Source organism: Pteronotus mesoamericanus, unplaced genomic scaffold, assembly GCF_021234165.1.
Source record: "Pteronotus mesoamericanus isolate MK-2021 breed Mesoamerican mustached bat unplaced genomic scaffold, CSHL_Meso_final scaffold_54, whole genome shotgun sequence".
Lineage (NCBI taxonomy): Eukaryota > Metazoa > Chordata > Mammalia > Chiroptera > Mormoopidae > Pteronotus > Pteronotus mesoamericanus.
In genome coordinates, this window is record NW_026555321.1 from 10,613,315 (window position 1) to 10,757,493 (window position 144,179).

The following is a 144,179-nucleotide window of genomic DNA, read 5'->3' on the forward strand; positions in this document are numbered from 1 at the left end:
CCAGGAGACATCACTAGTGGCTACATATAAGTTGACATTCCCTGAGAAGACACTAAATGGACCTCTTTTAATGAATGGTTGCCAAAGGGTGGGTGTTGTAGGGCTGGGTGAAAGAGGTGAAGGGCTTGAGAACTACAAAATAGTCACAAGGATGTAAAGTATAGCATAGGGAATATAGTCAATAAAATTGTGATAACTGTGGTTGGTGTCAGATGGGTACTAGATTTATCAGGAGGAACACCTTGCAAAGTACATGATTGTCTAACCACTATGCTGTATACCTAAAAATAATACTGAAAAGTAAACTGTAATTGGAAAATATAAATAAATAAATAAATAAACACACACCCTTCAGGTCCCCTGGGAAGAGGTATTAGAAAGGAAATGGGTCTGTTCTGTTATATGAGGACCTCCATCTCCCCAAAGACTCTTTGTTTTAAACCCAACAAGGGGGCGGGGTGCACAATTACACCAAAGAGTAAGTATTACTAGAGCACGCAGAACAGAGATCTGTGCCTATCACAGTGTAGTGTGTTTGACTATTATATACGTCAAGGCTCTCCAGAGAAACAGAACCAATAGGATATTGAAGAGAAAAAAAAAAAGAGATTTTTAAGGAATTAACTCATTTAATTTTGGAGGCTGGCAAGTCCAAAATCTACATGGTAGTCTGTTAAGCTGGAGACCCAGGGGAGAATGGCAATTTGAGTTTGAAGGCAGTCTGCTGGCAGAATTTCCTCTTCTTTGGGGAAGTCGTTTTTTTTCTTACGGCACAGAATTGATTTCGATGAGACCCACTAGTATTGTGGAAGGTAATCTGCTTTAGTCAAAGTCTACTGATGTAAATAGTGATCCTACACTTAAAAATACTTCACAGGAACACCTAGAATAATGTTTAACCAGATCTGGGTATGGTGGCCTAGCCAAATTGACACACAAAATTAACTATCACTACTACTGAGATGTACAAGATACTATACCAAAATAAGCCCATTCATATTTTTACATTAATTTTCATAGGTAGAAAGTTAATATAAAAGTTTTCATGTTTCCATACAAAGTTTTGTTTTGTTTTTGTTTTTAGCCATTATATCAAGTTAGAGTCCTTGAATGCAAGCAACAGAAACTGACTCTCCTTGTCTTAATCAAAAGATAATTTATTGAAAGGACATGAAGAGAATACAGAAACTTGAAAGAGTAGGCCTACAAAATGGAAAGGAACCTAGGTAGCTGCAGAGGTTAGACAACCAGCAGACCACAGCCATTGCAAAACGATGCAACTGCCTACTCCTAGATGTGGCTGCCCCCGCCACTGGGCACCGTCACCACTGACCACGAATATTGGATTATTGACTGTTGGTGCCATTATCTTTGTACCATTCAACAGAGATATAAAGTCACAAGGAAACATTAGCTTGCCCAAGCCCGAGTCACATGTGTCTTCTTCAGCCTCCACCAGGGGTAAAGAGAATATTGGAACTTCTTGGCTTCCATGGTGTGAGGTAGCACCCTTCCTTCAACAGGATTATAGTATGGTAGAGTCCCACCAAATGAGAAGAATGTTCAGAGTATTATTGCCAAACAATAAAAAATAAATATGAAACCAGAAGCACCAGGTGTCCTTACCTAATCTATTCTCAATTTGCATGCATCTTCTTTTCTATTCTGAAAAGGCTCTAGGAGAACATGGAGATTCCAAATGGATTCCAATTGAGTGGCTGTGAGCCACAGCGTCCGTCCCTCACTTCTGTTCCTTTATTGCTACCCTGAATCTTGACCAGGGTGAGGTCAGGAAATCCAAGGGTATGGGCAGGGTATGGGCAGCAGCCCTAAAGCAGCTAATTTATGGGCAATTTACAACTCGTATGCAGCTTATTTCACAAATAACTCAGGAGTTTTCAAACATTGCTCTGGATTTATCAAGTTGGTCTCCAAAAAAGTCATTTGTTTAATATATATTTGTTGAATATGTATGGTATGCCGGGCACTGTTCAAAATTCCAGAATTACACAGATGAAAAATAATAATAAAAAATTCCTGCCTACTGAAATTTACATTCTAATTGAGGAAGTCAGACAATTAACCCTGACAGGGCTGAAGAATTCCTATGAGCATGCAATGCTTGAAATTGAGATTATAAAAGGCTGCAGTTATAGTTGATATCAACATCTAAGGCACGCCCATGACACTACGTAGCTGAGATGAGATGCAGGACAAGATCACAGTAGTTGAAGAGATCAAGGTCACACTGAATCCCATAAACTCAACCTGGATTTAGGCCAGCTTGCCTTTAGAGATTAATATCAAACTCAGTCACATGAACATTTTGCTGAGTTTTCTAAATTTGTTTTTGAAAGACAATTGGTGTGGTACTTCCTTATTATCACAATCTAATCATACTCATCATCTTTGTGCTTACCATGCCTATCTGTTGGGCATGAAATATTGACAGGTTATTATGATCTGCAACTGTGACAAAATCCATTGTGCAAATGGTAAGGGCAGATATTAATACACTTGTTTTTTAAATTAGCAACATGGAATAGAGGATGAAGAACTAACTTGACCAAGAATACACATATAGAGAGAAAGCAAGTCATTTCAATGGCTTTCTCAGTGGGTAAGTCTGGTTTTCTTAGTGGACAAATGTCCTCATCAGAGTAACTCATGGAATAAGAATCCTCTTTCACTTCTAACTTGGTTACACAGAGTGAAATCCCACCTTTCACTCCAATGGGAATTACACAACCTTGAAACAAAAGAAATAAAAAGGCATCTTTCGTGGTTAGCTTGGGACAAACTCCTTAATTTCTTTTAGGAGTCTTAGGAAAATCTAGATTCAAGTTCTCCAAACTTGAATCCAGACTGGAATCTGACATCTGGAGTTCACATTGTACACTGGGTGGTTTTTTTCCTTTTGTGTGCCAAATGTACGTTTTGTGGACCTCCAACAAAGCAAACATAAAAGTGAACTTCCTTTGATTAAGGGAAGAGCAGGAGGGAGACTGAGACCCTGGAAACTTGGTGTTGAGCTTAAGGGCAGGAGAGGTCCTGGACTTTTTTAGGGGTCCTCGCTGTGTCTGAAATTTAAACTGACAAGAATAGATTAACAAGAGAAAATGATACAAATGTATTTAATATAAGCTTTGCTTGATATAGGAGGTTTCATAGGAAAATGAAGACCCTAAGAAAATAAAAATTAAACCAGAATATTTTTGTTAGGTGTGGTGAATACAGTCATGGAGAAATACAATGTCAAAGTCTGCGAGATAAGTATAGCAGACGAGGGAACGAAATCTGCTTGTTAAGATTCTTCTCGGCATCACTTTGTCTTCCCAGGTAAGGATGCTCCTTTCCACTGGGCAAAGGGAGGGCACCTCTCACATGAAAGTTTTATAGCCTGTTTCAGAGGAAAAGAGGAGGAATAGGAAGAAGGTCAGAGCAAACTTCTTGCTTCTGCATTTTCTCAAACTCCGTCAGTGGAAAAATGTTCAATATTCCAAAGTGCCATATTCGGGGGTAACATTTCTCCATCACATGTTTGGCAGCCATTGAGGACATTCATTCAAGGGATCATAGTTTCACAGTAGAGACCAAGGTTAGTCCCCATTTTGAATGATAATCTGCCTAAGCCTACACATTCCCTTTACAGCATGGCAATTGCCTAAACTAAAATATTTTTTAAAACACCTACATATATATGTATGTATCCATTAGGACAAAAACTCATTTATTGACATATTTTAGGATTTAATGATGTGTTAAAGAGATAAGAGAATGGAAGAAAGACACAGAGAGGTGCAAATCTTCATTATCCTTGACCTGTTCTTTATAGTCATTACCATCGACCTCAGAGAATTGCCTGAAAGCAGTAGGTATTTTAAAAGGAATTTACTAGAATTCAATTCTGACACAAAAAAGTGGGATTTATTTAAAAGAGACTAGTAAATCATATTGTAATCCCTGAAAAATTTCATATTCCCCACACTTTTTATTTGATTATATTCATTATAAAGGTAACCTAATTAACCAAACCAAGTTTAACCATTAGTACAAAGGCCTCATATCACTGACCAGTAGAAGGTCTCAAATTTTAGAATAGATGGGAATCATGATATAATGCCCATTCCTGGGCCATGCTAGCCTGAGACTCTTATCCAATAGGCTTGGGAGAATACTTGAATCTGCATTCTTAATAAGCATCTTTGGTTAAGAAGATGTTTCCCAATATTCTTCTAATGCCCCAGTCATGAATATTACCTAGAGGTATTTTCTATCTATGGGTGGAAATAAAATGACTTTTTCTCTATGTCTTCATAGCCACCTCTGTAGTATATAAACAGAAGAATTCATCTTACCAGGTACATTTACTTTTAAATAGTTTTTTGTTGTTGTTGTTGTTGTTTTAGGGCTTCTGGAAAAGCTCTTTATTTTTTAAAATTAATTTATATATTTTTTCAAATACATTTGTCTCTGCCTATCCCCCACTACTTTCTCTTGCCCCCTCCCTCCCTTCCTTCCTCCCTCCCTCAACTCTTCCCCTTTGATTTTTGTCCATGAGTCCTTGCTATATGTTCCCCACTATGTCAGGAACAATTCTAGAGACTTTCATACTGATAGTTTCATAAAAGTTTTCAGTGAATCTGACTTGTAGAGGCCTTTGAAGGTCTTAGCATATTTTTGTTTTGAAGCATTATGCCATTCTAAAAGCTAATACATCAGTTTTCTAAGAGTTTACACAAAATCTCTTCAAATTATTGCCATCTTGTGGATTATAGAACGATAAGGCATAGATGTGTTTTATTAAAGAGAGGGATGACTGTGCATATAAAAATACAAAGAGCACAAAGCTCCTAAGAAACCCAAAGGAAGTGCTGAAGAGAAGCTAAAAACCAACTTGACCAAAAATGTACAAGATTCCTTTGCTGTAGGAGGCTTGACTGGGTAGTTTGCTGACTGGAAAAGCAAACAAGGTCCTCAGAAAGACCTGACTATGCAACCTGCAATCACTACTCTCCATACACTCTCATGACCATTCCATTTCTAATCTCCTATCTCACTCAGGGTTTCTATTTATTTTAAGGTCAAAAAATTGTGTGTATTTTTAATGGAGTCAACTTAATCATAAATGTAAGTTGCTTTTATGGTATAATTAGGAAGTTGTTCTTTAGCTTGTGAAAATACAATGGAAAATATTGCATTTGTATCAGCAATATTTTGGATGACACTCAATTTATAAACTGGCCAACTTTTACTTTAGAGATTCAAGAAGAAAAAATTAAAAATGGATTGTTGTTAACTTGCAAACTGTAGAAATATTATTTTCACTTCTCAAGCAGTTTTTTGTTTTAAATTCAGACTAAGGTAAACACACAGATCTCTAGTTCTTTTTGCCAATGTTGCTATAGTTTAACAAGATCTTATACTCAGTCCTGATACAGGTAAGCCTGTATGTTCTAATTCTAAATATGACTATTTTACTTTCTGAAAACTCAATATGGAATTAAAACATTTCTGAGAAAATTTCTCTCTATATGTAGTATATTTTAACTTTACCATTTTAAATAGTTGGTTTACCTAGCAAAATGTAAGGTGATTTATCTAGGTTAAAAATTAACTAAATTGATAGCAAGGACTCATGGACAAAACCAAAGGGAAAGAGCTGAGGGAGGTAAGGAGGGAGGGGGCAAGGGAAAGTGGTGGGGGGTAGGCAGAGACAAATGTATTTGAAAAAATAAATGTAAAAAAATTAACTAAATTGTTTAAGTATTGGGAGTTTAGAAAAACCCTATGCCTATTAAATTATGGAGGAAGTTGGGCAGAGTATGATAATTACTAGCAGTTCTCTTTCCTCTACCTTTTAACTGATCTTAGAAAAAAATCTATAATTGCTTTTTGTGTACTGTTTTGCAAAAATGTTTCATCCCCAGATCATATTGCTTAGCTGTAGGCTAGAGTTAATTGGCAGTGAAAGCAGGAATATTATTTGCTGGAAATTAACTCTCATTCAGGTGTTTCTCTGAATACTTCATGACTTTGGAGATGAAAGGAACTTTCAAAGAGGCCATCGGAATCCGTAACAGTCAAGGGGATTATTTAAAAGAGCCCACCTGCTTGTAAATCCAGTGTGAGAAAGTCAGAATTTCACTGTTTGTCTTTGGTGCCATGGGGGTCCCATAGAATGATCAAGATGTTGAAATATTTATTAAATATAAACTATGCTGGTGGGAAGGAAGGAAGGAAGGAAGAAAGGAAGGAAGGGAGGAAGGAAAGAAGAAAGGGAGGGAGAGAGGAGAGGGGGAAGAAGGGAGGGAGGAGGAAGGTCTAGAAGAGTCTGAGGAATCTACTAGACTGTCTTCATAGTGTTATCTTTGTGCTCAAGTGTCCCATCATCACTGATAAGCACTTGAGCTAGAGATGTCTGGAGCTGAAGTATTGTCACTAGTCTGTCCCTCTTCCTCACTTGGAAGTCATGTCTTCTTTTAAACCAACATAAGCCAGTTTATGTGCTGAACAGTTGCTCAAGACTGCATGTAAATACCAATAGTTTTCACTTCTTAAAGGTAGGTGAGGACTTTTTTTTTTTTCCTTTCTCCCATCCTCTCTACCAGGCAGTACGTTTCAAAGAAAGTAAGTCGTAGGCTAGATTCTGCCACTCACATAAACATTGGTTAATAAGTAAGAAGAAAAACAAACAAATTCATGCAACTTATGTTAATCATATTAAAGTTACCCAAACATTTTTAACTCTGACTCTGGTCACAAGGTATTTGCCAATATGAGCTGCTCAGCTCCCTTTTTCCTTCTCTAAGACAATGGACAATGTTCCAGTTAGTGGCTGCTCTGTCAGACAGAGTCTCAGAGAGGTAACAATAAAGAGAAGACCGTCCATGGACATATATAATGAGTAAGAAATAAACCCTTGTTGTTTTAAGCTACTGAGATTCTAGGGGTTATTTATTACTCCAGCTATCCTGACTGATACACAGTTGTCATTGTAAACTCAGTAAAGTCCCTATTTTTTTGTCCTTTTTTCAGTCCCACAAGTATTTTAAATGAATCATGCACTCTGAAATAAATGCAATAATATTATTACAATAGGAGCAACTAATCTAAACTTACAGAAGATTGAATTTTCCACATTCAATTGAGGGAAGGCCAGAAGTGGGCATGAGCTAAATGTTATATCTAGGGAAATGTTCTGAAGTTAAGAGGCTAAGTTCACCAGTTTCTGACCCATTCATGCAATGACAAGGTGCCTATACAATCATTTTTTGCCAACCACATATCTTAAAAACCATTTACTTAATCAATGAAAAAGTATTTCTAACGTCCCTTATGCTAAATAGTGAACCCTGTTGTGCAGTCTCATACACATTGCCATTTCTGGAGTTTGGATTTTCAATTAGGGTATCTTCAAATATAAATTAACCTTCTTTAGGGTATAAATTAAAGTTAACCTACATGTACACATAAATCACAACTCATACTGAAGTATTATAGTTAAAGTTCATAACAGACAAAATCAATAAAATATCTCAAGCCCTCATCTCATTTGTTTATAAGAAAATGGCCTCCTCTTACTCCAAGGAAACACCGCTTATCGTGATTCCCAAAACACTCTAAAATGCCTACTCATAAAGTGGTAATTCAGATGTTTCACCACCTCTTTGGAAGCACCGGAGCTCCAGGTGTGCTATCTTGATACAGGAGCATAGGACACTTGCTATCAGAAACAAGTTGCTTTGTAAACAGATATAGTAAAACTCTAAACATGTAATTGAATATGGCCCCTGCGATATCCAAAGAAAGTCTTTACCTTGCTTTCTAGTCACTGCCAGTGTCATTAGTTGGAATCCCTTCTTTCACATCTAGAAGATCTCACTGGATCTTCTAGATGCGAGGACAGATGGTTCCTTTCCTCGACACACGGCTATCCCTATTCCAGTCAGTGCTGCAATCAGGTATGCTTACTTCTTGCCAAAATTAGTCTGTGCCTCTGGTTTTATGCATTTAAATTTACTCACCCTATTTTTCAAGTTCCAACAGATATTTTTAAACAGATAATTATTGTTTAAATGAAACTGTTTTCAAAAGGATGGGCATGTTGGAGATAAATCTAAGGAGTGGCACAATGCTCTAGGGCTACTTACAGAGAAGAGATTTTACCATCCATAAAGCTAAAAGGCTGGGGAAGGGAGAGATATATGAAACCAGAGACAAGACTCTGGGAAAGGATGCTTGACAAGAGCTGTAGTCTTTAGTTGAAGGATCCAACTACCTTGCAACAACTCCATAGGAAGAAAGCTGCAAGGAGGAAAATACCTAGCTTTACTCTTCATCATGCTTGTATGTCCTATTGGCAAATCCAATCAGAAACAAGGGGGCATCAGAGCCCAATGATGTAATCCAGATAGGTCAGCATCACAGAGTAGAGAAGGAGAACAAAGGCATCCAGAGGGGTAAACACAAAATATACAGCTACGTTACAGAAAACAAACCTGTCCCAGGACGCAAAGCTAGAACCCACCTATCACCACAATCAAGGTAATAGACAATTCTGTCACTTCCCAAAGTTTTCTTGTGTCCCTTTGTGTTTTTCGTTTTCTGGGAACAACACTTAAGATGAGATCTACCCTCGTAAGAAATTTTTAAGTGCATAATAGAGTGTTGTTGACTGGAGGCAGCTCAAATTTTGTTTTAAGCAAGTATATATGCCAAAGATATTAAGAGATGGTATCCTGCCAGCAGACCAAACAGCATTCTGTCTGCTTTTTTAAAAAGATTTAACTTATTTATTTATTTATTTGTTTGTTTGTTTAGAGGGGAAGGGAGGAAGAAAGAGGGAGAGATAAATATCACTGTGAGAGAGAAGCATCAATCAGTTGCCTCTGGCACATGCCCCAATCAGGGATCAACCTGCAACCCAGGCATGTGCCCTGACTGGAAATCTAACCAGCAACATTTCACCTTGTAGGATGACATTCAACCAATTGAGCCATGCCATTCTGTCTGCTTTAGAGTTAAACAATCTTTTTTTATATTCTCCTACAAGTCTCCATATTCACCAGTAACCTCAGGGATGCACATTTCTCAGACACCAAACAGACACCACAGGGAATCAATGTGTCCTTTAGGCTCAAGACACAGGCTTTCAATCTCTTTGTCACTGTTATCATTTTCTGAAGTTCTTTCTTAGTCTCTGATCACAGGATCTACCACAAACCAGTATTTTATGAGACCTGAAATCAAATCTTATACTTTTAAGAAGCTCTCATTAGTGCCTGGAATAGTGATTTCATTGTTAAAGACTCTTGATATTTGTTGTTATTGTATCAGAGTTGTCAGTCTTAGTATGAGCATGTCCCATTTAGAGCAAAATTAATGGATAAAATTCCAGATTCACAACAGATAAATTAGTAGGTAATTTTATGTCTACACAGAGACTTTGTTGAATAGCAACTTTCTCTACCATGTTTAAGATAAGACTCTAATAAGAAAAATATGCAATTATTTGTGAACATATCAATTGTACCAAGCAGTGATGCTGTCTAATTTAAGTTGATTGTCTCAAAACTATTATCAATAAAACAGAACCATATCTGAAAATCAAGACTTCTCTCAGAACTAAAATACAAATAACAAAATATTTTTTCACATTTAAGTTAAGAAATTAAGCTTTTTAAATTCAATATCATTATTTCTAAATGTATGGCATCATTTTGTTGCAAGAAAATTTTAAAGATAAAGGAATCCCAACTTATACTCCAAATCAAGTTAATAATTTATTAAAAATCAATTGCCCATTTTGAACTTGAATAGGTATTTCTCCAAAGAAGATATAAAAACAGCCAATAAGTACATGGAAAAATGTTCGACATTGTTGGCTTTTAAGCAAATGAAATTAAAACTACAATGAGGTACCACTTCACATCCTTTAGGAAAATAAAAAGCATGAGCAAGAAAAACAATAAATGTAGATAAATGGAACCCTTGTGCATTGCTAGTAGAAATGTAAATCAGTACAGGTGCTGTGGAAAACAGTTTGGCATTTCTTCAAAAAGTTTTTACCATAAAATCTGTCATGCCACTTCCAGGTGTATACACAAGAGAATTGAAAGCAGAGATTCAAACAGATACGTATAACAATGTTCATTGCAGCATTATTCACAACAGCCAAAAGGTAGAGAAAACCCAGTGTCCATCAATACATGAATAAACAAAATATGGTATATAGATACAATAGAATACTTCTCGGCCTTAAAAAGGAATGAAATCATGATAAATGCAACAATATGGATGAACTTTGAAAACTATGCTAAGTGAAGTAAGCTGATACAAAAGGACTCATTACACTTACATGTCTGTCTTAGTCAGTCCGGACTGCTTTAACAAAATACCATAGGCTGGATGGCTTAAACAACAGAAATGTGTTTCTTATAGTCCTGAAAGTTGGGAAGTCTGAGGTCAGGGTGCCAGCATGGTTGGATTCTGGTGAGAACCCTCTTCCTGGTTTGCAGACTGCCAACTTCTTGCTTCCGGCTATGTCCTCACATGATGGAAAGAGAGATCATCATTCTCATTTCTCTTCTTATAAGGACACTAATCCCATACGTGAAGATTCCACCCTCATGGCCTAATTATCTGCCAAAGACCCCACCTCCAAATATCATGGGGGATCCTCTCAAATGGGGATTAGGACTCCAACATATGAATTTGGGGAAGATAAAAACATTCAGTCCATAGCAATGTGGTATCTAGAATAGTCAAATTCTTCAAGTTGTAAAGTAGAACAGAGATTTCCAGGGGCTGGGGGTAGAGGGGAATAGGAAGTTGCTGTTTAATGGGTATAGAGTTTTTATTAGGACTAATAGAAAAGTCCTAGAAATAGTAGTGATGATTGCACAACATTATGAACATATTTAATGCCACTGAAATGATGAAACAAGAATGGTTAAAATGGTAAATTCTGTGTGTTATGTATTTTACCACAATGAAAAAAAAATTGATGTTTGGATTCTCTAGATCACTGCTTCCCACCTGCTCTCAATCAGTGCTAATAACCGAAAGATATTGGACACATACAATTAAACAGATTTTCTGAGTTGTAAAAGAGTATACAAAATTGTCATAACAATCCTTACATTATGTTGTCACAGGCATTACAGTGTGGATAACAGAGTTTAAATAACAAGATAGGTCATGGGAAATTGTATTAGTCCTTTCGTTGGAGAAAGATGTCTAAAATCTTACAAGCCTAAGAAGTAGGAAAGGACATTATTGAATCATTCAAAAAAGTCTACAAATTTGACCCCAAGAGACACAAAGAGATTTGAAGACTACTTTAAATCTCAGCACAAACTACTATATGGCTGAGATCATGCAACACTTCATAAACACGACAGCATGTCCCTCTTCTTGTCCAACAGAAAAAAAAGTAAACCTTAGTCCTGCTCTACAATTTTTGTGCAATGGGAACACTAAGAAGCAGATGTTTTCACTTAGTCTACTACAGACCCCTTCGAAAAAGCTTTAGCTAAAGATGTGCCAGAAGAAGTGCATACATGTCAGGCTCAAGGTGGAGCCCCTGTGTTGACTTCAAGAGCAGCAGTATTCTAGTAAGGTAGTGGAAAGCTCTACCTGAGTTATGCTGGGTTTAAAAACCACACAGTGCTTAGGCCAATGTCACATTTTCTTCGGGATGCTTGAGTCACCTTTTAGTTCAGCAGTTTAAATTTTGATGGGAATAACCAGTGATTGGATTGGCCTGATAAAGCAAAACTGGTTTAGGTGATTAATACTCAACGTCCAAGTCCTCCCATAGTACTAGCATGTTTTAATTCTTTATTGCAAAAATTGCTACAAGAGCCAGCTCTTCCAATCTAAAAACTATTAATTTGAGAACTATGAATACCCACAGTTGTGAGTTTATGATGATTGCCTACTTCACTGCTTAATAAGATATTAACGATTGTCAATTAAGCTTTAATGATAGTATTAAAATGCAGACCAGGATAATTCATATACTTTCCTATGATTTGGAAATAGAACTTTTGCTCTCAAGAACAAAATCTACTAAAACAAACTTCAAGCATAAATTGACTACAGAACAAAGTTCATTAACACAGACTTTATGTATAAATCAGAACAGAATAACTTACATGGAACTGATAATAATTAACTCACACTTGCATAGGGTGTGAAAATTTACAAAGTGTTTTAACATATACTTCTTCACTTAATCCTCACTAACACATTGTTTTAAGTGTTGTAAACCGAATATTCAAATTTCTACAATTTAAAACAAAACATAATGCAAATAGTAGTGACCCTAAGAGTGAGCTGAGAACTACCTTGAATTTACAAAACAAAATGCCTCACAATTTTTTCTAAAAAAAAGCAACAATTTTCTTTAAACAAGAACTATAATGTTTAAATGATACCTGAGCCTAAATTATGTTTGAACCCTTCAACATTACATTATATAGGTAAGCAAAGTTCCAACACAAAGTTAAAAATGAATAGTATCTATAGGACTAATCAACCATGTCCACAGAAAAACAAGAAAAGCTGAAAATCTGCTATTCAAAATAAGTGTGAATTAACCTTAAACTATTTTTAGGATTTTAGTTCTTAAATTGGTTGACTCCTCTTATGTTTCTGTTTCTGAGGACAACATGTCTCAAACATATAAAATGATAATTAAAATATTTACAAGAATATTTAAAATATGACATATTCAATATTGAAATAAGCAACTCCAAGGAGCAAGCAGAAACACCCAATAATGAGCAAGGGCCTGAGGTTCTCTGCATATATAAGTAAGCAGAGGATTCTGGGAATTTTGCTCCTTTTGAGGAACAGGTTGGCTTTGGATCCTTCTGCTTCTGGAAAGGGGAAGGAATAGATGCCAGCCGTTGCATGTGGCTGCTACTGATATGAGTCTCATGCCTGAAGAGGCAGATGAATGCTCACACCCTAATCCAGCACGGTCATGAGCCAAGCCACCCCCTGACTTGATGACTGATTCTGCAGTAGACTCATCAGTAATTACTGAGGAACAAGAGCCGAAACCACCAATATGAGACATGGTTCTGGATCAGAGCCCCAGGGGTGGTCAGGTGGGAGGCAGGTGAGTGGAACCTCAAAATTGCTAAGCAGGGAAGAATGAGTATAGAGAAAGATAAATGACCTTGCAAACACTTAATGCCAAAATATGTGAGTGAAAATACAGCTAAAAAATTCCATAAGTCAGAATATGATTTATGCCAGACAAATTGTTTGGTATGCTCAAAGAAGTAAATAAAGGAATAATGCTCATTAAAACAAATAAGAAAAAAAACCTAAATCCAAAGCAGTTAATAAGGTAAGAACAGATCATGGGAAATAAAAATTTGTAAAATTAAACTTATATGTACTAAAAGTAAACACAATAAGTAGACAAGATAAAGCCCCAGTTGGACCCAAAGAGAAAAAGTTATTAATAAATTGAAAGTCAGTATAAAGAATTCCCTCAGAATGCAGCAAAGAGAGACAAAAGTATTTTAAAGACATCTATATTGATATAGATAAAGAGAAAAAGAGAGTGAAACAGAGAGAGACTCAAATATCTAATAGTAGTGCCATAAGACTAGAATTAAAGACATGTTGGGGAAACAACATTCTCAAAGGTAACTGTTCAGATTCTCCAGAATTATTAAGAATATAAACAAGAATATGCCAATAAATCTTAAAAGCTAGATAAAATGAATAATTTTCTAGAACTGCATACAAATATCAAAATTGGCACAATGGAATTCCTGAATAAACAGCCATTGAAAAAATTGAATTAATTTTTTTAAACCTTTACCAAAAAAATGACCCTAATCCTCCACAATTTTATAGGCACATGTACCCTGTCACCAAGGCACAGATCACTTCTCTTACCTGATAAGTTAATATAAAGACATTGTCATGCTTTAATAATTAAAATAGTATGGCATTCATGCAGGGATAGAAAAAGGTACCAATGAAACAGAAAAGAAAACTCAAAAACAGATATGTCTACATATTGAAACTTGGCATATGACAGAGATGTCCCAGTAAATCAGCAGAGAAATGGTGGGCTAATTAATAAATGGTCTAAAATAATAACCATAAAAAAACTAGTTCTCCATATGTGAAAAATAAATCTATTTTGTGCCATACCCAAAATACATTTCAGATGCATTAAATATCACAATGGAAAAATAACTTTAAATTTAAAACTTTCAAAAGTTAATACAGGATAACATTTTCACGATGTTGAATAGAGTACAAATTAGGGATCACATTTATTTAAAAATCTACCAAGTTAAAATTTAAAGTGTCTATGCCTCAAATAGCACCATTAAAAAAAAGTTAAAACATGACATAGAGTGGAAGAAAATAGTCAATAAAGGGTCAATACCTAGGATATTGAAGGACGTCCCCTGACCAGTAAGAAAGAGAGAAACCACCCACTGGCAAAGGATGTGAACAATTGGTAGAGAACTACATATTTGAAAGGAAGCACTAATAATGAAGGCTATAAAAATTAAAACATCAACAAGAGGCTGCTCCATAGCAGAAAATAACACCTGATAATATCAGATGTTGGAGAACAAGAGGAAATAAACAAATTCTCATATACACTGCTGGTAAAAGGAAAAATAGTGCAATGACTAAAAAAAAAAAAAAACTTGGCAACACCTAGTAAAACTGAAGATATGATTACCTTACTAAGCATCCCTAGATATATGCACTGACATTTCTTGTACACATGCACAAGAAGAGATGGAAGTGCATAGATGTGCAGGTACACACAGTGTACGGGTGCTTTTCAACCCACTCCACACTTGGTCCCTGAGGTTCAGCTGTTCTGTATATACTAACATGGACATTCATGGAAAAATACCTTATAAAAGGGGAAAAAATTAAAACAGAAACCATCTAAATATTTAGTGTTGGAAAAGGGACAAATTGTCATTGTTCAATAATAATATAGAATACTATAGAGCAAGAGCAATTTAAATGAATGAACAAGAACTAAGTATCATAATATATAAATCTGGAAAATAAAGGTGAGAGAAAGAAATATAGCTGCAGAATTACACATACAGTTTCATTTAATGTGTTTAGAAGCAGAGGAAATACTTGTATTTTGCATGGATAGATGTATTTGTAATGAAAGTTGCACAGGAGCTAGTGATCACCTTAAGCATCATATATATCTCTGGGAATGGGGAGAGAGGAATGGGATTAGGGAGGGGCATAACATGTATTTCTTAAAAGAAAAGGACTAAAATAAATGTGGAAGCTATTTATTAGACCTGAGTTGTTGATACACAATCTCTTTGGGTGCTTGTAAGTGCACTTGAATATTTTCTAACAAAATTTTTTCAGTAATTTTTATCAGAAAACTTCAAAATAAAATTAATTGACTAAAAGCTGGTTTGTTAAAATGAGAATAGCATTCTTAGGTTCACAAATAGTAGCAATAAAAGTTGTTAGAACTTTCAGGGCAAGTGTTATTTTTAAATAAAAATAAATAACATTTTATGATAAATTAATACAGTCTATGCTCAGTGAAAAATGACTCTGCACATCAACTAGAAAATGCTGAGGTGAGGCACAAAGTGACATACTATTTTCTTAGAAATGTAATTAAATCTGTTCAGCCAGTTATAAAAACTGACATGTCACTATATAATGTCAAGGTTTTATTTTAAAGTCCTTCAATAAAAATCATTCTTTGTTTTTTAAAATGTATTCCAACATCTGTGGAGCCACAGAAAGAACACCTAACTGGCCATCACATCACCAGATCCTGGACCAGTCAATATGTCAGTCTTTGCCTCACCTAGTCCCGTCCAGGTACTGGGGCTTTTCAAGCCCGGAGCCCTGTGTCAGTTCTAACCAAAGTTTCCTGTGTATTAATATCCAAGAAACCATTACCCAGTGGGCTCTACGTTTCTTCTTCCTGCCCTAAACAATTTGCCTTCCCAATCCACTCCACACTTGGTCCCTAACGCTCAACTGTTCCTATACACATTGCAGCCCTACTTGCTCCGTGAGTAGGCACATCACATGCTGACATGGTTGGCTATTTTTCTAGCCCTAGTCTCCTAACCACAAAAGCTCTGAGCTTTCTTATTCCAAGGTGATGTTTCTAATTCTTTACCCCAAGATAGTCCATTATACGGAGGTTCCTCCAGGATGAGGCATTCTGCCCTGAATATCAGTATAAACGTTTTTGCCTTGGCCTGGTCCTCTGTTTCAAATACTTCCCATTGTCTTAAGTAAACTTCCCTCGCTTGCCTCCCACCCTTTGGATATCCCTACTCCAGTCCTTCCCATGCTATAGCCCCTCAGCATGTACCCCAAGCTGTGGGTACAGCTCATATGGTAGGACCTGGGGAGAGAGGAGAATTGAGGACTTCCCTGTTCACCAAAAATTAGGCCCATCACCCCAGCCTCAAACCTGAGATTAAGCTTCCATTCTGGTTTCCTCATTTGCTCTCCAATTTTTCGTTCTGGAATAAAAGCCCTACTTTGCCAAATTAATAACAACTTCTGCTAACTCTGTTGAGGTTGAACCAGGAAAACAGAAGATATTTCAGGTAGAAGTATTTTAATACAGGGATTTAGAGGTTTACCCACTTGGAAGAGCCAGGGAAAAGAGGGTTGGGAAGAAGAGATAAAAAAGCCTGAAGCAATGACATGGTTGATTCTTCAGGGCTCACGGTAAAGCTCTGGTGATCTCTCTGTCCATGTTACCAGTTGCACCTGCCTCCAAAGAACAGGGCCTTCTCTGAGTTTCCAAATCTCACCCAAGTGTTTCTCTTCAAACACCCTAACCCATGTCTAGACAGAAAAGGAGACTCTCGAGAATGCAGTCCCCAGCTGCTTCCCCAGGGTGCAGAGGCCTTGCAAATGGGTAGAGCAGATGCAGAGTTAAGGGCAGACAAGCCAGCACATTAACAATTTTCTGAATGCTTGGAATGTACCAGGCACTGTGCTGCTAAATTATATCAGCCAGTCCTCATAATAAATCATGATGTGAGCACTCTCTCCATTAACAAAAGGAGAAATAAATGCAGAAAGGTGAAGGAATACCGCCCAATATTACACAACTAAAAAAAAAAAAGAATGGTTCAATTAAAATTTGAACCTAAGTCACTGGGCCCAAGGGTCACTAAGTCACCCTTGATAGAATCCTCCACCCCCAGTTGGAGACAGATCTGTATCTTCAGCCTCTGTTTGGGGCCCTATCTCAAATTAGATAAACCTTCCAGAAACAAGGTGGTGCTTTCCAATGGACCCTGTTCTCCTGCTGACTGAAGTTTTCTAGAACTAAGACTTTCCAGGACCAAGAAATGAGAACCAGACATGCACTGGCCTCCTCTTTGGCCACCAAAAGTCAGACTGTGAGCTACTTCTTTCGAGACCAACACTATTCCAACACTAGTTCACCTAGACCTTGGCTTTCTCCTTTTCCCACTTTTACCCTGACCCACTAACCCAAGTTCCCAGCATTTTCAAGGTCAAACCATGCATGTTATAACACTGCAAGACTCCAGCAAGCCAATTCTGCCACTGTTTTTAGTCTCTAACTGAAATTCCCGAAGCTCTCTACCACAAATGTTCTATGAACACACTTCCCAATTTAAGTTAGACAACAGGCTGAAAAGGGCACAAAAATTTTCAGTAGCCTTTATTGCCTGCAGAATAATAGAGACACTCTCAAGGCATTCAAAGACATTCTCACTGGCTCAAACCTACCTCTCTAGTCTTATAGCCCATTATTTTCCTAAATATAACTTATCCTGTCAAAATGCATCTAGTTGTCTAAAAGGCCTGTGAGGACCTGCCTCTGTACCTGTACTCAAGCTACTCTTTCCACTTATAACCCTTTTTTATTCCCCATTTACCCCTCATTAATTACAGCCTGATTCTCATGACATATCTCAACTGGTACCTAACAAAAATTATACTTCTCAGTAATAAACACCATACCATGCTTGTATCCTGGCTATTGGGGTGAGCATGTTATATCTCCTATCAAACTAAAAGTCATTGAGGGCAAGGATTACTTATTTTAATGATTTCCCCCACCCACATATTTACAGATACCTACAGTGGCCTAACCTATGATAGATGATAGGCATAAATGTATCTCCAAACCAATGGAAGTAGACACCAATAGGACCAGGTTAATAAAATTAAAGTCTGAAGAGGACTCAGTAGGAGTGGGACTGAGACAGAAAGCTGAATATTAAGGTTGCCAGCACATTAGAGGTAATTATCTGTAAGCCAAGATAAATTTACAAGAGGTAAATTCTTCCCATCTTCCCATTTTTAAATTTACAAGAGGTAAATTCTTCCCATTTTACAAAAAAGAGTATTTACTCTTTTTTGGTAAAGGCAGAAGCTACAGAACTTGAGCTAGCAGTTGTCAGGCATAATCCAAAGGACTGGAAGCCAAACTTCAAAGACAGAGATGATAAGAGACTTAGGTGTTAGGAATCAGAAGTAAGTCAAGCATTGAAACACAAAAAGGTCAACACAGAGGTAAGAAACACAACAGGATTTCAATGGCTGCCATAGATATAAACATAAAATTCTGAATGTCATATTGGTCAAGATACTGGCACCAAGAATAAGAATGCAAAGGTCTGATTTATAAAATAAACAGTACATACATCTGAAATTTATGCTCTCTGACTTCTTCTATGCATTTTACTTATTGTAAATTATTCTGAATTCACAGGTAAATGAAGAAAGTAATTAAACTAGCTGGAGCCCAGGACCATTCCAGATACAGGCGAGTTCTGCTGGCAGCAGGAAGAGGAGCAGATGAACTGGGTTTGAGAGATTGTATTTTCCAAAAATGGTCAACACAATACCTCCCATCCAATATACTGTTCTTCAATGTGACCTTGCCATTGGTCCTTCAAATACTGAAGCCTCTATCCTTCCTGGACTTGGTTTAAGTGGCTTGCTCGACCTATGGAAAATGGCAGAGAAGGGACATGCTGAGAATTTTGAGACAGGATCATAAGTCTTACAGCTTCCCTCTGGACCTTTGAGAAGGTCACACTTAGGTTGCTCCCTCTGCAAACTGCTGCTCTGCTGAGGACTTTAAGTTCCATGGAAAGGCCATGGGCATGCGCTCAGGGCAGCCCAGCAAAGCGCTCAGCAGTCCGCATCCACTGCAGCGTGCAGCACTCAACTCAACTGAACCTTCAGATAAACACAACCTCAGCCTCTGTTTGACTTCAGTTGCAAGAGAGACCTCAGACTGAGCCAAATCAACCCACAAAACTGTGAGAGATAATAATAAAGTGTTGTTTTAAGCCATATGTTTTGATGTAACTTGTTATGTAGCGGTAGATAATCAGTACCTGGAGTTACAGGGATGATTTTGAAAATTACATCTATTTGTGGCTAGTAATGGCGGGGCTGTGTTTACAGTCACCAATTCTAGCAGACTCAGAAATTCATGGAGGTCCCCACATCCCAGTTTTTTGGATGTTCAATAAAAACTTTGGTGGAGGAAGAATTTCAAACTTAAAACGAGATTTGGGATTATCTGGCAGGTTGATTTGCAGTGTCCCCATAATACCTATTGCTTGGAACTGAGATTTGGCTAGAACTTGAAACAATTTAAAATGTGAATCAGTCTACATTAAAAGTCTAGGCTGGAGAGTGAGCACTGGGGATAATGGAGCGATTACCGAACACCTTAGAGAACCCACACTCTAGTGATAATTGGCACTCTCAGAAGGAAATTTTCCAGAGAGATAGATCCGACATTTTGCAAATAATTAATATCAGCAGCCATGCTGCTTGTTATGCTGTTGCATCTCCTCCTGAAAAATTATAGGTGCCAAGCTGTTCCACTCACTTCCAGTCCTTAAATTGTTCAGTCCTTGTGAATGCAGGGACATCACGCAGAACAAAGTAATTCTCAGTTTACAGTCAATTCTCAATTATCCAAGGCTTATGGAATTACTCTTCAGCCCAATAGAGCTCTGCTTAAATATTGTCTTCATTGACATTTGGGTGCACCTGGAAATTTAATCTGCTTAATTACAGTTTTACTAATATCATAACTAAGTTCTTTGAAATCTAAATATTGAATCAGAATCACCTGTACTGAAAGTTTGGGCTAGATGATGGGAGGGAAAAAGGAAACATTTATAGATTGTCTTTTGTGTATACATTACTCGGTAAACATTATCTAACTTAATCCCTGCAAAAACTCTATGAGGTATTCTTATTTTTATTTTATGGAAAAAAGAATTGCGGCCAACTTAAGTTTGCTCCCTTTCCTTATTTTGCTGTTTAACGTTAGAATTAGGAGTAAAGATTCTGGGATCAAATGGTTGGAATTAATCCTCTGTTTTCATCATATGTTTTTATTAGAATTGGTTTTCTTATACAGAGTTCATCTCTGTCCTTATACAAAGCAATTGCTCTGTAATTTAGCTTTCTGAAAAGTTATACTTTTCTTTAATGACCTAACTTCTACTTTAACTCACAACTTCACCTATCTGCTGAACACCTACCTTAGATGTAAAACAGGCAACCATTTAACTCAAATAATAGCAGCAGCATGCACTAAAACAGAGTGGGAAGTGAAGAGAACACAAAACATTTTAAAAGGTACAGTGATCACATAACCTAGAATTATCTAGCAATGTTTTCTCCTTGTTCTCAAAACTACAACTCTACCTGTCACAGTGTCCTGACTGTGGCCTGGAAAACATGGTCACCCTCTGTACAAAGGGGGAAAGTAGTCCTAGAATAACAGTACTGGCTTTTAGGGGCCCTTTGGCAGCCCTGATTAAAGCATGCATGCCATCAATACAGCCTTTTCCCAAATATAGGCCTTCAGTGTAGATACACAGTAATCTGCCAGTTTTGCTTCATATTTTACACGCAACACAGGATGGAAATATAAATTGTCTGCCCTGCAACTTGTAATTTCTACCTATTAAAAATCTTTGTGGTGATGAGTTATCCATTAACTAAGGGACCTAAACTCCAGGCAGATGGTTCTCATTCTCTTTCCGTAGTATGCTGTTGATCTGGTTGCCGACCGGCAGCCGGAATTAAACAAAGAACTGAGTTTCATTCTACAGTATGACAATCTTATGGGAACACTAAGAGGTAAATAAAAAATTAGTCTACAGTCTCTTGGATAATGAAATCATAAAAGCACTTGCAGGCATCACACAAAATGCAACAACAGAATGCAGAGTGTTATAAATCAGAGAGCACACAGACTATGCTGAAGATTAAGTAATGACATTGCACAAATTAACTTTAGCAGTCATCCTTGAGGAATACATTTTACCAGGGTAATGTCAATCTCCACACAGACAAGCAGCAGAGGAGAAAACCATAACAGCCAAGATTAAAACAGAATCTCCAGCAAATAAAATTTCTAAAATGTAAGGTGAAGGAACATAATATTAGACCTAACCTCTTTTAATCAAATGAAACTTAGATGAAGAGAAATTCAATCTATCTTCAACTGATACCTAATCAACTAGAACTGTATGACAACCCACAGAGACCAATAAAAAACCAAGTAAAGATAGAAAATTATATGATATGGCAATAAAATAAATATGAAAAAAGTAAGATGTTTGAAAAATTGGGAAAAGCCATGTAGAAAATTATATTCACTGAAGAAAATTATGAAGGACATGTCTAGCTAGATACATGGTAGATTGAGCTGGCAGGGGTTCACCTTCACATTACAAACTATAAAAGTTCCAAACGTGGGTGAAAATAGTTAGCTCTGAAACCCCAGAAGCCTGGAATGATTTAGACCCAGATGTAGGCCCTAGGGGATGACTAGCCTGAACAGGGTTCAGAACGGGAAGAGTGATGTGAAAATTAGGGCCCCTACAGAGAACCAGAAACCAGTCCCAGGCATCCAGTCCGTGTAATAGAAACTGGAAAGACTATTCCTGTGGGACGAAAGTGTACAGGAAACTTATCTTCTGGGCGGGAAAAAAAGAGAACCTGAAAGAAATTTAAAAATTCAAGCTTGCCCTACATGCAAGGATAGAGTCAAGAGATAATAACATGTGAAACACAATAACAGAATGGTAATGTTCTGAATAACTGAGTGAAAACGGGAAATCATGAGATTGTCTATAGTTATCTATGCAGTTGTACATACACAAACATATATATATGTAACACATAATATATAACATCTATAAATTATAAATATACAGTTTTCAAGGTACTCATCAGGCATAAAAATATTAACAGTGGCTTTTCTGGGTAGTAGAGTTATGGGAGATTTTTATTTTATCTATCTATGTTGTTCTCTATTTTTCAATTTCCATAACACATTAAGCTGCATTTTTATAATCAGAAAACAGTTGTTTTAAAATTAAAATGCAACTTCTTCAATGAGGGAGGCATTCTCTCCGTCCTTCTTGACTGTGTGAGTGATGATTCAAATAGGTGTTAATCACATCAGGGGAGGTTCCGAAGGTGGGGGCATCTTGGGTGGCTGGAAATGAACTGTCTTCTTTACAAATTTGCAAAGACTTTCTAAATAGTCCTTCCCAGAGCAAAACTCAACAGCACATTTCTAGTAAGAGCAATTTGCTTCTGATGATGAGTTTCGATCAAAATAATTGAGACATGATTCAGAATCTTCAAAAGCAAAAACACAAACAATAATAACAGCAAAGCACATAACAAGGATAAAATATAAAATCAAAACAAGGTCATGTCATCAAAAACAAGGGATTGCTGTTGAAAATTTCTAGGCTTTCATTAAAGGCATTTCCTTTTTTACTAATAGTTTGATTTGGGGATGCTAATACCAAAATGGCTTTATTTTCCTCTCTTAATGGAACTGTCATAAATGACCATGTTTGGATATCTCTGTGATGCTCATATGGTTGTCTGCTAAGAACGGTGTGATCTGTGAGAGATAAACTGTATTATTTGCAACAATCAAAAGAAATAAAATAGACTATGTGCTTATAATTAATAAAAATGTCTTTTTAAAAAATTTCTTACAATCATCATACAAGCTGAGTTAAGTTTGAGCAAGTTCTGGCCCTCTCTTCCTGCTCTTCTCTCCTTCCCCAATATTTCTCCCACTGCATGCTCAAGTGGCCAAAGCATGCCTTGAGGCCTCAAAGGTACTTACCTTGTCAAGAGACTTTCATTATTTAAAAACATACACTCCCTGAGCTACATTCAGTTCAGTCCTTGATTAGGGGCAGTCATCTGAGAGTAAGAATGGCCAGCAAGAACGTATCAGGCGAGAGGACTGTCTGCCAAAGACATATGGGAAGACATATGGGAAGCAAAAGGAGGATGAAAGGATTAAAAAGCCAGCACTGCTTAGTACCCATACACACATGGTGGATATAATCATCACATTCCGGGGGGGCAGGGTGGGGGTGGAATGGTGTACTTTTAAAATCTAGGAAGCATCCCCTTTATCCCACTCACAACCTGAGAGGAGCAGCTCCCTCTTTAAACCACAAGGTGGGGCTCTCTTTAGGCTCTCCAAGCTGAGATTCCATTCTCGCAGCTGGAACAGTGGGGAGCTTGCATCAGAATCACCTGTAAACCATGCTCCTTCAGGCAATTCAGTTTTAAGTAGAACTCACTGCTATGAGCCACTCTACCCAAGTACAGAGGCTTCTGTCCAAGGAGAATGCTTCATTACTGACGTGGCTTTATGGGCAAAGTCCCTGACTGCCTAACCCTTGGCTCAAATCTGCTCATCTTATTCTTCCTTTTTCATTTCAAGAGCATATTCACGGTATCCTTTTGTGATATTAACATGTGAAAATGAACAACAAGCTGTTTATTCGGGAAGTTCTTTCTCCAGTACGATCATTTTGACACTTTTTCTTCTATATCTCATATCCAAAGGAAAGAAAAATTTGAGACATGGAATGTGGGGCAGTATAAATATATAACATATTATTTAAATTCTCCAGTTTCCGAGAAGCTGAGAGATAAATGGCATGTCTATAATTATGCCTCCATCATTAATAAGCTTCAAATTACTATCTGTTCTCAAAAGTAGAGAAAATTAAAAAGTATTTTTTATTAAATTTCACAAGTTACATGTTCAGTAGTTTGTTGTATTATGGAGTCCTAGATACACCAGGGATCTTGAGATTCTGTTTAAAGGAATGAAAGTTTTCAGTTAATCTATTTTATTGGGATAGAAGAAGAACACCAAGGAAAGTCTGACCACTAAGAAAATCCAGGCTCCTTAAGGGTCACAAAACCCTGCCCAAATTATAGGCCACTGATGTTATGAATCTTGATTCAGCTTATCATCCTATCAATTTCTTTCTTTCCAACAACCTTTCCTATCAATTTATTGATTTATATATTCACTCAACAGACATTCATTAAACAGAATTATGTGCAGGCATAGTGCCGAGCGCGAGAAAGGAATAAGGCACGGTCCTGGATCTCCATAAAAGAATCCGCATGCAGACAAAAAGAGACATACAACAAAGCAGTCCAATAAAATATCACGTGTCTAATAAACTTGAACATGGGCTGCTTGGGAGGATCACAGGAAAGGGAAACCCAACTTAGCACGGAAGAAGAGTTCAAGAAATATTTCTCAGAGGAAGTAGCTTCTGAGTTATCTTAAACAATGAACAGAAGCCCCTCTACCCACTGTAAATACATTCAAATCTGACAGCTCTCAGCATAACCACCTCTACCAACCTAGTCCATCATCCATCTACATGGGTTACTGGCAATAGCCTCCTAACAGGTATCCCTGTTGCAAAATTTTGTTTCCACAGCAGCCCGAGAGAGGCTCTTAAAAAGGTTAATCAGATGATGTTAGCCCCCAATAGCTTTCCTACATTTTTAAAACCATGATGTCTACATGATATAGTATCTGGCTACCTACTGAATCTCATTTCTTATTAGGGTTCCGCTGGCTAACTCTTCTCCATCTACACTTGCACCCTTGACATCCTTCAAATGCACCAAGAAATAGACCTCGGTGCCTTTTTACTTGCTGTTCTGTCTGCCTAGAAATATTCTAATGGTTTAGTCACTCCATTTGGGTCACTGGTCAAATGTCACCTCCTGAGAGAGGAAGTCTTCCATGACCATGACTATACCTTCAAAAATAATACTCTCTATTCCCTACTCAGCTTCATTTTTCTTCTTAGCACTTGTCACTGTCTAACATTATATGTACTTATCCATTGTGTATCTTCTCTCTAGAATGCATGTCCTATGGCAGCAATATTTTACTTAGTTCACTGCTGTATCCCAAACACCTGCAGCAATTCCTGGATAAAAATTTGTTGAATAAATAAATCCATTGCATATCACTGCAACTTGGAAAAAAAAGAACAGTGGATTCAGGAGTTGTTTACATAACAGGCCCAGGCTTTTGAGCTCAATAGTTTATCCTAACTGAGATAAATAATTTGGTCTAGCTAACAACATAAAACCAAAAAAAGACCAGTTTCAAAGTGAGTACCAAGGTGAGAAGACATTACTTTTATGAAAAGCTTTGGGAAAAAATATTGTCAAGAATCAGAGTCATGATACTAAAAGTCTTTTAAGTCCTACAAGTTCTGAGTGATTGCAAGGCCCATGTCATGTCCACTTGGCGGCACATGTTCAGCCACCCCAGCTTGATGCCACACTCTAGAGGAAGGATCTTCTGATGGACAAGGGTTCCTGGAGAAACTATGCTATCCATCCTCAGTAGGAAGATGTGAAGAATTTCCTACACACAGAGACAAGGGTTTTTAAAATGGCAACCAAGATACCATTCTGTATTCAGGGGTTAGGGGGTGTGGGAGCTATGCTGTATTTTTACTTTTTTTCAATATGCTGTCTACATTCAAACATTCAATTTCATATCAAAACCTTTATTTTCTATTATGTCTTGAAAATATGAAAGATCTAGAGGCACAGAGCAGTCAGCTGGAGTCTATTAGAGCTGCTCCCTTCAGGTGGGGTAGGTGCACTGCAGCTTGCCACCATGCTTAGCATGGCTTCTTTATTCCCTCAGATGGGTTCTCTCATTTCTTTGACCTGCCTGAGCCATGTAGACATTTACATTTTGATTCCTAGCCTTAAACTTGGATTGGTTACTTGTCCCAGGGTGAGAAAGATCATAAAAGAAGCAGAAATAATAGCCATGAAGAACCACCAACTATTAAAATAACACAAGTCATTGTGGAAATACAGAGTTTGACAAGGCCACAGAAATTAGTCAGTCGGCTTCATTATTACAGATGAGGGAAAGGAGGTCCAGGTGAACCAAACTTTGACCAGAACAAACACTGGATTGTCTGATGTCTAACATGGGTCTTATAATTCCCACTAAGTGGCTACTGGAACAGGTTATTTGCAGGTTAGCAAACATCGCCATGAACCCTGACCGGTGTCATGGCCACTCAGTGGCCCCCATCCCTAATGTTGTGAAAAGATTTTTTTAAACTAAATATTTAAGAAAAGGTAGCATTTCTAACTATTTAATGGCAATTAAGAAAAATCCATGGAATAAAATTCTCACGAGGCAAGGACAAAATCTGGGGAACTAAAGTTGGCCTAGATCAGGGATGAGAAAAATCTGCGGGTAAAAGGCCAGAGAGTAAATATTTTAAGTTTCGTGGGCCATATGGTCTCTATGGCAATGACTCAACTCTGCCGTTGCAGGAGAAAAAAAAGTAGCCGCAGACAACATATAAATAAGTAGATGTTACGGTGTTCCAATAAAACTTTATTTATGGACACTGAAAGTTCAATTTCATATAATTTTTATGTCATGAAATAATATCCTTCTTTGAATGTCTTATCAACCACTTAAAAATGTGAAAAGCATTCTTAGCTCACAGGCCATAGGAAAACAGGCAGGCAGGCAGGCAGGACTTGGCCTGTGGGCTGTAGTCTGCCCCATGCTGGCCTAGATCATGAGGACAGGTAACAAGAGCAGGTAAGCCTGCTTGTCCTGGTGTCCCAGGCTTTCATTCAGTTTGAATGTAAGAGCTCTTCTTCCAGCCAGAGCAGTCTGGCTTTTTAATAGCAGTATTTGAATTGTATTACAGGTTTTTAAGTTTTTATCATTTACTTGTATTCTCTTGTTTTCTCTTCGTAATGATCCTGCAAGGCATTTTTTATAATCTGTACCAAAAAGCGAAAGAATTTGAAAATGCAATATACGTTTTTGTACAGATTATAATGACAATCACAGAAGAAAAATTCACCAAAAATATCCACCATAGGAAAAAAGTATTTGACATTTGCTTTATATTCCTTTGCCCTTTTTTATATGTATGCAAAGTTTTATTGAATGATAACATAATATGAATTAAAAGGTATAAAAATATTAATTAATTAATTAATTAAAATCTTTTTTACAAAGAAGGTAAGAAAGAAAGAGCTTCCCAGGGAAAAAAAGGTATATTCCAGTTTCACATAATGAATTTCTGCATTACACTATTTTACTAAATAGGCCTCCTGATGAATCGTTAAGATTCTGTGCAATACATCATTATTCACTTAATCTATTCTCATTTGTTGGACATTTAGGAAGTTTCCAATTATATACCATGATAAATAATGCTGTAATGACTGTCCTTATTCACTTTACTTTTATAGGAATATTTCCTATATTTCCTTATGAAATTTCCAAAAGTGAAATTATGAAATAAAAGAATAATAATACTATTTGATTATTAATATGCTTTCCCAATTTCCTTCCAAACACCAGAGCCACCAGTAATGCACGGATATGCCAAAGCAAAGTTGTCATTAGCACAGAGCTGAAAGAATGGGCTACAGAGCAACCCAGTGCTGTCACTGACTCTTGTGTGCACTTGGGAAAGTCACTTCTACTGTTTCAATTTGCCCATCGGTCAAAAAAGGAAAATAATCTTGCTTTCTCTGAAGATCAAAAGGGATAATCTATGTAAAGCTGACCCATATTAAGCACTTTCTAAAACGAGCAAAATGCCATGATATTAATGAAGATGTTGAAAATGATGACGATGAGGACGGTGATGACGGTGATGAAGACATGATGAGCTTCAGTCAACTTACAAAGAACAGCGGTTCAGATTTCAGTGTCTTACCAGTGCCCCATAATTGGGAAATAGTGCTGCAGACACTAATTCATCCTTTTTGTTATTTCTCTTTGAAGGCAACCAAGGACGTCCTGGAGCTTTAAACATGCAAATAGTCTTGATTTGCTGCTCACTCTCAGGGGTACAATCATGTGCAGACTGACTTTGACATCCCGGCGATCTGCCAATCTGTTCCTCCTGGATCTGAGGTCGATATTGGTCCATCTCTAACCTGCTACATCAATCCAGAGGTGACATTTTTTTCTTTAATTTTTTTTAGTTAAACAAGTAATGGGTGACCATTATATGATACAATATTTGTGTCTTCAAACCCTCATATCACCTAGTCGCCAAACTTGCCGCAACTGCCACTTTCCCTTCTGACAGTATTTAGATTGCTATTTAAAGTAGGTATCGACATGAGTTAATTTATATTCATAATCTTTTATCCACACTGTGATATTTCAAGGTTAATGAAGTCAGTACTCCTGAAACTGAGAATTAATATCCAAGAAGAATTCATATCTGAAAAACTTTATTACTTCCTCCTCTTTATTTCTTCCTTTTCAAAATCAATATCCCTAACAAATGTCAAAATTATAATCAATAGCAATCACAAGAGTTTTGATGAAACCTAGCATCTTTGTCTATAGTCTATAATTTTCTTCTGAATGTGCTAAAAATTATATCTCCAACATTTACAAATGTTTACATTCCATGCTTTGTACTCAACAAAAACTAACTACTTAATTTAGAAAAAATGACAGACTTTAGCCAACAGGTTGTTTGGATTTTCATTAATTTATACTTGTAGTCACTATGTCAGCAAATATTAATTAAAAATTTACTATGTATAGAGTATAGAACTTCCTCTAACTAATCATTTCAAATAGTGTATCAAGACATCTGAGTTTACTAGCTTTATAAATACCTCTAATGGAAGTTTGGTATAGCTTGGATACTGCAGAGAAATTCCAAAGGAATAAGAATGCTATTATATACAGATCTTATCAGTCTCATTCTTAAATAAATAAATATAGGTTTATGTTCCTCTTCTGCACCACTCTGAGACTATGCTACACTGGATTTAGAAAAGTCTAATTTTACAAGTATAAAATAAAAAGAACTAAGCCAGTTCTCCCTGTTGACTTAAAAAAAATGATTAGAAATAAAACATTACTTTGAAAACACACAAAAAAATTTCATTTATGCTCAATAAATTTGTTTGTTTGTTAAGATAAAAATAACTTAGCCAAGGTGGCAACGTTTCTGAAGGTATTTGCAAGCAGTTGTGAAAAGCCATGTTAACTACCAAGCTTTTGGCACCATCATGTGGCCATTTAGATTCACCCATTAAAAACTAAAGTAAGTTCTGCATAGCCCAAGTATTCCTACAACTCCACAAAAGTCATAACCAATATCTGAAAATAAAGGGGAAACACTCAGAACATTTCAGTCAAACCTGTTTTCCCTCTGATAGAGGACAAAAAATTATGATAACCAAATTACTATCTGACTTACAAAGTTAGTCTGCCTATTTGAACCCATTTATCGTCAAGCCCTATAGAATGTGCTGGCTAACTGTCCCCTTATAATTTTCTGTCTTTCCCCACAGCCAGCACCCTTGTCCGCACACTTATGTCTGACGTGTGGCTGACCTTTCTCAGCATGCCCTGAGCCAGTCTCCCTGCGTATACTCTCGATTCCCCTCAATTCATTCTCCACTCCGCTGACACAGTAACTTGTGTTAATACAAAGCTGATCATGTCGTTTCTAAACCTTATCTAAAACCCTTCCGTAATGTCCCACTTCTCTTTAAAAAATATCCCAGTGCCAACAGAGCAAGAGCCGCCACGTAGCACTGTGCAGCACAGGGGCTTCCAGTCGCACAGGTGATTATTGGGGACTTGGAAAGTGGCTTGTGCAAATTAAATGTGCTCTTAGTGCAAAATACACCCCACACTCTGACAACTTGAAACATATAAAAGAATGTCAATCATCTCATTAATAATCTTGTAATCATCACATGTGGAAATGATAATACTTTGGATATAATGAGTTAAACCCAGTATATTATTAAACTTCTTTTCACCTGTTTCTTTTTCCTTTTATACTGTGAACCTAGAACCTGGAGATAAAATGAAGCAAACAGGAAAAGTTCCTTTCTCTATGGAGTTACAATCTCTTGGGGAAAATGCATGAGATAAACGATATATATCAAAGGTAAGATAGTCATACATTCTAAGGAGAAGGGGGATGTGAGGCACAAGGGGGCTGAATTTAGGGATGCAATTTTAGACAAGGCACCCTTGAGGAGGTGATTTTCGAGTCCTGGAGAAAGCAGGGGAAGACACCCAGAGGAAAATCATTACAGGCAGAGGAAATAGCAAGGGCACAGGCTAAGGCAGGAGTAGCTCTTGTTTTCTTAAGCAATAGTAAAGAGGTCGGTGTGGCTTAGGCTCAGGGAAAAGGGCAGAAGGGAAGACGTGAAGGTCAGGGAAATGGCAAGAGCCAGGTTGGAGATTCTCATAGCATACAGGACATTAGCTGAGGGAGAGAGGAAACTACCAGAGACTTTAAACACCACATTGATGCTGACACAGAAAATTTTATCTCCAGCCCCAACACTTTCCCTGACTCAAACCTGCATAGCCAACCACTTGCAATCTTCCCTTGGTTGCCTAAAAGCTCCAGATGTTACATATTTAAAACTGATTTCTGATAGGGCACCCCCAAGACCTGCTCTTCTTCCAGGAAGCCTTGTCTTCCTAAATTACAGCCACATAAACACACTTAGCACTTAAGTGAAAGTAATTTGCAGTGGAAAACTTCCAATTTCAGCTTCAATATATAAAATGATTGGAAGTCATCACTTCCATCTTACAAGAAAAACCTGTCACACTGAAAAATCAATGACTTTTCTCGGACCCATTAGAGAACTGATATAGCAGGGCAAATAGCACCCTGAAATCTAGAGAGGCAGGTGTATGCGGCATGAAAACCATGGTCTACTTACCTGGAGCAGAAGCCATGAGTCAAAAACTGGTAGCTATGGGTTCCACATGGTTGCTACAATAAGATTGAGAATTTGGCTCCCAGGCACCTGGCAGGTGTCAAAGGCTTTTCTAAGTAAGAAACGAAACCCAGAAGTGAAACATGTACAGGAGCCTTGAAACCTAAAAGGCAGGCTTGACTACATAAAAATGAAGAACTTCTGTACAATAAAAGGGAAATAAAGTTAAGTGACAACTAGGAAATCAGAGGGAATTATTTGCAGGATAGGTAACAAGAGGCAGTGTCCATAATTAAATGTAAACAGCATCCATTAGTCATTTTTAAGACAACTCAATATACTGAAGTGTAAGCAGGCACTTTGAGAGAAATATGTATATTGGAGAAGGTCTGGTAGACTGAGAAACAAAATTTTAAGAAATAGGTAACATTCAGTGTTAATAGGCATATGAAGGAAAGAAAGCACTATGGATGGCAGTTTCATATGATTTGCCAAAATTTTAAATATGTAGGTTTCTTGACCTAGAAATTATACTCTAGAAATGTCTTTAATAGGTATACAAAAATAACTGTATGAGCAAGTTCATGTAAAATTTTTTCCAATACAGGAAAATTGGAAACAATCTAATATGCACCATTAGGAACTGATATGGAGAGTGTGTATATTCAATAGGTTTCTATGCAACTGATAAAAGCACTGTTATAACTCATTTCTTGACTTAGATGAACCTCTGTGATTTGTACTTAAATAACAAAAGCATGATAAATATTGAGAGTCTTATCTCAAAACAAAGTATTTAATTTATTTTTTCAAGATTCTTTTAGCCGTACAATAGAATTTTACAGTCTTCTTCCGAATGGTTTTTAATAAGTTTATTTATTGATTGTCTATAGGTTTTGATGGAAATATGAACAGAAGATACTCTTCCATTATATTTTCTATATAAATTTCTAATAGCTTATATAAAACAATGTTTCTATATAAGAAATCTGATGGGTTGTGTATATTAATTCATAATTAGTCACCTTATCTTTTTTTGGTAGTTTGATAGCTATACCTACCCATCTATTTCTTACTTTTCCTTCTCCAGACTTCAAGAGAAGCTGTTAAATATAAATGCCATTGTGGGGAATTTTACTGCTAAATGTCTGGAAAGAGAGAGTAGGGAACCATAAATTACAGATATTTGGAAATAAAACAGTTTTACAAAATCAAGTAAGTAACTATGCTGCCCCTGAACTAAAGTTGCTAAAGTCATTCTTGGTCAAGGAAGCAGTGTTGACACATTTTTTTAGCCAAGTAGCTCTTTTTCCAAATGAAACTTTGGGCATAAGCACAAAATGTAACACTGCATTCACTTGATTGATGCTGCACATCAGGGGCTGGGGGCAGGAGCTGCAGCATCTTGGGTAAAAGAGAAAACCTCCTCCAAATCCGTGAGAGACTCTCTCAGAACAATGCACTGAGCACAGTCTGAAAAGCTCCATGGCTTCCTGCTCTTCCTCCCCTTTCATTCCAAAGAGTTGTGCTCAAATGGATTTTCTTCCTTAGTCCCATACTGCTCTCTAAAATTTATGTTTCTCTTCTACCATACAAATTAATATTTTTCAATGCATGGGTACCTCAAGACAACTTTTGGACACACATACTGGGCATGTGCTCACAGTCCCAATGGAATGTTCCATGATCATCTTTGTCTGGAACTGGATTTGGCTTCAAGGAACCAGAAAGCGAAAAAAAAAAAAAAAAAGGCGTGGTGATTCTTCACTTCACTTTAAAAGTTATTTAACCAATTCTTAAGAATTCCTACCTGTTGTGCTTAAAACTATATCACAATGGTTAAAAGTCCATTATTTCTGCCAATTTTATGTCTCTTTGAAGATTATCAGCTTATCAAAGGTAAGCCCATAGTTGCTTGAGGAGAGAGAGCACAAATCAGGAAAATCAAACGAAATTAAAACTGAAAAGGAAGCAAGAAACTTTTCAAACAGTCTAGACCCGGGACGGGGCTTTACAACAGCAGAGCTTCCACAAGAAACTGTGCCTTCTACGAATCATTCTTCAGGATCGATTTACATAATTGGCTAAACCAAGAGGTCAGCTGTCTGGCAAGCACTCATAAACTACTTCTTCTGGTCCTGTATCAGGCAGACACGCCAGCTGTGCTTTGAAACTTCTCTTACTATCCTAGCACATTGCCAAGTCTGCTTGCATAAAATTCCATCTGCTGGTATACGGGGTAATTTTCATTGCAGGACCCCATTTGGTAAGTAGATGAGATAATGCATCAGAAGTTTTCCACATGACAAAATTGCATCTCCAAGCATTATACTTTTTGATGAACTGACTAGGCTAAACTACTTTGTTTTTGAGAAAAGGCCTTTCTATTGAAATTATATCTTATAGCAGAAGGAGCTGTCATGCTCTGAGCGATCACACTGACCAGGAGGCTTTCTTGAAAGTAAACGCTGTCAGCTGTCAGAGGCTCTATAGGACGTACAGTATGGCAGAGGGGTTAAATGAATATCGTGGAAAACTGCTCTGCCACAATTGGAAGAAAGACAATAAATACACAGTTGAGGAAAATTATAGCTATCCAGACTCACATTATTTAATCAGCTTAGCCAAGACCAAATACACTAATCATTCCACCCTTTACATGACCTGCTTTCACTTCTCTTTCTTGCAAATGTATTGTACTCTGATCCCCAGGCTTAGGCTGAGCTCTAGTTTTCTGTCTAGGTTTAGGTCTGGCCTTACAAGCTGCAGGATGCAACATGGCCAAACGGTGCGTATGTAAGCTGCCCTGGTGTCCACTGTTTTCTGTCCACAGGACTCTCCCCTTGATTCGGAATATACTGCACTTTTGTTTTATGCACCGAATATTACTGATAATAAGTCTGGTATCTTCTGATTTTCTTTCCTGTGTCAGTAATCCTTCTGTTTTTGTTTTTGTTTTTGTTTTTTAATCACTGGTAGTCTTTAGGACTTTCTTTTTATCCCTCGTGTTTTGGGGGTTTACCACAATGTGTGAGGTCTGTTGTCTTGGTTCATTTCTTGCATACTCACTTCTAATTGTTTAGTACCATTTATTGAAAAGATTACCCTTTCTTTATTGAATTGTCTGCTCCATTGTCGAAGATCTGTGAGGATCTATTTCGGATCCCCATTCTGTTCATTACCCCACATCAATCAATATGTTTATTCTTTCATTAATAACATATTACCAGTTTGCCCTGCAAGAAAGGTTTACCAATATGTACACTCCCTGACTAACACTGTTTTACATTGGCCTTTTCTTCACATCGAGACAATGTTATCAGTCTTTTAAATTTTTTTCAATCTACTATACACTCCCCCCACCAAATATCTTTCTTTTTATGTAATGCTCCTTACCCTTTAATATATTCGGTTATATATTTTTAATGATTTGTCAGTACTGTTTTCATATTCAAGACATCAACTTTTTGTTACTGATATTGCCAAGAGTTCTCTTCTGTTTCCTAATTATCTTTAATTCTTTTGTTGTACAGAATTTCTTCATTTTTACGTAGTTGACCTGTCTTTTAGGTTTGATGGCTCATGTAAACATTTTACATCAGGGTTTCATTTCTAACTTAGGGAATTTCTAACCTGCCAGGTGCCTAGGAGTCAAATTCTCAATTTAATTGTAGCAACATGTGAAACCTGTGGTTTACATATTTTCATTTGAAAGTTTTGCTTTCTGATCTCAACATTCTAATTTTCTTAATGTTATCTAATATCCTGTTTAGCTAACATATTTAATGCCACCTCAATAAAAGTTTGTGTCTTAGAGGAAGTATATTCCAGAATGAAAAATAAGTGGGTAAAAATAACATATATTCCACTCTTAAGTATATACCCAGAAAAACTGAAACCAGGTGTTCAAACACAAACTTGTACACAAATGTTCATAGCAGTACTGTTCACAAGAGCCAAAAGGTGGAAAGAACCCAAAAGTCCAGGAAATTGTGAATAGATAAACAAAATGTGGTATATCACACATTGGAATAGTAGTCATTTGTTACACGGAATGAAATACTAATACATGCTACAACCTAGTGAACCTTGAAAACATTACGCTAAGTAAAGAAAGCCAGACACAAAAGTTCACATCTTTTATGATACCATTTATATGAAATATGGAGAAGAAGTAAACCCATAGTGGCAGAAAGCAGATTAGTAGTCACCAGGGACTGTGTGGAAAGAGTAATGGAGACAGACCATGTAATGAGTATGAGGTTTCTTTATGGGAGGATCAACATGTTTTGGAACTAGACAGAGGACATGGTTGCACAACATTTGTGAATATAGTAGATGCCACTGAATTGTATACTTTAAATGATTAAATTTATATTACATAAATTTTACTTTTTTTTTAAAGTACAAGCATATCAATATGCATTTCTTTCTATGGCGGGGATCTTGATCCCTACCTATAGCAAATGATTGTTATAATATTTACATGATATGCAGTATGTGAAAGCATCATCTAAATATCTCAGGATCAAATGTATCATAATCATGATTATTTTCCTTTCTGGTACAGATCTTTGCTTCCTTTCAAAGCAGTGGTTTGTCATTTGTAAATCTGTTAGGCCAAGAAATTGCTTGATTTTCACCACTGCTCTGCTTGAATTTCAATCTAAGGAAGGTCATGGTTAAAATTCTAGCCCATCTCTGTCCTTGCTCCAATTTGGACCAGGCAGCTGGTGTTCCGGCTGAGTGGGTTACAAACTATGTGGGCCCAAAAGAGCACCTCTGTGAGCCCCTTTCTCAGGGGCAGTACTCACTTCAGTGTTGCTCTTTCATTTTCTTACTCAAAAATTAAATTTTTCTGAGCACCAACTATGTGCTAGGCACTATTTCAGGTACTTGGGATGTCATTCACCAACTAACCAGTCAAAGATGCCAGCCCTTGTGGAGCTTGCCTTCTGTAAAGGTAGAGAGAAAAGTAAATAATAAACCTACTAAAGAAGTAAATTTTATAGTGTGTTAGAAGGTGATGAAATGCTGTGGAAAAATAGGACAGGTAAGAAGCAGGTAGAGCATAAGAGGGTGACATTTTTATATGTGATCAGGCTAAGCCCCTTTGGAAGAGTGGCATGTGAACAAAGATATGAAGAAAAAAAGAGTTAGCCTCTAAGAATCTAACACTCATGGAAAAGTGCCTCAGGCAAAGCCTGGGCAAATGTCCTAAGGCAGGAGGAGCCTCTAAGAATCTCAGTGAGGAGACCAGTGGAGTGCAAAGGAGAGAAGGAAATGTGATCAGAAAGATATAGGGGAAAGCAGATCACATTTTGTCTTTTGGGGAAATTTGTAAGGACTTTGATTCTTACAATGAGGGCAATGAGGAGCCATGGCAAGGTTCTGAGCAGAGGCCTTGACCGTGTCCCACTTGCCTTCTCCTTGCTTCAGGTGGGCTTCCCTCAATGACTGGCTCAGCACGTCACCTCCTGAATCAGATGCTTCTTGTGCACATTTCAGAACCTCCTTAACCCCACCTCTTACATTAGCCACTGCTGCAATTGCTAGTTCTGGGCAGGCTCTGACCCACCTTGTGCTGGGGCAAATGGATCACAACTTGCCTTAAGCTGCACTGTATACCTCTTGCTTTCTGCCCGGGGATTCCTTTGAGGCAAACCTATGTTGTCTTCCATATCACTTGGAGTTCATGCAGTTTTGATCCAGACTACAGGGAACATCAGCAAGGATATCCTTGACCATAGGGTTCAGAAGTCAATGAGTAAATGCTCTTTTTTTTTTGTTTTTGCATCCCCCATAAGAAAACAGTTCTTAGATGCATTTCCTAAGGCTTCTCACAAAATTTCCCTAGATTAAACATGAGATGCCTCTAGCACTAGGCCAACTCTGTAACACACACTTGCATTGAATTTCTTTGTTTCTTGTTTCATTCCTACATCCCGCATCCCTGCTCCCTGGGATCATATTTCCAAATCAACTGACTTCGCACAAACTTATATCTCAAGTTCTGCTCTAAGGGAAATCCAGCCTAAGACACCACCCTGCCCTTTCAAATTGTGACTTTATTCCTTCAGAGCAGAGCCTGCTAGAATCTGGTGCCTGCATGGAATCTCACAAATTACCACACTCATCTGGCCTTGATTGACAACCAGTTCTATCCTGGCTCCTTCTAGTTCCCAGTTACCTTCCACCTCACCCCCACCCCACCCCGGCCTCCTCAGTTCCCTATAGCTAGAAGCAGAAAATGAACCTAGAAAATTGGTGGCTGACAGATTGTGAAAGACTTGGATGCCATGAGCAGAATTTATAGGCACAAGAGATTCACTGGATGTTTTTAATCAGGGGAGCAACATGACCACATTTTAGAAAAATAACAAATGGCAATGTAGAGGGTAGATAGGAGGAAGAAAGTCTGGAACCATGAAGATTAGAAACAAAGTTAAGAAATATTCACTCTTATTTGAAGAGTGAAATGATTGCCATTTCCTCTTCAAAACTGGTCATCTGCCAGTAATGCTGGGTATAGGGGTAAGACCAGAGCTCAGGGGAATGGCAGTTGTGCCTGTCTATGAGGCCCACCTCCGCAGGGTTAGGCTGCCCTGAGTTGAGGGCTGGCACGGCAGGTGTAGCAGAAGCATCAACAGACAAGAGAACTTGATGTGAGGAATGTCATTGAAGGGACGGATTATGGGACTCAGATTAGATAGGGAAAGCAAAGAAGCCAGGAGGCAGAAATGATGGTCTGAAAGAATCAAAACAGTCAAGAAGTGACGGGTTGGAGAAGGGGCAAGGAGATGAAACTTTAAAATGTCCATCTTACTCCTTTATTAGAATTCTGAGTGGAAGGCTTGGTATTTAATACATGGTATTAAATCTTGGTAATACTTGGTATTTAATCACTCAAGTAAGGTTTGGGGATTATCTGTGGATTTCAAGGATAATTGGACCGAATAGGCAATGAAATTCAATCCTGCTTAATTTATGGGAACTAATTATCTCATTTCAAAGTCTAAAGTGAGAACAGACAAAAAAACTTTCTATTAATTCAGCATAAATATTAATACGGGCCCATGGCACAAGGCTAGAAAAATGAAGTCAGAGTCATGTCCCTAAATGTATATGGAATAATGCTCACTGTGATCAGAAACTAAAGGGTTAACAAGACTGACTAAAAATATAAGTAAAATAAACAATCTGTTAAGCCAACTTTAAAAATAAATTTGATTTATCAGTTTGATCATTTTCCCTGTCGTTTGTAATTTAACTTTTCCATTTTATTTCTGTAATTGAACAGGTACTTATTCATCTTCTTTTTTACCATTGAAAATATTTTCATCTATAAGAAAAATAAATAGCCAAGGTAAATAACAAAAGGCCAAAATAGGAATGAGGTATAGAAACTACTAGGGTGGTTTTTGCTTGTTTGTTTTGTTCTTTTACATTTATTTAATTATAATGGATGTACATTATCACTTCAGCTAAAGTGCACTTACTATCTTAAAAAAAGTCCAGAAAAATATAGCAAGGCTTAAAAAACTACAAATAAATATACGTACCAATAAAAAAATAAATAGCTAAATCACAGTATATCAGTTTTCTGTTACTCTATTAATGCTATGTAGCAAACAACTACAAATTCTCATTGGCATACGAAAACAAGCATTTAGTGTTCACATATCAGGGGGCTGGCTGTGGGGTTCTGCTGATCTTACTGGGCCCACTCAGGCATCTTTGGGTTGGATGAGAGGGTGGGTGGATCTGACAGAGCTTTATTGCGTGAGCTTACCTGGGCAGTTCTGCTTTCACTCTCCTTCGGGAAGCAGCAGGCTCGCTAGGCATATCCTTCTCAGGCCAATGGCAGAAGCTCAATTACAAAAACACTTCTCAGGACTCTGTTTGTAACATATCTGACAGCCCATTGGACAAAACAAATCATCTGAGCCAAGGGGTGGGACATTACATCCTGCTCGCAGTGAGACAGTGCTGAAAAGTTGCATGGTAAAGGCCACAGAACAATGAGTGATGAGGCCTTTGCTGCATTCCACGATACCCAATCCTAACAATTTACTCAAAGAAACATTTTAACATGCTAAAGAATAAGAAGGTTCAACATACTGATTACAGTATGAAAAAATTAGACACACAAATATCTATGAATAGGGGCTTTCTAAGCACACCATGATATAAGAAAATGAAAACTTATGCAGCTACTAAAAATGATGGCAATCCCTTTCTTCTACAATTAAAAGATATCAATTACATATTGTATAGTGGGGGGGAAAGCAACTTAGAGAATAAAATAAGTGGTATGAACCCATTTTTGTAAAATACATATGTATGCATTAGAAACACGTGAAACAATGTAATCTGTAGATTTCTTTGAATTGTACAGTTTCAGATACTTGTTTTCTTTCTGTGTATTACTTGAATTTTTTATAATGTACAAGTATTACTTTTGCAGAAGCAATAAAGTGCTTGGGAAAAAGTAATAGGTAAATAACATCTTTAGGATTAAATACAGGGGAAAACGAACCTTCCCTCTTAATTCCTGATTCATTGTCAAGATTTAGATTGGATGGCCTATTTTTTAACCACAGCAAAGACAGTAAGTATTTCTTTAAAAACTACCTTAATTTTTTTATTAAACTGGGTGTTGCTTCCTACATTATGCTTTATACTTTTTTGTATGTCTTATTTCATAATAAAATTTTTGAAATTTTTTAAGCCAAACTTGTTTTACAACACCATGTATTTGCATAACAAAAACAATAAAACAAAAAAACAAAAATTAGTTCTGAGTTTCTCAATGACCAATAAGGAAGATGTTTGAAATTGAGACTATTTTTAATCATTTTCAAGACTCTAAGAAATAATCATTCATTTAATAAAACAATCATTTATTGAGTTCTTATCATAAACAATGCACTATATCAAGAGCTGCTGGAGGATTTTTAGATTTTTTTTTAATGTACATGACAAAGAATCCTCAAAGAGCCAAAAGCTTCATATTTTGAAGAATATTCTCTAAGCAGAAAATGATATGGAGAATCTCTGCCTTTAAAATTATCTAAGTGCCAAAACCACATTTCATGGAGAAGATCCATCTCATCTACATGACTCTTAAATATCAATGGTTGGAAACAACCACATAGTTGCTCTGGGCCCATGCCTCTAGTGGCTTGAAACTTTGCTCCTGAAATTGTAGACAGTCAACAGCCGTCTTTGATTATGCCCCCAAACCAAGAATCCTGACCACAGAGTACCAAAAAGAATGTACATTAAAGAAAAAAAATGAAAACAGTGATAATTAACCACTGTATTAGGCTTACCTAATACTTGACCCAAAATTGGCCCATGTACCAAGGTGACTATTCATTAAGACTACTTAAAAGTTCATGAAAATGGCTTGTTGTCCAAAGAGTCTAATGTATATACCTTTGCCTTGGTTTAGTATGATTATGCACACAAATTTAGCTGCCACATTTTTTCACTCACTGTCTTCCACTTTCTACAAAGCGGTGATTCCAGCCATCTGTATGTTAACGTGCACTGAAACAGCTTGGTATCATTATCAAGCAACTTATTGCAGCCAGACTTTCTATAGATTGTTGAAGTGGTGATGCATTCATTTTAGCTCTTGAATAGCAAATATTTGTTTCCTTACTCTAAACTCCTGTAGTTCATTTTTTTCAATGCAATTACACTTACATGTTGATTTACAATTTAAATTATTTTATCTCAGGTCTTGCCTTCCTTTATAGATTGCTTATTCCTTAAAGGCAAGAACAGCACCTATTAATTATTAAAGCTTCAGAACACCTGCTGTGCTATCTGGTAAAGTGCATGCTCTCAATAAATGGTTTCTAAATTAATGAATAAATTCTAATTCTATTTCTATTTCTGAGCAATAAAAAAGAAACCTGATGAGATAAAATTAAAAGAACACTTAACTTTACAGAGATGCAGTAGACACTGTTGGCTATCAACCCCACATTCATTTCGTAATACTGTCATCTTTTACAGAGAAACCTGGCTTCAATGAGAAACTAAAAATACCAGATAGTAACTCTTGTAGCCTTCCTTGCAACTAAGAATTAACCAAGTTCTGGAAAACGAGATATATGGAGAAATCTTCGAAGGATTCTTTCTTTGAAAGATGTACCCCCTAATTGAAGCAGGAGGAGAAGGAAAGGACATAAAGGAGAGGGTGGGGAGAGATGGAGAGAGAGAGAAAGAAAGGGAGAGGAAGTCAGGAAGAGAGAAGCAGAGGGGAGAGACGGGCAGGGATAGAAAAAGGGAGAGGGAAAAAAAGAGGGAAGAGAAAAAGAGAGAGAGGAAGGGAGGAGAAAGGGAGGAGATAGTATCTCTTCCTGTCTTGGATTGATTCTGTATGAGAAAATGTGATGTTTGGAGCTGCTGCCGTCATCCTGTGGTCTTGAGAGAAAGATCAAGACAATTAAAGAGGCAGCAGTCTAGTTCCTTGAACTAACCTAGAACCACTTGCTTCCAGTCTTCTTTTATGTGAGATTATTACATGTCTTTTTTGTTTAAGCCACTATTAGGCAGGTGTCATGGCATGCATAGCCAAAAGCACCCTATTTAATATAGAAGACTTAGGTTTAAGTCCCAGATCTGCCATTTACTCTCTGCATGATCTTAGAAAAACTTCTTAATATCTCTGATTCTCCACTTCTCTATCATGACCTTTCTCACAGGGATGGTATAATGAATGGAGAAACACTGAGGATAGTAAATGGCTATGAAAATTAATTTAACTATAAGTTGAAGCTAGAGATAGCCTCACATTTTTCAATTATTGTTCTCATACCCCAAAATCCACAGGTTAAAAAAAATACAATACAAATAAATTTAAAACCTTCTGATGAACAGAAGCAATTAAGTTTCTCATATCTCTAAATTATCCTCCTTTCAAAGAGAATTCCCACAGCCTCATTTGACCAGTTCTTAAAATTAGCTTTCTCATGTGATGCTACAACATGATTTCAAATAATATAAATTTTATTCTCCTTAAATTTTTTGAAAACTGGCCAAAAAAAACATTTTCTATAACATAGTTCTAGCAAATCTAGACTAATTACAAAATAACTCCAAAGGCTGTTTTCTCTGACAGGTTGTAAGCTAACCTACTGTGTGTAATGGCTCAGTCACTTACAATAGCATGTAACTACTCAGCATTTACAATTAAGTACTTTCTATACCTTTGCCAAGTGAAACCACACAAATACTATACCAAACTTTAAACAGAGCAAATGACTTTAGGAAAACATAAATATTTTACTTTCAGATTGCCTAATCTACAATTTAAGATGATTTGGTCTTCTAAATTGCACACATTTGTGTGAGTGGATTCTAGCCTATTTAAACTCAAATAAGCACCCTGACTGGTATAGCTCAGGAGATTGGAAGTCATCCTGCAAACCAAAAAGTCATGGGTTCAATTCTCAGTCAGGGCCCATGCCTGGGTTGCGGGCCAGATCCCCCATTCGAGGGAGCATATGAGAGGCAATCGATGAATAATTCCCTTCCTTTCTTTTCTATGTGGCTACCATCTTGGATAATGAAGATCTAGAGAATAAAATGTCTTGGTTTTTAATTTTTGCTGCCAGCTCTCTAAAATCTCTTTGAGCTGGGAATTGGAGTGATTCTCCTAAATCCATACCCTCATTTACTAATAAAACAAGTAAAATTCCATCCCAGGTATTTTAAATGGCAAGTTTCAAGATTACCTGTGGGTGGGAGTGCATCCAAGCATGTGTGGGATCATCAGACACCTCTTCTTGGAAAATACAACAGAGACTGTTCCACCTTTATGCTATTGTTTCTCAGCAACATTTAAGAGTTGAAAATGCTGTCTTGAAAATCTTTCTACCATTCACTTCATAACACCAATAATGCTACTGATTTCTTCTATTTTGTCTGCTTTGAACAATCTCTTTGCAACTTTTTTCTCTTTGCCTATTATGTAAATGTTGCTGCTTCTTAAGTTTCAATCACCTACCTCCTTGGTTTGCCGAGTGTAGTCCTAGGACCAGTAGCACCTGGGAGCTTGATGGATATTCAGAATCTTGGTCCTCACCCCAGGACTTCTCAATCAGAATATGCATTTTAATAAGACTCCCAGGTAATTGATGTGCACATTCAAGTTCAAAAAGTGCTGCTTTCTACTTGCACTTCTCTGAGTGCACGTCACACATTTTCCCTGAGTGATCTGATCCACTGATGACTTTTTATCATTATCCATATATTAATGGCCCTCAATGTACACCTCCAGCCCAAAACAAAACAGGGGAGGAAAAAGCAGAGCTTTGATATCAGGCCTCTTACCTTTTTATTTCATTTCAATCCCATTGTCATAGAAATATACAATAGTGCCAATAGCTTTCTCTATGTTAGGTTGATTTCCCATATATTAGCTGTCATTGTAAAATTATTGTGCCTCCTGAAGACTAAAATTCCAGACAATGGTTACTGACAAATTTATCTATAGTTCACTGATTCCTCAAAGAAAATGGGTTTTCTACATCGCTAAAATTAATTACCATTGTTACAGAAATTGGAATGCATCTGACAGCTTGAACAGAAAACATTGTGTGCTTTGCTTTCCTTTTTATCATCTCAATAATCACATTCTCCGAAATCAATTTGTGTTCTATAATCTTTCTAAAGAAATAGACACCCACTACAAATGCTTATTGTGGAAAAATCAAGGGATTTGTATATATCCCTCAGTCACAAAAATCTCATGAACTGTGGCAATAATACATCCAAAACCCTTCGTAAGTGCCTCCTGATGGAAGGAGTAAGCTTCCCCGCCCCTTGGCTTTCAGAAAGCCATGTGCCTTGCTTTGGACACTGAGCCATGCCACCTGAAAAATTTTAAATGTGATCATGCATTAAGTTTATGCTATTGCCCTTAGGTCTTTGTCATGAAAAAAGCATACCCTGGGTAGACACTGCCTCCCCAGCATGGAGCAAAGCAGCCCAGACCACTCACAGGTGCATGGGCCAAAAACAAATGCTCACCGTTGTATGCAACTGAAATTGTGTGATGGTTACACACCAAACATTAACTGAATTATCAGGGAACTGAATTAAAAGAGCACAAGAAGAAAGCAAGAACAGAAATTTTGAAGGCAGGAAACCAGCAAAGACATGACGGAGTCACAATCTTTAATCCAGGTTTATTCAACACACAAATTTTCTGGAGAGAAATCATTCAGGGCATTTTTTTCTTCACTGAGCATTACAAGCATTAATCAAAAAGCATCTTGTCTACCACATGCATACGTGTGTGTGTGTTTGTGTGGGCGTGGGCGTGTGTGTGTAAATACATTTGTTTAATAGCAGGTGTTGGTTGTGGCCAACCATTAGGAGAGAACTTAGCATTATTTTTGTAAGTATAACAGGATCCATCAGTGTTTGTTCAAGAACTGTCCCATAATCCCCCATCTGTGAAATGGAGATTAACATTCTGAGATACCTCAAAGGGTTTTGTTTTCTGGGGTTTTTGGCTTTTTATTTCCAAAGAATAATGGAAAAAATAATTGAAAACATTTAAGAAGTACAAAGTGATATAAACACTAAATAATAATTACTTGTGATAATTGAAATGGGAATTGCTTTGCCAAGAATCTTGAGTTGGATAATAGTGTCATTATTTGTGAAGAACAGCTAATAAGAATCTTCATTAAAATTTCTAATTTTCTACTGACTGATTCTTTACCAGATCAAAATTATTAGCAAATCTGTACCAACCATCAAGAGACAGAATGACATTCAGAGCAACCAACTTAATTTTGTTCTGAGACACAGTTGACCAAGTTTGTCAGAAGTCAGACAGCTGTTGTAGTTAGAGAAAAAGAATATATTTTTCCCTGGTAGTTAAAGCTACACAAAGATACTAGGTTGGGGCCTCTAGCTAGTTAATTGGAAGGCTAATTGATATGATACTTTTACTACTACCATTCTGAAAGACTTACTGCTATTTACTCATGCACACTAGTGATAATAATCACAATGATAACAGCCGTGACTTATTAAACAACTTCTGTGCACCAAGTCCTTTATATAGATTATCTTATCCCCAATGCCCATTAGGTATTATACATAGTAGCTGCTGATAAATTCTTAATGAGTAAATATTTATAAGGTAAATTGTTGAACCCTTACAGATTAGGAAAATGGGACTCAGAGACTTAAATAACTTGGGTAGTAAATGACAAAGCCAGAATTTAAAGAAACGTTTTGTGAATCCAAAGCCTAGTCTCTTTCTATTGTGTCTCACTACTCTCCAGTGTAGACACAAAGAACAGAAGGCAAACCCATAGAACCCTCACTCTGTAAATGCTCCTAGCCTAAACCAGGGTAGTGAAGTTACCTGCTGCAACCCGAGTTCAGCTGGGTCCAGTTGTCCTGTGCAAGGTAAGGTGGAGGGTCATGAACCACGTATGCTCATCTCTGATTCCCGGGAGGCTGTGCCCTAGAAATCAGTTTAAAGCAAGGGATCCTGCTGCTTCCAAGCAGAGCCCACCCAGTAAGGCTCCCAGCTTCATCTCTTCCCAAGTTCTTCTAATCAGTCTACACCCTGCAAAAGTACTGACCTATTCTACAAAGTTGCCCCTGTTACTCAGCTCTGAGAAAACACTTGGGAAAATTGGAATTTCCAGAGTCCCTTCACCTTCCCGTGTAATTTTCCTCTCATCTGCCTGGCAGCCCAGCACGCTGCACATCAGCTCAGCCCACCATATTCCTCTCCAGCGTTCGCTATAGTACCGTGAGCTTAACATTTGGAGCCAGAAATCCCCACTCTGCCATTTACTAACTGACTTTAAGAATGTTTCAAAATCATTGCAAGGCTTGGTTTCCTCATCAATAAAGTGAGAGTGAACCGAAACAGAAAAAAATTGTACTTTAATACAGGCCTTTGAAAACTCACTGAAGGTATCATTAATCCAGAAACTTCAGATGGAATATCATGACAAGTTAGGGTGAAGGAGAGTGATTTTTGTATAGTGGGAGTTTTCTCTATGACCTGAATTTCATACCCCCTGGGAGACTGCCATATCCTCCTTCTACATCAGCCCTGAATCACAGCTCTTAAAGAGGCAAGAGTAATCAAACTTCAGTGAGGGCAAGGATTTTCATCTGGTTCATTGATATATCCTAAGGACCTGGCAGAGAGTCAGTGCTCCATAAATATTTGTTGAATGAATGAATAGAGAAACTGCCATAAATAACCAAACTGAGAGCCACTCCATCCACTGGGGAAGTAATCAACCTCACAGTTTAAAGCAGGGGGCTAATGGATTTGAGTACCAGTTCTGGTTCTGTATCTTACTAAGTAGGTGAGCTCAGGAAGAAGCTAAACTTTCCTAGGCCTGACTCTCATCATCTGAAAGTGGAAATAATAATAGCACCTGTTTTCTTAAGGTTGTTTTAAGGATTAAATGAGATAATACACAGAAAACACCACACAGTACCTAGCGCACGGACGGATTGGCGAGGAGGAAGAAAGGCAAAAGGTATTGGGGAGGGTGTGATGATATGAGTCAGAGGCCTTTCAGTTCATAGAATGCATTTGAGTTCTCTCTGCAGGTAGACGTGACAGCAATTCAGTTAACTCATTCAATGCATATGTAGTAGGTGCCTCCTATGTGCCAGACATTGATTTAGGCAAATGGGATGGGTGCTTCAATGAACAGAACAAAAAAACCCTACCATCAGAAAATTTACCTTCTACCAGAAACAAATCAAAAATAAGCAACAGACATAATAAATAAGCGCATGAGAAAGCATGTTAGAAGATGAGTAATGCCTTGGAAAATTAACAAGCAGAGCCGGGTGACAATGATGGGGCAGTGTTGAGATGGGGGCGCAGAATGCAATATTTAATTAGAATAACCAAGCTAGGGATTCCTTAAAAGGTGACATTTGAACAAGCACTGGAAGGAGGTGGGGGAGTTGGTCACGTAGATATCTGAGGAGAGAGCACTGGAGGCAAAGGGAACAACAGTCAGAGCAAAGGCCCTCTGGAGGAATATGACAGGTACATTCAAAGGTCTGCAAAGGGGTGATCAGCTGGATTAAAGTGAGAAACAGTGAGTGCAGATTATACAGAGCATTGGAAGGGCTTCCATGCTTATTCTGGGTAGTACAGGGACAATAAGAGGGTTTTAAGCAGGGGAATCATGTAACATGGCTTGGGTTTTCAAAAGGTTATTCTAGCACCCTGGTTGGTGTGGCTCAGTGGATTGAGAGCCAAACTGCGAATCAAAAGGTAACTAGTTTGATTCCCAGTCAGGGCACATGCCGGGGTTGCAGCCCAGATCCCCAGTAGGGGGTGCTCAAAAGACAACCACACATTGATGTTTCTCTCCTTCTCTCTCTCCCTCCCTTCCTCTATGTCTAAAAATAAATAAATAAAATCTTTTTTTTTTTAAAGTTATGCTGGCTACTGGGTTGAAAACAGGTTGCAGGGAAGCAAGTGCAAAGGCACGGAGACCTGTTAAGAGCATGAACCAAGGTAACAGGAACCTGGAACACAGTTAAGTAAATAGATCCCAGATATATTTTTAAAGTGATTAGAATGGACAGAAGTCCAGGGTTTACCCCCAGGGAAGGTCTGCTAATCGCCACCTATTTATAGTTGCCATTATGTCCAATCAATAAAAATAAATTTGAATAATTCCACAATATTGTTCTGAATTTATTCAGAATTAGCAAATTATAAAACCCAGCTTATCTACTAACACCAAAAACTATAGTTGTTATGTGCTGCCTCATGAAGTTACAGGCTACCCTTGAAGAGTGTATGTTTGTGTGAACTTGGATCAAGTCAAGTCTTAAGTTTTAACCACCAATTTCTAGGCAACACAAAGGATAGAGGAACATATTAATGACACCATAAATTTGCAGCCAGCAAAATACAGATGGGGAAAATTCTATAGAACAAATGACTTATTTTCTTAACAGATAAATTGCAAGGGGAAAAGAGAGGAGAGAAGACTGATTGCTTTAGATTACAAATGACTTCAGAGCTACCTCTGGCAAATGTGTTTACCTCATTTTGATCCTTTTTTGAAATAAATCCATCTTATGTATTTATTTTTATAGGGGTGGCATTGGTTAATAAAATTATATAGGTTTCAGGGATACAATCTTATAACATATCATCGGTATACTGTATGTTATGTTCACCACCAAAAGTCATCTCCTTCCACCACGATATATTCCCCTTTTGCCCTCTCCTTCTTCCCCCCACCCCCCTTTCCTCTGGTAATCACCTTACTCTCACCTGTCTATGAGCATTTATTTATTTATTTATTTATTTATTTATTTATTTTTGCTTAAGCGCTTCACCTTTTTCACCCAGCCCCTTACCCCCTCCCTTCTGACAGCTGTCAGTCTATTCTCTGTATCTATGAATCTGTTTCTATTTTATGTTAGTTTATTTTGTTCATTAGATTCCACATATAGATGAAATCATATCCATTTTTTTAATTTATGAGGCATTCGAGAAGATTTAAACATCAATTACATATTCGATGATAACACATTATTGTTAATGTTTTTTACGTGTGAAAATAGATCATAGTTTTGTTTTCAAAAGAGAAGAAGTCTCCCTATCTTTTAGAAGAGGAGTTGGCAAACATTTTCTACGGAGGGTCAGATAATGAATATTTTAAACCTGTGGATTGTATGGTCTGTCACAACTACTCAACTCCATCATTGTAGAGCAAAAGCAACCATACATAATAAGTAAATGAAAGGACACAGGTCTTGTTGAGGAAATAAATCTTTTCCTCTACCCTCATAGATTCGGTTATTGAGGGTCTGTGAATTTAACTAATAAAAAAAACAAGCCAGGGAGTAAAGAATTTTTTATTCATGCACGTACATGATAATTCACAGAAAAACATGGCTCAAGGAAGTGGTTATGGTTTGAGACTCACATACCATCTTCCTAGAGGAAGAGGAAGGGGAGAAAGGGCACATATGGGAAGACGAATGGCTTTTTGGAAAGTTCAATGGGTCCTTTGAGAATAAATGACAAGAATGATAGTTTTGTGACAATGTCTCATCTCTGTTATGAGGCCATTTTCCCAAGTTGTGAAATTCCTGGGGAGGAGATGTATGACAATTGAATTCTTTTGGGAGGCTCTGCTCTCAGGCAGAGAAGGGAGTTGAGGGGGTGGGGGTTGGGGAGCAGTCTGTTCTCCAATGCCGTATGCTCAAAGTAATTTTTATGCCACAATGGCATAGTCTGGACCTCTTCACTCTGTTCCAACAAAACTTCATTTGTGAAACAGACACTGATCCAAAATTTGCTGCCTCTATTTTAGGGATACATAGTAGAATATTTACAAATGAAATAATATGATGTCTGGGCTCTGTTTCAAAATAATCAAGTAAGAGCAGGGGAAGTTACTGGCATTTAGGTAACACAAGGTTGACCATGAGTGGGTAACTGCTGATGAGTACATGGGGGTTTATTATACTTTTCCTATTTTTAAATCTGTTTGAAGTTTTTCATCATAAAATATAAAGAAGCAAAAACAAAAGGCAAACAAAACACAATAATACTTAAAAGTTTGAATTAATCGCTATTATTGAACACATTGTATTGCAGGCGCTATGCTAATCATTTTACATGTGTCAACTCATTCGATCTTCAACAACCCTAAGAAGTACTATTTTCTTCCCCATTTCACAGATGAGGAACAGAAGGTACAAAGAGGTTAAATAAATTGTGAAGATCACAGAACTCATAAGAGGTCAGAACCAGTATCTGAACCTAAGGCAGGCTGGCTTCAGAGCCCGTTCTTCTCAAAAACTATACAAATTACATATTAGGTACGAGACGCTTATGGATTTGGAGAATTCTCTATTCGCTCCCAACAATGATTCATTTCTAGTTAATAGGCTGCACCAGTAATGTCTTGTCTCAGGGATTACCTCCTGGATCTTTGCGTTCTACATTAGTATTCATTCATCTTTCTGAACCACAATATGATAACTAAGCTTAGTTATTAAACTCATCTAAACCCTTCTGTATCTGAATAAATTTTTTATTCAACCTTCTCCCTCTTATTTTCAACTAAAAAAAGAAACAAAAAAAAACCTCTCAAGGAGAAAATAAACATAATGGCTTGTATAAAACATGAGCATTTGAATCCTGTTCATCTCAAGTATACAACTGTAACGAGGCAGGCATAGATTCAGGTCAGGAGCCCATATTTTCAGCCATCATTGTGTACAAAGGATTTCACATCAGCAGTATTAGCATAATTTTTAAACAGACATCAAAAAAGAAAACTACAGGCTACAAGGAACCTTGAGAGGTCATCTAATACCCCCCACCCCCTCCTGCTAGGAAGGGGTGGGCCTGAGCCAGCCAAGTGAGGCAGGTTAGAAGGAATCTCATAAGCTTCTTTGTTAATGGTTCTATGCTTCACACCACTTACCACTTATTTTAGGGGAAATTCCTAAAGTCTCGATATGATGCCTTTTACCTTGACCAAGCTTTTTGCCATTTAATAACAGGTTATAAGGATGACACATCATCATCATCATCATCATCATCATCATAAATCATTCAGATATAGAGATATAAAAACAATAAAACCCTAAACTGATCAAGGTCTTCAAACTTAGCAGCCAAGCCCCTACAGAAATTATTAATATGGAAAAGACAACATTCATCTCTTAACATAACTCTGTAGAGAGAATTACACTTAGTGTATTGATCAACCTTATTTGAAGCTCAAAACCATTTTTGCATAAGTAGTGCTATTGACTCCATTTACAGGTAAGAAAACTGAGGCCCAGTGAGTGTGACTTAAATCTAGGTCTATCCAATCCAAACCTCCCATTCTTTCCACATCACTCTGGAAAGCAAGGAGACCTTCAGGTGGGTTATTCCCCCCACACCATCTTGAATAGGCTTGGCTGGGTAGAAAGACCCAGTAAAATGATAAAGGAAATGTGCTGCTTGCTAAAGTTAGGCCAGGCCAGACTGGCAAAACACATTTCAGTTATTTTGAGCTTATAAAATATTATTAGCCAGTGTGAGGAGACTAGAGGATAGGCTGACTTATATTCTTCTGCCCTCTCTTAGTTAAAATGAGCATGTATCACATACCATCTGATGGTAAATGAAAGATATACCATCAGTGTTTTTATCTATAAATTAATAGGTTCTTTCTTTAAGATACTATGATGAATTTTTAAATTATAAATAAAAATGTACCTACTGGCAATATATTAAATCTGGAAAGACTACATTGTTTATACTTAGAGAAGGATCGTTTGATATTCTAGTTGGGATTTGGTTATCAGACTTTATACATTCAAATATAATGTGTACCTGCATAAACAAAACAAGTCACATCTTTACTCTTTTTCAAGCAAAAAGAGACAATTAAAAAACTTTTCATCATGGCTTCTCCCAGCTCAGAAAAGAATTAGCTCTGCCCCTCCCTAGAGGATCTCCCTTGGTAGGGAAGGAATCTCCATCCTTGCTCTTCAGGCAGCTGGTATATTTATGAAGTTAATAGCCTACTCTTTGGTATCAGAGGACACTCTTGAGTCTCCACTTTGGCACTATGTGACTTTGGACCAGCTTCTTAACCTCACTAAACTTCAAATTCCTTACCCACAAAATGGGACAATATTACCTAAATTACATAGATGTTATTATAATTACTGTTATTATTTCAGTACCGAAATCCAGTTTTCCAATGTGATACAGCAGAATTTCCGGATCCTGCACTGACACAGAATATTAGCTAGCTCACCCTTTCAGAGAATGTGCTTCCTTGAAGAGTCAAAGCAGTTTTCAAAGTACAGCCCATTGAGTGAATCTGCTCCTCCCCTCCCTGCAGGCGAAATCCTTCCACGTCCATTCCATTGGTTTGTGTACGGTCTGTGGCTACCTTTGCACTATGAGGGCGGAGGGAGAAGTTGCAACTGAGACCTTATGGCCCACAAAGTCAAAAATATTTACTATCAAGGCCTTTGGAGAAAAAATTGGCTGAACCGTGAGTTAAAGGCATTTTTTTGTTCAAGACAACATACATGAAGATACATTACTTGTTAAGCAATTCGTAAAAACTCACCAAGATAACAATGACCCTTTGTCCTTGGTCCCAAAGATCAAAACTGAGTCTCGAGTAACAAGACAGAAAAAAACATTGCAGCCTCCACTAATTATGGCTATGAGGTCCATCCCCTGTACTTACTCGTGACAGTAATAACAACTCCTGGTTTCCTAAAACTGAGAATGAATGGCTCTTCCTAGCTGTCTTCCTGAAACAGAGATATTTTCTGTCATTGTTGGGACTATAATTTTTCTGTGTCTCTTTGTCTTTGTTTGTGTGCATGTCTGTGTGTATATGTGTGTGCGCTATATATTTTGCTGAGTTCTGGGAGTGCAATTTTTATTCCCAAGATCGATAAAATTCCTCTTCCCATGAAACATACATTGTAACAGAGGGATAAAAAGGGCCAGAAAAAAATATTTTTAAAAGGACGTAGTGTCTGATAGTGATATGAGATAGGAAGAAACAAAACAGGGCTCCTGGCTGAACAGAGATTAGGAGAAAGAGAGCTGGCTGCTTTAGACTGAGTGGCTAAGGAAGGCCTTTCCCAAAAAGAGGCTTTTGTGCTAAAATCTGGGTAACAAGAGGAAGCCATTTTGCACATAAATAAAAAAAAAAAAAATAGCGTTCTAGAACAAGAATCAGGATACAGGCAGAAGTGAACTGGAGGAGTAAAGGAAGACAAAGAGCACTCATGCGTCTTGAATGCTAGCAATCTGAGGTGAGATTGGAAAGGGAAGCCAGGATCAGATCAGAAAGTGACACATAGGCCTTGAAAAGCTATTTGAATTTCATCCTATGTCAAATGAAAAGCTGCCATTGAAAGCTTCTCAGCAGGGAAATGACATGATCTGCTTTATATCATTTAAAAAAAAAAAGATCAATGTAGCAACTAGGACAACAATGAATGGTGTTCAGGAAGTATTGCGAGTGTGAAAGCAGGGAGATGAAAAAGTTGGCTCTTGTTTGGCGGGGAGATGACAACAGCGGTGGAGGTGAAGAGCAGCGACTACTCAGGGCATATTCTGGAGACATAATCAGCTGGAATTGTTGAAGGACTGGATGCGGGAAAGAGAAAAGAGAAGGAACCAGTATGACTCTAACTAGTCTTGCGATCTGAGCAACCAGGTAGTTGGTGGAGCAATTTTCTGAGATTCACCCATTTGTTCATTCAACAAATGTTTATTAAGGCCCTATTTCGTTCCAGGTACTGTTTTAGGCACCAGGAACGACAGCAATGAAATAACCGCCAAAAATCCCTAATCTGATGGAATTTATATTCTAGAAGGGGATAGAGAATACAGAATATTAAGGAAGAAGCAAAGAATTTGGGAAGGACGATGAAGGGAATCGATTACTAGATGCTGATTCTGTCTCCTTAATATTTCCTACAGTCATTCACGTTGAAATGGATGGCAGGTGCATTTAAGACACATGCAGGGTGTTAAATGAATTAAACAAGACACCATTAGACTGAGATGCCTCTAATGATGTGGCACCTATGTAAGCAAAGCAAAATCTAAACCTAAAAATGCTTCAAGGTTATTAAATAGAAACCTAAGGACAATCAATCACAAACAGCCAGGCAGACTGTAACCTACAGCCAATCAATAATTACAATCAATCACAAACAGCCAGGCAGACTGTAACCTACAGCCAATCAATAATTTCCTTACTTTGCTTCCACCTTTCTCTGCAAAAGTCTCTCCCTGAGCCACTGTCAGTGAAGTGCTCCTAACCACTTGTGGTTTGGGGCCAGCCAATTCAAAACAATAAATGCTCAAAGAAACTCTTAAAATTCTTAACATGCCTCAGTTTATCTCTTAAGAAGGAGTAGACTTAAAAGACATTGGTGAGGGAAAATCTTTCCAATGGGCAGCGCTGCAAACAATGCATCTGTTCACCCGCTTTGTACAGAAGAGGGGGCCCAAGAAGTGAGAATATATAAAGATTCTGGGACAGTGGTCAAAGGACTGGTCTTTAGTCAGGGGTCTGGACAGGAAGAGTGGAAGGCCAGAGATAAGAATATCGAGAGTAAAGACATGCAGGTGGACATACAGACACTTCGTGAAGAGTAAAGACTTTGTCTCACACATTTACACTGATCGGAAAACTTCTACTGTGGTAGAGACGCTGAACAACCAAGTAACAAAATGACTCTGTCAACTAACACTATCCAGCCTTTGTCATTGGCCACCCAAGAATTGCATAAATAAAATAATCACAGTGGCAGAAACAGACTACCAACGGGCCCAAGGATGTGGATTCCCACTTACCAAGGTGGATCTAGCTACTGCTGCCTCCATTTACTTAATACAGTCTAGCTTCTATTGTCTCCGAATGTCCAATCTAGCTCAAAAAGAAGTACCTGTGGTATATCCCCATAGGTACAGATATCTCTATCAGGTGTGGGTTTGCTTTTCCTGCCCACAGAGCCACTCTCTTCAGGTCTACGGAATACCAAATCCAGAGGCATGGAATCAATTACAACAGAGCACAAGTATTGCCTTTAAACTCAGAAGGCTCCAGGTTGAAATCTGAAACTGGTCCCAGTACACAGAGGGCAAGGAGAGACCCAAGAAAGAGGTAGACTAGTCTAGATTGGTAGGTGGCACTTTTAACAAGCCAGGGAACTTACATATGACACTTGTCTCCACTGGCTGCAAGATGAATAGGTCTTCACACCTGCTCTCTAGAATCTTAAAAGTTTTTACAGAGGCCTTAACAGGGTTCAGTCTTGTATTCAGTCCAGATGGTCTCGACAACACAATACTCTTTCAAGTCTGCGTCTTTGAAAATGGTTCCCAGTGTAGGAACCGTGGGCAGAACCTACATTCCAAGGAGGAAGGAGGAGGGTAAGGAGCCACCAATTGCCTGGATGGAGCTCTCTGGTCAATTGATGGTCAACATCCTTGAACTCTTACAATGTTACATGCCCCCTCTTTCCCAATGTGCCCTGAATGATCAAGAAGGGGCTTCATTAACATGGACGTGACTCATTTGGTGGCTATCTGGATGCAGTGGAGGCAGATATCACAGCAACGATACAGATACTTGCAAGAGAAAACACAGATAAAAATAATGATTCCCAAAATAAGTAACAATCTTCTCCACCAAAAGCCCTGTGATAGAATCCACTGATCTATGAAGTCCTGTAGGCTGAGGATCATATCAGTCAGGGCCTTCCCTTGTGTCATGTGATTTAATAAAGATGACCATAGATATTGCACAGCTCTAATCTCCTGCTGAGCCCAGGCAGCTCCCAGACAGTGACCAGCCACAGTGGGGGTACTAGTGCGGGCCCATTCCTGAGAGTTGTGCAATTCCTTTAATGAGAGATTTTAAATCAAGAACTCCCCATCAGCCTGGCAAAACTTTCTTAAAATGGCGCTTCAGTCTGAGACCCTTCTACCCAAACCCGTCTCTTTCCTGTTGCCCCTCCTCCTTAGAAGTGCAGATTCTTATCGTAGTCTGAAGGCACCCTCTGCCTTCTCCCACTCTTCATCCTTTACAGGCCTTTCCACCAATGAATTTCTTGCACAGAAAATACGTGCTTGATGTCTTCTTCTCAGAGGACCTGAATTCATGTAAAAGTTAATTCAATACTTTTATTATCTTAAGTTCTCTCTTTTTTTCCTTAACTGTAACCCTGTAACCGGACAGTCGGGGGTCCTGCTGCCTGCCACAGTATATAAGCATAACAGGAAGATTTGTGGAGAAGGAAAGAAAGAGGTTTTTATTAAGAAAGTTCCCAATTGGAGGGGGCTGGGAGCGTCCCTGCTCCAAGCCCTCCTCTTCAGCAAAGAACAAAAGTTCCCTTGTTCCCAGAATGACTGAAATCCAATCCAAACCCATGCCCAGAAGTTCCTCATCATTCTTTATCTGTGCTTTTGGAGCCAGAGATTTCTATAAGAATGGGTCTCCACCTCTCCAGCTTTCAGCTCTCTTTCTGGTGTGTGTTTCAGTAGGTTCTGGCGTCGCCATCACCCCACCGCAGCTCTCTCTCTCTCCCGGGGTCAGGGATGCGCTGCCAGATCACTGCAGCTGGTCCTGCAGGGGCTCAGTCCGCCGGGCCCTGGAGCACCAGGCTGTTGTTGCCCCCACGGCCGGTGCTTGTTCCTGGCCAGTGTCTCCGCCTGCTGCTCTCAGGGTGACAAAATGGATGCAGTCCAGGACTCGTGCACCGTGCTCCGCAGGGTTGCAGTGTCCCAAGAACTAGTGCTCAGCAAGGCACACGTCCCAGCGTGGGACTCCGCCTCTGCGAGCTGGCTCCCAACTGTGCAAAGACTAAGCCCGGGGAACTCCCTGGCTCTTCTCCAAGTAGGGTGAGAGGAAAGCCCAAAGAACAGGGGAGCGAGCTTCTGCATGCATTGTTTTTAAAGCCAGCACCCAAACTCCTTGCATTGTGGAAGTGTCCGGCCTTTCAACCAACATGGACCAACGTCAGCCATGTTCGGCTTTGCCCCTCATTCTGGCCGCTGTGCTCCACAAGAGGGCAAGGTCTCCAGCCACACGTAGAAGCACTGGGTCTCGGCCCAGCGTAGGGTATCGCGCCTGCTGTGGCTTGCTGACCTCCGCCATACACGTGTTTTGAACTTCTTGGCCCCAGCAGCCTCAGTACAAGCTCCCTCCCACTGGGTCATGAGTTGCTTGGCTGCTAGGGTCACAAACGCTGTTTACTGTTGCCTTGGACAGCAGACTCCCCCGCAGTCCCTCCGCTCTCTGGGAAAGCACGGGCCCTGCCAGGCTGCTGCATTAATCTGCAGCCCTTGGCACTTCCTGGTTCGCCCCCTGGGGGTCCCTCTGGGGAAGTGCAGTTTCTTTCATTAATTCAGGGACCTGTCCCCTACTCCCCAGCAATCTGGCCTGACCACCCTGTTACAACCCCATTCTGGGGAGATAGTTAGGTCCAAAAATAATCATATACTGTTGGCGCTAAGCCATAGGAAATCATTCTCATATTTCTTGTAGTTCTTTTAGTATTCTCAATTAACGTGTACATATAGATACATACATATATATACATATGTACATATCCATGTAAATATATACATGATATATATAGATTGATAGGGTTTGGCAAAAGTAGGTTTACAGTTGAGAGTACACAAAAGTTTATTCTTGTATTATTTATTATTATATTATTTTCCATGTGAACTGTAAACCTACTTTTGCTCCACCCTGTGTGTGTATGTATCATGTAACTGTATCCTTGTACATATGTGATTTTTTAGGGAAAATTCTTTGCTTTAGAAGCTATCACAGTCCTAATAAATTTTTAAAATTCTTGTCTTCTGTTCAAAGGCAATACATATTTAAAACATAAAAGTAAAATATTATAAAGTTAGTAGAGAGTAGGGAAAAGTAAAAATCAGAATATCTGCATTGATAAAAGAATCTTTTGAAATCATCAATAAAAAAGAAATGAATTACTGATATACTCAATGACATGGATAAATCTCAAAAACATTGAGCAAAAAGAAGCCAGATGTAAGTATATTCCCTGTGACTCCAATTACATAAAATCCCAGAAAAGGCAAATCTTATCTACGGTGAAAGAAGCCCCTTCAGTGACTGTCTGGGGCTGGGGAGATTTGACAGCAGAGATGCACAGGGAATCTTTGCAGTGACGAAAATGGTCTCTTTTGATTGAAGTTGTAGTTACACAAGTGTGTGTACACCTTTCTCAAAGCACATTTAACTGTACACTTAAAATGGGTGCATTTTATTGTATATAAATTATGCTGTAGTAAAGTTGATTTTAAAAGTCATATTATTTTGAACTTCAGAAGAATCTTGGGTCAAAATACCCTGCATTATCCAGGCCACCATCTGTTCTTCCCTAGGTTTCCCAATACCCTTCTGACTGGATTCCCTTATAGGAAACAAGCTTCCCTCCAATCTGTCCTTCACTCTGCAGCTAGAATGATGGATGGCTCTAAAATAAAATGTGATCATTACTCCCAATAACTCCCATTCTTCTTCACATGTATCAGTCAGGGTCCAATTAAAGAAACAGAACCACTAAGGTAGATATAGATGTAAGTATAAAAAGACAATTCTAGGAATTGGACCTCAACACAGTAATGAGAATTGGTTAAACAGTCTTTGTAAGGCTCTTATGTCAACCTATTATCTTCTGATGCTGGAGTTAGTTTGAAGTTCACAGGGCAGGCAGTTGGGAAGATGGATGTAAAGTTCCACTGACAAACTGAAACTCACAAACACAAGAATAAACTGAAACCTGTCAGTTCGTGCGGCTTCTGATCTTGGCAGTATGGGGGGAGAAAGTAGGGCCCTTCATTATCATGGAGCTAAACAGAGTTGGGGAAACTGAGTCGGGGGAAGGTAAAACTGCTGCAAGCTCAGCCGCTGCCTCACTTCAAGGAAGTGAGCCAGCAAAGCCACAACCTGCGTGAGCTACAAAATGCCTGCAGTTTCACTTCCACTTTCAGAATCTCTAAGACTCTCTTCTCGACAACCCTAAAAAAAAAAATGAAGTAAAAAGAATTCTGGGCAATGTAGTTCAGCCTGGCCAAGGTGACCATCATAACACTCCAAACCTTTCCATTACTCTTACTGCCTTAAGAAAACCTGCAAGGTTCTTTGCGACCTGACTTGCACGAGATTTTCTGGCTTTATCTCCTACTCCCTCCATGTCAGGCTATATGCATTTATGTTTAGTATAAACAATCTAATTTTTCTAACCTTTCCATGCTATATTCCTCCTGGCCAGAATAATCTTCCTTCCTTGACTTTCTTCCTCCTTAACCTGGCTGCGACCTAGTCACTCTTATGGCCTCAGCTTCTTTTAGGAAAATTCCCCTGACACATCACTGTATCACTGGTGGCCAGTACAAAACCCAACTCAGGGTTAGTACCCAACAAATTCCAGTTGAACAAATCAATGTGTGCCAAGTGAGAATTAAACCTGGTCATTGAATGAACATGGCTGAAGTCTTAGACATATAAAGATGGAAGTCAAGGTCAGTGGGCAGGCAATATATTCAGCCTGTTAAAATGTGGGGAACTCTTCACTTTTTCAGAAATACACATTACATTTAACCACTTACTCACTCTATCCCTTTGATATATAAAAGCCCATTGCAACACAAACTTCTTTAGTCTGAGCTCTCCAGAGAGCAGACGCCAAGACAAGGTGGTTGGATTGAAATGTGAACCCTGGAAGCAGGATTAAAAATCAGGGAGTGGGGACAGGGAAGGAAATAAAGCCAGTAAAGTGGATACTATTGAGCTGGTTAATGCTGTGAATACTGAAGTTTTATCTCACTGAAAACCCTTTGAGAAATTGCTTAGAACCTTAGATATCCCTCAGGAGGAGGGTTAGACACTTATTCAACCCACTCCCATCCCTCAGAAGTTGCCTCTAGGGAACTTTTGCCCTTTCCCATCCCAACACTTCCAGCCAATGGAGATGAATGGAACGTGTTGTCTTTAGAGAGAGCCTCAAGGAAGAAAAGCAGTACTACCAGCACTTGTGGTGAAAAGTTGGCAGCAAACACCAGAACTATTTACCATAGCTGCAGTAGGCAGAGGTGGACCAAGGTGGTGTGGCTTGGATCACCAAGTTCTGACCCACTTCCTAACGACCCTCTCTCCATAATCACTAGGTATTACCATCAATACAGAAAGAATAAGAAATGCCAAACTAATTTCACTTCCTTCTTTCAGAGAACTGATGGCCTGGGAGTTTAGGAAGATTCCACTATACTGAATCTCAGCATAGGTAATATGAAGAAAAGAGAGCTAGATAAGTAAGGGGTAAGTAGATTATCGCTGGCTGACTGCTTTGCTCAAAGAATGTGGATCAATGATACAAACTTTGTTATATTTGTATTCCTTTCTTATATATTGTATAGAATGGTAAGCCTCGAGTTGTGCCATGCAGCAACCCTACCTAGCACAAAGCAGCAACTCACCAAATGTTTAGGAGACAAGATCAGGTGAAATGCCACAAAGAGTTCTTTGATATAGGCAAGGGTGTCCAACCTGTGGCCCACGGGCTGCATGCGGCTCAGGATGGCTATGAATGAGGCCCAACAGAAAATTGTAACTTTACTTAAAATACTATGAGATTCTTTTGTGTGTAATTACATGTCGTGACATATTTAATGTGTGACCCAAGACAACCCTTTTTCCAGTGCAGCCCACAGATGCCAAAAGGTTGGACACCCCTGATAGCGTGTTAGAAAAACACAGATCACTGCTTTTCACATGGGGGCTGTTTTGCCCCCCAGAAAACATTTGACAATGTCTGGAGACATTTTTGGTTGTCACAATTGGGGAAGAGGTTGCTATTGCAATCAGTGGGTAGAGAATATCCTACAATGTAAAGGACAACTCTTCTTTCCCCAACAAAGAATTATCCAGTCCAAAATATCAGTAGTGCAACCCTGGCTGGTGGGGCTCAGTGGACTGAGTACCGGCCTGCGAACCAAAGAGTTGTGGTTCAATTCCCAGTCAGGGCACAGGCCTGGGTTGCGGGCCAGGTCCCCAGTAGGGGGTGTGCAAGAGGCAACCATACATTGATGTTTCTCTCCCTCTCTTTCTTCCTCTCTTCTCCTCTCTTTAAAAATAAATAAAATCTTAAGTATATATATATATATATATAGCCAAGTAGTGCCAAGACTGAGAAACCCTGACATAGATAAAGGGTATCTGGGTGCTAACATGTAAGTATATGCATTTATATATAAATAGTATTTCTCCACTTATTATAGTTTGAATATAATATTTAAAAATCAATGTTTAATTACAAATGATTTGTCCTACATGCCAGCAATACAAAGTGTTGCATTAGTACCACCAAAACCAAAGGAATTGGTGAGTCCAATACGTCTTTTCTCAGTTTTCCATTCCTGTGTTTTTAGTGGAACATAATTGAGATCAAATTCCGGGTCTGTACAATCCAGGTTTAAAGTAGGTGGTAGTTTTCCATAATAACAAGCCAGAGCAGTAAATGCTGCCTCAACTGCCCCTGCAGCTCCCAGCAGATGTCCTGTGGCTCCCTTAGTTGAAGAAATAGCAAGGGCATGTGCATGGTCTTTGAAAAGATGTTTGATGGCTTTGTTTTCAGCAGCATCTCCCAATGGTGTGGAGGTAGCATGTGCGTTGACATAGGATATCTCTTCGGGCTGTATATTTGCATCCTTTACAGCAGCAGTCATACATCTGATAAAATAACAAAAAATATGGATCAGAACTAAGTTTAATTTTAACATGGGATTCATTATCTGTATGGCTTAAGTGAAAGACATATCCAAGTACACCGGATGAAAGTAATCCTTTGTCTAGTAACAGAACCTCATCTCAGGTTACCGTGTGAGTGAGAATGCCGCCTGCCTGGGAATAATGACTCACCCCAGTACCTTGGACTAATTCATCAACGAGAGATAAATATAAAGGCCTATGGATTTCATAATCTCTAACAAAATATATTTCTATTTATCTGAAATGGCTCTTTCCCTTGGGGGAAAAAACACATATTGATTCAAGTCTAGAATAACTTTTCTTCCAGGGATTTCTATCAGTGGGATGTGTGTGCCTGCAGGCGTGCGTGGCTGTTATGTGTGTGTAGATTTAAAATGTGGAGAAAAATTTTATAACCGTGTTTTCATTTTTTTCTCTCACATTTAAAGTAAAACTTGGCATATGACCCAATAATCTAAAAATGTCTGTACCATTACTTCAGTGCTTCAAATAACGTTTCAAAATTCTCTTTATCTAGTCTGTAAGAATTTTAAAGTTCAAAGCCAAGCCAAAAACAAACAAATCCAAAAATAAAACATTTCTCTGGAAGAACCATTGAAAATCTCACGTATGTCAACACCTTCTTTTTTAGTTCCCATCTCTGGGCTGCACATATTTCCTTAAGCAGCAGCTCAAAATATAATATAAAGTATGCTGAAATGTTTCATCTAAACATAACTATTTCTTCAAATAGCTGGCTACTTCATATTTTTAGCATTAGCAACTACTCACTAAATCTCAAAAGCATAATTCAGGGATAGGTAAACTGTGGCCCTGGCCAGAGGCCTGTTTTTGTAAATAGTTTAACGGGAAAATACCCATTCACTTATGTACTATCTATGGATGACTTCACACTAGAAGGCAAAGTTGAGTAGTTGTAACATAGATGCTATGGCCCAAAAAGCCAAAAATATTTACTATTTGTCCTTTCACAGAGAGCTTTGCCAAACCTCGGCTAATTTAACTGGTTACAATAAAATATGATCTAAGCAGCCTAACCAATTAGCTAACACATTAACAGGGATTTTTTTTTTTTTAACTTAACTCACCATCTCTTCTACAATAGCAGCTAGCCACTTGCTTTACAAAGCGTGGTCCTCAGGCCACCAGCATTAGCATCACCTGAGAGCCTGGCACAGAAACAGAAGCTCAAGCACCACCCTAGACCTATAAAGGCAGACTTTGCATTTCAGTAAAGTTCCTAGGTGCTTAAAAGTTGGGAAGCGCCAATGTAGTACGAGCAGAACCCTGCTGAAATGGAGCACAGACTAGACACTTCTAGAGGAAAGACTTTGCTGTCCAAGCCTGATGAAGGGCCAGAGTGGAAAATGGAGGGGGAGAAGCCTGGCAGCAGTTAAGCACAACTGGAGGTATGAAAAATTAGCAAAGACACACGTAGCCTTCTTCACAATTTGTGGCCTTAACTAAAATCCAATTTTTGTAAGGATTTTCAAATGCTTTTGAATGCACGAAACATGTTAAAGCAAAGAACTCAAAAACGCTTTTAGTGTAAAATGGAACAATAGAGACACTGTCCACCGAGACCAGAGAGTAGTACAAGTCCCTCTAAATTGACACTCCAATAAAATGCCTTATTTGAATAAATACTTTAAATGAAAAGCAAAAAAACCAGATTTTACCTTAAGGCTCCTTCGCCTTCAGGGTCAGGGGCGGTTATGTGACCAGCGTCACCTGACAGTCCGTAGCCCAAAACTTCTGCATAGATCCGGGCTCCTCGCTGAACAGCGTGTTCACGTTCTTCCAGCACCAGCACAGCTGCACCTTCTCCCATTACAAAACCATCTCTCTTTGGATGAAATGGTCGACATGCCAACTTAGGATCAGAGTTTGTGCTCAAAGCACGGGCTCTGGAAAACCCAGCAAGAGATAAAGGGCTAATGCAAGAGTCTGTACCTCCAGCCACCATCACGTCAGCATCACCATAGGCTATAAATCTAAAAGAGTCTCCCACAGCATGAGCTCCTGTGGTACAGGCTGTAGATACTGCATGATTGGGGCCCCTGAGTTTATATCGAATGCTGACCTGGCCTGCTGCCATATTGACCAGAACCTTCGGGACAAAGAATGGGCTGACTTTATTGTAACCTTTTGTCTGAAACATCAAAGCAGTTTCAGAAACAACTTCAAGAGGAATCATTCCCATGCCAATGGCAACACCAGTACTCACTTGGTCAGCCTCTGACTGAGGATGCCAGCCAGAATCTTTCATGGCTAACTCTGCAGCCCCAATGGCCATAATGGTGGGCGAAGACATGGACTTGATATCTGATTTGGACACAAAGTTTTGTTCATTGAACTGACCTTCGTTGCAACCTCTTGGCACATAAGCAGCAACACTGCAAGGGATACTCATATATTCTTCGCCAACCAGTGAAACAATTCCACTCTCTCCTCGAATCAGACGATCCCATACCAGTTGCGTTCCAACACCAAGAGGGGTCACTAAGCCAATGCCTGTAATGACAACCCGCCTGCGCAATCTGGATGCTGGCACAGTTCCGAAAAACCTCCTTTTATCTCTTATTGATCGGTGGCAAAATCCTGAATATAGAAGATGAGGGTTTGTAATTTTTAGGATATTCTGCAAGCTGTTTGAAAACATGGTTGAGATTCAGATGATCAGAAACACACTCCAGTAACAGACCACAAATGTCCAGAAGGTAGTGTTGTTCAATAGTTTAAAGACGTAAGAAACAATATCCGAGGTGTTCTTTCAGGTGCTTGGTGTGAGCTGTTAATGAGCACAGGGAAAATAATGTTACACCATTTTAATGTATACGAATCATCAACGAACCACTTGTTTGGACTTAACTCCCTTTTCAGACTATAAGTACCCTCAAACATTCCAAGACAAACAGGTGAAATGATGATTCAATCAATTCACCAAAGAGGAATCATCCAATTCCTCCTTCAAAAGTATAAAGGCACTACAAGCCTGATAATGGGCTGCAGGAAGCATCCATTTTTCAAGATTACCGAGGCCTTATTATAAATAGCATTTCTAGTGTCAGTGGCACTAAGTACATTCCAGGGCCTATTCTTTGAGATGAGAGTAAGTAGACTTCATTGATCTTCAAAACGTAGAGATAACCAGGGTTTCAGGGACCGCGAAGACCGTGGGCGGGAGTAAAGTAAAGGGGTGTGGTCAACTCCCCGCACCGCCTATCAAGCACCGTCACACGCACCCGAAGAAAGCACGCGGCAGGAAATGAAACCAGACCCCAGGTCACTAGACTCCCGTCTCCCGACCTAATCCCAGTCTGACTTGGCGGTGGAGGGGAGGGATAACGACAGTAGCCAGCAGCCAAAATACCTTCACTAGCCTTTAAGCCACTCGCGCAGCCGCCGTCCTCGGCGACAATGCTCTTGTGCGCACGCGCAAATGCACTTTCGCGCATGCGCGTGAATAAGTACGCCCTGCAACTGAGTCCGCTTTAGCGGGTTGTCCTTGCCCCGCGCCACCTTGGCGGAGGTCGGAAGATGGGAGGAACCGGCTTCCGGTGCCCTGGCAGAATCGCCTCTCGTGCGACCTTTTGGATTCGAAGTTAGTCAAGAACGCGCGCTTAACGGGATAAGATAGCGTTTTTGTCCGTCACAAAGGGAATTTGTTTTGTGAAATAATAATGCCTACATACTCCCTTGTTTTGGGAGAAAGAACACCATCGTATTCTATTGGAATCCTAGGAAAGAAGGAAATAACTATAGCCTCAAAGTTATTAATGTACCTCCCGGAATTATTTATAATAGTGAAATAGAACTAACCAAAATGCCCAACACCAAGAAAATGGTTGTGTATTCTGTGGATATATCTAAATGCTGTGAAGCTGTTTAAAATAATTTTATAAATGAATATTAATGTGCAAAGATGTTGAAACTTAGGAGATACAAGTTACAAAAAAAGTCCATATCCATTTTTTTAGTTTTTTAAAGGTGTGCAAGGATGTACAATGATTGTGATGTTCTCCTCCATTTTTTGTTTAACCTTAGTCACTGTGTTTTCTACAATGAATAATGCTTTTGCAATGTTACTTTTACTTTTTAAAAATTGTTGCTGGATCTGGAGCAGTGCTCAAAATACCACATCCAATGTCTGACAAAAATAGAGAAAACAGAAGAACGTACAAGTTTATTTCTAAGAGTCTGAAAAATTCAATTATCTTTATTTTGCTCAGAGCTGGCTATGAATCTGTGAATGGAAAATATGAAAGTTTCGAGGCAATAAACCAGCAAGGCAGCATTTAGATAACCATCTGTATTGCTCACTCGCCTTCACAGGTGTGAGCTTTGTATCCTTTTTTTCTTCTTTAGATAAAGGACTGATTATATTCATTGCATCTGAACAGTCTTAACCTTTTTGCTTTTTCTGGGCAGTGTCTCTTGAAGTGATTGTTTCCAAATGGAGTGCTTGGCCTTCTTTCCCAGCTCCAGGGAAGAATTTAGGTCGTTTACCTGGTTAGTATTGGATTTATTTATTTTTTTTAAGATTTTATTTATTTTTAGAGAGAGGGGAAGTGAGGGAGAAAGGGAGAAACACCAATGTATGGTTGCCTCTCACGCGCCCCCCACTGGAAACATGGCCAGCAACCCAGACATGTGTCCTGACTGGGAATCAAACCGGCGACCCTTTGGTTTGCAGGCCGGCACTCAATTCACTGAACCACACCAGCCAAGGTTGGTTAATACTGGATTTAAATGAGTTTCAAAATATACTGTCTAAATTAGTTCAGTGAAGCCTAGTATGACCTTAAATCACTCTTGATTCAAGGCCCATTCAGTCACTTCTTAGCATGACCTTCATTCAATGACAATTTAAGATAAATGCATGTAGTTATAAAATAACTTAAAACTTGAGAACTACCTAAACTTGTTCTCTTTTCATTGTAATGTATTTTAAAATCATAGTGTGAAAAGACCTACAATATTTTCTTTAAAGACAAAGTCATATACAGTTTTAATGCACTTTTATTTTTCATCTGTAATATTACAAAATTATCTTGGATAAGAAGTGACAAATCAAATCTTGTTGAAAAGTAAAACCATGCACAAAAGAAAAAGTCAAACGACAAAAAGTCATTTTGTTTTTAATGCTATCTCTGATCTTTAGTTTGGAAAAGGGTGGGAAATTTTAATAGTTGTATATGACTTAGTACCATATTCCTTGCTATATAACACCATGGTGTTTTCTTGGATCAAAATCTTCCAAAGTGCTATGCTTACCATAACCCTCTACTCAGATGATTTTGTAACCTTATTCCAAACTATCTTTTCAGATATAGTTCCCATTGTCTACTAAATAGAATTCCATCCAGCAAAACAGATCTTCTCAGTATCTTTGGATTGACTTTAGCTTTTCTGTTTTCATCTTTGTATCTTTGCTTGTACTTTCTTTTTTTCAACATTCATTTTCCTCTTAACTTTTGCTAGAAGCTGGTTCAATGTAGGAGGTACAAAAGTGAGTAGGACGTGTTCTTGCTTCCGAGAAGTTTATAGTCTAATAGAGACAGCCATGGAAACATATGTGCAAACTACTGAAACAGGTGCTATCATATAAGAACATAATAGAATTATTATAGTAATACAAAGGGGACACGTAGATCAATGCTACCTTTCAAATTCAGAAAAAGACTTCAAAAAAGTAATCCTTGAGCTGCATCTTGAAAATGAGTAAATGCATGTCTGGTAAATTGGGAGAGAAAGGGCATTCTCATAGGTGGTGTAGAACAAAGGCCTGGAGATGTGGTTACCTGCCACAAACTACTAGTCATTCAATACGGCCAATGTTGGATTTGAGTTATGGGACAAAGCAACAGGAAAAGTATGAAAGTAAAGCAGGGGCAATCACAAAAAATCTTGGGTGTCATGAAGATTTTGGACTAGAGCCTGTAGGTCAGAGATGACAGATGGACAGTCCTGACCTAATTTGGACTGCAATCTTTTATTGACTCTAAATTCCTCTAGGAAAAAGATGTGGTAAACTTATTTCTTTCACCAGGTTCTCTACTGCTCCCTTTTGTCTTGAACAAAGCCACTTCGTAACTTGAAGTCATTTGCCTGCTTCCTGACACCATTTGACCTTAGGGTGCAGGCAAGGGATAGCCATAGGTAACATTTTAACAGGAGAATAACATGACGAATTGTGTGCTTTCGAAAGCACTGTTGCAGCAGTGTGCAAGGTGGATTTGAGGGATGTGGGAATGTACATGGGAATAGACTTAAGACTGAACAACAGGTGATGAGGGCCTGAAGTAAGGTAATGGCATAGGAGAGAGATGCAGATAAGGAGAAAACGCGGCTAGGATGTTGTCCCTGATTAAGTGTTGGGAGTTCTCCCACAACTAAGAAATCCTCCCCTTGCTCATCTCCTTAACCTCCAAATTTAAGAGTACTATTCAAATCCTTCCTCTTCCATGAAATGGTAGTTCACAATGAAATTTTTCTTCCTCTCAGCTAGTTCGCCAACTTCATTGTGCATCAAAATTACTGGTAGGACTTGTTGCTACAGATTGCTTGGCCTCACCTTTAAAAGTGGGGCTTGACAATCTGTCTTTCTGACAATTTCCCTTGTGCTGCTGGTCTAAATGCTGCTATAAACTCATCATGACTTCCATGAAGCAGGGCCTGGCTTATCTGTTTCACTGCCTCATTGCCTACCACAGTGCTTGGCATTTAGTAGCCACTTTACAAAAATTTGGTGAATGAATGAACACATGCCCTTATATTGGTTTGTTAACAGGCACTGCTTTGTGCATTTCTTACCAAATAACTGTTTTTCTTTTCAAAGTAACTTTTTTGTTTCAACTAAAGGGATATCTATATGTAAGGTATTATTATTTTTGTCTTTCATACTAGGCTAAATGTCTTACGTCATCTATCTCTGACTACTTTGCGCACAACAGGTGCTCAACAAATAACTGTTGGTTAATCGCTTAATTCAATCACACATAGATGAATCGCTGCAATTCCTATAAGGCTGCAACCCCTCTCTTGCTCATGGTGCTTATTGAGTTCAACATTTTTTATGATAAAACCAAACATGGAGAAAATGTAATGAGTTATTTTTTTTCTCTATTCCATTCTAAAGATGGTGTACTTTAAAGCTAGAGTCCTGGGGAAAAAATAATCATTTTGGAGCCAAAAAAAGAAAATATCAAGTAAAAGAATGGAAGTTCAAAGTTGAATTAATACTAGAGCAACTAGAACATCCTTTAGTTGTTTGAAGCAATAGTGGGTATAAAGAGATTAAGAATAGTTTAATATTTTAAATTTTAGTTCTAAAAAAACTAAGAAATCAAAATATTTTCAACCTGACTTAAGTGGAAGACACTGATGGGGGAAAGAATGAGTCAAAGTCCATTATAATAAATTACCTTAATAGCTTCCTAAATGGTGGTGTCCAAGAGAGACCATAATCACTGAAGAACTTTAACAGGTATTGGTGAAGAGTAATTTGGATGGATTTAAATTTCAGGTGATTTAAAATAAACAATAAAGTATTAGGCTACTCTTGAAATGATGATTTCTATGATTTTATGAACTGTATGTTATCCCAGTAATAAGTCTATGCCATTGGTTTTCTCACTGTGGTTGCACATTCCCCACAAAAGGACTGTAAGGCCATTATCTCTGTCAAGGGGATGGTGATGGCAGTCTGTCACACACACACACACATTCCTGCTTTAATTCAAGAGCACCATGACTTTGGTGTTTTGTATACAAGTATACTGGGTTTCCTCCTACGATTTTACTTCTTTTTAAGTATTGCATTTTTTTTAAAAAAATCATAAAAACTACACAGTATTTAATAGCCTTATACAATTATTATAAGGAATTATTATAAGGATAAATAGACGTGTTAATGGGAAAAAAAGAAAAATTAAGAGGAATATAATTTGTGGTAGAAACAGCTAGTCATCACCCCAGGCCCCAACCTTTCATATTTATAGAGTGATGGGTGGTACCTGTCCAGCCAGGGACTACATTTCCCAGCCTGCTCTCCTTTGATCTAGGTGGGGTTTCATTATTACCCACAACATGCTAGAGAAAATGCTGTATGTCACTTCCAGGCCCCAGTGGTTTAGCAGGTAGGCCTTCTTTTTGCCCAACTGCTAACTAATACATAAGTCTCTATAAATCTCTCTATGGCAGAAGTTAGCGGATTACAAGTCAAATCCAGCAGGCTGTTTTTGTAAATAATTTCACTGGAACACAGCTAAGCCCATACATTTTAAAGTACTGTCTATGGAACTACAACTGCAGAGACAGAGTTAAATAATTGAAACAGAGACCCTATAGCCACAAAACCTTAAGCTATCTGGCCCTTTACCAAAAATATTTGTTGACCTGTATTCTATGGGGTGGAAGGAGCCTGGGTCCCTGAATAATTACACGGAGGAAAGCTGCCCTCTGACTAATGACACCTGCAATTAATAAACTGTTACGTGAGCAAGAAAGACATCTCTCTTTTGTCAAGTCACTGAAAATTTTAGTTATAGCAGCTACCAACATACTACCAGTTAAACACACTATTCTTAGAAGCTGGTCCAAAAACCTACATATTTAGCCCTGACTTGTGTGATCGGTTGGGCATCGTTCTGAAAAGCAAAAGGTTGCTGGTTTGGTTCGTGATCAGGGCACATGCCTGGGTTTCTGGTTCAGTCCCCAGTTAGGGAGGGAACAAGAGGCAACCTATCAATGTTTCTCTTTCCCATCGATGTTTCTCTTCCTCTCTTTCTCCCTTTCTTCCCCTCTCCCTAAAAACAAATAAAATCTTTTTTTAACCCTACATATTTATTAAAAACTCACAAGTAACCAGCAGATAAAGTGTAACTGAAGTAGATGGCATAGCTGAGGGCCTTGCTCATAGATAGGCACTGGGAGAAAATTTCAAAGCAAACAAAAGGTAAATAATAAAAACGGTTAAAGAAGTTACTTAGGTAAGTAACTTCTCTTAAAATCATACGGTCAACACAAATATTTGTTGAGGTTAGGAAAGGAATTTCATTAGTAAAGTACATTTTCAAGGGCATGGTAAGGCAAAGGTTAGGATTCATCTTATAAAAGCAATGACACTGATCACATAACCTACCTACAAAACGAAGTCACAAAATAACACTTACCCTTATTATGTGGGATGTATATTTTTGTCTTTCCTCTCCCTGCATTCTATTCTCCTTTGTCCTTATTATGTATGTGTTTAATGCTGGTCACACCACTTGGTAAATTGAGTCCACAAAACACCACATTGCAACCTGCCATTTGAAAAACTTCTTAAAAGAGCCATCATGCTATTTGAGCTGGGACTTACGCAAGAGATTTTCAAGCATTCCTTTAATTCTAGAAATAATTCACATACCAGAAACCCAGCAGCGTTTTACAACCACTCGGTTGTTTTTGAACGTTTGTTGCTCCTTCGTTCTGGAGTCTTTCGCCACTTCTATCCAGGAAGGCCTGACAATCTTCGAGAACGAATTTGTAAGATCGTTTTATTTAGGGGAAAACGGTGGAGGTATACGGGGTTTCCCCACCTCTGTGGCTGGATCAGTTTAGGTGGGGAAGAACCCCATCCTCGGCCCTGACCAACAGGCACCTCGGCAGTCCACCAAAGTAACGCCTAATCCAACACACTGACCAGCAAGAACCCCACCCTTCCAGTCGAAACCTGCGGGCCCTGACAACCAGACCCCTGTCCATGCGGGTTGACCCTCCCGGAATAACTACCCCTGGCCCAGCACCCTGCCCCTCGAGAACAAGCACCCCGAGCCCTCCGCCCAAGCCACGCCCCTCACCTACGTGCCCGCAGGGCCTCACCCTCCTACTCACCACGGCCAAGCCCCTCGACCCTCCCGATCAAGACCCGCCCCTCCTGGCGGAGCCCCCAATCCCTCGCGAACAGACCACGGCCCCTCCCACCAGGCCCCGCCCCCCCACGCCGGTCAAGCCTCTGCCCTTCCCGACCAAGACCCGCCCCTCCCACCCGGACCTCGCCACCCCCTCCAAGCCGAGTCCCCCGCCTCTCGCAAACAGCCCCCCGCCCCTCCCAGCTCGCCGCAGGGGCGGCCGCGCGCTGAGGCGCCTGCTCAGTGCGAGACGCGGCACACGCGGGGCGGCGACGGCCGCAGGCGCTCAAGCATGGCGGCGGCGGCGCTGGGCAGCTCCTCGGACTCCGCGTCCCCGGCGGTGGCCGAGCTCTGCCAGAACACGCCGGAGACCTTTCTGGAGGCCTCCAAGCTGTTGCTCACCTACGCAGACAACATCCTCAGGTGCCGAGCTGCGGGGTCGGCGGATCGCGGCGCCTGCTTGGCCTTGGTTTGGGGCGCCTGGTGGGGGCCCGGGAGGGCGGAGACACTATGAGGGGTAAGGGACCTGGCTCTGACTCAGCGTCTCAGCCCGCGGGTCTGGGGCCTCGAGATGCGGCCAGGCCCCTCCCCCGCTCAAGAAAGGAAGTTTCTTTGCACTTGTGACTTGGCACCTGGCTGATGCCGGGGTGCTCCGGCGGAACCGGAGGGCCCGGGGGAGGGCAGAGCGAGGGAGGTGGGAAGGCGTGCCCACTTGCCTCTGATCCGCGTGTTTAACAGTTTTATATGACACGACGTAAACGGTAACAGCTTTTCATTCCCACTGCCGAACAAGGAGGCTTACATTTCCATAGGTTTATCAGAAGTTAGTCACTGACAAAATGTTTTCTTCTTAACATTTTGTGAATGTCCTAGTACTAAGCATAACGCTGAAATGGTGGATTGTTTGGGGGTCGTTTTCTTTTTTACATTTTTATGGTCTTTCTCTGCATTTTTGTTGATTGAAACCTTATTAACCGTAGTATTTTAAAAATAAAATTTTCATGTTACTATCTGGATTTCACTTTCAAAATGTCTCTTTCAGTAGGAATTTGTGAAGATAATCTCCTTGGATCCGAGTAATTTGTTTTCCTTCTCCTGTGAGCAAAAGTACAGCTCTAGATCTCTAAGGGACTTGACAGATTTGGGGAATTAGGAGGCAAATTTGGTTATTCATTTTGAGTGATAACCACCTCAACTCTTAGATCAAATGATATGGTACCTTCAGGAGGGGTATGATGTGTTGGGTGGGAAATGAAACAGATTAAAGGTGTTCCAAGTGCCAGGTGCTTTAGTGTGTTGCCTCATTCATCAGGTCAGGATGATTAGGTTCTCTGTACTCCCTCAGCCCCTGGTGTACTTGATCTTCTAAGTGGTGGGTATATTGGCGTGAAACCTGAAAGGAAATCCCTCTGAGTTTCCAGTTACAGATTTCGTATGGCCCCATTTTAGAGATGTTCATTACAGGTGTAGTATTTTAACCCTGGCAGCCATAACAGCGTTCATGTATGTAACATTCATGATTTAAAAGTAAATTGAAGGAAAAACATAGCCCTTATTATGTGCCCAATGTTACAAGGGATGCAATAATTGTGACCTATATGGGACCACTTTCCTCTGTGACCCCTTCTCAGTTCATCCTCACCCTGACCGGTCTAACAGCTCTTCAGAGTGCCAGGGGGTCAGTGGACGGACTGCATGAATGAATTCACAGGCTGAGTTCTCCAGAGCCCCATCAGCTGGGACCGCCCACTTGGAAAGCTACCACTCTGTTTAAACCCTGCTGTTCAGAAAAGGGGGTGGCCGTGTTATGAGGATTCACTTCTGCTTTCAATGAAGTGAAACCAAGATCTAAAATCAGAGTGTGTTAAGGAAGGAAATCCTTTGCATGCAAGTAATATCTTAGCATCATAATCATCATTATGAATGTTTACCAAACTCATAGAAGCAGCTTGGCATGCTGCCATCTTTTTAGCTGGCTTGTGTCTCTGATCTTAAAAAGTGTTTATCTAAAAAGGGAATTAGGAGTTTGGGACTCATATAATTGGAAATGGTATGAAAATCTTTTGTAGTTTGTCTTAAGCAGTAGTATTAGTCCCTGCCCTCCAATTAGAATTTAAATTCTTTCAGGTGGGGTTGGGGATACCATCTTTGCCTTCCTCTTTCAGATCCGGAGACTTGGTAACCTCTTGATAGAAAAGCTTCAAATGTCTTCTTTATTTATAGCCACACTACATTGCGGATCTGCTTATCTAACTTATTTGAGAGTTGAGAACACTTAACATTTTCTGTTCCTTTTGCTGTTTGGGGAAATCTGTTAGTGTTAGAGATATCTCTAATGCTAATAGTGTCTTGATTTCTCTTGCTCCTATCTCAGGGTATGATACAGTATTTTATAGAATGAGAGCTGAAATGAGACTTTTCATTAGCAGTTTTGTTTTTGTTTTTTTAACAATAAGACTTCTCACTATACACAAATGAAAATAATACTTTAGGTTAAGTTTTAAATTTCTGTTTTGTATGATATTTATCCTATTCCCCAACTAAGAGTCATAAAGCTGATGAAATTGCAGAATAAAATATATGCTAACTTGCATGTACAATAGGCTGTGGATTTGAAACTTTTACCTTTTTTCAGTTCACTGACTTCTAGATAAAAAATGTTCTGTTCTTTTTAAAAATTTTTACTTTCCACTAATTTCCTTTGCAAATTTCTGGTTATAAACAGCATTATATATGACTGGGAAGGCCCAAAAATGGAAAGTGGTTTTTGCTTTCAAAGAAAATAAATATGGCCCTAGCTAGTATGGCTCAAGTGGTTGGGTGTCTCCCACAAATAGAAAGGTCACAGGTTCAATTCCTGGTCTGGGTTGCGGGTCTGAACCCCAATCAGGGCACTTATAGAAGGCAACTGATTGATGTTTCTCTCCCTCTTTCTCCCTCCCTTCCCCTACAAAATCAAAAGTAAAATAAAATAGTTTTTTTAAAAGAAAAGAAAAAGATGCCTGGGAGAAAAACCCAGGTATGGAAAATAGCCACAGCATAAAATCTAAAGGTCAATTCCAGGACAGTGTTTAATCACTTAAATGTTTATGTGAGGAGATAGCACAGGGACCTCTAACATGGAACAGTTTTTGTTGTTCATTTGTTTGTTTGTTTTAATTATCCTCACCCAAGGACATTCTCATTGATTTTAGAGAAGTGGCGAGGGAGCAAGATAGAGAGGGAGAGAAACATCAATGGGAGAAAAATCAGTCAGTTGCCCCTTACACGTACCCCGCAAACAGGGACCAAACCGGCAACCTAAGCTTGTGCCCTGGCAGGGAATTCAACCTGCCACCTTTCTGTTTAGGAAATGACCTGCCAACCGAGCCACACTGACCAGGGTCTAACATGGAACAGTTTTGAGAACAGAGGTTTGATAGGATGGGTCTGGTTGATGGAGTAACAGAGAATGTATATTGACATGATAGGCAAGACAAAGTGATTGTAGTTTCTAGACCAAAAAAGAAACATTTGAAGGAATATGCTTCATGTAGAATAATGATGTAAAAAGACACAAGGTATGGATTTCATTTGTGAAGCTATTTAAGTAATCATAAGCATAAATGAGGATAGAATAGAGAGAGAAGTATTATAGGCAGGGATTGGCAATTCTTGATGTCTGAATGCAGAGAGAGCTGGTAATGGGAGGAGACAACAAATAACTTCAGATTTCTAATCTAGGTTATTATTGACACCTGGAGACATTGAGCAAGGGTTGGGGAGTCTGTTGACATCTTGCATGGTGGAGAACATGTAAGCTTTGTAATCCAGCCGATTGGTTTAAATCTCAGTCAGCCATTTCCTAAATGTGTGATTACAGGCAATTTATGTAAACTCTTGGGGCTTCAGTTTCCTCGTTTTTAAAAGTAAAGAAAAAGACCTACATTATAGGATTGTTGCCAAAGATAGAAATAAAGGACCTGGCACATATGTTATCTATTGTTGTTATTGTTCAGTTTTTCATGTTAAACTAGCTAGATTACAAGAATGTTTCCCCTGTTGTCCGCTACAGAGAATGGTATAGTTAGAGCCAGAGATGGTTCCCAGATGGTTCTAAGGCAGATAGATGTCTTTGAAAATTTATGTGTATCTCAGAATAATAGATTTTTCTGAAGAACTAGAAGTAATTTTAAAAATGAACTAAAAAGCAATTTTTGTGATTAGTAATAAAAATACAAGATTATAGGATGTACTCATGTACTAAGTTTCCATTTACATGAACCCTTTTTGTGATACCTGAATTCCGAAGAGGAAGAGGGCTAATAAATTATCAAATATATTTACTTCTCAGTGTTTCTGAAATAGAAACATTTAAGTTCTTCTTTATTTCTGAAATGCTGTCACCTCAGTGTGAGGTCTATTGTTAACATATCTTAAAATCTTAAAACATAGAAGATTATGACTTTTATAAGGAGTAAAGCATGGCTTTTCCCTACCATTGAAATTGTAAAAACAGACTTTTTAAAAATAAATTAAACAATTTGGTAGATGTCAGGAGTGAGACAACTCAGAAGACACCAAAATATGTTCAAAGTTGTGGCTGAGTGAGGTATCGGAAATTTTGCTGCCTTTTCAGGACCCCATTCATTCAACCTCATCATCCAACAACACCCACCAAACACCCCCCCCCAAAAAAAAGACATGTAAAGATGCAAAATAGTTGCCAATAAGCAAGGGAAATATTACAACTTGGAGAAATAGTTAATGATCAACAAAGATAGAGGGCAAAATAACAGCTCGAAGAGCAAAAAAACATCTGAGGAAAGTCTGCAGAAAAAGTTAGGTTAATGGAATAAGATCAAGCAAAAATAAAGGGGATTCTTAGGGATACTTTAGGCACTGTAGGATCTGGATAGTAGCAATGAGCTCAAGAATAGTGGACACCCTGGGATGATGCTATAAAGCTAGAGATCCTGAAAGTGTTTGCATGGCACTTTCACGAGAGAGGAAATGGAATCTGATGGAGTTGAGGTCTGATGATGGCCCTTTAGCCAACTTCTGTAAACCTTTGAGGTTTCAGGGGTGGACTTTTGGCATCACGTTAGCCTCCATGAAACAGGTCAGCGTTCTCGGTTGTCGCTGGGATCTGCCTCTTGCTTTAACAGGGTTTGGACGGAACAGACCCAGGGACGCCCCTTCTTCCAGCCTCCAACGTTTTTCAGTCACCACTTCAGCCATTCTCGGCCTCCAAGATGAGCCAACACCGTTTTTGACCTTAACCTCTCATTGCCAAACAACCATGAGTCTCACCTCCTTGAGTGTTATTTCACTGAGGTGGAAGCTGCCGTCAACCACCTGGCCAACCTGCATCTGTGGACCTCCTGCACCTGCCTCTCTCTACACTTTGTTTCAACCCTGACAGTGTAGCTCTGCAAGGCCTGGGCCACTTCTTCCTCCGAGTTGGTGGAGAAGAAGCATGAGGGCGCCACGCATCTCTTAAAGTTGCAAAACCAGCACAGTGGCCGTTTTCTGTTCCAGGACATTCTGTTGAAGCCTTCCCAAGACGAGTGGGGTACAACTCAGGACACCATGGAAGCTGTCATGGCCTTGAAGAACCACCTGACCCAGGCCCTTTTGGGTCTTGAGGCCCTGGGTTCTACCTGCACAGACACTCATCTCTGTGACTTCCTGGGGAACCACTTCCTGGAAGAGGAGGTGAAACTCATCAGGAAGATGGGCAGCCACCTGACTAACCTCCGCAGGCTGGCCGTCCCCCATGCTGGGCTGGGCAAATACCTCTTTGAAAGGCTAACCCTCAAGCACAACTAGGAGCCTTCGGAGCCCAGAGACCTTTGAGGGGCTCCTCTGCATTTCCCTGGTATCTGGCTTCTGCCTGAGCCTCTCCTTGCAACCACTAGGCATCCTTTTAACCACCCTGGAGCCCTCTCCCATGCTTTGGACCAAATGGAAACAATAAAGCCTTTTGCAGCCAAAAAGAGGAAGATAAGATTTGGATAACTGGACATTACTGTCATTTTGTTTGTTTGCAATTTGCTTTTAGTGAGGAAAAAGAGATAAACGAGGTCCATCCATGTTGTAAAAAGAAAGTTGCTCACTAATAACTAAAGAGGAAAATCTAAACTATACAAAGCCTGTTGTGGAAAAGCTTTATATCAACAGTTACATTGAAACATGTATAAAAACAATAAGCTATATCAGAACAGTGGTGCAAGAGGGGAGAAAAACTAGAAAATGAAGCCTAATGAAAGACTTTGCTCATCTAGAAACCTGAAGCACTTTGGAAAAAATAGATTAAAATAGTTGAAGTAGTTTTGCAACAGTAGAATATATCATTTGGGTGGTATTGATATGTTTATTACCCTGTGGAATGTGTGGAATATCATGAAAGGATGCCTCATTTATCAGTGACTTGATTTGATAAATGTAGGATTGTTTTATAGTTTAATGTTTTTTGGTTACATGGTAAGAAAGGGAGGCACGCTTGTGATAGAGCGTGGCCTAGAAGCCAAGGATGCTAAACATTTGCTGTGCCCAAGGCAGTCCCCCACAATAAAGGCCCCAAATGTCAGTAATTCCAAGGTTGACAAACCCTGTCCTAATACACAGAGTGAAAGAGTAGAGCACATCTTTTTCTTTGTGTTTGTTTTTCAACTATCTACTATTCTCAGATGAACTGGAGTGAATAACCATGTTTTTGCTTTTAATTTCCAGTCTTTGTGGATCTATAATTTCTGTAAAATAAAATGATTTTATGGCAACATCAAATTGTTATAAAAATTACCGAATACTCCCAGTTTCTTTACTTTTCATGAATGGGTAGTAAAGTGTAGGTTAGTGCTAATCTGTGTGGATGATTGAGAAATTTAGAGCTTTTGTCTCTGAATATTCTATAATAAACTTGTATAATTTATGTATATGTTTTTAGAGAGGGAGAAGGGAAAGAAAAAGAATGAGAGGGAAACATTGATGTGAAAGAGAAACATTGATTTATTGCTTCTGGTATGAGCCTCCCAGGGACCAAACCCGCAACCCAGGCACATGCCCCAACCTGGGGGTGGAGCGGAGAGTAGAACTGGAGACCTTTCAGTTTGTGGGACAGTGCCCAATAAACTGAGCCACACTGGTCAGGGCAAACTTACATAATTTTTGAACTTAAGGAAAAGGTTTAAAAGAATTCATATAATATTTAAGACAGTTTGACAGTAAGGAATTGCTTGATGGAAAAGAAATGTGACATGTGTTGAGACTTCCACAATTAAAAATCCTTTTTTTAAATTTGGTTTTTATATCATAATAACTAGAGAACATGTATAGTTACGACAAGGATGTTTATCAGTTGTTAGCATTGTCCCTACCACCACCAATTTCATACCCTAGGTATGTGGCGTGAGCCTCTCCCTGCAACCACTAGGCATCTTCCTTTTGACCTCGACAGCCTGAGAATCCTTCTTAATATAATTCTAATAGCAGCCACCACCATTTTAAAAGATTTGGTATCAGATATGAGAACTACTTACCCTAAATTATGTTCTGAAGATCTTTTGAATATAAGGCTGTGATTATCTTAACTTTATTTCTTTTTTGTTTTGTTTTTTAACAGCCTTTCTGATTTATCAAGGTTATTAAAAATCTCAGAGCTTTTCATGTACTGGCCTCATCACATGTATATTATTCAAAATCTTATTTAAGTGAAAGAAGTCTGTATTTTCTTTTTATACCACATTTGCTGTGACAAAAGTATGTCTTGAGCTGAAGCAGAGCTTACAGTAAATACAATCATTGGACTAGGGAAGAAAGAAAATCAAGTGACTCTAAAGGCATACCTAGCTTCATGTTTGTCAGAAGTAAAGTCTGTGAGGAGCTGTGATCAATTTTATAGCTTCTTAGTTTCTTTTATTCATTTATTGCACAAATGTTTATTAGCCACCATCTATGTGTCACACACCATTCTTGATTATTGAGGTCCATCAGAACAAGATAGGCAAAACCTCCTCCCCTCAGTCTAGAGCTAACGTGGATTTTTTTTCTTAGCAACTTAAGCTCATAAAGGTATCTAGCTTGACTAGCTCAGGATTAAAATGTCACAAGGATTTCCATATGCCAGCATTAATATTTTCAGTTGTGAAATTAAACAGTGAGGTTGCAGTGAATGTATAGTGAGGAAAGAATCACAAAATCAGGCACTTTTCCAGACTCCATTCCCCCTTCCTTTAAAGTTGGGATTTATCCTACGTTGCAGGAGTATAGCTAGTATACAGTTTGAGAAGGAATGCAAAAACACTGTGAAAAATATTAACTATTACACACAACATATAGCCAAAATTTTTTTTTTTTAAATCAGAAACCCCAATGATGAAAAATACAGATCTATCCGGATTGGGAACACAGCGTTTTCTACAAGACTCTTGCCCGTCAGAGGAGCCGTTGAATGTCTATTTGAAATGGGCTTTGAAGAGGTAAGTCTGTTCAAGGGTGTCTTCTCCCCAGCGTTCATGTACGAAGCGTTCATTATTGTGTTGATGGATAATTACATAAATAAAATATTTTTAAATTAATCATTTTGGAAATAACTGTGGAGCTAGTTATTTCTTCACCTATTAGACATTTAAAAGTCATAATAAATGTACTTTAAAATCACAGTAAGATGTAACAACTCTCCCATAAAAAAAATTCTTACAAGTCTTAATCCTTTTTAATTGGAGGTCAGACTTGCAACCCAAGGACCAAGTTATGGCTCACTTTAGACTTTTAGCCAAAACCTGATTTGTGAGCACACATGAATACTAATAGGGTGCAGCCACCTATACCAATAAGAAATAAAAAGAGTAAACACAGCAAAGCTGAGTTTAGTTGCTGCACATAAGTTTTGTGTCAGGAGAAAAGAATCTCACTGTGTTTTTTTGTTTTTAGGTCAAAAGAAAAGTGTGGTGTTTCCAACTTCTGGCATCTTATGGCATAGTTTAATCTTATAACACAATGACAGTAGTTACCAAGAATATGAATTTTCTTTATGTACATATGCTTAACGATTTATAGTTGATGGAATACTGAAAGAAGTTGAACCAGGTTTTGGAGACTCAGTAGTCAGTAGCAGTCAGAATTGATAAGACTGTAGAAATTGCTAAAGAAGCATGCTGAGTTGCTGTATGGTATACATTCTTCCTGCCTGTCAGCTTGCCACCTCAGATTCTATTCCATGCCCTGGAAATACAGCAGTGAACTAGGTAGATTCAGGTGTTCTCTAACGTGAAGTTTGCATTCTAGTAGGATAGATAGACAGTAGACTTGGAAACAAAGATGGGTGCAAAGAAGACAGTAAGATAACAGTGATAAAATAAAAAACAACTAGGTTGGTGGGCAGCTACATAGAAAGAGTGGGTCAGGGAAAGCCTCTGAGGAGATAACACTTGAACTGGGACCTGTGTGACAAGAAGCAGTGCAGGTGCCTGAAACTCTCTGGTAAGACTGTTTCAGGCAGAAGGATTCATGTGTGCAGAGGACGTCTAACAATAGTAGCTTTTACACAAAATAGCTATACCGAGGAGGCCAGGGCACGGGATTTTGAGAACTGTGGCCTTCGTTCTAAGTGAGATGGGAAGCTGTCGGAAGGATTTAAGCAAAGAAGAATGTTTTTAAAGATTATGCTAGCTGTTGTAAAGATAATCTTCTGGATGTTCTGGGATGGGGGCAAGGGACAAAGCAGGGAGACCAGACCAGGTGGAAGGGTAACTGTATTAGCCTAAGAGAGATGGTAGTGGCTGGTGTGAGTTCCAGGAGGACAGGGCCTTTTGTCCATTTGGTTCCCTGTGTTGCTGGCTCCGGGAGTAGTGCTGGTGCATTCAGGCGCTGCGTAAACATGTTGAATTAGAGCCTGGTAGCAGTGGAGATTGGAGAGAAGTGGAAAGATCCAGATTTCTTTTTGAAACCGAATTGATAGGATTTGCTGATGAATTGGATATGGGGTATAAGGGAAAAAAAGGAATCAAGATGACTTGTAGGTTTTGGTTTGAGAAATTAAGTGAATGGAAATACCATTAATTGAGAATGAGAAATCTTGGAGACCAGCAGATAGTGAGAGATAAATCACTGCCTATTTTGCATAATTACAACTGATACGTTAAACTGATATTAAATATTCAAGTAGAGTTGCCAAGTAGGGAGGTGGATATAGGAGTCTATAACTGAAAAGGAGATGTTAGGCTGCAAGTTTAAATTATGGTGTCATCTGAACATAGAGATTTTAAAACTATAGAAGGGGAAAATTGAGACCATTGCTGAATTTGTTGAAGGAAATGCAGATTTTTGAGTCAAATGACAGAAAAATTGAATGACAAGTGGAGACTTAATTTCTCACTGCTGAAGTGTCAAAGATTTAGTGGAATAAGATTTGCCTTCATTCTGGAAATAATCTGATTGCCAGGTGGGGTGACCAACCATCACAGTGTATCTGGGACTATTCTGGTTTCAACACCAAATGTCCCACGTTCCAGAAAACCCCTCAGTCTCAGGCAAACCAGGTTGATCCCACCAGTACCAGGTAACAAGCCAGACTGAAACTTGTAGTAGCATTTGACACAAATGGAGTCACAATGTCAGAAAAGATTAACATGTTATAATAAGATTAAATTAAAGTTTCTGGCTGACTTTGGACTTCACACATCAGGACCTGTCTGAAGTAAATGCTTTGTTCAGTGTGGCTAAGTTGCACCTGAACCAGTGGGGCTGAACTTTCCCACCAAAAGAAACTTGGTGGGGGTTAAGATGAAGTAGGAATCTAAGACCTATCCTGAAATTTTCAACTACACATTAAAATCCTGGGCGCTTCAGGGCCTACTTGTCTCTGAGGCTGCATTCTTTTTTATGAAAATTCTGAGGAGATTGAGAATGACTGAGATCCAGATGGACATGTGACCATCAGACTAGCTTAGTGGAGTGGTTCTCACCAGGAACTATCCCCACCCTCCACCTGTGCCCCCTTTGGGTTGTCTTGGTGACTGAAAGATACTAATTGCCAGCATTTAGCCGGCAGTCAGGGGCCAGGTTTGCTGAATGTCTGACAACGAGAATCATCTCAGCAAAAAAGCCTTGAGAAACATAGGTTTGTTAAATACTAGAATTCTCATTGGTATCCTAATATGTTACTGGATCTAGTCCATTAAGCCTGGAATTTTTTTCCTTTAATGAAAAGATAGTGCTGTTGACTAAACATTTTTGGTACAGACACTTTGGCTATAATCATGTTCTATTAGAACTGGTCCTGAAAAGAATGAAGGGAGGGGAGCCAAGGCAAGAGCAACAGCTCTGTCTTATTGGGGAGCCTCTCTGACCTGTGGTCTGACACATAGTCCCAAATACTTGTCATGCTATTTCTCCGTCTCTGTCCATGGTGTTAGCTATCCCTCTCAGTATTCTTCCACTCATAACAGTCCGAGATCAAAAGCCTCTCTATTTGGCTTTAAACTAGATGTCCAGTTTCTCTTCCCAGACTCATCATAGATGTGAGGTGGTTCCTTTTAATGTTGGAAAAATCATTGTGTTCCAGTTGGTGCCAGTTATCATGTAGGTAATCATCACAACTGTAGAAATAGTCTCTTTTTATTCAGCCCTTCCAGCTGTACAAACGTGTGGTTTATGGTCTCTGTTCAGTCTAAAATGGAGTCAGTTATAGCCTTACAGTTAAGATTCATGCAGTTTGAATCCTTGCTCTGACAATTCTGTAGCATCAGGCAGGTTGTTTAACTTCTCTGAGCCTTTGTATTTTTATATAAAAAGTGGAGATTAACCTCATGCCGATCTTTCAGGCCAGTTGTGAGAATTATGAGATAATGTATGTAAAATGCTTAGCTCATGGCTAGAACACAAACACAATAAATGGAAAGAGTCTTTTTTACAGCTGTTACGAGTAATATATGGAGCTTGCTGGCATCTTTCAGCTTTTTAAAAAGGATTCATGTGGAATTGATTTCCATGTCTTTATTGAGTAATATCTTGGTCAGTTGATTCCTCTAAGTCTGCCATCACCAGGAAAATAAGGTTGTTCTCAGTTGTGGAGTTTAATTTAAATGCTTACAGTCTACAAGTCTATATACAGCACTTTGTAACAAATATTTTATTTCATTTGCAGTCGGTAGAATTACTGTTGTAATAATGCTGCTTCTCAGCACCTTGAAAATTGATTCAATATATTTTCATTTAACTTTTTTTGTTGTTTTGTAATTTGCTATTTTACAGTGTGAGCTTTGTTAGAATGTTTATTGTATCTCAAAGCACACTGGTTATATTATGGATATTTATTAAATGAATCACTACATAAAGAGTCAGATTTTTATTGTTTGATACTGTTTAGTTTGGAACAAAGACATATGCTCTTAGTAGACTTGTGTATATCAACTCTTATTTCTCTAGTCTTTGGCACAAATATTACTGTTGACAATCCATAGTTTTGAATTGACCATCAGGATGTATTTTTTGTTATCTTGCTAGAATTAGTGAAGCCTGTATACAGAATTCTAATCATGTAGCTGTTCTTTAAAGACGTGGGTTTGAAAGATTAAAAAGCTGTTAGGTAACTTTTTGTTTTACTGTTTTATGTGACCAGTGATCATTCTGTATAGCCGTATCTCTCATATCATTATTTCATGGGGAATTTCATAGAAAATAGTACTATCATATACTGTTTCAGAGAAGAGATGTATATTTGCAACTCTTATGAGGCTTTCTGACTTACTATTCCTAAAATATAAATATTTTTCTTAAAGATTCTTTGAACTAATAAAATAGCATTCTATGCCAACAAGAAGACAAATTTTCTTAATTTTCTGGTTTATGTTAGACATTACCTTTAACTGTATATTTTAAAAGTACCATATGATAAGAAAACAATGATCATTATACATTATATATTCTGTAGTATTGGTTTTGTGTGTATGTAAAAGAATTAGTGTCAGTATAAAGCAAAGGTTAAAATTGTACCTAATTTTTTTTTTTTTTAATTCTAGGGAGAAACACATCTTATCTTTCCTAAAAAAGCTTCAGTGGAGCAGCTGCAAAAAATTCGTGACCTCATTGCCATAGAGAGACGTAGCAGATTGGATGGATCAAATAAGAGCCACAAAGTAGAATTATCTCAGCAACCTGCAACCAGTACCAGTACCCAGCTTCCTACAGCACATTCGTCAGATCCTAGTGGGTTAACCCAGCATGCAGGGGACAGTGGAGGGCGGGCATCCAATCCACCCTCTGCGCCAATGGTAATGTTAGAATTGAACTTTTCTTAACTGTTTTTATACAGTGTTGACAGCAAAAGTTTTGAAATAATGTTATGACTTATTCCTGAATTTATACCCCAGCTATTTTGGTTCTTCTAATTCATCCAAATGTTCCCAGTTCTAAAAAACTGTGAAATTTGTAACAAAAGTAGGGAAAATGGCTGTATTTTATTTATACTTTTAAATCTTAACTTGTGGTTTATTGCTTCTCAGGCTAAGTTTTGTTTATCGTTTATAAATGTACCTGTATTTAATGCCTTGGCACTTAAATCAGTTATACAAATGAGCATGTAATCTAAAACAAAGTAATGAAACAGCTAGAAAGTGGTGTAGCAATCAAATAAGATTGCATTTACTGCATTGATACTTCTGATCTCAATTTTACCTGCTGCCATTCACCATAGGAATTATTAATTCCAGCAACCTAACCATTATCATCACCTCAATTCAATAAAAAATTCAGCTTCTTTAGGTTTAAGGTAAATAATGCATTAATTTACCGAGAGTGGTGCTAGCAGTTAATGAAGTTTCGTTACTAACATATACTGATACATACTTCTGAAGAACTGAAATTAAACTGCTATTGTATTACAGGCATTCTTGGTACACCCAAGTGATCTCATTTAATGGGAAATTGTCTTGTGTACAAAAATTCCTTTGCTATAGGTCCTTCAGTATTCCTCTCCTCAATTTTCACTATCAGAAAAATGTTCATGATTTTTCTACAGTAACTTATCAGTGGCCAACTTAAACTCATATTCTTATTTTAATTTTTGTAAAACACCTTGTCATACTCTCCATTATAGCAGAACTTTATGTAGAGTCAATTATTAAATCTACCTTTCATTTTCTCCAGCTGAATTAATTCCTCAGACTTTAACCTCACCTCCTAGTGGGCAAATGATTGGCAGTCACTCCTTTGTGTAGGACTGGGCAGGCCTGAAGCTTGTCTTTAAAAAAATAAAGAAAAACCCAGCCAGTGTGGCTCAGTTGGTTGGAGTGTCGTCCGCTACACCAAAAGGTCGTGGATTAAGTTCCTGGTTCGGGCACATGCCTGGGTTGTAGGTTCAGTCCCCGATGGGGACACGTGAAAGGCAACCAATCAGTGTTTCTCTCAGATTGATATTTTTCTCTCTCCCCCCTTCCTCTCTCTCTCCCTCTCACTGGAATCAATAAATATATACATATTTTTAAATTTTCTTTTTTAAGAAAAATAGTGGTAGGGGCTGGTAGAAGAAGAGATAGCTACTGTTCTCTTTTATAATTCTTGAGTGGTTTCTAAACTTTTTTTCATGGAGGATTAACTCTTGTAAGACATGTTTCTTTGGGCCGCAGTTAACTTAAATTCACCTTTAAGTCATTAAAATATTTTCTGATTAGCTTCACAGCTAATGTTTATCTATAATAAGTGCAGCAAGTGTCTATGAGTACTTCTGAGAAGCTGTTAATCGATAAATATTGGATCGACTAGTAAAGACGCTAAGCTGCTGTAGGCTTCAGATAAGATAAGATATGTGAAAAGAAACCTTTGTGAACTAGAAAGGACTTTAAAGGTTGGCTCTTGATAATAATAATTCTTTCTATAATGTAAGCTGTTTTATTCAGTACAGAGTTATCTTAGAGTAAAAGAAAAGTGGGACTAAACTCTAGTGTGACAGAATAGTAACCTTCCCTGACCATCCATTCTATAAAACAGTGGCCTCCGCTCTTTTTGGATTGTATATCTAGACCAGTAATAAAATGTTGAGTACATAACCTCATAAATGTCTATTTACCTTATAAATTATATACTTCTATACTAATATGTTGTGTACTTTATACAACAATCACATAAAAAATTGAAGAGTGAAATAAAAGTGAATCTATGATGCACCGCAGTGGGTTCTTTTGTGCCCCTTTCTTGAGCATATGTATTCCTCAGAATGTCAGAGGCCTTCATCTGTTTGGCAGTTAAGGTTGATATATAAACAGAAGCATATTTAACCTCTTCCTTGGTTTTTAGCACCTCTTCTTTTGAATCTTCTAACTAAAGTGTTAGAGGGAACTGGAGAGCATTATGCTAAGTGAAATAAGGCAGGCATTGAAAGACAAATACCATATGATCTCACCTATAAGTGGAACCTAATCAACAAAACAAACAAGCAAGCAAAACAGAACCAGAGACATTGAAATAAAGAACAAACTGACAGTAACCAGAGGGGAGGCAGGAGGCGGGATAACAGGGTAAAGAAGGGGAAGGGTCATCAAAGAACATGTCTAAAGGACCTGTGGACAAAGCCAAAGGCGGGTAGGATTGAGGGTGGGGGCAGTTTGCGCAGGGGAGAGGGGTGGGGGTGAAATAGAGACAACTGTCCTAAAACAGCAATAAAAAATAAATAATTTTTAAAGGTTATCTTTTGTTGAATCTCAGTGTTGTAGTGTGAAGTACACAGTTCTAATTAGTCTTACTGAAAAGCATATGATGCATGAAAACATTTTATTTTACAAAATAGCTATTTCCTGGAATAAGTAGTATTTTGTTAGTGTTCTGGCTTCGGAAATCCATTCACATTTTCTGAATCTTTAACTTTTTTCCTTTTTTTCAGTTCCAAACCTGGCAGTTCAGATACAGTTTGAGAGGTTTTTCTGTTTGTTTGTTTGTTTTTAAACTCTGTTAATTACCTGAAGGCCTCTGGGCACTCACGAAAAACAAAATTTCATTCTACCACCGAAACAAAACAAATTTACAGTTTAGAAGAAAATAAACTGTTTTTCTCAAAGACAAATGCTGTGTTAGCTGTTAGTGTATATCAACTCTTATTTCTGTAGTCCTTGAGACAGACTTTCTTTTTCTGTGTTCCTTATGGGAGTTCAGAGAAATTTGAATTAAACCTTGTTTTTTATAGACAGCTCATGGTTATATATGGATCACTAGCATGTACATTTTTAAAAAGTATTTTGTTATTTAAGCTGCTGTCACCACTGGTTGCTGTACTATAATATTTGACAATTGTTAGTCTCCTGCCTTGCTGACATTAAATGGGGATTTTGAGAGTTAAAATGGACCAAAGTCAGCGAGCAGGAGAGAGATTAAAAAACCATTTTTCCTACAAACTAGAAAAATCCTGAATACTGATGAACTTTATAATATTTTATTATTATATATTAATATAATTAATATAATACTATTATATTTTTTGTTTAAAACTGTATCGAGAAAAATTTTGAAATATTAGAATAAGGTGATTGTCATTGATGTGAAATTTGCTAGTAAGTTTTTTCTTTAAAATATAAAGTACTAGAATATATTGGTATTCAATAAATGGTGATAAGTGTTAGAAATTTATTTTGCTGCCTTTTCTGGATATTTTATGTAAATAGAATTGTACAATATGCAGTCTTTTGCTTCTGGCTTCTTTCAGTTATGTTTTGGAAGTTTATCCATATTGTACGGTCTGTCAGTATTTTATTCCTTTTTACTGCTGAATAGTATTCCATGCGGGACATTTGCAGCTTGCCTATTATGAATATTGCCTTTCTGAACATTTATATACAGGGCTTTGTGTAGAGATGTTTTCATTTCTCTTGAGTAAATCCTAAGAGTGGAACCACTGGGTTGTATAGTAACTGTATTTTTAAAGTTTTAAGAACTTGCCAAGCTCTTTTCCAGAATTGCTGCACCATTTTATATTCTCACCAGCAGCGTGTAAAGGTTCCAGTTTTTTGGTATCTTCACCCACATTTATTTTTGTCTTTTTTATTATAGCCATTTTAGTGGGTGTTAAGTAGTATCTTATAGTGGATTTAATTTTCATTTCCCTAATGATCCAACTGATTTTTAAATTTGCTGTTTATAATACTGAGTGTTTAGTGTTCCTATAGAAATGACTTCCTGTTAACGCTATATATTTCTATACCCTTTGCCTTTCAAAAACATTCAAAACAGCAGAAACAGTTTTTCAAAGATTTGTAACTTCATAATGTTAAAAGTGTTATGTTTCCAGTTTTGCACTTTAGGGTGAAAACTTGATTCTGAAATATGATTTGCTTAAAATATGCATTTGGCAGTTGTTACACAGCTAGTCCAAATGTCTTTATGGCACGTGACTTCTTTGAGACTGAAATTGTTAAGGACTTTTCATCAATTCTTTTATCACTTTAAAAATTGTCACCCATTGAGTATATTGGTATGTATGTACTTATTTAAAATAATTTTTATTTGAATAGAAAAAATCTCAAACAAACAACCTAACCCGGTATCTACAAGAACTAGAGGAACAACAACAAAGCCCAGAGCAAGTAGAAGGAAGGAAATGATCAAGATCAAAGCAGAATTAAGTTACATAGAGACTAAAAAACAATTCAAAGTATCAATGAATGCAGGAGCTAGTTCTCTGAAAATATAAACAGAATTGACAGACTGTTAACCAGACTCATAAAGAAAAAAAGGGAGGACCCAAATAAATATCAGAAACAAAAGAGGAGAAGTTTTGGAGATAATTTTTGAGATTACTTCATTGCAGTTATAAAAATAATATAGTTTTATCATCATGATAAAATGAGTTAATTTTTTAACTAATCTTATAAGACATCTTCTTAGTCTGGATCTATGTGTGATCTTTATAAGAGAAGAAATCTCTTTGAACAGAAGATTTCAATGCCCAATTTCTTGTTTGTGAACTTACTATTTTTAAAGGTAAAATACACCTATATACCTTTCAGTAGGAGATTACTTAAATTATGAGGCACATCCTTAAATCAGCATTGTTAGCATCTATTAAAAATGATGATGGTGTCTGTTTTGACACAGAGACTTAGTATCTGGAGAAAAAAGTAAACTCAGAATTCTGAAATTAAACCCAGATATGGTGTTTGTATGTGTATAATTCAATTTTTTTATATAATTCAATTTTTCTTAGGAAAAATACACATAAGTGTATTTATTTTTAACAGGTCTGGAAAGCTAAACACAGACATCTTAGACATAATTTCCTCTAAGTAGTGAAATTATAAGTGACTTCATATTTTTTATACCATTCAGTATTTTCCGCGATAGTTTTTGCAACGTTTATTACTTTTATAAATAGAAAAAGTTTTTAATAAGAAGTAAGTTTACTGAGCCCTGGCTGGTGTGGCTCAGTGGATTGAGCTCTGGCCTGCAAACTGAACAGTCACCAGTTTGATTCCTGGTTGGGACACGTACCTGGGTTGCAGTCCCTAGTTGGGGGCTTGTAGGAGGCAACTGATCAACCTATCTCTTGTGTACTGATGTTTTTCTCCCTCTCTTTCTCCCTCCCCCCCTCTAAAAATTAATAAATAGAATCTTTAAAAAAGAAAAGAAAGGTTTATTGCAGTGACAAGTTGATTAAAACTATCATTAAAAATTGATTACAGAACTTTTGTGTTTAAAAACAAGCTCCAAATTTAAAAGTGCAAAAGTTTCCATAAATGTAGAAGAGGGCTAGTAGAATTGAGAAGCATTGTTTCTTTACTAAAGAAGTGAATTTGCTAATCCAACGCCACTGGTTACATGACTTAACAAAATTTGACATTGTACGTTTTTTGTATAAAGAGTCTTAACTATATCTCACATTAGAAACCAAAATACTTGGAACCAAGTTTTATTAGTGAAGAAAAGATAACAGCTTTCACATTTTAAACTTCCATTTTTATTCCAGATCACTTTTAACTCTCAAGCCAGTAACTGCTGCCTCATGTGCATGGTTACCCAGCTGCTGCAGTCACCATGCAATCAGCTCACTTCTATTTTTATGACTGACTTTTTTCTGGAGTTGTGCCAATGGATTTTAAAGAAATAAGGCAATAATAAACTTTATGGTTCAGGATCTTTTGACTACCATTAGAAACCACAATGAATGATATAATTTTCAGACTGAAAATATTAAATGGAAAATAAAAATTCCCTGGCTGCATTCTTACCCTCTTGGTAAATGAAAATCTACATTTAAGAAGAAGAAAAAAAAAGATGCCACTGTAAATGCCTCATTTTAATAAGAATTATTTCAAGTAAAAATGGAAGGTTTTCTTTTTTTAATGTTTCTATACCAATTCTGGTAAAGGAGTATATTTCTCCCTGTTGTAAATACCCTGGATTTCTTATCACCAAATCAATCAGATTTCTTTAGTCATCCATTGCACTCATCCCTTTTGTTAATGGGGGAAGTGTGTCTGCTCTTAATAAAGGCCAGGTCCTTTTTTGTGCCTTTATCCTTTCTCTGCTGGTCCCTCTGGGATCTTACATGGACTATAACCAGTTTTGAACCTCTTTTCTTGGGGATTCTTCTCAATGGCATTTAAACTTTGCTTTAAGGCCAGCTTTCATCTGAGGTTGGACCATTGGCGTCAGAATAACTTAGATGTGCAGATTCCCGGACATATCACAGACCAGCTGAACCAGAAAGGGATGGAGAACTTAGGACTCTACAGTATTTTTTTACAAGCATATTGATGTCTAAGAACTTTTTCTATAAGCTCTCTTATCTTAGAAACAAGCCAGCACACAAATATCACTGGATTCTGCATGTCCTGCATTTCTCATTTCTTCTTCACAGGAAGTCTTAGGAAGAGTCCCCTGTACTCATCACTGCATTTCATATTCTTCCTAGCGGGTATTCGTATTATGTGCCCCTATCAAAGATCTGTTTTTGAGCATATCATCTCAATCTATATTTATAAATCATATACACACTTTTGTGCCAGTATACTGTGCACATTATAAACAATGTAAAGAGGAGGTTAAAAGTGAATATAATTTTTTAAAAATGTGTTGACTACCATTTAACAAATGTGGATATAAATCTATATTTTAAATACTTGAAAATTTCAATTTGTCAGATCTCAGTAGATGGTGATTTTTTGTGTTTTTTGCCTTAAAGTATAGCTGTTGAAGGACTCCTACTAAAACAGTAAAAGATCTGTTAGCCCTGCAGTTTTCTTGTTTTCTTGTGCTTGTGTTATTAGTATTAGCATTGATGCCTAGGGGTCTTTGTAATCTTTTTTTAGGCCAGGTTGAGGGTTAATTTAGTTAAAACTACATAATATGATCTGTAAATCCTCTTAACCAGGCACATTTAAACGTCAAAACTTTGTAATATTATGAGAGTATAAGGGATGAACCTGCCAAAGTTTTTACCACTCCACCCAGTCCTTTCCTCCCTCTGGATAGCTTCTCTAGCCTGAGAGAGCGCCCTATTAATTAAAATATTAAATGTTATTATAATAATGCTGTACTTTTTTACATAAAATACTGTAAATACAAGTTCTAATAGTTCTGTTCACATTCCAGTGGACCATTTTGTACAGCTCCTTGGGTACACTTAGCCCACTTTGGGGCACCACTTACACAACCTCGTCTTTTACAACTTGTTTTCCCTATTAACACTTTACAAAACCTCTTACTAAGATCATCCACAAGCTTCATGCTGCTAAATTTACTGGACTTTTCTTTTTTTCAGTTCATTTTTTTATCTGACCATACATACTTTTTAGCTCAGTTGTTCATTTTCTGGTTTTTCTCCTACTATAAGTAGTTCAACTATTGATCCCATTGCTCAGATTGAAAATCTGTGGATTGTTCGTATGTGTTTTTCTACTTTTCTAACTGCCCCCTGGCCCCAAAGCTCAGTCACCAAGACTTGTCGATTCTATTTCCTAAGTTCTTTTTTATATCCAGTCACTTTTCCACCTCCCTTGTTTAAGCCACCAGCTCTCTCAAGAGCTCTGCAGTCATTTCCCATTGGGTCTTCCCATACCTGCTTCTCCTCACTACAGCTAGATTGATATTCTGAAAACACAAACCTGATTTTACTCCCTTGCTTAAGTCTCTTTCATAGTTTCCCATTACAGGGGAAAGAGGTGAGAAAACTATAGCGTCTTACCAGCCCAACTTCATTCTCAGCCTTCCTTCTCCTTCTCTACCTTTTTTCCCCTTAGTTCTCTGTGCTCCAACCTTTTCTCTGATGCCTCACTTTATACTAAGCATGTCCCCTATATACATGCTCCCCAGCAACCTACATGCTATTCCTTTTGATAGGAATAGTCTTCCTTTCCCTACTTACTAGCTTCTGATCCTTTATATTTTACCACAAATACCATGTAGTCATGGAATTCTGGGGTCAGAACCCTGTTGAAAAGTCTCATTATCCTCATTATTGGCTTTATAACTTTTATTATACCTATGAATAAATGGTCTATACCATTATATCCCCAATACCTAGCAAATAATAAAAGTCATCAAATATTTGAATAAATGAACATTGTTGTATCAGTGTTTGTTTCTGTATTCGTAGACTACTTTATGAGGATAATGCCCTTGTCTCTTTAGGTCTCCATTATTTTTGGCTTAATGTCATGGTTCTGCCATTCCTGTTATATGCCTTTCCCCTCTTAGACTATAAAGTGATCATGTCTGTCTTGCACACCCATCCCCAGTGCTTAATATACAGTACCTGACATTGAAATAAGTATTTGGCGATGGCTTTTTTTAATTAATCTATATCTACCATTTAACACATTCATATTTACTGTAATAATTAACATGTTTTAACTTCTTTCTGACATTTTATTTTGTATTTTCTATGTTCTTGCTTTCTTGGCTTTTGTTTTTCTTTTTTCTTTTCCTTTTTACTTATTTTGGTTTTGTTTAAGTGGGCTGTGCCAGAAATAACTGTTCGTAGCTTGGACACTCCTCTTTCCTTTTACGAACCTACGCGTCCTCCAGCGCTGTTCAGAGGCACATTCTTTGTTGACCAGCGGTGAAGGGGTGAGGGGGCACAAAGTGTCTAGGTGTTCCTTCGGCCCGGCCCATCCAGTCTTCCTAATGCTTGCTCCACGGCCTCTTCCTGCCCTGTGGATCCTCTGGCTCCTTTGCTGTAGGGATTATTTTGAGAACTTCTTAGTTTTTATGACCACTTCTTCTGGAGGGCATATTGCTGTGATTTCTTCCTTTAATCCATTTGTATCCATTTGCCTTTCCTTTTTCAGAGTACTTCTCCTTTGCTAATGCTGAATAGAATTTTTAAAAAATATATTACTTAGAGGAATTTGAAGTGGAAAGGGCTGTTGCATGCATTGCACAGAGCATTGTCTTAATCCCAGCTGTGGTCAAGAATTTATCATACCCCTATTTAAATATATTCTCAGTAATATACTTGGGGGGGGGGGGGAAATAGATGTATGTTAGACTGTGACACAGATACAGCTGTCTCCTAGTACTAATTTTATAAAAGTTTTACGCATAATTATTTCAGTAAATCCATACATTCCTCTTTATGAAATCCTAGAACAAGTGTTTTTTATTAGATGTTATTTTTGTTGCATATGGAGAAAAACTAATTTCAATTTTTTTTCCTATTAGGTTACTGCTGAATCAATCATTCTAAAAGTTCTTCAGTCCAACCTTCAGCATGTGCTAATCTATGAGAACCCTGCTCTCCAGGAGAAAGCATTGGCTTGTATTCCAGTCCAAGAACTAAAAAAGAAATCGCAAGAAAAGTTATCTCGAGCTAGAAAATTGGATAAAGGTAGTGGCTTTACATAACCATTCATTGCTAAAAATGCATCGTTGCTAAAAAAATAGAAACACGAAAGGATGTCTTTTGCTGTATCCATTGTAAATATCTAAACTATTTCTATTTGGATTTTGAAGGAATACAATAGCAGTCTGACTTTATTGCAAATACCTAATGGACATGTTGGTTAACTTTTTTTTTTTAACTTTTTACACAAATATATATTTCACAGTTTAATCATTATCTTTGGTAGGTGAATATTTTTAGGTACAGTAGAACTTGAGTCCCTGGAATACGTGATGGTGTTATTAGTGAATTTTAATGTGAATATGACAGAAACCATACTCGCAATTAATTCATATGATTAGACCATTGGTTCACTTTGGTTAATAGAGAGACATTACTTACTGATTAAGAATGTAGATTTTTGAAGCCAGCTGCCTGGGTACAAATTTAGTTCTGTCCCTTGTTGTGCATCACTGAGCAAGTAATTGACTCTCTGTGCCTCAGTTTCTTCATTTGAAAATAGGAATGATAATTTGAAGAAATAAATGAGATATTGCATGTAAATGGCTCTGAACAATGCCTCCCACATCCATCTATCAATAATTAAGTTGTTACCATTAATGGTCTTAGGATTTTATTTATTAAATTATTCCAACTTCAGCATTTTAACTTTGAGTTTCTATGCAGTTGTTTCTTATCTGGCTGTTGTAGGGCCTCTGAGGAGAAAGACAAGGGCAGTGCTGTATTTCTAAAAGTTCATAGTTAATATAACATTCATGACTATCATTTTGTTGGGAAACTTTCATCTTATACAGGAAAAGCTAAGTTCTCCCTGCCAATCAGTCCTTCTCTTCCATAGATAACAGCTGTTGATTGTGCTGTGTTCCTTTTCATATCTTTTTCTGTATATTTACACTCATTTACAGATATCTGTAAAAATAGTTTAAGTTATGTAGGTTTACATAATATATAATCGCATACATCTTCAGCTCGTTAGTGTTTTTCATTTACTGTTATGTTGTAGAGACCTTTTGACTCTCCAAGGTGTTCTGTAGTATGCATATAGTGTTATTTGTACAGTTCCTTCTGGGAGGACATGGAGATTTTTTTACCATTTTTCTCTAGTCTAAATGTTGCTGCAGTGAAGATTCTTGTGAAGCAAGCCTACTGGGATACATGCATGTATGTTTCCCTGAGACACATATAAAAGTGTCACAGGTGTGTGTTATATTTGTTACAATGGAGTCTGCCAAACAAACCCACTTCCATTTTATACCAGAAGTGTCTGAGGGTATTGGTATCCACTTAATGAATGAAATTATTGAACTTCTTTTAAGGACTTCCTGGATTTTTCTGATGGTTTTGTTAGTGTTCATACTGATGCGTAGAAGTTCTTTGTATATTCTGAGTACTTTTGTTAGATGTGTTACTTTTTCCCCTCAGTGTTCTCTGTTTAATTTCATTTACTGTGTATTTTGATATACAAAGTTATAAATTTTATAAAGAGTTTTATTTTACAATTTTTGTCTTGGTTAAGACCATAAACATATTCATAAGCAAAAGTCATAAACATATCCTCTTGTAACATCTATTACTTCCTGTTTTTTAAAATATTTCCTCTCTACATAAAATATTTTATACATACACGTATTAGGATGAATGAATTACAGTAGGGATATGTTATCTTGATAGCTACCTGTCCCAATATCACTTATTGAACAGTCCATCCTCTTGGAACTACTTTGAAAGACTAACTTTATTAAATATGGTCTATCATTTAGAAATCTGTCTTTCAGGACTTTCTTTTGTTGATCTGTTGTCTGTTCTTCACCAATATCATAATATTTTAATAATTAGAATTTTGTAATGTTTTTTGATACATAAATAGGCAAATTTACCTCATGGTTCTTATTTGAAGTTATATTGACTATTTTGTGCATTTCTGCTTTTTCCATGAATTTTGCATTATTTTATATTGTAATTGGGATTGCATTAAATTTGATTAATTTGTGGGGAATTAACAACTTGAGAATAATGCGTTTTCTCATTCAGGAAAATAATGTTTCTGGCTTTTTTACCTTTTCTGTAGTTTTTCCTGTAGTTTTTTTTTTATTTTTAAATATATCAAATATAAATACAAGAATAGAGTATAATATATCAGACGCCCATAACCAGCATCAAACTTTATTAGATCTTAACATTATGCCATACATTTCCCTCATGTACCAATTTTTAAATAATATTAAATATAGAGATGAGAACTCCCTCTATATGTCTCCTAGATTTTTTCCCTTTCTCCTTTCCTTCATTTCAGAGATACCATAGTCTTGAATATGGTCAAGAAAAATCTTTTTATTGATGAAGAAGATACAGTATATGTCATGCTTACATGCTAGGGCCATTACATACAGTATAGACATTGTTGCGCTTCTTTGTGTTTTTGTGGAGAGTATCCATTGATAGATTATGTTATATGTTGAAGCAGTGATAGAAAAGCTAATAGGATGATTTTTAAAGTGTCTGGCATTTTGTGATTTCTGCCTATGAATTTGTGATTGTTTCATATTTACTTAAATATATACCTGATACCAAATTTAATATAGTAATTTTAAAGTGTTCTTTCAAGTCAGATTGTTTTTCTTACTTCCTGTATGTTTTGGAATCAATTTCAGACTGACCACATAGTTCCCTGAGAGATTGTTGTGTTCAGCTCAGGTTAATGCATAATGTCATTTCAAGGATACAAAGCATTAAACATCCCACTGTTCAAAACGTGCAGTATATTGTTACTGTACTGCAGCCTAGTTCACAGTGTACTGACATTTATTTCTTGGGTCAATATTTTGTGCAAACCTTTTCATCATCTTAGATTTTCATATATTTTAGCTCATATCTGAGAATAAAATATGTGGATACTTTTCGTTTTTGTCAGCTTTGGCTCTTACTTGGTTCTATTTTAATCTCTCAGGTACTAATTTAAGTGATGAGGATTTTCTTTTGCTGGAGCTTTTACACTGGTTTAAGGAAGAATTTTTTCAATGGGTGGATGACATTTCATGCAGCAAATGTGGTGGCAAGACTAAGTCTAGAGGTGAAGCGTTATTTCCCAATGATGATGAGCTGAAGTGGGGTGCAAACCGAGTAGAAGACCATTACTGTGACGCATGCCAGTTGAGCAGTCGGTTCCCGAGGTGGGTATCCACTGGACAGTAAAGTCAGAATAATCACTGTATGGAACAGGTAGGAGAGAATTTTTATTAAATTTAACCTTTTAATTTTCATTTTAGTTTTTAGGACAAGGATCAACAAGCTATAAATGGCAGGCTAAATCCAGCCCACATCCTATTTTTGTAAATCAAATTTTATTGGAACACATCCATACTGATTTGTTTATGTGTCCAACCCAAAGGCCGCGTGTGTCCCAGGATGGCTGTGAATGCAGCCCAGTACAAAATCATAAATTTACTTAAAACATTAGGAGTTTTGTTTTTGTTTTTTTTGTGTGGTTATGTGTCGCAGTGTATTTAGTGTGTCACCCAAGACAGCTCTTCTTCTTCCAGTTTGGTGCAGAGACACCAAAAGGTTGGACAGCCCTATAATTATTTTTACATTACAGTGGCAAAGTTGAATTCTGACAACAGAGATCATATGGCCTGTAAAGTCTAAAATAATTACTGTCTGTTTATAGGAAAAGTTTTTTGAATCTTGCTCTTGAATAGAAATTGAGTGTAGTCCTAGCACATTTAATATTATTAATCTTGTATTCTTTTCATATATAAATTTTAATGTTCTGACAACTTTAATAATAATTGACAGAATATAAAAATGCTAATAACATTAATAATAATACTGATAATTGTGATAGTAAATACAATGCTGTACTTAAAATAATCATCAGATGGTAATATGGAAGTTAAAAGTGTAGTAATAACATATCATATATATACACATTTACGTTTATATATATATATGTATTTTTTAACTACAGACGTTTGTTTTAATTAGGTGCTTCTCCTGCCCAACCTAACCTACTCTTATATCTAAATTTTAAGCTAGGGAAATTTGAAATTTTCAATTAATTTTTTCTATTAATTTATAAGCATCTTACCAGATTTTCTTCATTGGCAATACTTGAAAACTTGGATGTATCATCAGGCAAGAAAAGATATCATGTGTTTGAAATAAGTAATTTTGTGGGCTTAGGGACTCAATTCTGTCCTAACTGGGAACCGTCCCTGTGATATGCAGACTATAGGATACACAAAATCCAATATCCAATAATTAACGGAAATTTGTACAAGTTACTTCTTCATTCAGCATACATTTGCACAGCATACTTTGCAAAGATTTGAAGATAAAAGATATGTCTTTAAATTCCTCTCAAAAATTCTTTCTAGGCAATTGAATGTGAACTGATAATTCCTTGTAGAGGGACACAGGTTAACAAAGATGTGTATACAGTGCTATTTTTTTCTTTCTAAATACTTGCTTGATTTACTTGGTAGCTGCATTCTATTGGGTTGGGATGATGAGCACTGTTTATTAGGCTGAGCTGGTCATTCAGAGCTTGGCACAAGTAGTATACAGAACACGGAGATACAGGATGTTCTAATTCTGCTGTTTTACTTCTTAATGTAAATTTATAACTTTTTTCAATGACTTATTTACCCAAATTATAAATTCATTTAACTTATTTTAGGCTAGAGCACCTGCCTAAGACAAACTTGTCATTGCAGAGCCAGTTCATTCCTGTAGCTGTGTCCTTCCCTCCCAAGCTCCAGGCCAGCGTTTCCACTCAACTGGGGCACTTTTCCTGCTTAGCTTTATCAGGCCAAAATCCTTCTCAACGCAAATGCAAAGTTTACTATTCTGCAGTTTTGTGATTATTTTATAATTGGAGACATAACAAACATCTTTTAAAAAAACAACCTCCAAATTAGCAAGCACCGCATTAAGTAGTTCAGAAAAATAAAATTTCAATCAAAATATCATTAGACACAAAAATCGTATTTTAAGTAAAACTGAGTTCAGCTAAGCTTTTAAGACCTTTATTGAGTAGTCTGTTCAAGATGCTTATCTTTTAAATACAATGAGGTAATTATACCATTTGTTAGGGTAATCCCTGCCTGAGCCAGTCCTGTCCGTGCTTCAGGAGGTGCTCAAACACAAGCTCTCTCCCTCAACTGCTCTCCTATAATACCCACCTGACCTGTTGTGCGGTCTGGATCACACTGCTGTGTGTTAAAGTTAGTTGCATTAATTCCTTCTCCCTCTTAGGACTGTAAACTCCTTGAAGGTTGTACCACTGTTTAATCATTTTTACCAAAGATTATAGCACACTGCCTCATATATTCTAGGCTCTTTAATTATTACAAATACAAACTTAGAAATATTACTGTTTAGCACAGAAGTAATAATTTATAATTCTTTTAAATTCTTATATTTGATATTGAATCAAAGCTTTTTTGTTGTCATTGTTGTTTAAAACCAGGTACAATCATCCTGAGAAACTTTTGGAAACAAGATGTGGACGGTGTGGCGAGTGGGCCAATTGTTTTACACTGTGCTGCCGAGCCTTAGGGTTTGAAGCTCGCTATGTCTGGGATTACACAGGTACAGAGCTGGCATGGGCAGAGAGCAGTAGGGCTTTGCAGATCTAAGGATTGGGATTTACAGTTTGGGCTTATTTTCTGTTTGTTACTTTCTAGCCTTGTTAGTCTGAGCTTCCATTTGCCTTTGGTAAAATAACAGTAATCCCAGCCTAATGGGTTTTTTGTGGGGATCACAAGATTTTTACAGTACACCCAGCATTTTGCTTAGTGCTTTGCACTATAAACATTCTTTCATTAATAACTTACCGTGACATTTTCAGTGATTGTGTTTCTATATGGATAAGAACATGTATAATAATGTGCTATAGAAATCTTCACTTTCTTAGGGATTAACATGAAAGATTTAGTAATCTTAAATCTTAATATAAAAAAAGTAATAAAAGCCATGTGAAATTTATATCGTCCTTATTTAGAAGTGACTCATGTCATCTACATGTTAAAAAGTTGTTTTTCTTGTTCTTAGCATTTTACTTGTGTTTCATGATTTTTTTAAATAATAAAATGAAACCTTCATTTAATAGTTCTCTTATAATCGAATATAAAATGCCAGTCACCAGAGATCCTCTGTTAGACCACCTTCTGGTCCTGGGTCTTAAAGGTTGAGAAAGACTCCGTTTTCAAAAGTGGCATTGGCGTCCTTATATTAGTAATCTGATCCCTATGTTTTTTATGCTATTGTTCAATATGTTCACCTTTTTTAAAGTCATGGCTCACGTTATTTTTAATTAAGCCTGAGACTGACGCCACAAACATTTTCAAGAATTTCAAAGAGACAGAGAAAACAAGTATTCTAAAGTATTGTGTTCCACAAAATGTTCAGTCTCATTAACTAAAATTTAGAATATTACAAATAACTTTATTATGTGATTCTTAGGAGTGTGTACACAGTTACTGGAAGTCATTCTGGTTTTATAAACTTAACTTTTCACCCCTTTTCCCTGTTGTTTCCTTGTGCTCTCAACTGGAGTAGACCATGTCTGGACGGAGGTCTACTCTCCTTCTCAGCAGCGGTGGCTGCACTGCGACGCATGTGAGGACGTCTGTGACAAGCCACTCCTGTATGAAATAGGGTGGGGCAAGAAGCTTTCCTATGTCCTAGCATTTTCTAAAGATGAGGTAGGTCATAAGAGAAAAAAAATGTTTTCTAAGAATAAAATACAATTTTTTGACAGCTCTTGAAAGTATAATTGATATGCAAAAAGTGACATATATTTCAAGTGTACTATTTATTAAATTATGTCATTTATATACATCTATGAAATTACCTTTACAAAATCAAGATAGTGAACATCCTTGTTCACTAGTGAACAGGATAGTGTACCATCCTTGGAAGTTTCCATATGTCCCTTTGTTATCCCTGCTTCTTTTCGCTGTCGAAGCAACCACAGATCTGCTTTCTGTCATTATAGCTTAATCTGCATTTGTAGAGTTTTATATAAATGAAATCATACATAGAGGGTCCTACGTACGACCATCGACTTAATGATGGCTGGACTTACAATTTTTCAATTTTGTGATGGCGCAAAAATGATGCACATTCAGTAGAAACTGTACTTCAAATTTTGAATTTTCATCATTTTCTGGACTAGCGATATGCAGTACCGTGTTCTAAGGTTGATGGGTAGTGGCAGCAACCTGTCAACCTGTAGCTCCCAGTAAACTATTTAGTCACAGGGTAAATAACCCATACTCTACAGTGTATCAGTATGAAGTGCATTGTCAGCTTTTGATAATTTGAACTTACGATAGATTTATTGGGATATAACAACATCACAAGTCAAGGAGCTTCTCTATAGCCTCTTTTTGGTGGAGTGAGGATGGAAGAGTCAGTTTCCTTTACTCGGTATAATTATTCTGAGATTCATCCATGTGTTTTCACATATCAATGGTTTATTCTTTTTATTGCTGAGTACTGTCTCATTGTATGGATGTACCATAATTTGTTTATCCTTTCCCCTGTTGATGGACATATTTGGGTACTTTCCCGTTTTTTTATTATTTCAAATAAAGCTGTTACATACACTCAATGCAAGTCTTTATATGGGCATGTGCTTTTTTTTTCCCCTTTGGTACATTCCTAGAAGTGGAATGGCTAGACCATATGGTAGGTATATGTTTAACTTTTTAAGAAACTGCTATGCTGTTTTCCAAAGTGATTGTGCCATTTTACATTCTCACCAGCAGAATGTGAGTTACCAATTTCTCCATATCCTTGCTAACTAACATTTGTTATGGTCTCTTTCTTTCATTGTAGCCTTTTTTACTAGTTGTGTAATGGTAGCTCATCGTGGTTTTTATTTGTATTTCCTGAATGACAAATAATACTGCACATCCTTTTATGTGCTTCTTTGCCATCCATGTGTCCTCTTTGCCATTTTTTAATTTTTTTTTACTGAGTTTTGAGAGTTCCTTATATATTCTGAATGCAATCCTTTATTAGATATATGCTTTACAAAATTTTTTTCCCCTTATCTGTGCCTTGTCTTTTCATTCAGTGACTTTTGAAGAAAAGAAATTGATGAAGTTCAGCTTACCAGTTTACTCTTTGATGTTGTATTTAAGAAATTTTTGTCTGAGACAATGATTTTCTCCTTTGTATTGTTTTAGAAGTTTTATACTTTCAATTTTGCACTTTGAGTTAATTTTGTATATACTCCACATTATAGATTGAAATTCATTGTTTTGTGTGTGGATAATGAATTGTTCTAGCACTTTTGTTGAAAAGATTATCTTTTCTCATTTGAATTGCTCTTGCATCTTTGTCAAAAACCAGTTCTATAATATGAACTTTAGACACTAAATGGAAAAACTTTTTATTTGTTGAATTTTGTAAAATTTATAGGTAAGTTTTAAAAAACCTAAATATTGTGAAAACTTCCATTTTATCACTTTTTTGGAAGTGTGCCAATTAGAAAATGAATAAAAAACACATTCTCCGGTGTTATTCCACAGGTTTTTAGACTTTAAACAAACAATAGCATTTAAAATTTTATATTTAAGAATTACATTCTAGGTATTTACGGTTCATGGCTGTAATTTTCTCAGATATTTGTGTTCTATAATTTGAGGTGGTTGATGTTACTTGGCGATACTCTTGTAAACATGAAGAGGTAATCTCCAGAAGAACTCAGATAAAAGAAGAATTACTTCGAGAAACAATTAATGAACTTAATAAGCAGGTAGGTGATGGGCATTTGTCATTTTTGAGAGGACATTTGAAATTTTTTGTATAATCAAGAGCCAGTTTTTAACCCATTGAAATTTTTCAAGTTGTAGCGTGATTTAGCGAGCAAAAATATTTTTATGTATTAAGTGTCTTTTTGTTCACTGAAAATTTTCATGACCTATTTTAAATATTGTACATTTTTACATCACATTGTCATGTCTCTTAAAGTTCAGGGAAATAAACTTTCAGTATGTATAATACTTGACAAAAAGTATGTCATTTTATTTATCCAAGCAATTGTGTCTTGAATGTAATTACATACACACACACACTTATTCAAGTATGGAAATTTCTGAAACAAGGCACAGGAAATTGTTAACAACGACTACTTCCAAGAAGACCTGGGAATCCAGCAAGGGAAGATTCAGTTTTTCTTTTATACCCCTTTGGTAGTTTTGAAACTTTTTACTATATATGTATGGGTTGTTTTGGGGTTTTTTTTAATAATTAAAAAACAGTTTTGCTGCTGGAAGCCAGTTAGAACATTGGCCGATCACCTTAATGCAGTCAGTGATTGAGATTCAAGGTGAGCTTTCAATCTATTTGGAATCTTACCTAACTTTAGTGTGTAGCCCTTCAGAGATCCTAGGCTGAAAACCTGGGGAATTTATGGGAGTCCCTCATCTTAGAAGTCTCTGAACTCCAATTATACACTTGCCAGCACTTTGTTTCTGCTAAAAATTTTGCTTTGGCTTTCAGCACTTTAGCCTCCATTTTGTTTCTCAGCCTCTCCTCCTCGTTTCAGTTAATAATTAGCAAATGCCTGGAAGGGAAAAGAGGTGCAGTATTGATTCACCTGAATTTATTTCTTCTATTGGGATCTTAGCTTCCTCAGCTCTGACTACATTGGTGGTTTTCTGTTGCACTCAAACAGGTGTTTATATGTGTGTATCTGTGTGTATGTTTTCTTCCTCTTCTAGGTTTTCTCAGCAGGACAGTTAGCCTGAAACAGACTAGTTTCTTATGGCCAAAAACAGAGGTTTCCTACCTTTATTTTAAATCTAGGACAGTAAAGGTCATGGAGAGTTGGATATGGGTATAAGAATAAGTTTCATAAAATTATTTTGAATTTCCTAGTGTCCATTTTATTTTCCAAATAATTATACATATGGAAATAAAGTTTGTTGCTTCTTTCAAAATTCCCTTAAAATACAAATGTTTTAATTATGTTCTTAGAGATGGATCTCCACATTTTCCTAATCTTAATAACTTCTTTTTAAAACATGAATTGCAGAGGCAAATGTCTTTCTCAGAAAACAGAAGAAAAGAACTTCTTCAGAGGATAATTGTGGAGCTTGTTGAATTTATATCACCCAAAACCCCTAAACCTGGAGAACTTGGTGGAAGAATATCTGGGTCAGTGGCTTGGAGAGTAGCCCGAGGTGAAATGGGTCTAGAGGTATTTAATTCATTATAGCATGGCAATCTTCTCACTTCCCTGCTTCTTATACTCTGCCCTTTACTATTGAAAAATGCATTGGCCATGACCTTTCAATTAACTACTAAAAAATGTAAACATTTAAACAACCAATAATTGATTGACATAGTCCAATCACATACAAGAGTTAGCCTTGCCCTGGCCAAGTTGCTCAGTTGATTGGAGCTTTGTCCTATACACCAAAAGGTTATGGGTTCAATCCCACGTCAAGGCACGTACCTGGGTTGTGGGTTCGATCTTGGTCCGAGCCTGTATGGGAGGCAACCAACCCATTGATGTTTCCCTCTCTCACTACCCTCTTCTACTCTTCCCCTCCCCCCCACCCCGCTTCCTCGCTCTCTCCCTGCTTTTCTCCCTCTAAAATCAATAAACATATCCTTGAGTGAGGATTTGGTGGTTTGTTTTTTAAGAGTTAGTTTAATCACATACAGAGTTAGCAAAGCATTTTAAAAGTAGGATTCTTCTAATTACCTATATAAATTTTTAGTATAGTGTAACTTTTACTGAAGTATATACAGAAAAATGCACAAATTGTAAGTGTACAGCTGAACAAATTTTCACAAATTGAGTACCCATGTAACCACAAACCAGAATAAGAAATAGACCATCAGAAGCTCAGAAACAACTGAGTTTCCTTTTGGTCACTGCCTTCTGCCCCCAGGATGACCATTATTATGGTTTCTTTACCTGTTTTAGGTTTAGATTAGTTTTGCCTGTTTTTGTGCTTTGCTTCAATAACATATATGTACCCTTTTGTGAATGGTTTCTTTATCTCAACTTTAGTGAATTCATACTTGTTGCTGCATGTTTATCATATGCTTATTTTCATTGCTGTATAATACTCCATTATATGACTACTTATAGAATTTATTCATGTAACTATTGATGGGTACTTGGGTTATTTCTAGGTTTTGACTCATAAAAATTGTGCTGTTGTGAACATTTCTGTACATGTTTTCAGTGAATATATTAACACATTTCAATTAGGTATATACTAGGTATGTAGTTGGAATTTCGAGGTAACAGAGTAAGAGTATTCAGCTTGAGTAGGTACTGCCAGAGTTTTCCAAAGTGGTTTGCCAGTTTATACTCTCCCCAACAGCATATGAAATTTTTCCACATCTTTACATATAGTTGATATTCTCTCTTTTTCATTTTAGCAGTTCTGGCAGTATATATCATTAGTATGTTATGATTTTAATTTGCATTTTGGTGATGACTAATGAAGTTGAATGCCTGCTCTTTAAATTTGTGGATATCCTCTTTTGGGAAGTGCTTACTTAAGTTTTTCAAAATCAGGTTTTAATGCATTTTAAAGAGGTCTGTTTTACCTTTTTTCCCCATATGAAAATTTTACAGTGGGAAAATAATAGAATTTGGGTAATTCAGTTGATGAAAGTGTTCATTTCTTGTTATATATTTGCATACATCTGGTATTGGCTAGAAATTATTATTGCCAATGTGATTACTATTATATTGTCAAACTTATTTAAAGATATCTTTTGACTAATCTCCCAAAATTCAATAATGAACAATGAAGGTATAATGTCTGTAATTAGAGGCTAGGTAAAAAGCTCTGTGATAGACATTAAGAAAGTACTGTCCTGACTGTCCCTTAAGATAGACTGTCCCTTGTCCTTAGGGAATTTAAAGTTGACTCACTAGAAAGTATTTTATATTTAGGTCTAAGATGATAATTCATGAAAAATGCTTGAAAGGAAAATAGCTCATAATAGTATCGACAATTCTGAACAAAGTTCTCTATCTAGTTTTTCTAAACTTGCCATTGTTACAGCTCATTTCTCCAGTCAAGAAATATGTCCAAAAGGAGTGAATTATTCCCAGCAACTCTGTTTGCTTTTTAATTTATCCCAGCATCTTTAGCAAACAGTTGGAAGTATTGGTTCAGCCATAGAATTACAAGATCTAAATTCAACAAATAATTCAAATCACTGCTGATGCAGTGCAAGTTACAAGTATAAATCGAAATGAAGCCAATTTACAAGAGCTAATTTAATTCACAGCTGTGTTCAATTTAAAACATTGATATTATTTAGGTCTTCATTTCTTTTTCTTTTTTTGGATGGCTGTGCTCCCTCTTGTGTGGCAAATAAGTTTAAACTTTAAAAATATGAATTGGGCTATAGGCTCAGATTGTTTCCCCTTTTGAAATTTTTTTTTAAATTTCTCAGTTACTGAAGACCATATTAGGACCATGGATTTAAAATGTGATTATCCTCTTTAGAAATAGATGTTTATTTTAAAAGTAAATTGAAAAATGTCCTAAAAAATTATGGAACTGTGCCTTGAAATGAGTTAGAAAAAGAAGAAAACATTGGTGATATTTCCACAAAGAATAGCTTTTTCTTAGATTTAAAAGATTTTAGAAAATATTAATGTCATTCTTATTCCAGATTATTTGTTCAGTTGCATACATGGTATGTTCAGTAACATTTATTTTTCTTTTCCCTCTTGCAGTTAGTTTTCTTTTATAAAATAGTAGATAATGCTGCTTTAAATTTTATTTCCATTCGGCTTATATCCACTCTGAAATATCTTTGCTGGTACATGCTTGTTTTGAAGTGTAATACACTGACAATACCAGTTTCTAAAAATAATGAACTGTTTTTCTTTTAACTATATGGCCGTAATCATCACAGGTTCTACTAAGGTATGATATTCTTATTTATATACTTAATGTTACCATTTTGTAACTGACAGTGATTACGTGAATATGTGTGTGTGTGTGTGTACGTGAATGTGTGTGTGTGTGTGTATACACACACATATATATTTTTTCTTTAAGATATATTATTATTGATTCTTGTACACTTAAAGTTTTTATATTGTTTAATACCTAGTACCCAATATACCTGATGGGTAACAAAAAAGCGTTGCCTGCTCTCTTGACTGATTAGCAGATACTGTAGCAAGACATTAACACAGCCTAGAGCAGTGGTTCTGCAAGGGTGCATGGCTTGCCTTCCAAGAGACATTTGGCAATGTCTGGAGATATTTTGATTGGTGTCGTACCTGGGAGGAAAGATGCCACTGGCTTCAAATGAGCAGAGGTTCGGGATGCTGCTGAACGACCTGCAACGCACAGGGAGGGAAGCCCCCTAGAACAAAGAACTATCTTACCCAAACTGCTACTAAGCAGGCCTAAGGGAGAGGGACCATTGTGTCAGTTGCACATAAAGATTGGATAAATTTATCATCATTCTCAAACTTCAAATTCAATCAATGATTTTAGGATTTCTGGGGACTATTCTACATTAAAACAAACATGGATTTACTTGGGGGTAGAATACACAATTTGCCTGGAATTTTAAGGTAAAACATGAGCTTTTATTCAGATGCAGACAATTGTTTCAATCTCCCAGACATACTCCTACCTTAAGGTACCAGGAAAGGACGCTCTGAAATGGCTTTAGGTTGAGGATTGAAGGATGAAAAAGAATCAGATATGTGAGAAGTAGAAGGAACAGCACTCCAGACAGCAGGAACAGCATGTGTCAAGGCCCCGAGGCAGAAGTGAGTGGAGCCCTTTTGGGGAACTAAAGGAAAAGTAATATGGTGGGAGCATGGAGACAAAAGGAAAGAATAACATGAGATCTAGTTGGAAAAGTGGGCAGGGGACAGACAGATGATGTAGGGCCCTGTAAGCCTTGGCAAAGGTGCAGAGTTTAAGCATAGTAGAAGTCAGTGGAGTGAGTTAAGGAAATGACATATCGCAATTTACATTTACTTTCTTTACTGTGTGGAGTATGGGCAGAAAAGGTAAAACTTGAAAGAAGGGAGTCAGTTGTAGACGACAATTGTAGTAGTCCAGTTAGGATGTGGTAATGATGGATATGAAAAATGAATGAATTCAGGTGAAGTCAGAACGATTGCTTATAGTTCTCATTTTCTGTCTTGTAGCAGTTGGTGTTAATATCAGCATTATACTGATCATGTTTAACCTCTAAAATATTTTCCAAATTTTTCAATGGCACCAATTTTCCATTTCCTTTTTTTAATTTATTGATTTTAGAGAGAGAAAGAGAGGAAGGGAGAGAAAGAGAAACATCAGTTTGTTGTTCCACTTATTTATGCCTTCATTGGTTGCTTCTTGTATGTGCCCTGACTGGAAGTCTAACCTGCAACCTCGACTGTTGGGGACGATGCTCTAACCAACTGAGCTACCTGGCCAGGGCCCAGTTTTTCATTTTCAACTTGAAGGAATCTTACCATTATCTGATTCTTCCTTTCTCCATCCCTCCCTCTCTTCTCCCCTTCTTCCCACCCACCCTTCTCCCTCCCCCCATATTTATAGATAAATATATGTATCTCTTTCATTATCTTGAAAAACTAATTCTGCTTTCTTTTTAAGAAAAAAGAAACTATGTTCATCCCTTCTGAAAACGAGAAGATTTCTAAACAGCTTCACCTTTGTTACAATATTGTAAAAGATCGTTATGTTCGAGTTTCTAATAATAATCAAACCATTTCTGGATGGGAAAATGGTGTGTGGAAAATGGACTCCATATTGAGAAAAGTTGAAAAAGACTGGAACATGGTAACTTAATACATGAAACTGTTTAAAACCTTTGTCATTGTTTAAACAGATATAGATTGGCTTCATTTTTCAGTTGCGCATAATGTGAAAACTGATACATCAAAATTACTTTTAGTATTCCTTAGCCCTGTAAAAGAAAACTCTGTTCCCAACATTTAATCAAGACACCATAGGAAATTTTTGCATTTTGAACAAGGAAGTAATCTGTTTTCATCAAAGAGGCTTGAATTTAATGCTTTCATGGGGAAAAATAATCAGGCATATGACCAATCCATAGGACTAGTTTTTGCTTAAATATATGAAATATATTGTTATTTAATTTCTTCACAGATACGTATTGATTCCCTACTAAAGACGGGCTGTTAGGGAATGTAGCATTTATTTCAAAGTCCCAAGCGCTAACCATTTAATACACTTTTGTTTCATAATAATGTGGATGATTGAGCAGTAATACTGGTTATTAATACTCTGTCTTAAAGATTATAGAAATGGATTGCTGGGCCTGTAGTAGTTCCCATGTGCCAACTTTTTCATATTGTCACATGTTATCTGTAACAAGAAGCTTTGCTTTTAATCTGCCCTCCCCTTAGATATCCACCAAAAATAAATTCAGAGCTATTCAAATGACCTCAATAAACTTAACCGTACTATTGATAGATTTTCATAGGAGTTAATGAACTTATTGAGAGCTTTTAAAGTTAGCTTGCCAAATGTTTGAGTGGGAAGGGAGTTGTTCACTTGTCTGACATTGGATAGATTAAAGAGTCACAGATTAAGAAGCTGCTAGTGTTAGGAGCACCTACTATTGTATGTTCACTGTAGTAGGCATTAATCAGAGTACAGAAGACATACAGAGATGAGGCCCCTGTTTTTTCCCCCAATCATAAGTTTTTGTTCTAAAATTTACCTTGGTGATCTTTTTGTGTTAAACCAAGAATAGCCAATAGCATTATTAAAATTGTAGATTTAGGAATTTTCTTCTTTAGTTAAAGAAGGATATAAAAACTAGATAAAATGTAAAATTTCAAGATTTGAATCTATTTCTGTATCTGTAATTGGTTATATAGTTGATTAGAGGCACTGCACTTCTTCTTGGAAGACTATTCTTAGCCAAAAAACTTTTCTGAACAGAAAGCTGTATAGAAAAGATATGTTTTTTTATCCAAGTACTAAACTAGTCTAGCCTGCCATTCTTCTAACTAGCAGTGTGAATGGAGAAAGTAATGGTAGAGGAAAAAATGCTGTGTTGTGGAAGGCATGATGTGCTAAGAAACAGATCTGTTACATGGCATATGTCCTCTCTGTGGTATTCACTCATTGGCTCATCAGCAAACATTTACTGAGTGCCCGTTGCGCTAGGCATTGCTGTTAGCTACATGGATAAAAAGATGAAGGTATGGTTCCTGCTCTCACAGTCTAATGGGAAACCGAAGCATAAACAGCCAGCTTAACCGTGATGAAGAGTGCTATAATAAGGATATCAACACATTGCTATGGAAACACTGAGGAGGGAGTAATTAGCTCTGGCTGTAGGAGTTGGGCAAGGCTGCACAGCGCAGGCAGCATTTGAGCTGGACGCTGAAGGCTGAGTAGGTGTTCATAAGGCAAGGGAACAGCAGGGGGAAGGCATGGAGTACGTGGCATGTTCTGAGATTTCTAAATAGAGCATTGTGGCCAGAGGAGGTGCATTGTATGAGAAAGATTTAAATAATGTAAATGAGATGCAAAGGCGATTAAATGAAAAACAGGCCCCTACTCAAGTCAAGTTTATGCCTTGATATGCTTTTACAAAGGGCATCTTTTTAGAAGTTGAATGAATCAGTTTTCAGTTACAATATTTAGTGCCAAATGAAGAAAAATATTAGAATGGTAACTATATTTTAGAGACTAATAACTCAGGAGTAATATATTAACATTAAAACTTCAGTTTTCCCCTCGAATCAGTATGTTTAGTTCTGTACTATCATGTCCCAAGTTAGGGATTGTCTAGCTCCACTAAATAGAAGCAGCCGATTTTTTTTTTTTATTTTATTTTTTATTTGCCAACTACAGTTGACATTTAGTATTATTTTATATTGGTTTCAGGTGTACAGCATAGTGGTTAGACGTTTGTATAATTTACGAAGTCATTCCCCCTAGTAAGTTTAGTACCCACTTGGCACCATTCCTAGTTAAAACAATATTATTGACTATATTCCCTGTGGTGTACTTTTACATCCCTGTGACTATTTTGTAACTGCCAATTTGTACTTAATACTTTGACCTTGACTATTTCTTACCACACCTTTCCTCCATAATCTCCAGCCTGGAATCAAGGCAGATCATATGCAGCCTGCTCTTGGGTTTTTAGAACATATTCTTACTCTCTCAAAGAGGTAGCCTCCCAGGAGCCCAGGGACTTAACTGCATTGTACTACTGAGCAAATACATTCTTCAGTGATGTGTAGATTTGAAAGGAATATAAAAAGCAACAAGACCTACTTGCTCCTTAGGAGGCAAATGAGAACACCTTGGTAAAAGTGGTGTTAATGGCTGCCCAACTAGTCTCCCTGCATATGTCCTCGTCCCTTCCAGTCTGGCCCTTGCCGCCTTCTCTGACCTTGCCTTGCACCATGACGCCCGGCCTCCGCATTGTAGCTGCCCTGCCCTTCTGCCCTCTCCACAGAATCTGCTTTACTTTCTTTTTTGTTAGGTTAACTTATTCTTGTCCTAAGAACTTGGCTTAAACCTTATACCTGCCACTCCCAGCCAACTGAACTCATTTTCCCCTTTATTGACTTAACTACACCATGTACCTCTCCTTCATGACATTTATTCAGCAAGTATGCGTGAGAACAGATTAATTTGTCTCTTGCCTACTAGATTGTAAACATTCCCCGGGCAGAGACCTAGTCTTTTTCTACCCACTTCTGTATTAGTCTTAGTATTCATATACCTATCATAGTATGTGACATATAAAAATGTTTAGTAAAGTTTGCTGAATGTAAGACAGAATGATTGAGTGTATATGGCATGAAATCTGCATCACCCTAGGGCTATGTAGATTACCATAGTAACCCTGTCTTCATTCAGACTGTGTCCCTTCAATGTCCTTACATATTTTGCATTTTTGAGCAGTTTTATCATACTTCTGTCACTAAAGTCATTTTAGCACTTTTTGGTGTATGGCATTATGTCAAGAATTGATTCATATAGTCATTCAACAAACATGCACATTGTTGGACATTGCACTTGGCATTTAGGATATAATGTTGAATTAAGAAGAAAGCCTCAAGGTGAGCATAGGCTAGTTCAGGAGAGAGACACATGGACCAGCTATTCAGGTTAGTAAGGTAAGTGCTAGAAGCATATGATACTCAGGAAGAAAAAAACAGAAGGAAGAGCTATTGCCCCTTCTTGAGGGAAGGCCTTGCAGAAGAAGTAATATCTGAGTGGGCTTTTGGAGGAGCAGGCAGAGGGAGAGTTTCTCAGTGTAAAGGACAGGAAGTGGAAGGGCAGGGTATTAGGGTGTATGAGAAATAGCATGTGCAAAAGCATTGAGAAGAGAAGCAACTGCTATGTCCAGGGAAGAGTAAGTAGTAGGAAAGATGGGGCAGAATAGTGGGAAATGAGAGTAGAGAGGTAAACAGTTGCCAGGTCCCAGAGACTTGGATAACCTGGGAGTTATGTAATAGGAAACCAGGAAAGAGTTCAGGCAAGGAAGGGACGTGATCATGCTAGTGGTCCAGAGTCTGCAAATGGAAAAAGCCAGAAGCTTAGTATATAAAGATTACAGTGGGGACTGAGAGTGATTCATGTTTGATTTCATTGATAAAATGGAATAACCAAAAGTAGGATTCGTAAACAACACACCAGTTTACCAGCATTAAATTAAAATCTCTTGAAATACAACTGCACTGCTGGGTATCTGTAGGAATGACTGACTACAGAGTGTCTGCTGTACAGTGAACTTAATTAGAGTTAATCCTAACAGCCTAAGCAGAAGAATAATTTTAAGAGCATATTAACTTCAAATAGTACAGTACAAACCATTCCTCCAGGAATCCATAGTAGCAGGCAAACCGGCCTGGACTGCAGTAATCAGAAAATTTCTAAGTGATGATTTTCTGTAGAATGTGAACCACGTGAAAATACTGACATGCAAATTGTTCTCAGTCTTGACAGTAGTGGTTACAGACACAACCCAAAGGACAAGTGTCATTTTGTGTACATTGTGAGTGGTATAACTTAGACCTTAAGCCACAGGCACATACTCTTGTTCCCACCCTCAGGTACGTGATATGTCCGTATGGTCTTACAGATGCCAGAGAGGGGCAAGGATGGGTCACTGCAGGGTGCCATATAGATTTCAGTCCGTAGGAGAAAAACTCCATGACTTCTGGAATATCACTGCTGCTGAGGGGTAGCAGCACTCCTCTCTCAGTGGTCCCATAAATTGCAAAGACAAACATACAGAGCTATACACGATAATGACACCTATGAATTTAAAAAGCCAACAAGCAAAAAGTTGTCAGACATAACTTCAAGACCTTAGGAACACCCAACAGTTACAAAAATGCTTTTTGGGGGGGTCTCAACCAAAATATTGAATATTTGAGAGCTGAAAGTGTATTATTCTCCTAAGTAAATTAAAAGTACTTGTTCTATTGGCATTACATGTAGACAGCACCACATTTGAAAGTTTATGTAAATCCTGTTGTTTTGGTGCATTTCAGATTATGAAATTGAGTATGCATATTCTTAGTTAACTTCCTGCTACCTCTAAAAATGCTGAATTAAATTAGTTAAAATGCTCCAGACAGAAAATATTATGTGAAAAAGATGATACGGATTTTCAATATAAATAGGGTCTATTTTATCTTCATACACCGTTTCTTTAGCCTGAGACCTTTTATTTGCTCACGTTTCACTATTTAAGCATTTAGGAATACAATGGATGATCCATCTTTAACTATTTAGTCTTAAAGCTGATGCCTTTAGGATGGAAAAAAATGTAAGTCTTAGAACAGGTGATACTCTGACATGCTCAGCAACTCTCGTAAACCTCCTGTGACAGTTAAAACCACAGTTGTGGCCCAGGGCCACCTGGTATAATGAAGGCAGTTCGGGGGTAAGCTAGAAATTTGAAATTAACCTGACTTCAGCCTGTCTCATTTTATACCCACATTTTGGGGGGACATTTGAAACTATTGAGCCCTGAAAATCCATTACATAGAAGTGTATATGGAAATATGAACTTGAAGGTATTTCTGTCTTAAGATTACTTTCCCCTAGTCTTTTAGTTCCTTCCATCTCCCTTCCATCCTGCTGTTTGGCTCATCTTTTCCAGATAATGTCCTTTACTAGCCACTTCTTTGAAGCTATGGATAGCCGGTCATTTAGGGTAGGTGAAACCAAGGACTCCCAGGGAGCATTGGTACAGCCCTGAGCCCCAGACCCTCCTTACATGCAGTGGGAACATGTGAGCATTAGAGGATATTGCAGTGAGGTTGCACTGAACTTCTGTGGAGCAGTTGACAGTTCCATACATCTAGGTTTGTCATCAAATCATTTTCCTTGGAGGGTAATGGTTTAGTTGTTTCATAATCTCCAGATCACTGATTAAAAAAAACTTCCAATTAGATTAACTGACGTATTTAACCTGGAAGAAAAATATTCATAAGTTGCTCGATAGAGTGGAATATCAATAGAATGGTAGCAGTGATTTTTTTTTCACTTGATGACTAAAGATGTGGAGTAGGACATTTTCATGCAGATGTGTTTTATGTGGTATTTCCAACTGTTTGCCCTGAGTAGATTTGACATTTCTAAAAGAATATGTATGTATGTACACATTTTTAATACTTAAATGCTATTTATTAAATTTGCCTGAGTATTCAGAACTCGTAGCCCCAGAGAGCTGTATGATTTGGTTAAGTTAGATTATGCAAGTACACCAAAAAAAAAATAGTTACAATTGAATAAGGGAATATTGGCAGTTCAAGACAGGATAAAATTCTGGGGGACCATGAAAGCTAAGAGTTTGGATTTAATACAAGAGCCAGGTGCGTGTTCTACATTCTAGACCAGGCAAAGGATACAAAGGAAGTGGGATTTTAAAAACATTAATTAGGCAGTTACAGAAAGATGAGCATAAACTCATTACTATAGTGAAAAGTGCAGTATAAAAGGAGAAAAGACTTTTTGCCTCAAGATTTATTTCCAAAAAATGCATAGATTATTGTGGGAAGTTTGGACATGAAGGATTAATGATTAAGGAGTCAGATCCGTAGGGGGTTGAGCCTGAGTGAATGCAGTTACCTGTGAAAGACCCTGGTTAGGGACGTCAGTTTTCATGTCATCAGTTTTCACATCATCATTTTGAAGAGTGTAGATGAGACTCTGAGAGGAGACAAGCTGGAAGTGGCCAATAAACTTGGATGCCTGCAAGAGTATAGATTTAAAGCGGTAAGGGGCTTCGGGGTGGAAGAATGGGGAGCGTACTATTTAGGAGGCAGTCGTGGATGTTACCTTTCATTAAACCATTACTTAGTAGTGACTGAGGCTCTGTACTTTGTTGTGGTGGTAGTGGGGATTGTTTTGTTTTGGAGTACATGGCCCCTCTCACTCTTAAGAAAGCTTATCTGAAAATCTAGACCTTGAAAAAAAAACAAAGTAAGAAATAATTACATTTAAAAGGATTTTCCATTTTCAGCAGGATTCATCATAAAGTTTAAATAGCTAGACTTACTAATTTAAAAAAGAATATGATTTACCAAATTTGGTTAGCATGCAGCTCTTTAGGGCTGTACTTGTTGGGTCATCTGTGTTCAGATAGTATCTTTCTTCCATACAAAATATACTGTAGGAAAAAACTGCTAATAAAAATTACTAAATGTCAAAATTTTTTCAGTGGGAAAAAATTAGGTTTTTCGTAAGCATTTGTACATAGTACCCTATGACAGTAAGACTTTGACTCGTGTGTGTGTCCCCTACACTATTTCATTATTTCTGACGATTCCTTTTTTTTTATTTCCTACTTTATAGGTGTATTTAGCCCGAAAAGAAGGATCATCTTTTGCCTGCATTTCCTGGAAGTTTGAGTGTGGGTCAGTTGGCCTAAAGGTAGATAGCATTTCCATTAGAACAAGCAGTCAGACCTTTCAGACTGGAGCAGTACAGTGGAAACTGCGATCTGATGCAGCACAAGTAGAACTGGCAGGGGGTAAGCATCTGACTGGAGAATTCATCACGTAGTGTACATTTAACACTCCGAAGAGTAATTGTACCTATTTCAGATGTAGTTTTGAGTTTTTCTTATCCAACAGTTATTCATCCTATTGCAGATAAAATATTTTTAATTAAAATCTATATAACCTCATTCTAATAGAAAGCCTTATGGAAGAAGAAAACTCATTTCTTTGTTTCAAAGGACACATTTCCTCCATAAAGAATAATTTATTTTTTTTTTAAGTGTTGATTTTTACCTACAAGCAAGGTATATAAAATGCATTCCAAACTGCCTCTTTATTAGGTTCGTTAAGTTTCCGAAAGCAAAGTCTTATTTTTTCTTTTTCTTTTCCTCCAACAGATAAAATTCTTCACTCCTATCATGATTTTTCTGGTGCCACTGAAGTTATTTTGGAAGCAGAATTAAGCAGAGGAGATGGTGATGTTGCTTGGCAACATACTCAGCTGTTTAGACAAAGCTTAAATGACCATGAAGAAAATTGTTTGGAGATAATTATAAAATTCAGTGACCTTTGAGAACCTGACCATTATAGAAAAGCTGGCAATAATCAAGGATTTACCATGTTTTAAATTAGTCTGTTGGTTCAGTGCATGCTTAGCGGGCAATTTACTACCCTCTGCTGGCATATTTCTTTTGCTGGCTATCCATCATGTAACCCTCATGAAAATATATCTTTGTACTATGGACCATAATGAAACCTTGAGTTAAAAGCTCCCTTCCATATGTGACTGTAACTCGGAGTAGTCTTACTGCACCAATATGAGGTTTCAATCTAAAAAGTGTAAGTATAGTTTTAAAAGTAAAATGACGTTATTCATGATTAAATGCTGTTCATGATTATGATAAAATCTTAAGCTAAAAATAGTAATGATATTTTCTGCTCAGCCATTAATTTCTTCATAAGTTAATTCAGTTGGGTTTCCTAAGATTTTTAATAACTGTGAAGAGTAGTATCTCATAAGTTATAATGCATGAAAATTTTTATGATTGTAAATACATAGGCATTTAAGAAATAAAATCAGTTATTTTGCTTTATATCTTTTTAGTGGTTACTTTGCCTAAATAAAAATCTTTAATAAATATGCTAAACATTGAAAACTGCTTGGATAGACAAGAATTATGAAAACATTGAACAGTGACTGCATAAACTCAAAAATACATTATAAATCCATAATATGTAGACATTCAGAAAGTCCTTTACTTCTGATTTTACTTTTGAGTATTTTTATCTACCTCATTGAATAAACTATCTATCTTGATTTTGAAACCTGTTAATGTATTATGCAGTATTTATATTGCTACATCAAGAGTTGTTTGTATGTGTTCCATATAACCTCTCCGATTAAATTTCGTGAACATTTATTGTGTTTGTGTGCAGAAGCATTGTGATAGCACTCTGAAGGGGAGGCAGTGGTGAAAAAGATACAGCCCCTATCCTCTAAATGCCTTTGTGATGCTCTGCAAAGTTCTCAATTCTACATACAAGAAAAGTACATTCGCAGAGATTCTCACCGTATGCAACTCAGTAAAACACTTATATGCATTGCAAAATACATACTAAGATCTGGGAACAGAGGTTTTATATTTCCTTTTTAATTGTGGTCAAACTCAGTTGAGGATCACTTTCTTCCTAAAAAGTTTCATTTCAAAAAAACTACTTTGTGCATCTAAAGTTATTAATATGTTTTAATATGAGAACTCTTTCTGGAATTCTTGGACTCTTGAATTAATCATAGCATTGTATAGTAGCAAAATATATAAAATTGGAGACTTTATCATAACCCGTCTTTAAGTGTCTGGTATTGGCACATGAGTATTTTTGATGATCAAGTGAACCAACCCTCTTAATCCTCGTGAGAACAACAGGAAGATCTACAAGCAGTTTTATAAAGATGAAAATAAAAATATGGGAACTCAACTGAATATACTTTATAAAAAGGATACATTCTAATTCATACTGTGGCTTTAAGCAGAAAAATAATTAGAGTTCACATGTCCTATATTATAGAATTGAACTGTTGAAGAGACAAGGTAGTTGCACACTTTTCTTACATGTAGTCCCTGAGAGTTTCAACCCCAATACATGTTAATAGATATTACATAGAAAAGTTTAGAAATACTAGGGAAGGTATGGGATAAAAAAGTTCTCAATGTGTAAACTAAGAGTAAACTGGTAAGGCAAAAGTAACTTAGCAAAGAAGGGTCATTAGTACAGACATTCTCAATAAACTAGCACTGATATTAGGGATCACTTTTTATAGCAATCATTTAGTCTGTCGTGACTGAAGAGTGAGTGCAAAGCCCGGAAGAAATAACCGCATCGCGTTGTAGAAACGTGCTGTGATTGATGAGCCTTCCACTGCCATTGCTCCTGTTTAAAACGAATTTATGCCTTGGTTTTGGGTCAGATCCTGTCAGGATGAATTTTACAGAGTCTGCTTTTTGTTGCAGAGTGTTGGTTTTTGTTTTGTTCTAGTAAGTCCTTTGCCAAAAATCACATTCTCAAAATGAGCGACAAACATCTGACACTTCGATCAGTTTATAAGGAGATAAAGTATAAGTGCCTCTGGTTAAGGGAGGGCTAGAGAAACTTTACCATGGACTTTTGTGGTAGGAAGAGTTATTAGAGATAATTTCACCCAGACTCACTTTTCACTGAGGAAACTCCAACTTGGAGAAGTTATATGGCCTGTCAAAAATTCAGTGGATTAGTGGCGTAGGCAAGATTCACTTACACATCTCAGTCTCCTGCCGAGTTGTAGGGCTACAGAATTGTAGTCCTGTTGTGTGTTGCTGTTTTAGTGGGTGTTTCATGAATACAGATATTTTGAGAGGGATGTCCTATTTGAGGAGGTATTGAAATTGATACTAGAACCAATTTTTCTATTAAACTTTTTTGGAAAATAAATATAATTTGATAATAGTTTAGGTACAGGTGCTTTTGTATTTAAAGGGTTTTTTTATTCCTCTACAACACAATAAATTGTGTTTAAGTTTTATAGTCAGAATGAAAACCATCTTGTGAGCAAATAACTCTGACCCAGGTGGTATTGCTTCCTTAAATACTCTTGGGAGGAGAAGAAGAAGAAACCAACACAAGTCGTGATTTGTTTCATTCCACCTAGCATGTATTACATTACATCTTTATATTGACCAAAAACAGTGCTTTATTTCTGAGAAGAGATTTACAAAGGCCCTAAACCAATAATGACTACCTCTTGAGTGTCTCATAAGCACCAATGACTTCAGTATCTCATTTAATAATAATGGCATTGGACACTAGGTTATCCCCATTTTTTCGATGATGAAACAGGCTAAGTGAGAGCCAGTGATATACTGCCCGTAGGTCTAACAGCCATTCTCTTACAACACCACAAGCGAAAACAGACTCAAATGGAGACCTTGCTTCTCTTAATTTTCTAAAGACTTGCTCTGAGATCAATGAAATTGAGGCAGCAGATGAAAACCCGTATGGCAGGAGGGTCTCTGAAGAGCTAAAACAGTCTGTAAACTGTGAAGCCCATATTCCTGGGAAAAGGCATTTGGGATTGTCAAAGTCTGTTATTCACTGACTTTAAATGTTTAAATTATTAAGCCATTTTTGTTGACAATTCAGATATAAAGTAAAAGTGCTGCTGCCACTCCCCACACGCTACCATTTCCAAAAGTAACTGCCAAAATTTTTATGTGTCCTTGAGCTTTATTGTAGATTTTCACATGTGTACATATAGACACACATAAAACCAGTTTTTGTGTATTTTTTCTCTCTGTAAATGGAAGTACATTTTCTTCTTGTTTTCTAAGTGTGTCTTATTTAGAAATGCTTTTTTGGTCAGTCATAGATCTGCCACATTCTTCTTAACTGTTCATAATATTCCTTTACCCATTCCCTTGTTTACAGATATTTAGGTTTTCCTCCCTTTTCTTTTTGTTACTGCAAACACTACTGTAGTGAACATCTGTATACATATTTCTTTCACAGGATATATGCAAAGATATGTGCATTTTAATTCTTCCTGTCTACTGTCAAATTGCCTAAATGAGGTACACCAGTTTACATACCAGCAATAAGCGTATCAGGGCACAGTCATTTTCTCTTGTTCTTGCGAAAACTAAACATTGCAGTTGTGGTAGCCAGTCTCCAAAGATCCTCACCTCCTGGCTTTCATGTCCTTGTGTTGTCCTTTCCACACTAAATTAGAGCTGGCTTGTGTGTCCAGTGGAATATGGTGAAAGTGACCATGTGGAATTTCGGAGGTTTGGTCTTAAAAGCCTTGCTGTCTTTGACTGCTTGCTCTGGAGGAGGTCAGTTTCCATGCCCTGAGGCTTCTCAGACAGGTCTGGAGAAGAATCAAGGGCTCCCTCCAACCTCCATCACCAATTTGCCAGCCATAGAAACGGGTCCTCCAGCCCCAGTCAACCCTTCAATGACTGTTAGTTTCATGAGAATGACACCAGGTTGGAATTACAGAGCCAAACCACTGCTGAATCGTTTATGCACAGAAACCGTGAGACATAATAAAGGGTTTTTTAAAAAACTTTTTGGAGTGATTTGTTTATACAGCATTAGGTCACTATTATGGGCTAGATGTCTGTCCCCCGCTAAATTCCATGTTGAAATCCTAACCCCCAATGTGATGGTATGAGGAGGTGGCACCTTTGGAAGATAATTAGGCCATGAAGGTGGAGCCCTCAGGAATGACATTTGTGACCTCATAAGAAGAGACAGGAGAGCTTGCTTTGTACGAATACAAGAGGGCCATGTATAAACCAGGAAAATGGGGAGGGCCTTTATGAAAAAGCCCAACCTGGCCTCAGACTTCCAGCTTCCTCAGCTGTGAGAAGTATTTACTGTTTAAGCGCCCCCAGTCTATTAATTTGTGATCACAAGCCTCACTAAGACAACCGCTAAAACAGCCATGCTATTTTTGCCAATCTGATAGGGAAAATGTCTAGTCTTAAATTACATTTCCTTGATTACTGGTGAGATTAACAATTTTTCACATGTTCATTAGCCATGTTTGTTTCTTCAAGTTTTCTATATGTATTTCCCTGTTGAATGTGTTCTTTGTTTTGATAATTATTTTTAATGCCCAACTCTTTGATCACTTTCCTTTATGTCAGCTGTACTTGTTTAATGTTGGTAATGTCCTCGCTGTAAGATTACTTATTACAACTTTTCTAGAGGTCTCATGTTAAAGAATTATCTCTTTCTTTTTCTGGATCATATCACATTGTTCATCTAGGTTTCCCTTTCATGTTATTCATCTTCCTCTGATCAGCTGTACTTATGACTAAGGACTAAGCTGTTGATAACAGGTAGCTGGCCTGGGTTTTCTCACTCATCGTGTAGGGTATTCCTTCACCAGCTCCCTCGCTTGGTGGGGGAGACTGACTGCAGAACCGATGCTGGGCATGGCAGCCCAACAGTGAGTTCACCGCAGGGTACCTGGGCATCAAGGAGACAGGCACGCTGTAGACTTTCACACCCCGTCCCTCCCTGCTCAGTCTTCATTTAGATTCGTTTATTTCAGAGACCTTCTTTTTCGTCTTATGATCTAATTTTATTTTTTTCTTTGATAAAACATTTACAAAATTTTAAACTCAAAACTGCAATAAAGTGAAAGCACTGAAGTCTTGCTTCCAACCCTGTTCTCTCTCTCACTTCCCCATTCCTCCACCCAGCCCACCATCATGACTAACCATACTTATTTGGTTTGTTTTGGTTTATTCTTGTTGCAAATGTAAGCAAAACTTTTCTCCCTCTTTGCATCATGGTAGAAACTATACTATTACTGTTTTGCACCTTGCCTTTTTTTTATTTAATGTATCATGGAGCTTACCCTATATCAGTATTATAAGAGCTTCCTCATTGGGTACGTGATAGTTCATATTTGGGGCTATCTCTAGTCTTTTTCAAATGACTACTTAAAATTATATTAGCAGATTTAACAAAACCTGGATTTCAGGTTACACTGAAAAATTGGATGATATGACAACACTGTGTTCATAATGGCGGCAGTCGGCTGGGCCAGACTAGTAGCTGTGCTTCCTTTACGAAGGAACCTATGTTACCCACTGTGGGGGTTATGGGGACCATAAATCCCATGCCCCCGTCCCCAGTTCCAATGCTGAAGTCCAGTGTCAGTCATCACTTACTGTAATGCTAGCACTGTTTGTTCTTTTGATAGGGGACTCAAGAGTTGGAAAATTTTAGTTTAATAGTTAATAAGCCTAGCAGTTAATGCATGGAAACAGCTGTTGTTTCAGGAACTGCAGGTACAGCCCGCCCTGACTCCAGGAGACCGCAAGGAATTGACCTTTGTGTTCCGAAAGAGACCATAAGCAGTCAAGGTGGTATCTGAGCCACTGTGTTCCAGGGAGAGACAGTACGCTGCCCAGGACACAGATAAAATCGCATAGGTCACAGATAAAAATGACCACTCAGCAGATGAAAGGATGTTAGGGAAAATTGCTGGACTGCAGCTTTTATCTCATTAATCTCTCTCCTGAATTCCAGATCCCTTACCTACGCTTTTTCACCCTTATAAAAAGGCTGGCTTGAAAGAAAATTGAAGATGGTCTGTTAGGGTACAAACCCGAGTCTTCTCAGATGGCGGACAGTCTGAATAAAGCGCCTGTAACGATTCACTCTCTGTCTCTGCTTATTGGGTCTGGTAGGTGACGGGCAGCACGAACACCGGCTCTTCCGGTTTCACTTTGAGACATATTTCTCTGTTCTCATGTCTACCAAAATTGTAAAAGATAAACTAAATGGGTTGCATGATTATTTATTCATTCATTTCTTTTTACCTGCAGTCACTTTATTCATAAAAGTTATCTGTCTGTACATGTTGGAGTTTGTGACTACCCTAAAGGAATGTACTATTTTATTTGTGCATATTTCAGTCAAGTTTAAAGTAATGGCTTTATATTACAAGTTGCTTAAAGCAAGATAATTTGACATACCGAATAGCTTTGAGGGAGGAAGTTGTCTTTGAAGTTTCAGGAATTTAGAATCCATCAGTAATTTAAGATTAAAGGAATTATTTCCATTATCAAATACAAATGTAGGAGACTTTGTTTTTAAATCTTTACTCTATAATTTGTGCCTTTCCCAACTTCTCCCATTCTGTGAGGCAAACACACTCAGTTCTTTCATATAGTCATCTTTGGAGCCTTGTAATAAGCACTTCTCAGAAAGCTTTGTAAGTAACACTGTTGCATTTTGTGATGATAGCTCTGAAGAATGGCCAGCCCCACCAAGGCACCCTCAGAGTTTAAAAGGACTCATTAATATCTGTGGGGTTTCTTTTTTCACATTTCCTCTGCTATTACTTGTTAATATTTTATTTTAATTTTTTAATACAGAGAAATACAAAGAATGAAATGACATAAGCCAGTAAGTATACTCTCCACTCACAAGTGAAATAGGTTAACATTTTGTTTCATTTGTTTAATCCTCTAATGAAAATCAGAACAGCATTTAAAAAGTTGATGTTCCCTATGGACCCTATCTCAGTCCTATTTCCCCCCTTTTTTTTCTTCCCCAGAGGCAACTATAGTTGGTAATTTAGAGATTGTTTCATTTTAAAAATTTTTTTACTATATAGATACATTTAATAATATACAATGTTGACTTATATAGTTTTAAATATATCTACATTGTATTATAAATAGTACATAATGTTCTACAATTTGCTTTTTTCAGTCTTTTTCTATATCCATGCTGATACAGATCTTACCTATCATAATTGATACATAGAATTCATCACTTAACAGTATCATAGTATATTTCCCCTTACCAACCTGATGGCTACTTGCATATTCTCAGTGTTTATTACAAGTAGTTATTATTATTACAACCAGTACTGTTTTTCCTTATCGATAGATTCTCTAGGATGTAATCTCTAGTATATATTCCTAGAAATAGAATTGCTGACTCACAGGCTATGTATTACCAATTGTTTGTCCAGATGTTTAGTGCCAACTTATAATGGCATTTGGCAGTTTGCTCAAATTTCTGCTTTTCTACATCCTGGCCTACATGAAATATCATAAAGCTTTATAATTTTTGCCACTATGATCTGAGTTAAATAGTATTTTGTTGCTTTACTGTGTATTTTCCTGAGTCCTGATTACTGATGAATTTGAGTATCCTTTCACATTTATTGACCATTTGAGGTCCTTATTCTGTGATTGCCTTTCCAATATTTTGCCCCATTTTCTACTGGGTTCTTTGTCCTTTCCCCCTGATTTTTAGGTTTTCATGTATTTGGGACAGCAATTATTTGCCTACTGAATATTTCTCTGCATATGAGGTCCTTCTTTTAACATGTTGATGATTCTTTATCAGAAAAAACACAAACAATAAAAAGCCATCTCCCCTGTGAAATCTATTTAAGAAGATAACAACCTTTGACTTTCAAGCCCTGAAGTCGGTCTTAACAGAAAAGGGCTTTGTGTGAAGAAAAGGACAAAGCAGTATCTGGTGACAATAAAGAATGGTGTGTTAACTTCCCGGTGTTCTTGAAATATAAGACTGAATGAAATTCCATGTGTGATGGCAGCATGCTTATAATTTGGAGATGGTTCAGCTTAGGGAGAAATAAGTGCTTGAAAATGAAGGCATTCTCATGCTAAATTCTTTGGTGGAAAGAAATACTGTCATCTGAAATGTTATGTCATCCCTTGCAGATGTCAAAGACCAAAAAAAGCAAAGAGAGTCTTTGATCTTCACTTAATAAATATGGAACCATCAAAGCTCTGGTTCTTTCTTGTAAACTTAAATTTGAAACAGATTAAATGCTCAGGGTGAATGATGGTGGGAGAACTTTGTAAAATGAATCCCGGAAGTAGTTGAATTTCAAAAAAAAAAAAGTCATGGTTGAAAAAAAGGAGTGCTGTAATTTCAGTTGGATGCAAATCATCTCGCAGGATGTGTTAGCACTGAATGGTCATGGAATCAAGTTATGAGTCTTTACCACTAAGGAAAAATATATTTTTATTACTAAAATGCTATTACCCTGAAAAGTGGCAGAGGAGTTATCCAAAACATAGAGTGCAAACTCTAAGTACCAGGTTTTCCTTATCCAGATGTATGGGAATGTGTGTCTACACTGAGGTGTCACAAGGTTTCTATTCTACCTGGACAGCAAGCCAAGGGCTTGGTGCTTCGCCTCCTAGCACACCTCTGTAGATTCCTTCATGCCAGTCCCTGGAGTCACACAGGAGCTGCAAGTATGCCTACTAACAAATATGCATGCATATTAAATAATCACTTCTCCATAAACATTTTTACTGGGAGAAGGAAAATATTCCTCATGTGGTATCTCAGGCTCTACTCCTTACATCATAAATCATGATTTTTTTTTAAGAAAGTTGTCACTTTGCTTTGTGAGTGCGAGTTAATTATTTTTCTTAGTTTGAATGTAGTATTGAATGTAAGCCTCATTTTCTGATAAAAGCATAATTTTGATTTCATTCGCCACAGAAGGAATTGCATACAGATGAAATTATACTTCTATTTATGAAATAATTCCCACTTTAAATTATTTGCAAATGTATTACATACATTGGGATTACATAAATAGAAACAGGAAGAAAAGAAATTACAAGCTGTGTATTTAGCTATTTCCCTTTTGTAATGGCGATGCCTCAGCGCATAGAATCTTTCAGGCTTTGTTCCCCAGAAAACTGTATTATACCATCTCAGCAGTTCAGTTACAATGCAGATTCTTGGGCTTCATGCAGGAAACTTTAAGTCAAAATTCTTAGACTGAGGCTGGGGAATTTGGTGTACTAACTCCCCCAATTAGTAAATGGACAAGTATTTGAGACCTAGTGTTTTAACTTAATGCCCTCATTTCCATGATGAGGAAATTGAAGATCAGAGCAGTGAAGACATGGCCCAAATTCACACAACTTAGCAATTCCATACCCAGTGCCTAATATTTGGAAGCCTCTATTATTGTTAATTTGTCTCATTTTCCTTTTTACCAAGATATGACTAATGTGGGGTTGTTTGGTTCTTTCCCTACATCGGTAGGTGCTAGCTGCTTTTTCTTTAATTTAAAATGCAAAAAGAATGACATTTTTTTTCTGGTTCTCTTCTCTCAACTCTTAGAGCAGACCAAGGTAACCTCCAGAGGAAGAGGGTGACAAAGGAGAGGGAAAGAAAGGAAAATGGTGTTTTAGATTAACTGAGCCTGTCTCTGCATCTTATTTCACTTTGAACCCACTGCTGTTTTGGTTTGTTTGGGGGTTTCTTTCTTTTTCTTTTTCTTTTTCTTTCTCTTTCTTTCTTTAATTTCTTTCTTTATTTATTTTGCCTCTCTTCCATGCTGAAAACACAAGATGGCAAGCCCACTAAAGCCAGGAACTACGTCCCATTCTTTTTTCTTGCCCTGCTTATACCTAGCACAGCACTCAGAAGATGTATAGTAAGCAGCAGCAAAGAATGAGCAGATAAATGGAACCTGGAGTGGGTTCACTGCCTCCTTAGGGAACTGCCACTCTCCGGGTGTATATTTAGCAGTTTTGCCCCAGGACACAGTCTAAAAATGTTGCACCCACTATGTCGTGGATCCTTGTATAAACTTGTGAAATGTCATGGAAGATCTGCTTCTCAACTCTGCTTTATCTTTCCCTTGAGATAGTCTTCTCAGATACATGGATATCTTTTCATTCTTCCTTAGTCACTGGGACTGGCTCTGTCAGTCCACATTCTGGTTCCTTCTCTGATTGGACCTATCAGCATAATTAATCCAGATTGGCTTTCTGTTACTTTTTCTTTTTAAGAGACAGGGGAAGGGAGGGAGAGAGGGAGAGAAACATCGACTGATTGCCTCCTGTAAGTGCTCTGACCAGGGACCAAACCCGCAACCCAGGCGTGTGCTCTGACCAGGAATCGAACAAGTGACCTTTAGCTTTGTAGGACAACAACCAACTAAGCCACACTGGTCAGGGTGGCTTTCTGTTACCTTAATCAGTTAAATAAGTGCTCATATATTTTAAAAATGGTATTAATATTATCCAAATTAAAACCTATGGTTGAAATAATCACTGGGACACCTGGACAGCTAGTGGGACATACGAAACCTTTCTTAAAACTATCTTGTCATGGTCAATTCTTATTCATCTCTCAGATCCCCTTTACAAAAGAGATCCTTTACCCAAGATCCATTTTGAGTTTTCTTTCATATTTTGTTTTTTTCTCTTATAGGACTGAACATACCTCATAGTTTCACTGATCAACCCAGGCACGGATGACTCCCACAGTTGGACCTAATGCTCACATTTCAGACATGCCTGAGTTCATGTTTACATGCACATGAGGTCAGTTTCCACACAGCTCTCCCATTGCCTTCCTCAAACACAGCCCAGTCTCCTGGATGACAACCTTCTTGCTAACAGCTATGTGTGAGCCATCTTGACACTCATGACACAGTTGATTCAGTCATTCAATAAATATTACTGACAGCTGATCTGTGTTAGAAATTGTTTTAGATATGGGGAATACAGCAGCAAATAAATAGCTCTCCCTGGTCTCATGGAATTTATATCATAGAGAGGAAGATGGATTTTAAGCAACATACAGACATATATTTAGATAGTAATAAATTCCAGACAAAAAGACATGGGGTTATTATTTTGTCAACATACAAAATTAGGCTGATGGACCAGCAGTGAGGCTTGCTTCAAAAAAGAAATCAGAAATATAGAAGCTAATGAACCTAGCTGACTGCCCAGCCTGTGAGTGAAATGACTGGCAATTTGGTGTGGCTTTATTGTCTACATTCACCTCTACCTGACAGATACAGTCACAAGGACAGAGTCCCATCCATTACCATCTCTTGCTGAAAGCATGGAGTAACTTGCATGGGCTGTGGATTTTGCACAATCCCCTGAGGTGCCTGCAAGCGTCCGCCTTTGGTCACACAGGTTGTCCCCACGTCTATTGTCCTCAGGATAAACCCAATGCACCCTTTCTCCATACAAAATACTTGACTCTCCCATCTCATGTTACTAATGTAAATTGTGGTCCCACCTGTTGAAGGGCCAGGCATTGGCCTTGTGGTGTTAAACCAAATAGTGATTAGCCGGAACACCGCAGTAAAATTCAGTGCTTAGCATCTGAATTTGCTTCCTTGCAAATTCAGTCCCACTAATCTTGTCAGCTCTACTGCAGCCATTTTATTGAATAGTTATATAGTTATAAGAATTCCAACTTTTCAAGAATGTATTGAGAATTAGAGAGATTCATATGAAGCATTAGCATGGCTCTTGAATATAGTAGGACACAGTGCATGGTAGTGGCCACTGTGACTGAGCTTCTTCCCTCTCCCCAGGGGGCCAGATGTGGCCAAACTCATGTTCCTCCAGAATTTAAGCCTTGGTCTCTCCTGTTTAGATATCTTTCTACTCATTCTTAATTTTGCTTCACGTTTAGCATCCTTTCTGTAAACTTCAGTTTTTGTTTTCAAAAATGTAGCAAAAAGAAAATCAAAAATATCGAAGAAGTTTAATAGCATGCAGTGATACTTTTAACTTAAAAGCCATTAATTTTTAAATTTTGTCTTATAACTTTTTATTATACATTAACTACAGAAAAAATTAAAATATATATTAGCAAAAATTGAAAGTCACCTGTAATCCCATTGCTCAAAGATAACCACTGTTTAGATTCTGGCAGTTGTCTTTATATAAAGATATATGTTTTAAAGTTTATGTGTCTATTTTTTTTCAAAAGTAAAATTGCACTATGCATAATGTTTTATCATTTAAATGTGTCATGAATCATAATGTGCTTTTCATTATTTTTTATGATTGTATAGTAATCATCTCTATAAATGCATAATTTAAAGCGAATCAATTTCTTGGATTGGATTTGGATTTTTAGTGTTTTGATTAGTTTGTTGCTTTGCTTTGTTTTTTGCCAAGTTTTTCAAGAGAAAGGTAAATGAGAAGAAAAAGCAGCTCTTAGCAAACATTTTTTTTAAATATCACTGACATGTCCTGAGATGATATAGATTCAGTCTAGTTTCCAATACTTTGGTTAATAACATTTTAGTAATGTCACCAATTCGTTGTGACCATTACTTAGGAACCTGATTCCTCTCTTCCTGTTTCTGTCCTTGCTGGACTCTCCTCAAAGCCAAGTACTATAGTGGGAACTGAGGAACCAGGCCAGCCTTCAAGGAGCTATTTAACTCTTCAGTGTAGGACTAATACTTTTGGGGGAGTAAATATTGACACAAACATTTTAGAAAGACCTTTTTTCTTTGGTCTAATATAAATAAAGTCAGCTAGATTTTGTGGCACATGTATAATTAGTACAGATAGCCCTTAAATTTGAATCTCAAATTTATGAACCAGTCTAAACATGTAGAACATCAAACATATCATTTCCTACTCTTTTGTTTCCTACTTACCATGAGCTTAAAAAACATAAGACAATCCTATTGCGTATTCCCACGTAACATAAAGATTAAGTGAATATCGTAAGAATTGGAAAGGACTTCTGTAATGTGTGGCAAACACATTTGGCATTGCAGAATGACAGTAGTTTTGAAGGGGAAGTGAGATTAAAATAGAACCTAGTGGCTAAGCATGGGCCTGGTGGTCCTGGGGCTGCATGCAGCTGGTTTACAAGAAAGCAGAGACGTGGAGGCTCCAATTTCTAGAATTCAGAGATCCACATCACCTAGACTATATTGGCCTCTGTGGTCTGTGTTTAAGATGATGGCAGCCTGTCGTTAACTCAGTATTATGTAAGGCAGGTGGAGCCCCGAATCTCCTGACAAGTTGCCAAGATGGGCGAGGTTTGAACCTGTTGACTGGTAAGTGTTTATTCTATAAGAAAGTAAAGTTTTGAAGATACTGTTAAATCTTAGCTTTCTACGAGAGATGCTATACCTGACTATTATTAATTAATACAGGGTAAATGTGTAAAAATATAACTATAATCTGTTGCTTCTTTCAAAACTAATCACTGCATAAATTATGGCACCATTGGGAAGACATTATACATACTTTGAATTCTGATAGTTAATTAATCAATCCAGTAACCATTAAATGAGCCCCCATCATCCTAAATTAAAGGTATTGCACACCAGCCTAAAATCTACTTCTGCATCTTTAAGTGATTCCCTTTCCTATCTTTTCTATTTCTATCTATAATGCCACCTTTTCTCATGAAACTTTATCAAGTCCTTCTTGTTGGTTATTCCTTTAAAATATTTCTCTCTTCCACCCACTCCTCTGTAACCCCAACGACATGACCCAAGCCTTCACCCTTCCTAACTGGTTTCTGTGCCTCTGCTACCTCTGTTTTCTAAAATATCCCGTTAGTCATTGTGGACATGCTAAGTGATCTTTCTAAAACATTCATTTCATCAGATCAATACCCAGTTCTAACTTGCCCTTTTCCCCAAAGGTCTAATTCTTGGCACATAGTAGATTTTACAGAAATAGTAAATGCTTGATGAACTAATTAATGGACTAGTTTCCAAAATGTGAGGGTTTACTTTTGTTTTAGCTTAAACACATGATACCCTAAGCTTGAACTTGTGACTGTAATACTATACTTCTTCCAGGTTATTTTGATGCACAACTATTAAATGCATGGTGGCATTGGAAAATGATTGTTAGAAATAAAATAAACTAAGAATATTAAATCTTTAAATACACTCGAATCTCGTGAAATAATGTGGAATCATGATCTAATTTGTGCATTATTAAATCTTGAATCATTCACAATGTGTGTCTTTAAGGTGAAGAAACTGATTTCCATAATCCTCACTTGCAAATCAGCCTCATTATTTTCTACCTCCCTGTGTATGCTCTGCCTTTCTTCTCATTCATTTATTTTTAGACACAACCAACCTGTCAATCATCTGCCTGTGAGTTGCTCATAAGCAAGAGCATCTCTAAACAGGATTGTAAAGTTAGTGTTTTTGGCTACTGCATAAACGTTTGTAAATCAGTTGAATACATTGAGCTTATGGAGTTTAATCACTATATATTGAAGAGAAGTTTTACATGAAACTTTAAATGTTTTCATTTGGAGTTAAATGTTACATGAAACGCTAAGTGTTTGCATTTTCCCATTTAAGATTTCCAAAGTTGTGATAATTTAACTTTAAGCTAAGTTTAATAAGAACTTTAGATTAATTGTGTAGCACAGCTCAAACAACACATATAATCTAAATGCTAAATGAACAAAATGAACTAAACGAACAAAACCTGTGAGCTGGTTGAAACAGTGCCTAGGATGACTCTGATGCATTGTCTCTCCTCCATGATCCCAGTTGGTAACCTTTGGTAGTCTTTACCAGAGCTAGGTTTTAGAACCCTACATATTAACTGATAGAAAAGTTTTCTTTTTCTCTTAGCTTAATTTCTATAAATACTTCTGAAAAATGTACAACTTGCTGATCAGTGACTGCAAATGAGGGAAATAAAGTAGATCAGCCAGATATATTCTGGTTAATGTTGGATGATTCTGGATCATTAAGTCCTGAATAATTGACTGTAATATGTGTATTTCTTTGGTTCATAGTCAGAAGCCCTTTCAGTTCTTCCGAGTGCACTCTCCACACTTTGTAATTGTAGGCTGTCAAGTCACTCATGTTCCAAGCAGACTGGGAAGAAATGTGGAAAGTTAGCTTATGTTTCAAAGTTACTTAAAATGCATATAGCTCTTTTAAGCCCTGGTAGACTCTGCTTGCCAATAAGCTAAGTTTAACATTTCTCTCAGTATGCTGGAATAATGTTACTACTTTAAATTGCTATTGTGTAGATTGGAACTTTAAAGAGAAATTATATGTTCAAAGGACTTCGAGCCAAGTTCTACTACATATTTCTTGACAATCTTGCCTCCAGCCAGTATGATAAATACGCAAGACAACACCTGTAGCTGAATCTGAAAACACCAAAACAAGCCATTCCCTGGTGAACTGGAAATTGGCAGGTATATGGGATGTCATACATGAATGATGCAGGGACTTCCCTTGTATGCCTCAGAGTGGCAACTATTCTTAAAACCTTTTAAGGATTATTTTTACACAGGGAACATTGCCTTATTCTAGTTTATTGAAGTATTATCAAAGCTGTTTTTATATTTGAATTAGAAATTCTCAAAGGAAATGTATATTATTGACTTGATTCTGTTTGTCCTGAACAACTAAGAGTATTAAGGCAATAATTTGAGTCATGTTTTACAGAGATTTTAGGAACCATTATATATTATAAGGGCTTTTTGCCCTTTTAAAAATGAATCAATGGTTCTGCTATTCATAAACGCAGGCTCCAGTTTGCCAATAGATTGTGTTCCGTAAGTCTGTTGTGAAGTCTGTTAGTTGGTATAGTAGAAAGGCCAATGGCTTTCCACTAAACCAGACCTGGTCAAATCTTGGTTCTATTGTTTCTTAACTGGATGAGGTCCCTTAACCTTTCAGGGCTTATTTTTACATGTGTGGAAAAGAAATAATATCTTCCTTACTGAGTTGTTAGATAGTTTAAAGAGAGTATATATAAAAGACAAAACATAGGGCTTGGGACATAGTATTTAATTAGTAACAGTAATAGATAAACAGTAGTTAGATGTACCTACACTTGTCGGAACTCAGAATTTACACCACAAGGATAGGTTACTACACTAATCATGAAAGTGTTTTTTGTGGAGCAACCTGAAAATCCCATCTTATTTCAAATTGAGGTGAACACGAAAAAAAAGTTTCAATTTGTAAGAGCCCTAATTCTTACCGTGAGGGCTCCACCTTCATGATTCAGCACCTTCCAAAGGCCCCGCCTCCTAAAACCATCACATCAGGTAATAGGACTTCAACATATGAATTTTGGGGGGATGCAAACCTTTAGATCACAGCACCCCCAACCATGCACATGTATTCTGGATGTTCTAGAACCAGAAAGATTTCTTGTTACACCAAGGCAGAATGGTGTTGGAAATAACAGAAAGTCTGCATCACTCACGTTTGAGTATTGTGGATATTAACTACATGATAGTTGACCACTGACAAACTGATGACAGTCAGTTGCCTCTTGAAGCACCAGGAGTTAATGCATCTTATTTTCTAAAATTCAGCAACATTCTATGATTATCATTCTCTCTAAAAAGGCCTTTTAAAGTGTTTTTGGAAGTTTTTTTGAAAACATGAAAAACTTCTAGTTCTGCAGAGCTCTCGCACAAGACTGAAACAACATGCAGACAAATGTCAAGGGTAGATATTTCAGTTTTTAAGAGCAGGAAGTATGGCTTTACTTTTTTTCTCCTTTTGCAGTGTTCACAGCATTTTAATAACAGAGTCCACGGCTAAATAAATTGGGGTTTTGAGGTTTTCAGGATTCAGATCATGAGTTGGTTTTATTACTTTTCTCCAAAGCATAATATATTACTGGGTTTCTTTCCCAATATCCAAACAGTAATCGTTTTGTTGAACTGTGTTCTCCTCCCCAAAAAGGAAATTCTTATTAACTCAAGCACTTTGATTCAACCTCTAAGCAATTTAAAGATGGGGGATGGTGCTACATTTGGTCTTAGTTTCTTCTAACGTCCTTTGTTAGCCTCATAAAAACTCCTATGGATATGAATCTTAATAGATTTCAGTTCTGTTCTATTTTCACATTCCTGCTTGTCCTGAGGGAGTAGTATAGTTTGGTTATTGTTGGTCTGGCAGGCAGCTGGAAGAAGAATGTGGAGTTTATGGGAGTAGGGGGCCTCTCGGCTTGTTGCTGCTGCCAGAAATGTGTATCTTGCAACTCTTAGGTTTTGTGCAAGGCGTGATAAAAGGAACCATTCACGTTGATGAGTATAAGTGGCCGGCTGATGTTGGACTTACAGTACTTGTGTGTACCTTAGTCAATGGGGAGATAGATTATTCATATTCTGGGATATATTTTTCCTCTCTTCCCTCCTCCCATTCTTTTTAAATGACTTTCTATTCTTAGAGTTACTCGTTTGGGTTAAGGCACTGTGCCTTGAGGAATCCTCTTAACATGCAGATCAGATAGCTTATTTGTCATCTGAAATGGCAGAGGCTAGAAGCTTGGCACATTGAGCACGGAATGGGGAAATGTTGAGAGGATGTTAAGTGACAGTTTCAAGCTTACACAGCTCGTAAGTGACATAACTACAGCTAATCTTTGACTTCTTCCTTTTCTCCAAGCCTCTCAACCTGCCTATTGTTTTGCTCCCTTCTCCGCTCAGCTTAGACTCTGGTTGAATTATTTCAGCTTCTGCCTCACTCACTCTACCAACTCTCATCTGTTGTCTGGTCTGCTTTCCCCTGTGTACCTGGATTTGACAGACTTCTGGTGAAACTCTGCCTCACAGCCTCTTCCCACTTCACGTGCTCTTCCTGGGCCAGTGTACCTACCTTCACTGCTTTACCGAGTAAACCTGTGCTGGCATGTTGCAAATTTTTATCTGCAACTCAGCTTCTGTCCTGAGACCCACCTCCTCCCACTTAGTGGAGATACGCACTTAGACATTCTGGCAGAATTCATCTACTTCTCCCTCAACTCTACAACTCCCTCTATCGTCAAGGCTCTAGGATCCTTGGGGGTGGTTGGGGGGGAGCCAAGAAATCAAGAGCCAAGAACCTGGAATTCTTTGCCTCTTTCCCTCACCCAAAGCTAATTAGAGTCTAGTGTATTGAAAGTGAGGCTGACATTCTCCCATGCTTTCATCAGTAACATTATGATCTAAGTCACTGTGCACAGAAGTTCAAGATTTCAGGATGGGACATGTTCATTCATTTATTAATGATGCCAGATATGGGACTGGGCTGAGGAGAGTTACTTAGATAAATAATTCTTGGGTGTGCTGGTTTCTTTATATACACTGGGGTATGTTAAACATTTCTTGAATAACCAGTCTCCCTGGGATATGCACACTCCTTCTAAACATCTGTATACTTCCCACCCCCACATTCCAACCGTGGGAATAATTTGTATTGAAAGCACTATCCTGAATGTATGCCTTTGGAAAAAGGGCCACAAAGAAGACCATTGATTTCCTTTGGGATTGGTAGGAAATAAATATGCTATTGAATGGAGAAAACTCATATGCTTTCCCCAGGAAAAAACTGTAAGATCAGGTGTGATTAAACCTTGCCTGAAGGCCTGAGCTTGATGAGAAGGTTTCGAGTTGTGGGGCAGGTTCCGTGTTGTGACTTGACTACCATGATTGCATAGACAACGCACTTCTCTGAGTAGAGTTCCAGGCACCTTTTAGCATGCCCCGGCCTTGTCTCTACAATTAACACGTCTTGCCATTGCTTCTAAAAAAGAACACCATGATGATTTGGGGTTTACTTCATCAACAAAGATTGTCAAAAAAAAATAAAGGGGCACCTGTTGAGGTTCGGCTTTTTTACAGGGATATGTTAAAATGGAAAAAGGAAGGAATCAGGAGCCAGTTTAAGTTCCTGTGAACTGTGTGATCTGAGCCAGGTCAGTCCACTCTTCCTACTTTGGTTTCCTCTTCTGTTAAGTGATGATTATAGTACTTTATGGCATAGTCCTCTCTGGCTCAAACAGAACACTCAGGAACTCACTACTATGTGATAAATATGTTTTCCCAATACACAGAGACCAACTATCTTACTGTAAGACCTCTGTTATTTTGATTCTAAGATAATGCCTGTATTTCCTTTTTTTAAAAAAATAATCATTAGATTTGGAGTACTCTTATTACTTGTTGGATTTGGAAAATTAATTTGAAAACTCTGGTTACGGCATTACAGACTGGGAGCCATTAGCCATCAGGACCCCTTGTAGAGACTGATGGTATTTTAAACTGGAGTATTTTATTGGGGGAGGTGGTCTATAAATAAGAAAGAGAAAGGGAACTATAGGAGTCAAGACGATAGAAGGGCCTTTCACTGAGATGGAGAATACAGGGAAGAGCAGGCTGGGGAGGGTGGAGCCTGGGTGGATATGAATCAAGTTAGATCATGCCGCTCTTCTGCTCAAAGCTCAAGTGGCGCCCATTTCACAAAGTACAAAGTGAAGTCCTTTCCACGGCCTACTGGGTCCCGCTGCCTCCTGGTCACTGCTGCTTCTCCACACTCACCTCTCACCTCCCTCCCTTTCATCCCATGGCTCCAGCCTGGCCATTCCTGAGATAAACCAACATCATTCTGCCTCTGGGCCTTTGCACTGACTCCCTTATCCCGGAGTTCTTGCCGCCACCGCCACCTCCACCCCGACCCCGGCCACCGTGGCTCACTGCCTCACTTCCTCCAGGTTTCTCCTCAAATGCCAGCTTACCAGAGGGGCCTTTCCTGACCACCACACACCTCTCCTACTGTCTTGGCTCCCGCCTGCTTTCTTTGCCTTACCTGCCTTTATTTCTTTGTACTCCTGCCACTGCCACCCAAAGTCTGTTTGTTTATGGTTTATATGTCCTCTTTTATGGTTAAAAGATTTTGTTTATTTATTTTTTATAGAGAGTTGAAGAGAGGGAGAAAGAGAGGAAGAGAAACATCAGTGCGATCGGTTGCCTCTTGCATGCCCCCAGCACACCCCTAACTGGGGACCTGGCCGGCAGCCCAGACATGTGCCCTGACTGGGAATCAAACCAGCAACATTTTGGTTTTACAGGCCGGCACTCGGCCCACTGAGCCACACCAGCCAGGGCTATATGCTCCTCTTAGGTAAACTTCAGGTGTAGTGGGGAGGACATGCTTAATTATGACTCTATCTCCAGTACCTAGAATTGCCTCATGATAGGTGCTCAATCCGCAGTTACTGAATGAACAAATATAGACGGGACATGGTGAATTAGAGTTACCTCAGTTATATCTAAGTGGAATCAAACAAGCGGTTCAATAATACAGGTTCATTAGAGAAGTCTGGGCTATAGATTGGGAATTAGCGGCATAGGTAGGGCAAAGGGGTGGATGAGATGAGGATACGGCAGTGAGGGTGAAAACAGGGAAACGTCAAGGGTATGTCCCGAGGTACATCAATCTTGAGGTGCAAGTAAAGAAAAATGGATCTTTGAAGGATACTAAGAAGAAGTAGTGAGGAACTGAAGCCCAAGACCGTGGGGGGAGGTACCTGGAGGCCCACTGCGGCGGGGGCGGGGGGACCTGGATGTGAGAATGACACGCAGTGGCAAATGCCGCGGAGTGAGGTTGGGCCCCTAGAGCAGGGCCCCTGGAGTGCTGAAGGGAGGAGCCAGACCGCAGTGAGCTGGACGCAGTCAGAGGTGAGATGGCGAGGGGAGAGGCTGGCAATGAAAGGATCGAGGTAGCGGAGTCAGTAACAAAACTTTTAAATGAAAATAGCAGATTAAATTGTTCTGTTGATGGAATGAAACCCGGGAAATGGAGGGCAAAGATGGATTTGAGGGCACGGACGATCTGACCACAGTCCCTGGCAAAGCCATCTCTTCTGTTGCTGAGGAGGGGGGAATAAGTGGACACAGAGGTGAGCAAAATTGTGCCTGGGGCCTTTTATTTTACTTTTTTGCAATAAAGAAAGAGGTAATGCTATTTGCTGACAAGAGGGAAAACATAGCAGGTGGATTTCCAAGGAGAGTGCAGAGTCCCTCCTTATCCGTGGTTTCGCTTTCCATGGTTTCAGTTACCTTCAGTCAAGCACAGTCTGAGAATATGAAATGGAAAATTCCAGAAACAAGCAATTAAAAAGTTTTTAGCATGGGTCTGAGTAACATGACGAAATCTCGCGCACCATCCCTCCTGAGAGGTGAATCATCCTTTTGTCCAGCATCACCACACTGCACACACGCTCCCTGCCATTAGTCTCTTAGGAGCCAACTCCATATCAGATCGACTGTTGAGGTATCACAGTGCTTGGGTTCAAGTAACCCTTATTTTAATTAATAATGGCCCCAACGAGCAAGAGTCGTGACGCTGGCGATGCAGGTGTGCCAAAGAGAAACTGTAAAGTTTAAGTGAAAAGGTGAGTAGAGTACAATGAGATACTTTGCAAGAGAGAGACTGCATTCACATAGCTTTTATTACAGCATATTGTTAAAATTATTTTATTACTAGGTATTGTTGTTAATCTCTTACTGAGACTAATTTACAAATAAAACTTTATTATTGGTAGGTATGTATGGAAGAAAAAACACAGCGTATGTAGGGTTCAGTACTTTCTGTGGTTTCAGGCATCTAGTGGGGGTCTTGGAACATATTCCCCGTGGATGAGGGGGAACTAGTATAGCAAGTTTGAAATCACAGCTCTGATGACTGGGGTGACATGCTTTCTAGGAATATCTGTCTGGACTGTCCAGAGACAGCCAAAACCAGTTGTGACTGGAGACCATGATTCTTCTAACCACACCAGTGTTTTGAGTTGATGCCTGCCAGTTCTAATGTGCATAGGAACCACCTGTGAATCTTGTTAAAGTACAAAGTTTGAGTCAGTGGCCCGGGAACAGAACTGGGATTCTGCAGTCTTCACAAGCTCCCAGATGCTGCTGCTGCTGAGGCTCTTAGTGTAGAAGGTGGTTTTTGCACTCAGCAGCCCTGGGGCCAAATGGAACTGGTGGAAAATGGGAGCCAGGGAAAAGTGAGAGCCAGAAGCTGAGTTTTTCCAGGTGGGTTCAATAAAAGGAAAAGGGGGAAAGGGAAGTTGAGAAGGTTAAAAGGAGACATCGAAGCAAGGAGATATTGGTCTGATGAGGATAGAGAAAGACCTGAAGATAGAAGTAGGCATCAGATGAGGTGAAAGTAAAGAAGGCAGGTACAAGTTATCAGATGTGGTTGGCAAAGCAAATCAAGAAAAACAACTGATGCACTTTTTAGAAGCCAAGATAGAAATGCAGCTACATTGACACATAGAACATCGAAGGAAAAATATTGTCACAGTCAGTTTATAGTACTTTCTAAATACCCAAAAGTTAACTGAGTGCATTAAATTTCTCATCCTCTTTCTTTTTAATTAAATGTCACTTTTTTTCTTGTTATCTTTGCTCTAGATTTTAAATTTCTACTGAGCAGAGGTTTTACTTCGAGATTAGCATTTATACAGCCCTACACTGCACAGAGAGCTTGGCTGATTAATTTTCCAAGTATTTTTCTTCTGGGCAAGTATATGGACTTAAATGATCCATGAATCTAATCGTTCTTTATCAGGAAAAGCTGTGCCCATCATCTTTCTCGATAAAACAGAGTAACTCCATTATTTCAAACTTTTTTTTTCTTTTCAGTAGGGCATCGCCCACATGCTTAGAAACATAGCTCTGTTCAGTAAAAGACTGAAATAATGTGGCAAGCCCATAGTCTATGTCCAATTATACTGTTTTTTATAACAAGGGTCTTTTATATTTGAATAAGTCATTATTAGCAGTTGTTAAGAGATGATGCTACATTGCGTGATGGAAATACAAAGAGGCATGAGGTAGGGCCCCCTCCTCTTGGCTCAATTAGGAGACCAAGATACATGTACATGAAAGTTGTACAAACACCACCAGGTAGTATGGTCCTTAAGTACTGGAACGAATAAAATAGGGTTTGTACTAAAGGCACCTTGAAAGGAAAAGTAAATATAGGGAATTAAAAACAAAAAGTAGTTACTAGATTTTTGGTCTTAGGATCAATTTGAAGGCATACTATCTAATTAGCTTTAATCCTAACTTGGCCTTGAGTGCTAAGTTCTTTATTAAAACCCGAAATCAGTAATGTTAGCAGTTGTTAGTTACCAACCAACGTTAAAACTGAACAATTTAATTACTGCTTTAAAATCATTTATTATAAGGTACTCAGACATACAAAAAGACATAAAGAATAATAAAAACAAATACAAAATAACTATTCCTTCCTACTCATCAGTCTTCAGCCCAGTAGGTACTTAGTAAATGTTTGTTGAATGAATAAATGATTCTCATTCATTATTAAATGCCTTGTCTCTCCATATTTATAGTATCCTTGGAACCAAGGACAATGTTTTAAATTTGTCTTCCTCTCCCTGGTGCCTCTATAATGATGGCTATGTGGCTGGTGTTCAATAAATAATACTTGCACGTTGTTGATTATTTAAGGCCTAGTCTCCCTATGCTTTTAGCTATTTTTAAACTTTAACACAAACCCATAGGTCTCTTTAACCCAATACTTAGCCTAATTGAAATTATTTTAATTGTAACACATTGATGAAGCACACCTCTACAACACTAAAATGAGAAAAGTTGAAAATCATTTAAACCAGAGGTTTTACTTAATTTGATTACAGGTATACCTCATTTTATTGTACTTCATAGATGTTGCATTTTTTACAAACTGAAGTCATGACCCTTCACCAACAAAAGGCTTACAACTCACTGCACGTTGGTGGTCTAGGACCAAACCACAATAACTCCAAGGTATGACTGTACATCCTAACCTTCTTTGTTACTCATTCTACTTTTCATGTTTGAATTAAAAATAGAGGCTTGTTTAAAGCCTGATTTCTAATTAAAGTAAGAATTAGTCAAAAGCTGATATTGCAAAATAGTTAGGCATAGATTTTTCTTGTAAAAAACCAACTCAGCTTCAATTTTAAGTCCTTCAGTGACCACCAGAGAGTCCACAAAATCTCAGAAATTATTTCTACACTGTCATGTGCATTTATTTTATGCTTCCCCTTCTAGTTCACTGTTTCAATATGAAGTTAAAGAAATACTTGTATTGGAATTGTCTGGGGTGCTCATTGTATAGATTCCTGACTCTAACCTCACGTCCCTCCATATCTGAACCAGGGAAGTGGAGGTGGCGGCTTGGCTGTCCAGATGCTTCTTACTCAAGTAAGGTGCTCCAGGTGTGTCCCCCACCCTCCATGTGGGCTGTGTGCACCCTCCTGTTGTAGCTGAGTCTTGTTTCTGTTGGTTGGCACATCAATGGGAGAGAATGCCCCAGCAAATTGGTGGCAAAGACAGGCTTTGACTACAGTGGAGGGGTCTACCCTACAGAGCAGGACTCACTTCAGCAGGGCTCTGGAATCCACCAAGTCTGTCCTGAGTGTGTTGCTCCTAGAGGTGATTGGGTGGTGCTATGGCGTGGTCTGAAGCTGGCCACTGGGTGTGCTGGCTCTGGAACACCCCAGGAGGTGCAGGCCAAGGTCATCCGTCCATTGTGCCCTGCCTGGGGCCACCTGGCATGAGCTACAAAGCTCACTGCAGATGGCTGCTACTTGTATTCCAGATGCTTCTTAAAGAAGCTAAGTTTGAATAAATCGTTACTGCTTTTGTCTTGGCTCTGGTACTGTTGTTCAACCTTCCCTCTCACATTTTCTTTATATTTCTGTTCCTATTTTTTTCTATTCCAATGATACCTCCCATACCCTACTCCTGATCCCAACTCTGACACTTCTCTAAAAGGTCTCCTCCCTCTTTCACAGCGTCCATGATCCTTTGGCCTGTATAAAAACATTGGAATAGCTCCTCTTACAAATCACTTGTCCTCCTCACTTCAGTCTCAAGAACCACAGTCACTAAAGACATTGGAAATCATTCTGTTTGAAGTGTGAAGTGCTGTAAGTCAGTGCTACTCAAGGATCATAGCTCTGGGATAAGATGCTTGTGTTTGGATAATCAATACAATACTTTCTTTTTTCTTTTTTTGAAAGTCTTGCTAAAATATTATATTCAGGGGCAAGCTCCTTAACTCTTCATGAACCAAAAAACAATTTATGGATGGCATGATGCCACTAGCCACATTTTCAGAATCTATGCTACCGATTTTTTCTTTTTCTTTTGCAAAAGCTTTATTGAGGTATAATTCACATACCATGTAAGTCATTTATTTAAGTACACAAAAAGAACAGTCACAGAGTTGTGCAACCTTCACCATAATCAATTCTAGAACATTCTTATCACCTGGGAAAAAAACTAATACTCTTTATTTATCACCCATCAGTCCTCCCATCTCTCCTTCCCCAATCTGATCACCAATCTAATTCCTGTTACTATATATTATCCTGTTCCAGATATTTTATATAAATAGAATCATATAATATGTGGTATTTTGTGACTTCTTTCACTTATCATAATAGTTTTAAAGTTATTCATGTTGTACCATGTGTTACTACTTTTTATTCCTTTTATGGCCAAATAATACTCCTTGTATGAACATGCTTTGTTTATTCCTTCATCAGATGATGGATATATGGGTAGTTTCCAGCCCTTGGATATTATGCATAATGCTGCTATGTACATTCCTGTACAAGCTTTTCAGTTCTCCTGGGTATATACCTAGGAGTGGAACTGCTGGGTCAAATGGTAGTTCCCCATTTATATGTTGAAGAACTGTAGGCTGTTTTCTAAAGTGGCTGCACCATTTTATGTTCTTATCTGCAGAGTATGAGGATCCTGTTTTCTCCATATTATGTCAACACTTGTTATTATATGACTATCTTATTGTAGCCATTCTACTATGTGTAGTGGTATCTCACTGTGATTTTGATTTGCATTTCCCTGATGACTAATCATGTTGATCATTTCTTTCATGTGTTCACTGGCCATACATTTATCTTCACACAAATAGCAATTCATATCTTTTACCCTTTTAAAAATTGGGTTATAGTCTTTTTATTATCAGGAATTATAAGAACTCTTTATGTGTTCTGAAGACAAATCCCTTGTTAGATATATGCTTCGCAAATATTTTCTCCTATTCTCTGGCTTGTCTTTTCACTGTCTTGATAGTATCTTTTGTTGCACAAAAGTGACTCATTTTGATGATGTCCAATTTGTTTACATTTTTGTTGATGTGTATGCTTTTGGTGTTATATTTAATAACTCATTCCAAATCCAAGGTCATGAAGATTTATCTCTACATATTTCTCTGAGCTATATAGTTTTGACACTTCCATTTAGGTGTTTGATCCACTTTTTTTTTTTTTAGTTAACCTTTGTATATGTTGTGAAATAAGGTCCCAACTTCAGTCATTTGTGTGTAGCTATCCAATTGTTCAAGCACCATTTGTTTACAAGAGTATTCTTTCCCTATTCGATGATCTTGGTACTCTTGCTGAAAATCAGTTGTATTACAAGGATTTATTTCTGGACTCTGGACTCTATTTCATTGATCAGTATATTTATTCTTATGCCAGTTCCACATTGTGTTGATTCTTGTTAGTTTGTATTAAGTTTTGAAATTGGGATTTGAGGGTCTTCCAGATTTGGTTTTTGTTTGATAGTTTGCTTCAAGATGGTTTTAGCTATTCTGGGCCTTTTGTGTTTCTTATAAATTTTAGGATCAGCTGGTAATTTTTACAGAAAAGCCAGCTAGTGTTCTGCTAAGAATTTCATTGAATCTGTAGATCAATTTGGGGACTATTGTTCTCTTAGCAGTGTTAATCCTTCCAATTCATCAACTTGAGAAGTCTTTCCATTTATTTAGATCTTATTTAATTTCTTTCCATAATGTTCTGTAGTTTTTAGAGTGTAAGTTTGCACTTCCTATGTTAAATTTATTCTAAAGCATTTTATTATTTTTGATGGTATTGAAAATAGAATTGTTTTCTTAATTTTATTTTTGAACCATTCTTTCATTATTTTTACTTATTAAGAACACATAAAAGAAAATTCAACTGTTGTATTTGCATGGAGAACTTTGTTGGCATTCTATGAGCCAGGATTTTCCAAAATGCATTCCTTGAGATTTCATGTGGAGAAAAAAAGTGTTTGTGTAAAATAATGTAAAGGTTCCTAATATCTGTAATCATATAGATAGGTCTGAGAAGTCAGGCGGTACATCGAAGCTTTACATTCTATAAAAAGCAAAGCCCTTTGTCTATTTGGAAGTACTTAATCCTGAATAAGGATGATTTCTACATCCTTCTTAAGATGTAGTATGATACAGAATTTATGTGGCTGTGATCTTGAATGAAAAAGTTAAGCTATTTCATAATTTTGCCTGGAATAGACATTAATAATTGGTCAGGATATTTGTAAAATGCACTCTTAATGCCAGT

At 37.7% G+C, this 144,179-nt stretch overlaps 2 protein-coding genes across 3 annotated transcripts; one reads left to right on the forward strand and one right to left on the reverse strand.

Annotated features, from left to right (window-relative positions):
• Positions 1 to 60,975: 60,975 nt before the first annotated feature.
• Positions 60,976 to 64,921, reverse strand: OXSM (3-oxoacyl-ACP synthase, mitochondrial). The gene is made up of 3 exons (XM_054595875.1): positions 64,861 to 64,921; positions 63,167 to 64,278; positions 60,976 to 61,448 (listed from the first exon to the last, which is right to left on the reverse strand). The coding sequence occupies exons 2-3, from the start codon at positions 64,147 to 64,149 to the stop codon at positions 61,046 to 61,048; spliced, it is 1,386 nt and encodes a 461-aa protein (XP_054451850.1). The 5' UTR covers positions 64,150 to 64,278; positions 64,861 to 64,921; the 3' UTR covers positions 60,976 to 61,045.
• A 6,647-nt stretch (positions 64,922 to 71,568) lies between these two features.
• On the forward strand, positions 71,569 to 117,462 carry NGLY1 (N-glycanase 1). Of its 2 annotated transcripts, XM_054595766.1 has the most exons (12): positions 71,569 to 71,806; positions 79,728 to 79,842; positions 84,385 to 84,636; positions 94,010 to 94,175; positions 97,138 to 97,360; positions 99,661 to 99,782; positions 100,752 to 100,897; positions 102,850 to 102,960; positions 104,242 to 104,406; positions 108,818 to 109,003; positions 116,030 to 116,207; positions 116,574 to 117,462. In XM_054595766.1, exons 1-12 carry the CDS (start codon positions 71,676 to 71,678, stop codon positions 116,747 to 116,749), a joined length of 1,971 nt encoding a protein of 656 aa, XP_054451741.1. In that variant the 5' UTR covers positions 71,569 to 71,675; the 3' UTR covers positions 116,750 to 117,462. The 2 variants fall into 2 exon arrangements, with proteins under 2 accessions (XP_054451741.1, XP_054451742.1); XM_054595767.1 differs by lacking the exon at positions 116,030 to 116,207.
• Positions 117,463 to 144,179: the final 26,717 nt, after the last annotated feature.

Coding starts and splice junctions, on each gene's coding strand:
- NGLY1 (XM_054595766.1), top strand. CDS start 71,676: ATGGCGGCGGCGGCGCTGGGCAGCTCCTCGGACTCCGCGTCCCCGGCG. Junction 99,783..100,751: donor CTATGTCTGGGATTACACAG/GTACAGAGCTGG, acceptor CAACTGGAGTAG/ACCATGTCTGGACGGAGGTC. Junction 109,004..116,029: donor TTGAAAAAGACTGGAACATG/GTAACTTAATAC, acceptor CCTACTTTATAG/GTGTATTTAGCCCGAAAAGA.
- OXSM (XM_054595875.1), bottom strand. CDS start 64,149: ATGTTTTCAAACAGCTTGCAGAATATCCTAAAAATTACAAACCCTCAT. Junction 61,449..63,166: donor GAAGGCGAAGGAGCCTTAAG/GTAAAATCTGGT, acceptor TTATTTTATCAG/ATGTATGACTGCTGCTGTAA.